The sequence below is a fragment of the Arachis stenosperma genome, chromosome 3, assembly GCF_014773155.1.
Source record: "Arachis stenosperma cultivar V10309 chromosome 3, arast.V10309.gnm1.PFL2, whole genome shotgun sequence".
Classification (NCBI taxonomy): domain Eukaryota; kingdom Viridiplantae; phylum Streptophyta; class Magnoliopsida; order Fabales; family Fabaceae; genus Arachis; species Arachis stenosperma.
Window position 1 is genome coordinate 160,446,889 of NC_080379.1, and position 127,959 is coordinate 160,574,847.

A 127,959-nucleotide genomic window follows, 5' to 3' on the forward strand; every position below is an offset into this window, starting at 1 on the left:
TATAAGGGTTATAGTAGAGTGATCCCTTAGGACTTGTTTAAATAGCTTGGCGTTTGTTGTATTTACATGTACTTCTCCGAGTATTATTACCGAAACGCCCATGTTATTCTCTGAGTATAAAGCTCGGATTTTGAATGTTCATTTGTTAGAGATGAAGGGAATGTCAGTATATATTTGTCCGAGTATTATGCTCGGCATGCGCATGTTGAATTCCGAGTATGAAGCTCGGACTAGTATGCTTGTTAGAAAAATTTTGACTTGTTTTTGTGGTGGAGGTTTTCCGAGAAATAAGCTCGGCTCTTGATGTTAAAGTTCCGAGGGTTATGCTCGGATTCTCTGAAATGCACGTTTAACTGTCAAAATGTGAACCGTTTTGATTGCTCAATAGTTTGTATGGGTACAATGATTTGTTGCGTCCGGCCTCGTTAAAACCCTCTCCGAGTAAAACCCATGTATTTTGGGAGAAAACCTTCGAAGGGGAAAAAGAGTACCATCATTCGCAAATTACAGATTACATCATGACTGATATTTCTTTAAGGAGGAGATATTCCATGTTCCTGGAAGTTGGTCCCCTTGAAGGGTTTCGAGCTTGTAAGCCCCCTTTCCGAGACTTTGGAGAACTCGGAAAGGCCCTTCCCAGTTTGCCGCCAATTTGCCATGTGCCGGAGGTTTCCGGGCTTCTTCTGTGCGCCTGAGTACGAGGTCTCCATTGTTGAAAGACCTGTGAACTACTTTTCTGTTGTGTCTTTGCTCCAGGTATTGTTTTCTGGCTCGTTGCTTTATGGCGGAAATATCTCTTTCCTCTTCTACGAGGTCCAACTCGGCTGTCCGAGTTTGCAGGTTATTTGTTTCATCATAGAGCTCGGTCCTTAATGTTGGGACGCTGACCTCTACTGGGATAAGTGCTTCTGCGCCATATACCAGTTTGAAAGGAGTTTCTCCTGTGGCAGATTGAATGGTGGTATTGTAACTCCATAGAATTTCTGGAATGAGGTCGGCCCATTCTCCCTTAGCGTCGCCGAGCTTTTTCTTTAACCCCTGCAAGATAATTCTGTTAGCCGATTCAACTTGTCCGTTAGTTTGCGGGTGCTCTACTGAGCTGAAATGATGTTTGATGTTGAAGTTTGTTAGAAAGGTGGCGAGCTTATGATCTGTAAATTGTCTCCCGTTATCCGAGATTATCTCTCTTGGGATACCGTATCTACATATGATATTTTTCCATAAAAAAGATCGCACTTTTTCTGCCGTTATATGTGCTAGTGGTTGTGCCTCTATCCACTTAGAAAAATAATCTATTGAAACCAAGAGGAACTTTACCTGGCCTGGCGCTTTCGGAAAAGGTCCGAGGATATCTAATCCCCACCTATCGAAAGGCCAGCTTACCTCTGTGGTATGGAGTTCTTCGGCTGGGGTCTCCGAGAGGGTGGCATGCTTTTGACAATTATCACATGCCTTGACTTTGGAGGTGCAGTCCCGTTTTATCGTCGGCCAATAATATCCTGTTCGCAGGATCTTTGCTGCTAATGCTCGGCCACCGATATGGTTGCCGCAGACTCCTTCATGTGTTTCGGCCATAACCTCCTCGGCTTCCTCCTTGCTGATGCACTTGAGCAATGGTTGTGAATGTCCTCGTCTGTATAGGGTGTTTCCGAGCACTGTATAGAAACTTGCTCTTCTTCGGAAGAGCGGCAAGTTTGACTCATCATTTGGAATGGTGCCTGTATTGATGTAATCGAAAAAAGGTGCTCGCCAATCTGGGACCTGTGTAATACTCAGAATTGTATCCTGCTCAAAACTTGGTTTATCAAGTGTTAGCTGGGACAGTGCCGATGTGTTTTCGGCTTGCCGAGTTGTGGCTAACTTAGATAACACATCGGCCCTTGTGTTTTGTTCTCGGTTTACATGAATAATATCAAATTCTTTGAATTTTGAAATCAGATCCTTTGTTATGAGCCAATATTTCTCTAACAAAGGATCTTTTACCTGGAATTCGCCCTTTATTTGATGTACCACTAAGGAAGAGTCGCAGTAGGCTGTTATTCGAGGTATTTGCAGTTGTAGGGCGAGCTTTAATCCAGCGAGTAGGGCCTCATATTCTGCCTGATTGTTGCTGGCGTTGAAACGGAACTGTAGTGACTGCTCGGCCACCACCTTGTCTCCTTCTTTGAGAAGTATCCCAGCCCCACTGCCTTCTTTGTTGGATGTTCCGTCTACATGTATGGTCCATCTGACTTCTGTATTATATGTGTCATTTGTCATCTCTGATATAAAGTCGGCTAGCACCTGTGACTTCAATATTTTCCTTGATTCGTACCGGATGTCGAACTCGGAGAGCTCGACCGACCATTTTATTAATCTGCCGGCGAGCTCGGGTCTGGTTAGTATCTGCCTTAATGGTTGGTCCGTTCGTACTATGATTGTGTGGCTCTGGAAATAGTGCCGCAGTCTTCTTGCTGTTGTAATTAGTGCCAGTGCCAATTGTTCTATCTTCGGGTACCTTGTTTCTGTTGGTTGCAGTACCCTACTGATGAAATACACTGGGTTTTGCTTTTTCCCTATTTCTGTTACCAAAACCGAGCTTATAGCATGGTTAGATACTGATAAGTATAAATATAATGGGTTACCTGTCTCTGGTTTCTGGAGGATTGGTGGTGATGTCAAGTGTTGTTTAAGTTCGGTGAAGGCATTTTCACATTCGTCTGTCCAGTTGAACTTCTTGCCTTTAGAGAATGTCTGGAAAAAGTGATAAGATCGGTTTGCCACTGCAGGTAGGAAACGTGACATGGCAGCTATTCGTCCTGCAAGTTGCTGGACTTCCTTTACTGTTCTTGGGCTTGTCATGTTTAGCATGGCCTTGCACTTTTCTGGGTTGGCCTCGATGCCTCGAGATGTTAACATGAATCCCAGGAACTTCCCTCCTTGTACTCCGAACGCGCATTTGTCTGGATTGAGTCTCATGTTGTATGCTCGGATTTGTCTGAAGATTTCTACTAAGTCGTCACAGTGTGACCCCTGCATTGGTGTTTTTGCTACCATGTCATCCACATAGACTTCCATGTTGCGGCCTATCTGTTGTTGGAATACCTTGTCCATTAACATTTGATATGCCGCACCTGCATTCTTTAGGCCAAAGGGCATTACCTTGTAACAAAAATTCCCATGTTCTGTTATAAAAGCTGTTTTGCTTTGGTCTTCTGGGTGCATTAGGATCTGGTTATAGCCAGAGTATGCATCCATGAAACTCAAAGCTTTAAAACCAGAGGCGTTATCAACTAATTTATCAATACAAGGCAATGGATAAGCATCTTTGGGACAGGCTTTATTTAAGTTTGTAAAGTCGACGCACATGCGCCATTTACCTGAGTTTTTCCTTACCATTACCACGTTGGACAACCATGTGGTGAAACGAATTTCTCGGATGAAACCTGCATTGAGGAGCTTTTTGGTTTCTTCTAGTGCTGCTTGTTTTTTCTCTTCCCCGAGGTTCCTTTTCTTCTGCGCAACTGGTCGGGCTGTTTTGTCAATTGCTAGTTTGTGGCAGATGACCTCTGGGTTTATTCCGGGCATGTCCTCCGGCGTCCATGCGAAAAGGTCGGCGTTTTGACGCAGTGTGTGAATGAGTCTTGCTCGGTCTGCCCCTTCTAATGCTTCTCCAACATATGTGTATTGGTTGTCGTCTGCTGTTAGTGTTACTTGTTGAAGATTGTCCATTGGCCGAGGTCTTCCCTAGGGTCAAGATCGGCTAGTGTCGCTGTGCTGGCGGACGTTTGGATGGCTTGGACCTGGGGCCGAGCTTCTTGTTTTGTTTGTACTGGTTTTAGGCCGGCATTATAGCATTGCCGAGCTTCTTGATGGTCGGCATACACTGCAGCGATCTTGTTTTCCTGTACTGGAAACTTGACACACAGATGTAATGTGGATACCACTGCCCTGAATGTGTTCAGTGCGGGTCTCCCAAGTATAATATTATAAGGGCTGTAACAGTTTACTATTAGGTATTGAATATCAATTGATTTTGCCATAGGGATCTCTCCCATTGTGGTCTTTAGCCATATGTGTCCCCTGATGGGGACTCTCTCTCCGGAGAACCCAATTAGCTCTCCAGAGGAGGGTTGTATCAATTTTTCTGATAATTTCATTTTAGTAAACGTAGAGTAAAATAAAACGTCAGCACTACTACCTGGATCTAACAATGTTTTTCTTACCAACAGATCTCCAACCTGGATTGAAATTACCACGGGGTCGTCGAGGTTAGGGCTTACCGATTTGAAGTCTGTTTGATTGAAGGATATTGTGACGTCTGGTCCTTTGTCCTTCTTTGGCTGTATGGTTCCTTCGATTGCCAGCATTGCTCTGTAGCTCCGCTTCCTGGCCGAGCTTGTTTCTCCTCCGCCTGCGAATCCTCCCGATATGTGGTTGATGACTCCTCTTGGCGGATCAGGAGCGATCCTTTCTTTTTTGTCGTCAGCCGTTGCTTGCTTATGCTCTGCCCTGTCCGAGTTTCCCCCTTTGCCCTTCCGGGTCTCGATGTACTTGTCCAGGAGACCTTGGCGTGCTAATCTTTCCAGGAGGTCCTTCGCGACGATGCAGTCGTCTGTGGTATGACCGAACTTCCGGTGCAAGGCGCAATGTTTTGTTTTGTCCACGAATCGTTGATCCTGGTAGTTCCCTGCTCGGGCTGGCGGTTTTATGATTTTGGCGTTGAGGATTTCTCTGATGATGTTTTCTCTTCTGGTGTTGAATCTGGTGTATGTGTTGTACTTTGACGCTGGCTTGGGAGGTTTCTTTGTGTCCCTGTTGCCTGGAGATCTGAAGGGCCTTTCCTCATCTCTCCGTTGTGGTTGTTTGTCTGATTTCTGGGCTTCTCGGAGTTCTTCGATTTCCATTTGACCTGCAGCCCTTTCTCGGAACTCCTCCAGGGTCTTTGGTTTTGTTATGGCGATGGTCTCCCGAAATTTACCAGGTCTGAGACCGGCTTTGAGGGCGTGCAGGTGAACGGCTGGGTCCAAGTCTTGGATCTCCATGGTGGCGTCAGCGAACCTGGTCAGGTAGTCTTTCAGGCTCTCATGCTGGCCTTGCTTGATGGTGCCGAGATAGTCCGATCCGTGCACATAGATTCTTGACGCGGCAAAGTAATCGATGAATGATCTGGCAAGGTCTTCAAAAGAGGAAATTGATCCTTCTGGGAGTTTGGAGAACCAGAGCAATGCAGCACCGTCGAGGTAGGTTGGGAATGCTCGGCAAAGGACAGGCTCGTTCTTAGGGCCGTTGAAAAACATCATTGACTGGAACTTCTTTATGTGGGCTCGGGGGTCGCCGAACCCTTTATATGGTTCCAGTGCGGTCGGGAGAGTAAAGTTTTTCGGCATCTGATAATTTGTGATCTCCTCGGAGAAGGGGTTGTCGAGGGTGAGCTTCTCCTTTGGCGGGGCGATGTTCAAGGGATCTGTAGCACCTTGAGCCGAGTTTTTGGAACTTTCTCCATTGTTCTGCGTAGACAACTCGGCTATTCTTCGTACCTCCGCCTGCAGCTCGGCGATTCGAGCTAGGAGGTCATCCTGTGAGAGTTGTGGGCTTTCCTTGTCAGCCATGTTCGAGGATCGGGAATCCTGCAAAATAGGGTAGAAGACTAAACAAAGAAAGAAGTGGGGTTAGATGTACTCCGGCCCCACGGTGGGCGCCAAGTGATTCGTCCGAACACTGGAGGCCGAGCTCAAGCACTTCCGAGTAGATCGCCGGTAAAGGGGAAGAGCTTTACGTCGGCCGGAATCAAACACCGCGGCGGGAATACCTGCACAAGATACTCCGACGCTCAAGTCAGTAGTGATTCAAAGTGAATGAAATAAGTTTAGAGTAAAGAGTAGGAGACTGAGAGTGATAGAACCTGAGACCTAACCGGGTGTATTAGCTAGGTTTTATAGAAGTTATTTTACCGTTTAATGTGGATAGGTCCTGGTTTTTAGGTTGGTTATGATTCTCCATTTAAGAGATTAAGTTGAGCACGTCTCGTATTTCTCAAATAGTTGTTTCCGAGATTTTCTGCTCACGTGCCAAGCTTGGTTGACGTGCCGCCTGCTCCAGATAGTTATGTGCCGAGTATATCGGGCGGTTGATGCGCGGCCGAGCATTATGTGCTGAGCTTATTGCGCAACCGAGGATAAGGATGACGTATCACCACTAATGGTACGTTTAATTTGTTTTGAAATGTAATTAACTAATGATTATTCAATAAGCTGACAATTTGGAACGCCCATGCACGAATGTATCAAGACTTAGTCTATCATACTTGTCAAATTTTATTTATCTATATGTTTCCGCACAAATAAGAAATATAGTTACATTATTTTATTTTATGTGCAGTAATCCATTCACGACCGAGTGCATGAGCTGTTGATATCATCCAAAGCCAAAGTCAAACATCACTGTCTCATAGCAACTAAGGAAAACAAATTTATAGGGAAAATTGTTTCTTTTTCTTTTCCTAATATTTCTTTCTAGTCAATAATAATAATAAAAAAAAGAAAAGTCTTATAATAGTTTTATATTTCTATTTGTTAGAAATATAATTATTTATAGTATTTTTTATTTGAATTTTTAAAATAAATAATTTTATAATATAACATTAAAAATTTATGTTCAAAAAATTTAAAATTCAATTTTTGATAGAAAAAAAAAGCATAAAATAAGTTGGGCGATTTTTGTTTTTTATTTGGGGAGTTGCAATGTGAGCAATGTGAGCACCTTAATAGTGCATGGCTTCATGCTGAGTGCTAACGTTGACTTGCGCCCAATAATATTCTAATTTTAGTATTTTTTCATGAGTTTGAAACACGCTAATTATTTGACTATATAAGTATATATACAAGTGCAAAATAGTAAATAACAGAAATTTTTAAAAAATATTATTCATTATATATCATCACTAAAAATTATTATTATTATTATTATTATTATTATTATTATTATTATTATTATTATTATTATTATTATTATTATTATTATATAGTGCCCAAAAACTTCTCATAACACCCTTTTAATTTGGCTACATGTAATCTTTTGAATCAAGTAAGCATTATATTATTGATCGGTGAACGCCTTATAAAGTTATAATAAAAGCACGTTCATCTACCAGTTTCCATCTACCTAGTATTTCAATACACAGAGAACAAAAGAAATAAAAGATGGCCGGTATCCATAATAATAAAATAGGTTTTACTAACATGTATGTCTTTTAAGAATATATTTTAAAAATATTATAAAAAAGTACTTATTAAAAAATTTAAAATATATAATTTTATATTTTTAACATAAATACATAAAAAAATTTAAAAAATTATTGTTATGCTATTAAAACATATCTTTAAATATAAGATAGTTAAATCTAATAAAATAATATAAAATCAATTGACCTCGATGTAGTGCTTTCTATGATTCCCAATAAGATATATCAAACAAAATATTCCGCGACTTTAGAGTTATCTCATCATCACGAAAAATATCGTTTGTTATTCTAAACGAATTCCGTTAGGGAGTTAATGAACAATGGAGTATTTGTATAATATGTACAATGAGTTATTTATTTGGTCTAATATGAATTAAAAAATAAATATTTAAAATAAAATACTATTAATTTCTTAAACACAATACACTTATATTATCTAGAATAACCATCTAGATATCAAAAATAATAAACATTTGATATTCTACTGAATCGAACATCCCTAAACCCCATTATACACATTGTACCGATACTCCATTGGCTCCCTATACTTCCTCTAAAACATTATAGTATTCTAAATTAAATTACCTTAGTTCAGTACTTAATATCACTATGCGAAACATTGTTATTTATTTTTCTTATAATTCAAATGTATTTAGTAATACTAATGTAATGCTCTTCTACCTAATTACAGAGAAAAAATTTTATAGAAATATTATATATGTATATATTAAAAATTAATCACAAAATTAATAATTAGTATATATTATATTTGTATTATTTATACGTTATTTCATATATTTTTAATATATATCTTATATTTTGATATGTATTTTATATATACATAATTAATTCTTAATGTAAGCGTAATATTTTGAAAATTTATATGCACTCAAATTTAAAAAAGAAAAAATGTTTGTCCGTGGATGGAACCGTTATACCTAAAACAATTTAGTTCATATATAGATATATATTAAGATTATTATCAATAAATTTTTTAATTTTTTATTTTAATATATAATAAATATATTAAAAACTTAAAGTTTACATTTTTTATAAATGTTTTTTTAATAATTAACTTTAACATGTGTAGTTAGACATCTTAATCCTATATAAAATGAAAAGAAATCAAATCAAATAATCAGTATATTGAATATATAAATATTAAATTAAATAATAAATAATACTACTTGTCAAAGTGTACACTGATGCTAAAGCTTTGACTGGAAAATATTAATGTTTATGACTGAGGGGAACCATTTTATTGGAGAACAAATGCCTTATCAGCCTCGTTTTTTCTATAAGATTTATTCTTAGTTTTTTGTGAAAACTTTTCGATTGGTTATTATTCTTTTAATGCTGGATCAACAATTAACGAGAAATATACAAGACTTACTAGCTGAACGCCTATATAAATCAAACGATATCGTTACATTTTATTATGTATTATGTTTACAATAAAATTAAATGTATTATGTTTACAATAAAATTATAAATATTAAAATTTTTTAATTATTTTATATATAATTTTTTTTAATTTTTTTTATCATGAACCACTTGTCTGCTGTCCACCGTCCACATTATGTAACTTTTATATACATACATTGTGAAAAAAAAAAACTATATAATGTGTATAATTAAAACCAATAACTCAAATATCAATTCTAGAATTAAAAATATTTAAACTAATATTAGTAAGTAAAAATTAATTATTATATATTTATATGTAGTTTATATTATTATTTTATATATTTTTAATATATATTTTATAGTTTAATATATATTTTGTTTATGGAACTCATTTATAAGTAATTATATTTTTGTGTACACATAATATGATTATATATAAATATACTCAACTAATAATTAATTTGATAGTTAATTTTGTGTTTTAAATTAAAAAATTCTCAGAAACAAATGACTAATGATCAAACACCGTGTAATTAGTCACCAAAAAAAAATAAAGTCACCAAAAAAAACACCGTGTAATTACCACTTATATTCTCTCAATTTTAAACTATAAATACCTACTAATTAAAGAGTTATTCCAGAATAAAACAGGTTGCATATATAAAAAGATATCTATCTCAAGTAATAATTATCTTTGGATGAAATCTTTTTAAAGATTCAAATTCCTTCACCTGGGTGATCGAGTCCGTGTGCCCATGAAATTTATATATAACTATCATAACATTCTTTTTAGAATTGTTATTATAATGAATACTCTAAATTAATATATAGTTTGGTTTTTTAAATTAACCTGGCGTTTTATGTTTTGGTTGAAAAATAATTTAGATAAGATCGACATGAGTTAGTCAATCTCAATATTATATTTTGCTTGTAAGTTCAACGAATACTTGCATAACTATTTATGAATGGGATATTACAAAATTTTCAAAAAGAACAAAGAAAATCCATTCGTTTTTTTTTTAATAAAATATAAATTTAATATTTACCATCTATACTATACTTGCTCTCCAATATGCATTTGTTTTTATCACTGAGAATGTAATCAAGCCCCATTAATGTTAGTACTACTATTCAAACCCATTAATAGATCGTACGACTTAATCAACATTTTGTTGCGTGCAACGCTTAAAAAAATTATTAATAATAATAATATTTGGTTATCTTAGTTTGTGTCTTGAGTCTTGACTCTTGAGTATATATTTTAACAATCTAATAATATATTTTTTTAATTTTTAATGTATTTAACATGTTGAAAATATAAAAAAAAAAATTGTCAATAATTTGTAACAATATTCTTAAAATATATTTTAGAAACACATGTTCCGATGCAAATAACAAAGAATACGAAACGGCTTGACCGAAGGAGAGAGGAAAATGAATGGAAAATTCTTGAGCTATATTTATGAATTTATATTATTTATTTATTCCTTGTTTTCTCAATATATAAATGTAGTTCCACCCGTTAGTTCATATGTAAGAATTAAGAAGCAGCCAAAACACGTATATATAGCTAAGCTCTGGTATCTTTCTTTCATACATTCTTGATTCTTCCCCGTCTTTCTCTCATTCATTTCATAATCACTGAGTCCTTCATTGACTTGCTTGAAACTCGAAACCATGGCTTTCTGTGGCACTTTTGTTAAGCCAACCCATTCTTTGCTGCCATGCCGCACATCTTCAACTCCAACTACAAACCATGGTTGCACAAAACAGGTTACTTTCTTGCTTGCTTGCTTTCTTTCTTTCTATCACATACACATCTCTCTACTTTTATGGACAGACATGTACAATGTTAACCATTTAATAAGAGGCACCATAAATTGATGTAATGATATCATGGTTTTTCTCATTTCTTCCATCTTTTGTTGTGTATATACTATATTCTTCTAGCTTTTTTTAATTTGTTAGAATGAAAGAGCATGATCGTTTCATTGGTGAGTGATGGTGTGATTTTGATTTTGATTGTGATTATGATTGTGATTCTCAGTTGTGTGTGAGAGCTTCATCAGCAACAGCAAGTAGCAGCTCAGGTGATAAGGAAAGGTCTATCATAAGAAAAGAGAAAGATGGTGTGTGGAAGATCAATTACTCAGATGAGAAACCACCAACACCACTTTTGGATACAATCAATCATCCAATTCACACCAAGAATCTCTCCACACAGGTAACAAACTTAATCCATGGCATAACAAATTTCAATTTGAGGAATGCTAGGGGGCAACAGACTGTGTTTTTAATGGGGTGAGATTTCATCTAATAGGGGAGAATTATTCATTTTTTCTTTTACCAGCTAAGTGTTGGCTAGATTTTGATAAAAGTGTTGGCTTTCTAGACTTTCTCTTTCAATTTTGCTCCGATTTTTGCCTCCTTGTGTATTAATTAAGGCTCTTGCATATGTCAGGATCTTGAACAACTTGCAGCAGAGCTAAGGGCAGACATTGTGTACAGTGTATCGAAGACCGGCGGCCATCTCAGCTCAAGCTTGGGGGTTGTGGACTTATCAGTGGCTCTGCATCATGTTTTCAGCACTCCTGAAGACAAGATCATATGGGATGTTGGCCACCAGGTACAAATTGTTCCAATTTCAATTCTGAATAATTAAAATGTTATAACGTGTTTTTTTTGTCAACATTATTTACTATGGAATGTTTAGAGAGGGTCTAAAAAGAAGCATCCGAATTTTGCAGGCATACCCACACAAGATTCTCACAGGCAGAAGGTCCAGGATGCATACCATTAGGAAGACTTCAGGGCTTGCAGGCTTTCCTAAAAGAGATGAGAGCGCTCATGATGCTTTTGGGGCAGGACACAGTTCCACAAGTATATCTGCTGGTCTTGGTAAGATTCTTCAATCCTACAGAGATGGTTGGTGACAGAATATGAATGGAAATCTTAAGTTGTTTATGTTGGTCTTCGTGTAGGCATGGCGGTTGGAAGGGATCTGTTGGGAAAGAACAACAGTGTGATTTCAGTTATTGGAGATGGAGCAATGACTGCAGGGCAAGCTTATGAGGCCATGAACAATGCAGGGTTTCTTGATGCTAACCTTATAGTTATTCTTAATGACAACAAGCAAGTTTCTTTACCAACTGCCACAATGGATGGCCCAGCAACTCCAGTTGGAGCCCTCAGCAGTGCCTTGAGCAAAATTCAAGCAAGTGCAGAATTTCGCAAGCTCAGAGAGGCTGCAAAAGTAAGCCTCTCTATATTCTAGAATTTCATTTCTTTGTCAAATCTCACTGTGTATTGATTTCTGACTCTGCTTTTTTCATTGCTGAAGAGCATCACAAAGCAGATTGGAAGACAAACCCATGAAGTTGCAGCAAAAGTAGATGAGTATGCAAGAGGCATGATCAGTGCTTCCGGATCAACCTTTTTTGAGGAGCTTGGATTGTACTACATTGGCCCTGTGGATGGTCATAATATTGAAGACATGGTTACAATTTTTGAGAAAGTCAAAGCCATGCCGGCTCCGGGTCCAGTTTTGATTCACATAGTGACAGAGAAAGGGAAGGGATACCCTCCTGCTGAAGCCGCAGCTGATAAGATGCATGGTGAGACTAGAGAGTCTATTTATTATCCCAACAAAACTATGATTAGCAATTTTCTAATTCTCCAAGTTGCTAATAGTTCTCTAATCACCCTTTCAGGTGTTGTCAAGTTTGATCCGAAAACAGGCCACCAGTTCAAGACAAAAGCATCTACACTATCATATACTCAGTACTTTGCTGAATCCTTGATAAAAGAAGCTGAAGTAGACAACAAGATTGTAGCCATTCACGCTGCCATGGGTGGTGGAACCGGCCTAAACTACTTCCAGAAAAGGTTTCCAGACCGATGCTTCGACGTTGGGATCGCCGAACAACATGCTGTTACATTTGCTGCAGGGCTAGCCACTGAGGGCCTCAAGCCATTTTGTGCTATCTATTCTTCTTTCCTTCAGCGTGGATACGATCAGGTAAGGAACAAATAACATTAGGCCAAATTGGTTTATGTCCACTATAGAGGTAGCTAAGTAGTTAATGTCATGATTCACAAAACAATCTAACAACTGTGGTCCAAATTGGGTTTGTAGGTGGTTCATGATGTAGATCTTCAGAAGTTACCGGTCCGATTCGCTATGGATAGAGCTGGTTTAGTTGGTGCTGATGGACCTACTCATTGTGGAGCATTTGACATCACCTACATGGCTTGCTTGCCTAACATGGTGGTCATGGCTCCATCAGATGAGGCTGAACTGATGCACATGGTTGCAACCGCTGCAGCCATAGATGACAGACCAAGCTGCTTTAGGTTCCCAAGGGGGAATGGAATTGGAGCCGTTTTGCCTCTCAATAACAAAGGAACTGCACTTGAGGTTAGCATTACTTTCCAAACATAATGTATTGTATTTGGTTAAGCCAACCAAAATTGAAGTTTTGGTGATGTACTTTATGTAGATTGGAAAGGGTAGAGTTCTGACAGAAGGTAGCAGAGTTGCAATCTTGGGATATGGTTCTATAGTCCAGCAGTGCATGCAAGCTGCAGAACTGCTCAAAACACTTGGAGTCTATGTGACAGTTGCTGATGCTAGGTTCTGCAAGCCTTTGGATACTGATCTCATTAAGGAACTAGCTAAAGAGCATGAAATACTCATCACTGCTGAAGAGGGTTCCATTGGAGGTTTTGGATCTCATGTTGCACATTACTTGAGCTTATCTGGCATCCTTGATGGACCTCTAAAGGTATAACTTTAATCTATCAACGACTCATTATCTCTGTATTCATTATTATTTAGTGAAATGTGACACTAATTCAATTGTAACGTTATTATTTTGGTGCAGTGGAGAGCAATGACACTACCTGATAGGTACATTGATCATGGATCACCTCAGGATCAGATTGAACAAGCAGGAATTTCATCAAAGCATATAGCCGGCACAGTCTTGTCTCTAATGGGAAAGTCAAAGGATGCTCTTCTCTTGGTATAAAAATATAAAACAGTACGCAACATGGAATTGAATAAGAATCTTGACCTGCGACCAGAACCACGAACCTTAGTTATTCTTTGAAGATTTTAGTTGTCAGTGTGGTTGAGATTAATTAAGTTGTAAATAGCTGCACTTTGAACACTGAAAAGCCTCTATCGGGCATTGTTTTTTTTAATTAGTTTATGTGTTAATTAATAATTATGTTACTGTATGCAAAAGTAGGCTTCACTCTATTAATTAAATAACAATCTTTCTTCGTTCCTTATGTTTGCCCAACAAGTAAAAGACCTGCATTTGCCAATTTTTTTTTTTAATTTTAATCTTTTTCGGAAATTGAACACAGCTCTACCCCTGAACTAGTGTTTGTTTAAAGCAAAAAATCAATTTAATGGGTCAAAGTATAAATATCATTCATCTATAAGACGACTTGATATATACATGAGATTATTAAGTTGTTAATTCAACCATTACTGTACACATAAATGATTGAAGGAAATATCAGTTTGACAGATAAATTAATAAAATAAATGTATATATCTCGTTTTAAACGAGATAAGAGAGGTGTATACGACACGTGTTTATCTCGTTTATAAACGAGATATATGTATTTGATGAGTTTGAAAAACTCTAAAATTATGTTGATCATGAATAAATATTATTAAAAGTAATAAATTACAAAATTATTAAATTAAATCTTAATTCATATTTGTTGATTAATAATTTTGCAGTGCAGATTGTGTTTGGACTGAAAATTCAACAAGCCCAATATGTTGAAGAAATTCAGCTTTTGATACAAAATGTTGTGACACCTACCTCCCACAAAAGAATGAATTTCAAATTTATTTAATTGTGTTTAATGTCTTGGTAATTGGAAAGAGAAAATTTGAAAATTGATTTGACGATATTAATTGTTTTACACGTTACAAGGCATGGGGGAAGGAAAGTGGATAATTAACTCATTTTAATTTCCTCTTGAAGATGCAAGCCATCAGAGATAGAAGCAAAGAGGCTATGAAGAAGTAAGCAGCTAAGGTGATAATGGCCATTGCAAAAAGAAGATCTAAAGTATGGTGTGGTTGAGATCTTTACCACATATGGTAAGATGTGGTGAGGTAGTCTCAAGATTACCATACCTAAAAATAGTGGAAGATCTGTTTTGGCCAGAGAAAGAAGATCCCTTGGAAGCATGGCTCGTCTCCACTTTTGATCAACCACCACAGGAGGTAGCTACTGTAGCTACGTGAAGGAAGAGGCAGAAGATTAAAGCAAGAGGAGCTGTCAAGCATCAAGGACTCATCAAGGGCTATGAATCTTTCTTAGGGAGCAAGTAAAGATGGAAGGCTCGGATTGATGAAGATTGGTGAGAAGGGATGACACCGAGGTAATTGCATGTTGGGTTTTACATTCGATTTTCTATCCTCTCTCTCTCTGACCGAACCGGTTTTTCCTTGAAGAAGAAAAAGTTTAGCTCGGTTCAAGAGTTTCAACCTTGGAGGCTTCCTCTTTTATAATAAGGTGAACAGCAAAGGCTTGAGACAAGGAGTGAGAGCACACGCTCGGGTTCTCATAGCTCTTGGAGCTGTTTATTCTTCTCCTTCATGCGAGGTTGTGAGTGAAAAAAGGTAGAGAGTTAAAGAAAAAGTCATTATTATCTCAGAAATTCTTTATATGTATTTCTGTTTTGTTATCATGATCCTGAGAGGATCCCATTGCAAGTTGGGTTAGTACTTAGCAGTTGAAAGCTTGGTAGGTGACCAAGTCAAGTTCAGTTTTGGGGATAGATTCTGGACTTGTCCCGGATAGGAATGGGTAGTTCCTAGGGAAGAATTGGTATCTGTAATCAGTTTGATTATAGTGAAATTCCATCACAGTTGTGATGAAGATGAAGACTGGATGTAGGCTGCATTGTACTGAGTAGCTGAACCAGGATACTTTTGGGTGTGATTCTCTCTTTCTCTTCTACTCCTTTACTGTTTCTATTCGTGGGAGACAAAATTGAAAAATATCTCCTAACCAGTTACGAGACAAAAAGAAAATGTCTCTAGACCAGTTATGAGATAAAAAACAGAAATATCTCCTGGAGCAATTCTAAAAACAGAAAGTAACATTCAGAAAAAGTGGGTTAAGATTCAACCCCCCTTCTCTTAGCCACTGATAACCATCAGTATTTTTTTTAATTTAAAAATAATAAAAAATATTAATAATAGCAATAATATAAACTTTTGACATATAGTACATAAAAAGATTGGTAAAAGAAATTAAAATAGATATATTTGATCAATTTTAGTCCATTTTAAATCATGATTAAAATAGAAATTTTAGTAATTATCATAATTTTTCTTATATTTTTATTAATTAATAATTTTAATAATTCTAATATATAGACGTTAGTTTTAGAAAATAATTATGTATTAAATAATTAAATTTGTTAATATTTAAATAAAAAATAATAATTATGTGATGTAATTTAAATATAATAATATTAATTAAAAAATATCAATTATCCATAATGAGATTAATATATTATTCTATTAAAAAAATCAATCACATGATATATATTAAAAATATAATGAATTAGAGATTTTATTTATAAAAAGAATCATCAATTACCAAAATAACTAAGATATAATGAGATATAATATTAGATATAGAGAATTTAATAAGTAGAATTGAAAAAAAAAACTTACTAAGATGTGACATATTTTAGTGCAAATATTTAAATCAATTATATCTATAGGTTTATTTAAAGAAATAATCAATCATAGTATATAATTAAAAAATCTTAATATAAATAATTTACTGTACAAGATGTCTCTGGTACGGGTTGAGAGGAGGATCGGGAACCTGCGGGTCGAGGCGGATGTCGGACTATTCGAGTAGAGCGGCGGGGGGGAGGTACCTGCAAAGACACTCCGACGCTCAAGTCAGAATGGATCTAACAGGCAGAAAGTGTGAGGAATGGCTGAATACCTGGAGGGACCTGGGTCCTCTATTTATAGGCGATGGTGAATATCTTATCTTATCTTATTTGGCTAAGATAAGGGATACGTTTAAGTTCGAAAGTTGGTTAGGGGTTCTAGTGGGCCGATTTTGGGCCTTCTGGAAGGGCGGAGCGGGTCCGACCCGGATAACCGGGTTTGGGGACCGTTCCAGGTATAGGATCCGTGGGCTGGATCCGTAACAGTTGCCCCCGCAGCGGGAGAGTGAGCAAGGTCGGTCTGTCGCTGGGAGATACTGTTTTAATCGTGGGACTGGGTCGTTTATTTTCTTCTCGGGTAGCCGCTTGTTTCTTCCGTGGTGAGGTCGGTGTCTCGGTTTCGTATTGTGGAAGATTGGTCTGGCCGCTTAGGTCTGACGTGACACTTCCGTGTCTGCTCCGCCCGTTGCGTTCTTCGAGGCGTGATTTTATGAGTTACTTTTTTCGAGGGGGGCATTTATTGCGTAGGGGTGTTTCCCTCTTTTGTCCTTGCGTTTGCGTTGCTTCCCAGGGCTGTTTGTGTCATTTTGTTTTTTCAAAAATCGTTTTGGTTTTCCTCCTTCAGTTCCCTCGTTTGTTTCATTTCTCCATTGCTTTTTGTTCTCCAAAAGAGCACTTTCTACTTTCCTTTCGCACTCTGTGGTTTCTGTTGATCTTCTGCCGCGGCATTCGTTTCTTGGATTTTACTTCCTTCGAATTGTCAGGTTAGTATTCCTCTGTTTCTTTTTGCTTCTTCTGTCTTTCGTTGCATTTTGTGTTGTGTTTTGCTAGGTGTAGGTTTAGAATAGTTTTGGGGTGTATGATGGTATTGTATGGTGGTAGATGGTTCTGTTGGGTTCCATAAGGGGGGTGAGTGCCACCGTATAGTTGGTGGTGTTTGTTTTTAGTTTCATCCGCCGTTTTCTGCCGTGCGTTTTGGCTGACGATGGTGTTTGTCGATATTTTAGGTATGGCTCGTCGACGGACGGAGGGTGTGAGGGCTCTGGTGGCCCCGGCGGGGGGTATCCCTGGTCTTTTCTCTTGGGTCACTAGTGATGTCTGGGGGACGCCGTCGCGGATGACGGAGGCGGACCTCCAACGGCTCCGCGATGAGGGGGCTGTTTGTGGAGGTGGCGATGCTGAACGCCAGTATGAGCTTTCCCTTTCTGGGGTTGACGAGAGGGTTTGCTATACCAATCTCGACTCCCCGACTGTGCCGGATTGGATGTGGGTGTATGAGGCGATGTTCACCCGGCTTGGTGTTCGGCTTCCCTTTTCTCCGTTTGTCCAGCAGTTATTGAACCGGTGTTCCGTGGCGCCGTCCCAGCTACATCCGAATAGCTGGGCGGCGATACAGTCTTTCGAGCTTGTCTGTGATTTTTTGGAGCTTCCTGCTTCGGTAAACGTTTTTCTTTTCCTCTTCTTGTGTACTCTTCCGACTAAGGAGGGAAAGCACAAGAGGGGGTATGTGTCTTTCAGAGCTCAGCCTCATCGTCAGATTTTCGGCTTGTACGAAGATTCTTTTCATGACTTTAAGAGTGGGTATTTTAAGGTTCGTCCCGCGAGGGGGCATCATCCCTTTTGGCTGACACTGGAGGGTGAGCGGCGGTTCCCTACCTATTGGAACTTTAAGGCGGGGCCGTCGGTATTTATTCGGGTTTCGCAGGATTTCCTCAGTTCGGAGGAACGGGATATCGCCCTTGTCCTGTGGCAGTTATTTGGGGAGCGTCCTCTGAATCCTCGGGACGTTATGGGAGATCCGATTGCTCGTCGATCGTATGTTGGTGTGTGTCTGTCTTTCACTTTGCTTTTTATGTTTGTTTCCCGTTTTTGTAACTTGGGATTTTTGTTGTTGTCGTCCAGTTGAGATGGCTGGTGGTTTGACTTCCCTAGCGCGGCTGAAGGCAGCGATGGCCCGGGAAGAGGGGTCGTCGTCTCCGGTTACTCCTGTTTCGAATCCGGTTGTGGAATCCCAGGCTGTTTCTCAGGAGGTAGTTTCTTCGGGAGGCCGGATCGGTGCTCAGGCTTCTCCTGGTCCTGCGACTTCGCCAGAGGTCATCGTGGTGTTGGCTACTGAGGCCTCTCGGAAGAGGAAGAGGCTTGAGGAGCCGGGTAGTGAGACTTTTGAGGAGGAGGAAGGTTTGGTGCCCAGCGTGATGGATCGGCGCTTTGATGCCCCGGGTTTTATCGATCAACACTTGATGCCTGGTACAGAGCCGTTTTTTGATGGCTGTGATGTTTCGTTTCAGGCTAAGTCGGTGTACCGCGCGCTTCTCCGATCTGCCGTCGTTGTCCGGAAAGCCGAGCCCGTGATGGCTCAAGTTGGCTTGTTGGATAAGAAGCTCCGCCATTCTTAGGCTGAGGTGGCTAAGTTGAAGGAGGAGCTTGAGGCCGCCGGGGTTGCGAAGGAGAAGGCAGTGAAGTCTTCTGAGGAAGCCGGGGCAGAGATTCTCTGACTTTCCGAGGTTGAGACTTCACTTCTTTCCCAGTTGGCGAAGGAGCGTAAGCGGGCCTCTGATGCGAGTTCCCAGACAGCTATGCTTCTTAGTGAAGTGGAGACCTTGAAGGCCGAGGTTGCTGCCTTGAAGAAGGAGAAGACGGAGCTGCCGGCTGATGCAAAGGATGCGATCGTGGCTACTGAGGAGACGATGAGGGCTCAGGCGTTGGTGCTGGCTTCGGGCGTGGACGTGTCCATGATGGAGGCCTTCAAGACCGTTCGTGACGGCCAGATCGTCGGCCTTGAGTAGTTTCTATCTTTGTCTTTTTTGGGTTTTTTTCTTTAGAACTGTGTTTTGAATGGCCGTGGGCCGTGTATTTGGGATTTTTGGAACATTTGTATTTTCGTTTATAATGGAATGTTTTGGCCGTCCGGGCCTTTTTTGTATGTTCCGTTTGTTATATTGTTTTTTGGGCCGTCCGGGCCTATGTTCGTTTTTAAGCTATTCCGTTTGTATTTATTTCTCCGGACCGTTGGTTGGTCGGGTTTGGCTTGTGGATATCCGTGTGTTTGGGCTCGGGGGGTGATCAGTCCTCTGGTCGTCCATATTTGGGACACTTAGCGAAATGGAACTAGCTGTTTTAATGGAATTTTTATTGAAGGTTGGGCCTCGTTAAAACCCTCCGCTTGTGGCGGGAAAGAGTACCTGAAATTGGAACTTAGATGAAAATATTCAAAGACTTTAGGAATCGTAAACCGGGAGGATAAGTACTAAAAACATAAAATAAAGGACAAAAGTAAAAATGAAGATAAAGGGGCGACCTATTTAGGTCGGTCTAGGCGTAATATCGTCGCAAGTTGGCGGCGTTCCAGGTCCTCGGGACTTCGTCGCCGTTGAGCCGTTCGAGTTTATACGCTCCTTTTCCGATTACAGCCTTGATTATGTATGGTCCTTCCCAGTTGGGGGTGAGCTTCCCTTCTCCTGAGGTCGGGGGGACCGATATCGTTTCGTCGTAGGACGAGGTCGTCGACTGCGAATTCTCGTCGGACGACGCCGTGATTATATCTTAGGCTGATTCTTTGTTTGAGTGCTAGCTCTTTGATGTGAGCTATGCTTCTTTCTTCGTCAATGAGGTCTCATTCTGCTTCTTCGTCGTTACCTCTGACCGTTTTCCTGGGGCTGGGGTCTCCAATTTCTACTGGGATGACTGCTTCTACGCCGTATGTTAATCGGAAAGGCGTTTCCCCCGTGGTCGTTTGGGGTGTTGTTCGGTATGACCATAGAACCGACCCTAATTCGTCTGCCCACAGTCCTTTGGCTTCGTCGAGCCATTTCTTGAGTCCTTTAACGATTATTTTGTTTGCGGATTCCACCTGTCCGTTTGTTTGGGGGTGTTCTACTGAGCTGAAGCGATGGAATATGTGTAATCCTTCTAAAAACTCTCTGAATTTTTTGTCGGTAAACTGGGTTCCGTTGTCCGAGATGACGACCTCGGGGATTCCGAATCGAGTGATGATCTGCCGCCAAACGAATTTTCGGCACTGGGTCGCCGTTATGGAGGCCAGAGGTTCGGCCTCGATCCAATTGGTGTAGTAATCTATGGCGACAATGAGATATCTGAGTTGGCCGGGTGCTGTAGGGAAGGGCCCGACGAGGTCGATCCCTCAAGTGCCGAACGACCGTTCTGCTGACATGGTGCTGAGTTGGTGTGGGGCGGCTTGGTGGATATTGGCGTGTCTTTGGCATTTGTCATAGCTTTTTACTAATTGTATGGAGTCTCGAATAATTGTGGGCCAGAAGTAGCCAGCCCTGATGATTTTTTGGGCTAATGTTTTGCCTCCGACATGGTGACTGCAACAGCCTTCGTGGATTTCGCGGAGTATGTACTCCATGTCCCCGGGTTCGACACATTTGAGTAGGCGTTGCGAGAATCCACGTTTGTATAGTTGTCCTGCTACGATGGTATAGTTGGCGGCTTCCCTTTTTATTCGCTTTCCCTCTTTCGGGTCTGGCGGCAAAGTTCCGTCGAGGAGGTACTGTAAGATAGGGTACGTCCAGGACTCCCGGTTTGATGACGCCAGATGAGCGTTGATTGTTGTTGACACAGAAGGTGACCTAACGACCTCCTGAATTAGCGATTTGTTACCGTGTCCCGGTTTGGTACTGGCTAGCTTGGAAAGTAGGTCTGCCCTGGCGTTTCGTTCCCTAGGAACATGTTGTATGGTAATGCTTTCGAACCCTTCTTTCAGTTTGTTTACCTTGGTGAGGTATTGTTGGAGCAGGGGATCTCATGCCCGGTAGCTTCCGTTGATTTGGGAACTGACTACCTGGGAATCGGTATTTACCTCTAGGGCCTTTGCACCGACTTCCCGGGCTAGGGTCAGGCCTGCTAAGAGGGCCTCGTATTCTACTTGGTTATTTGATACTGGAAATTCGTATCGTACTGACTGTTCAATTGTGATCCCGTTTTGGTTTTCGAGTATGATTCCGGCGCCTCCGTGAGTGGAGTTTGACGAGCCGTCAACGTGCAGTTTCCATGGTTCGGGGGTGAGCTTTCTCGGAGTCATTTCGGCGATGAAATCGGTCAAGACTTGTGCTTTGATAGCGTTCTGGGGTTCGAACTTGATCTGGAATTGGGATAACTCGATGGACCATGCCAGCATTCTTCCCGCTAGGTCGGGTTTCTGTAATACTTGCTTGACCGCCTGGTCGGTTCAGACCGTTACGGGGTGAGCTTGGAAGTATTGTCGCAAGCGCCGGGAGGCTGTAAGGAGTGCGAAAACTAGCTTTTCTAAGCGTGAATAGCGAGCTTCTGCATCCTGTAAGACTTTGCTTATGAAGTATACGGGTTTTTGCTCCTTTTTCTCGTCTTCATGGATGAGAGCTGCTGCGAGTGCCTCTTCCGTTATGGAGAGGTACAGGTAAAGCGTTTCCCCTGTTTGGGGTTTGGCGAGGATTGGTGGTTCCGCTAGGACCCTCTTGAAGTGTTGGAATGCTTCTTCGCACTCCGTCTCCCATTTAAAAGGGGCTCCTTTTTTCATTAGTTTGAAGAAAGGGATCGCTTTTTGAGCCGATGCCCCGAGAAAGCGTGATAACGCGGTCAGTCGGCCGGTGAGCTTTTGGATGTCTTTAAGGTTTTTGGGGCTTGTCATCTTGAGGACGGCACGACATTTCTCCGGGTTTGCTTCGACTCCGCGTTGCGTAATCATGAAGCCGAGGAACTTTCCTGCCTCCATTCCGAAGGCGCATTTTGCCGGGTTGAGCCGCATTTGGTGCTTTCGTAGGGTGTTCATTATGACCTTGAGGTCGTCGGTTAGTTGTTCGCCGGATTCAGTCTTGGCGAGTATATCGTCTATGTAGACTTCTAATTTGTTTCCCGACAAGTCTCGAAATATCTTGTTAACAAGTCTTTGATAGGTGGCTCCAGCATTTTTCAAGCCGAAGGGCATCACTGTGTAGCAGTATGTTCCGCTGTTTTTTCTTCGTCTGGTCGGTGCATCGGGATCTGGTTGTAGCCGGAATATGCGTCCATGAAGCTGAGGTATCGGTGGCCGGATGCTGCGTCTACTAATTCGTCGATGTTTGGTAGGGGAAGGCGTCTTTCGGGCAAGCTTTGTTGAGGTCCATGTAGTCGACGCACATTCGCCATTTCCCGTTAGATTTCCTTACTAGTACGACGTTGGCTAGCCAGGTCGTGTAGGGGAGTTCCCGGATGAAGTTGGCTTCGAGTAGGGCTTTGACTTGTTGTTTGACTTCGGCGGCTCGGTCTGGTGACATTTTTCGTCTCCTTTGTGCCACTGGCTTAGCTTTGGGGTTTACGGCTAGATGGTGGGACATTAGGTCGGGGTTTATTCCCGGCATATCGGCTGGTGTAAATGCGAACAAGTCTCTGTTCTGTTTCAGGAGTTGGGAGAGTTCTTCTTTAAGATCGCACGGGAGGTTTCTATTAATGAAGGTGTATTCCTCTTTGGTTGGCCCTATTTGTAGCTTTTCCATGTCTCCTTCTGGTTCTGGCCTAGGTTGGCCGTCTTGTCGCGCATCTAGGTCGGCTAGGAATATTCCGGCCGCATCCCGGGATTTTTTCCTTAAGGCTAGGCTGGTGTTATCACATTCGGCTGCGACCTCTCGGTCTCCGTGAATGGTACCGACGGAGCCGTCGTCGGTTCTGAACTTCATGAGGAGGTATTTGGTAAAGATGACTGTAGAGAAGTCATTGATTATTTTTCTTCCGAGAATCACGTTATAGGCTGTGGAGTCTTTTAGGACTACGAATTCAGATAGGATTGTCTTTTTCTGATTGCTTGTTCCTATGGTGATGGGGAGGGTAATTGAGCCATCTGGTTTGAGAAAGTTGTCTCCGAGTCCCGTGACACCGTGGCGGTGTGTTTGGAAGTTGTTGTTGCGGAGCCCGAGCTTGTCGATGGTTCCTCGGAAAAGGATGTTGGAGTCTGCGCCGGTGTCTACCAGTATCCTTCGTACTAGTCCTGTTCCGATTCTGGCTGAGATGACGAAGGGGGCATCTTCGGCTGAGGTGCCATGTTGGCAGTCCTCTGGCAAGAATGTTATCGTATTGTCGGCCGCGGTGATTAGGGCTTGGTTTCTGACGGCCATTACCTTGAGATCTTTTTTCATTGTTAGTTTTGACTTGCTCGATACGTCCTTGCCTGTGATGACGTTCACTATGATGGTCGGGTCTTCCTCCGGGCTCTCCCTGGGGGGTTGCTTTTGAGTTCTCGGGTTACGCCCTTCTCTTTCCGGTGACTTGTCTCTCTCCATGCGTCTTGGTTCTCTGATGATTTTGGCAAATTCTGGGAGTTTGCCGTCTCGTATGGCCTGTTCAAGAGCGTCTTTGAGGTCGAAACAATCTTGTGTTTTGTGGCCGTAACCTCGGTGGTAGTCACAGTAGAGGGTTTTGTTGCCTCCCGTCCTTTCTTTGAGTTGTCGGGCTCTTTGAATGATGCCTCGATCTGCTATTTGATGGTATATCTCCGTAATTGGTGCTGTTAGGGGCGTGTAATTAGAGAATTTGCCTATTCTTGGTGGCCGGTTGGTCGGCCTGGGGTGGTCCCGTTGGTTCTCTTTGGGTGTTGGGTTATGACGGGGAGCCGAATTGCCGTGTTGGGTGTTGGCGTGCTGCCGCTTGTTGGCAGCGACGACCTGGCTGACTTCTTCGTCGTTGATGTAATCTTTGGCGACGTTCTGGATTTCGTGCATGGTCCATACTGGTTTAGTAGTGAGGTGCTTGCGAAAATCTTCATTCATGAGCCCGTTAGTCAGGCAAAGGCTTGCAACGGAATCCGTGAGTCCGTCGACCGTTAGGCATTCATCGTTGAAGCGGTCGAGGTATTTCCTTGTGGATTCTTCTTGCTTTTGTGTGACCCCTAACAAGCTGATGGGGTGTTTGGCTTTGGTGATTCTGGTCGTGAACTGGGCCATGAATTTTCGTGCTATGTCGTGGAAGCTGGCTATGGATCCGTTCGGGAGGGCGTTGAACCATTTGATTGCCGGTCCGGCAAGGGTTACCGGGAAGGCTCTGCACCGGACTGCGTCGGCCGCTCCTTCTAGGTTCATTCTGGCCTCGAAGGCCGTTAGATGTTCCTGAGGGTCCTTGGTTCCATCATACTTCATGTCGGTGGGTTTGTCGAAACCTTTGGGAAGTTTTGCTCTTAAGATTCTTTCTGTGAAGGGTGTAGCTCCCATTATGGTGTGGTCGTTTCTCGTGCGTTTGGTGTTTCGGTATCTTCGATCCTCGTCCGAATCGTGTTGACGGCTTAGATCACGGGAAGCGCTGCGGTGGTGTTTCTTGTTGTATCGCCGTTCCGGCGATTTCTCGTGTCGGTGGTTGCGTGAGACACTGCGACTGTCTCTCCTATCGTGTTGTCGGGTTGGCGACCTGCCGCGGTGGGATCTTGACCTGGAAGTCGCCTGGCTTCCGTGTTCGTTGTTGTGTTTTTCTCTTTTGGTCAGTTTGCCTTCAAGTTCCTGGACCCGGAGGCAGAGATCCTGGATGATCTGTGCCGCTTTGTCCCTGGCTTTCTCAGGATGTCGCGGGTCCGTGACGACGTGTTCGTTCGTGTGGTGGATAGTACTTGCTATTCTTGCTTGGTTTGTGATTTCCTGGTGTTTTGAGGTCGGACGACACGGTTGGGAGTCATCCTGGCTTGAAGGGTTTTCCTCCAGGACGCCCTCCATCCGGTTCGACTGTCGCAAGTCCCCACAGACGGCGCCAATGTACAAGATGTCTCTGGTACGGGTTGAGAGGAGGATCGGGAACCTGCGGGTCGAGGCGGATGTCAGACTATTCGAGTAGAGCGGCCAGGGGGGAGGTACCTGCAAAGACACTCCGACGCTCAAGTCAGAATGGATCTAACAGGCAGAAAGTGTGAGGAATGGCTGAATACCTGGAGGGACCTGAGTCCTCTATTTATAGGCGATGGTGAATATCTTATCTTATCTTATTTGGCTAAGATAAGGGATACGTTTAAGTTCGAAAGTTGGTTAGGGATTCTAGTGGGCCGGTTCCGGGCCTTCTGGAAGGGCGGAGCGGGTCCGACCCGGGTAACCGTGTTCGGGGACCGTTCCAGGTATAGGATCCGTGGGCTGGATCCGTAACATTTACCTTTTTAATTTTAAAATAAAGAAGGAACTAAAAATGTAAATAATATATAATAAAATCAATAATAATATATACATTTGAAGAGGTAAAGTTTGGCAAAAAAAACTTGAGAACATATAGTATTTTGATATGAATTTTTTAATCGATTCTTTCATAGTAATTAATTTAAAAGAAGAATCAATTGTCTGATATATTTTGAAAATGTTAATGTAATAAATTAAATATTTTATTTATAAAAAGAATTAATAAGAGAATATATTCTAAATATAGTTGGAATAAATTAATCATCAGTATAGATATTTAAATATGTAAAATTAAGTAAAAATTTTGACGATGAAGTGTACTTTCGTGCGACTATTTAAATCACTTTTTCTCTATACATTTATTTAAAAGAAGAATCAATCATAAAATAAAATTAAAAAATTAAGATTTAATTAATTAGAGATTTAAATTATAAAAAAATCAATTAAGAGATGTATCCAACATAAAATAGGAATCAAATTATCGACATAAATATTTGAATAAAAAAAACAAGACTAATAAAACTTGGTGATATGATGTATTTTAATTCATATTTTCGAATTGGTTCTCTTATGACTTCCTTCTAGTTTTTATATATCTCTTTAAAGGAAGAATCAATTCTTATTTTTGGTATGTAAAAGAAAATTTTAATAACAGTAGAATTTATTATTTTTGTCTAATATTTTTAGCCTTCAATTCAATTGTTTTGGTTTAATAATTCAATAACATATATTTTTAGTCTATACTTTTAAATATTATTAATTAATTATTAGTTAAAAATAATAAATTCTGTTAATTTTTTAACATTTTTTAGTATGTAATAGAAAAAAATAAAAATATAATAAAAATTAGATTTTATTTTATTTTTTTATAAAAAATAATTAAGAAAAAAATAATCAAAATATAATGTAAATCATATGGATAAGAGTTGGTGTGAAACACGATGACATGACACATTCTGATGCGTGCTTAGTTTTTAAAATAGTTGATTTGAAAATAAATATTGATGGATGAATATAGATAAAGAAAAGAGAATTGATGGATGATAGCGTGAAACAGTGTTACGAAATTTTTTTTTTCTCTAAGATAAACAATATTCGTTTCATCATATAAAATGAGTATATTGTTGTGATCTGATTCATATTTGGACACCAATTAATAAGAGAAAATTTTTTTAAAGCTAATAAAAAAAATGAAAAGATAGGAATTAAATTACATGTCTGAATTAAAGAAAGCTATTGAAAGAAATTAGTGGAGTTTTTGCAATTAATATTTGGAATGGACTTCATTAGTTTGAGCATACATTTGTTGAGAAGGAACATCCTTTCTTTCAAAGACTTTAGTGTTTCTTCCTTTTTAGATTGTTCAAGTTAGCATAGCCGCCAATGATAATTCCTTCTTTCCTTGCAATTGTCGTCGTGCAAACTCGCTCAATTTCGACCACTATCGCCACGGTTCTTGATTGTTGTTAACTGTTGATGCCGCGTTGAGGTTGGATAATTGTCAAGTCTGATTTGCAAATGGGCAGAGCACTAAACAGTGAAGAGCCGTCTCTCCTTCTCCTCCACACCTAGGGCACACGTCCTGTACATTGTGGAATCTGCTTTGGATGCACTGTCGAACCGAAATCCCGTTGTGAAGTAGCCTCCAGATGAAGATCTTTACCTTCGGGGGGCATTGCAGATCCCAGACCGAGTTCCAAATGCTCTTCTAGTTACAGACTTCAGAGAGTTGATTAATTGGAGGATGGAAGAAAAAGAAAGCTATTTGGTACTCCGATGCTACTGAGTAGTGGCCTGATTTTTTATTTGCCCAGGTAATCCTATCTTCTCCTTCATTAATTGTTGTTTGCAAAATGCTTGCTGCAATATCTGGATTAAAGATGGACTGAATTAATTGTGCATCTCATGTTCTGTTTTGTTTAAGTAGCTGATTCACCCATATAATATCTGAGCTTACATTCTGTTGTTGGTAGACTGAGATAGGCCTGAAATTCCTAATCCAAGGGTCTTCAAAAATTTTAACTGAACCTCCTCTCCCTATCTGCCACATTAAGCCTTTTTCAATCACTTTCCTTCCCTCCAATAAACTTCTCCAAGCCCAAAAGGGGCTTGATCCAGTGTCTGCTTTAAGAAAAGATGAATATTTAAAGTAACGGCCTTTGTATATCTTGCTAACTAATGATTCCTGTTTAGTTGCTATTCTCTAACTTTGCTTGGCTAACAAGCTAAGTTGAAAGATCCTTGATGCCTAACCCTCCTTTACTTTTTGTCTCTGCAAATTATATCCCATTTAATCCACCACTATTTTAGCTCGGTTCCCCTTTGACCCCACCAAAAATTCATAACTTTTCTTTGGATATCATCAATTAGGGAGTCTGGTAGCTTGAAGCAGCTCAAAGTGTAGAGAGGAATAGCTGTTGCAACTGCTTTGATAAGAATTTTCCTTCCACTGACTAAGAGTAATGACCGTTTCCAGTACTGTAGCCTGTGTTCCACTTTATCTTTAATATAATTAAACGTACTCTTCTTGGATCTGTTAATTATTGCTGGCAGCTCCAGATATTTGTTCTGGTTCCTACATGTGGAATTTGTAAAATATGGGCTAATTCATCTCTTATATGAGGGGGGGTATTCTTACTGAAGAAGGTGGAGGATTTGTGAAAGTTAATCTGCTGCCCACTAAGGTGTCCGTAGGTGTTCAATACCTGAAGTAGTCTCTGACAAGCCTCTCCATTCGCTTTACAGAAGAGTATAGAATCGTTTGCAAAAAGTAGATGGTTGACTGTAGGGCATCTGCTATTGATCCTCAATCCTGAGATCTCGAGCCTCTGTTCTCCTCTATGAAAAAGATAGGATAAACCTTCTGCGCAAATAAGAAATAGATAGGGGGAGAGGAGATCGCCTTGACGCAATCCCTTGCATGGTTTAAAGTAACCATGAGGTTGTCCTTCCACAGTAACAGAGTAGGATACAATAGTGACACACTCTTTCATCCGGTCAATACATTGTTCACAAAAACCTAGCTTTGCCTTGACCTTCCATACAAAATTCCATTCGACTCTAGTATAGGCTTTGCTCATATCAAGCTTCACTGTCATCTCGTGATCACCACAAGTTTTATTCTTCAAAAAATGCATGAGCTCATGAGCTATTAGGGTATTGTCACTAATAAGCCTTCCTTTGATAAATGCGCTCTGATTCTCACTAATCACCTTATTCAACACTCCTTGCATCACGTGAACCAGTATCTTTAAGATGATTTTATAGAAAACATTACTCAAACTAATAGGTCTAATTTGAGCCATATTTTCTGCTTGCTGAACCTTTGGTATCAAACAAATATGTGTGTGGTTAAAACTTTGCAACATCTTTCCTCCTACAAAGAAACTCATGGCTGCCTCCGTTACATCTCTTTTGATGATCTCCAGTAATGTTGAAAGAATTTACCCGTGAATTCGTCATCACCCGGGACCGAAAAGGGATTAATGAAAAAGGTTTCTATTTTAACCTCTTCTTCTGTGACTCTCCGCACTAGTCTTCTATGAGTCGTGACATCGACCCTTACCTCCATGTCCTCTATACTCTCCATGGCTGAACTTGGGTTAGAGGTTGAGAAGAGTTTGGTGAAGTACTGTTGTGCAATTTGAGCTATTCCTTCCTGATCGGATTTGTAGTTACTTGAGTCATCTAACAGCTTTCGAATCTTGTTTCTCCTGGCTCTATTCTGAAATTTTGCATGAAAAAATTTTGTATTTTGGTCCCCCCATTTCAGCCATTGAACCCTTGATTTCTCCCGCCAATACCGCTCTTCCTTCTCGTACGCATCTGTTAGCTCAACCTCTATATTATGAATCTGTCTCCTATCCGCGCCATTCCCTTTCTCCTTCTCCTATTCCAGCTTATTTTTAATATCAGTAATAAGTGTCTTCGAGTTGCTTCTACTGCTTTTCTGCCACTCCACAAACATATGGCGACATCTTTTCAGTTTGCAAAACAGTTTGTACATAGGAGATCCATTTATTTGGGTCTGACATGCCTCTTTCACAATGTTTGATACCTCTTCACTGTCACACCACCTCTCTTGGAACCAAAATCTCCTCTTATTCCTGCTTTCTTCTGTTCGAATATAATAGAAGTGGACGATGATCTGAACCGGTATCCTCCAAGTGGGTGATTGTTGCTTTCGGGTACTCTAATCTCAAATGTGTTCAGGTCAAACATCTATCCAGCCTTCCTCTAACAAAATTCTCACCAAATTGTTTGTTGCTCCAAGTAAATTTGCTTCCAATATACCCCAAGTCTACCAACTCACCTTCATTAATGAAATTATTGAAAGCATCAATAGAGCTTCTCGTCTTCATACGACCCCCTTCTTTCTCGTGGTATTCTGAGATGGCATTAAAATCTCCTATCACCATAGAATATTGACCCGAGCGGTGAATAATCTCCAAAATTTTGCCAAACTGCTCCTTCCTCCGATTCTCCTCACAATGAAGATGAACAGCCACCACCTCCCATTGCTTTTGGAGTCTGCGGTCAGTCCATGAGAATTGAATCATAAATTCTTCTTGATGCCAAACTGTAATATCTGACTCTTCCTTCCATGTCAACACCAAACCTCCTATCGATCCCCTAGGATCCACACAAGAAAAGTTCAAGAACTCCAACTTCCTACAAACTCCCGACACAGTTAAGGTATTATTTTTCGTTTCGCACATAAACAATATCTCGGGGGAATGGGATTTACAAATCTCTTGTATACTGTGAACTGTCAGGGGTTTTCCTAAATCCCGACAGTTCCACATCAACATCTTCATAGTCCTTCGGGTGTCTTTTCAAGGGTGGCACCCTCCCCCTCAACATTAGTAACAGTGGCTTTTTGGCGTATTTTCTTTGAAATTTTCATCTCCATTCTTTCTTGGGCCTTCCTCTTTTTTCCTGTCACATTGATCATTTTTCTTCTAGCTAGATTTTTCAAGTTTGGCTTCCTCTTATTTTGTTGTCCTCCTTGGTAACTGCCTGTTCTAAAGACAAACCCCTTCATGTTCTCCATGCTTTTTGGGTTCATCGTATCTGACCGTATGTTATCTGCTGTAGAATCTACTCTGCTTCCCGTATCCTCTAATTCCAGCAGCAAACTTTCTTCTTCCTTTCCTCCCTTCTTCTCATTATGTCATTCTTACTATCTTCCTCTCCTGTTTTCTCCCATGGTAAGACCAGCCAGCTCCTTGATGAGGTTAACTGGTATGGGCCTCTTATCTCTCCTTGTTCTCCAATCCTTCGAAGAACCAAAATTAGTGTTGGGATTTTTTGTGGTGTTCTATTCTCGTTTTTCTGCCTGTTCAGATCTCAGCCAATCTCCCCATCTTTCGTCTTCCACATCCCCTCTTAGCGAATTATCTAAATGTCTGCTGTAATTTCGTATCTCATGTCCCAAGAACTCGTAATAATTGCAAAAGATTCCAATCCGTTCATAGCGAATTGAGACCTCCATAGTCCTCCTATTTGGGCCCTCAATTTTGATGATTATTCAGAGTGTCTTGGTAACATCCAAGTTGATCAGCACTTTAACAATCCTACTTTCTTTGCCTCTCACTTGAAAGATGTCAACGTCTAGGACTTCTCCTATTACTCTTCCGAATTTTCTACCTAACTCTTTTGTTTTGTAATGTTCTGATAATCTCCAAAGTTGAACGCACACTGGAACCACTACCACAAAAGCGAAAGATAGCGGCACATAATTAATAGCTGTTTTGACAATAGTCGCTATCTGATGAATTTCCAACCGTTTTAATAGTAAACACTGGAAGAGCAGCTATTTGATTTGATTTTGCCACAAATTTAAAAAAAAACGCTGCTAACCTAATTTTTTTTGGCGATATTTTAATTCCCCTTTCCCAAAAACACAACATTCGGCACTCAGCAGCTTCAACAAATAAAAAAAGAAAGAAAGAAATATTAAGAGAAGAGAGGGAGAAACGGAGAAGGAGAGGAAAGGGAGGAAGGAGCCGGGTCGACGCTGCTGAGTTTGCCGCTGCCGTCGCGTTGCCGTGCCGTCGAAAAGCCAGAACCGCAAGAGAAAGAATTGCGAAGAGAGAGGGAGACCGCATCAGCTCACCGCGAAGCCAGCGCCGTCGTCGTCCTCATCGCGAGCCTACACCGTCGCGTCTTGCCACCGCCGCCACCACTAAGCTTTCCGTCGTCGCCATTGAAGCCGAAGAGAGAGAGTGTGTTCGCGAAGAGAGGGAGAGCGCACGTACGAAGGAGAAGAATGATGAAAAGAGAAGGAGAAGCAGAAGACGATGAACCCAGGGGAGAAGGAGGAGGTCTGTTCTCGCACCGTTCTGCTCTGTCGTCGCGGTTGCCGTCGATTGGGGTCAAGGCCGTCGCCGTCGCACCCTATTCCAGTCTCCATTAGGATTTTTTGCTGCTGCCATTAATAGCGCCACTATTGGGAGGAGCCGAAAGGGGAGAGGAGGTCGCCGTCAAACACGCCGCCACCAGTTACAACCGTTGCCAAAACCGGGACAAATTCACTGGTAACTCTGCTTCTTCCTTAGTTGTTGACCTCAAGATAAATGGTTCATTAGTTGTTTCCTTGCTGAAAATATATTCCTGCATTCTATTAGAAATAATTGTCTAATTTGAATTGTCCAATTCTAAACTCATCATCAACTGAGTACAGGTTATTAGCTCCACCAGATTCTATTTTTTATTTTCCCTTTTTTCTTTTTAAGTTCCTTAAAAAAGGCTCAAACTTTACATGATCCAGATGAGTTTTGATCTGCCAAAGTTGGTTTTTTTCAGAGCGGAATCAGAGAGAACAGAAAGGAAGAAACATTGGAAGATTGAAATGAATAGGCATAAGAGCAAATGAGTGGTGGGTATGCTGACATGAAGCAAAAAACTAAAGACAAACATGCTCTATGTGCAGTGTTGTAGTGTTGTTGTGTTGTGTGTTCTGAAGCTCAAAAGTGGAAGGCCCAGAAGATTCTGCATTGCTTTGCATTAGCGTGGCTCTCTTTTCTGAATCCCTCTTGCACTGCAAGCTCATCATCCGCCACAGCCTCATTGTGCCCTTCTTGAATCCCTCTACGCAGTTTGTAGCTGCCATCATCCTCCGCGCAGTTCCCACCTGCTCACGGTACCATATCCTTGACTCTGTTTTCTGTTCCCAGAATCTTAGATATAGCATAAACTTGTTATCTTGTGCATTTTGTTGTTTTTATGGAATATGCACACAAACTGTTTGATAATTTTCCTCAGTGAAAAGCGGAGGAGCTCAACCTTTTATTTTTATGGATTTATAATAAGCAGTTGCGTGATTCTTTCTCTTTCGAAGTTTTAGTTTGATTGTTCTATTTTATTTGAAATTAGTTTATGTTAAAGGGTACCATTGATGGTGTGGTTATGAGTTTATCAAAAGATTTATTATGCTTGGTTTATTCATTATTATGCTTAATGCAATATTTTATGAATGATATGAAGGAGTATTATGGGAGTGGAGAGACAAAGAAAGTGTCATGGAGAGAATCCCAACTCAAAGGGTTGTGTCGTTTCCTCATTGAAAAAGAAGATGATATTTTGAAGGCCTTAATGCTCGACTTAGGAAAGCATAAAGTTGAAGCTTTTAGAGATGAGGTTATGCCTTTATTTAATTTGTTTATAATTACACTTGAAAATGGTTTGTTTTTGTTCAAAAAAGTGTGTCATCATATATACTATTTACCACTTCTAAGTTTAATGAAAATATTTGACATTATTATTATTGCCTTTCTATTAGTTTAATCTTTAATCAATATAGTTCCTTCCTAATTTAAGCTTTCTTTTAATGCATTGAGTAGTAATAATAGTAACATTAAAAAAAACTATTTTTCAGTTCTAATTGCTAATTAACGAATTGGCCCTTTTAAGCAGATAGGAACTTTGATGAAGTTCTTGAATTTTGCATTGAGTAACTTAAAATATTGGATATCAGGCAAAAAGGTGAGATCAGTGCCAATTTTCCTAATTCCATTTTTTTTAATTTCAAAGATAAGCATTCAAGCCTAATAGATTCAAATTTGTTTTTTGATAGGCTAAATTGCCACAAATAGCACTGCTTAGTAGTGCAGAAATTATTCCTGAACCTCTGGGCCTAGTCCTCATTATTTCATCTTGGAATTTCTCCTTTGGTGAGTCATGCTTTTTGAACTATTTTCCTTATGTTGATCAAGTATTTGTATAGCAAATTAATAGAGGGAGTTACAATTTAATTAATGACAGGTTTATCCTTGGAGCCACTAATAGGAGCAGTAGCAGCTGGAAACACAGTGGTCTTAAAGCCTTCAGAGTTGTCACCAGCATGTTCTTCCATACTTGCCCTTGGACTTCCCAATCATAAGGTGTTTGAAGATTCATTAGTTCTAAAACTTTCTGTAGTTTATTTCATGCCATTGGACTTTTTTAGTTATGCTAATATTTCTGTTATCTGCCCATGGTAGCAAATCTTTCAAGTAAAATGGTAATGAATACTTTTCTCCTTCCTCTCAGGAAGCAATCTTTAGAGTTATAGCTGCTATTCTTCATCTTGGAAACATTAACTTTGCAAAATCAGAGGAAAAAACTGATTCATCAGTTCTAGAAAATGAAGAGTCCAAGTTGCATCTCCAAATAACTGCAGAACTTCTCATGTGTGACCAAATTTTTGTTGTTATGATTTGCAATAGCTTTCTTTTTGTTAATGTTACATATCTTTTAAATTATTTCTTATTTGCGATCCTAGTGCTTTGGAAGATGCACTTTGTAAGCGTGTGATGATTACCCCAGAGGAAGTTATTAAAAGAAGTCTTGATCCTCTTGGTGCAACGGTTAGCAGGGATGGTTTAGCCAAAACACTATATTCTTATTTATTTTACTGGTACTATGTTAATGTCAAGTGTAAAATTATGAATTTAAAATATGAAAAATGTGTCCTATCCTATGTTTATTGCACTTATGTTATTTGAATCTGAATAATTTTTTATCTGTTCTATTGTTATGTGCAGGTTAGTCCAAAAAATCAATGTCTCAATTGAGCAAGACACAGAGTCAAAATGTCTCATTGGTGTTCTTGACATATATGGCTTTGAAAGCTTTAAGAATAACAGGTGAACATAATCATATTATTCACTCAAACACATGCGTGTGTGCGTACACACACACACATATCATTGTTCCTCTTGAGAGTAGCATAAATCTGAGTTGATATCTAATTCCCTCTTTACAGTTTTGAGCAGTTTTGTATTAATTTCACAAATGAAAAGCTGCAGCAACATTTCAACCAGGTATGAGGTTAGTTTTTAGATATTTGACAACTTCAACTATCACTTTTTCTCATAACATGCATTCCAACATGGATAATGTCCTGCAGCATGTGTTTAAGATGGAACAAGAGAAATACAAAAGAAGGGATTGATTGGAGCTACTTAGAATTTGTGGATAATCAAGATGTACTTGATCTAATTGAAAAGGTTTATACATACTTTATGGCTATGCTTCATTTTGTAATATTTATAGCTAGATTTCAATCTGATAGAGTACATATATATATGTATATATATATTGCAAACTGCTTATGTAGTTTGTATTTGATTTACTTTGTAATATTCAAAAATGCAACTTAGATACTAATTTGTTTACAATATATATACATCTTTACAATTATTACAAAGAATTTTCAAGATGTCTCCTCTGAATTTGCATTCAAAATGTTATGTCCTCATTATCTAAAGCAATCCTTTTGATGCAGAAACCAGGTAGAATCATTGCTCTTTTTGATGAAGCTTGCTATGAAAAAGTTTCTTCACTCTCTCTTTCTCTCTTGTGAATTCATGTAACTCTTGTGTACTACACATAAATGCACTTTATTCTTGTTTTTTGTTTACAAATGCAAATAAAGTGTATATAGATTCACTTACAGGTGGACCAATATGCTGTTACAAATGCAAATAGAGTACATAATTAATTCCTCCCGTTATTCAGTTTTTTTATAAGCTCAGGTATAAAATTGAGACAGTTCAAAACTGTCTCATTTTTTTAAAAAAATTCTACATAGATTTGTGGCGGTTTTAAACCGCCGCAATTTTTTTAAAAAACCGCTGACAGAATAGCGGCGGTTTTGCAACCGCCGCAAAATTAATTATCTGATTTGCTGCGGTTGTGACAGCGGTTTTTCAAAACCGCCGCAAAATCAAATCTCCACCCCTAATAGGCAACGCTTGTGAAACCGCTGGAATTTTGTTCTGCAAATCGCTAAAAGAACCGCCGCTATTCGGCGTGTCCCTTGTAGTGAACTTGAGAGAATTCTGCATCATTAAGTGTCTCCTCTCCCCTCCACCTCTTTATATTTAGGGTAAAATTTTTGAAAAGCCATGGCCCTCCTTGTTCGATTCGTATAAGCTCCTTTTCATCAGAGAAGAAAAACTGGAAGATGTTTCCTCCATGATTCACCATGCTAAATTCCTCTGGTTGCCTCCAAATAGCCTGCATTGCTGTCTCCATCGTCCCTCCTAAAAAAGCCCGATCAGCCAGCAACCTACCCACTAAGCTCCTTGAGCATCTCTCTACCCCTACTCGAATTTTCTCCTCGCCAAATGCAACAACTTCCTCCTCTTCCTCCGAACTCTTTCTTCCTCTGTCTTGATTGTGAGCAGCCGATGCTGCTATTAGGATCTCAGTGACTCTTTCAGAATTCAGATAACTTCAGATGAACATTTGTATTTTTTTTCGTAAATTAGGATTTCTCCCATTTAAACCCTAGCAGAGCACTATAATTAGGATTTCTCCCATCATTCTAACAGTGTTACGAAAATTTGAGTAAAGAAGAATAACAAATTTAAAATCGTGGAAAAAAATATAAATAAAAAAATTAATATAAATGAGATTAATTAGTAATTATTTTAGAATTTGATGTTAGTTGAGAAGATTGGTGAAAAGTAAATATATAAAATAATTAAAAAAATTAACAGTATTATTCAAAATTAAATTTTTACGTTGTTAAAATTGAATTATGTAATATATATATAGATGGAGGTGTTGTCTGAATTAATATTGATTGAGTAGCAATTTTTTCTAAAATTAATTATAAAAAAATGGTTTATAAATTTGTAAACTTTAACAGAGAAAATTTATATATGTTTGTGTGATCAAAATTATCTTTTGTATTTATGCAACTTCAAATTTTGGAGGAAATTATTTAAAATATTTTATTAGATAATATTGGTAAAAAAATTAATAATTTGGGATGATTTAATGTGGATATTTGAATTGAATTCTTACTATTTATATTGCATTTAAAAAAAATTAGTTGTAGTATATATATAATTAGTTAGAAAATCTAATCGGAATATAATGAAAATTGAATTCCAAGAATTGAGATTTTGAATAATAAGTAAGTTAGGAGAAAAATTTGATGGTTTTGAATTAATTTCTTATATTTATTCATTTAAGGGAAGAATAATATAGGTTTCTTATTTAATTTACACTACTCTTATTTTAGTTATTTTATTTATAATTATACCAATGTATTTTAACATGTTAATTTTTATTTATCATATATGAATATGTAACATAAATTTGTATTTTTAGTAATTATTAAAAAATATTTATATAAAAATATAATATAAAATAATAAAATAGGAGTAATGATTAGGAGGTTTAATTTATTTTTTAATATTTAAATAAATAAAATTTAAATATATATGTTATTTTTTAAAATATTAAAAAGATAAAAATATAAAACTTTATTTTTTATAAATTAGGAGAATACTTAAAAGAATGAGTTAGGATTCTTAATCATTTTTATATAAATTAAATAAATTAATAAAAAATAAAGTTAAAAAATATTAAAATATATAAAAACATACATTGAATAATATTTTTTGTGTACAGCATAGATACATAGATTAGTGTTATGAGATAAAAAAAGGAATCTAAATTTAAATTAGCATTAATAATGGGACACTAATAACCCAACCTTTTAATATAGAATTGCATATACACCATTCTCTAAAACTAATTGCCCAACGGAAGGATTGGTTGATATGGGTATTTTTATTTATTTATTTACTTATTTATAAAAAATATAAAAAATTAATATTTAATTAGTTAATATTAATTAATATAATTCAATAAAATTTTTTTGAAAGATTTAAAATAGAAAAATTTATGATTTTTTTTCATAAATAATGATAGTTTTATTGCTAAGAAAAGAATTGTTTGAAAAAGAAGACACAATCAAAGAAGTGGGAGTCTCTCAAAATATCTCAATCAGGGAAATAGAAAATGATGTTATATTTACAAGTGTAAAGTGTTGTCGTAATTAAATTTAATTAAGTTGGTATAAATTTAACGAAAAAAATGTGTACATACGTTATTATTATTATTTTTTTGTGTTTTTGTAGTACAAAAAATTTTGTTGAATAGTATGAAAATTTATTTATATAGTACAAAAATTTTGTACATAACAAAAATTTATTGATATAATATATAAATTTTTGTATATAATACATAAATATTTATACATAGTATACAAATTTTTGTTACGAATATATTTTGTTAGTTGAGTGAGTCAATATTTTAGATATGTGATCCTTAAAAAATGTATGTGCTGTCAATCAAAATTTATGTAATAGGTATATTTTGTTGGTTGGATATCAATATTTTGAGTATGTGATCTTTTAAAAATTTATATGATGTGCACAAAAATTTTTGTATTGTTCGAATTTTTGTTAGTTAGGCGTCAATGTTTTCGGTATATAGTTCTTTAAAACTTTTTTTTGTACTTATACAAAAATTTATGTGTTGTGCATTAAAAATTCTGTACTCTAATTTTGTGAACAAATGTAGGAAAAAAAGAAGATGAAGACGACACGGATGATGATAACAAAGGAGGATTAGAAAGAAAAAAAAAAGAAGAAAAATTAAATAACGACAATAAAAAGACAATGGTGACAACAACGAAAAAGAAGACCACCGTGATGGCAGCACCGATAATGATAACAACATTAAAAAAAAGCACGCAAAAAAAGAAGAAGAAGTAGAAGACGATAAAGACGATAACAAAGGAGGAAGAAGAAGAAAAGGAAGAAAAAATAACAGCAACAAAAAAAAAGTTGAAAACTTGTTTTAAAAAGCGCTTGAATGCCTAACTTTATGTATTAAGAAAATATTAACTTAGAAAAAGAATAGATAAAAAAACAGTTAAGATCTAAAAATTTAAGATAAACAAAATCTTTTTAAGATTGGAGTAGATAATTGTATTCTTTTTATTTTTATAAATTAAATGAAAATAAAAATTTATACGCAATTATTTTTTTATGTAAAATTGATAATTAAAAGTCTTTAAATACTTAATCAAATATATTAAATCATCTAATAATTCTCAATTAATAATTTCACATAAAAATCTATTAAAATAGATAACTACCACTGGGGTGCATATGGCCCGCCCGACCCGAAGATCCGGTCCGGCTCCAAACATTTTAGGAGCTAATTTGGTGTGATTTCACCAAGTTTAGGGTCGGGTAAGGGTCTCACAAATAGACCCGGTCATTATTTCGGGTCGGGTCCGAACCATAACTCGGGTCATCCGAAGTCGGCCCGGTGGCCTGATCATCATACACAATTAATATTTTGTGTTATTAGTGATGGATAATGGTTATTCTTATATGGAATTTAAATATTGTAAACCTTAATATTTTGTGTTATTAGTCATTATAAGACTATAAGTTAATGTTTTATGTTTAGAATGCATAAGATTTTAGATTAATGCATAATATTATGTTATTTGTATTGATTTAAATATTTAGTGTTATTAGACAATATTAATATTGATTGTGGTTATACTTTAATTTTGAAGAAGGGTTGGTTCTTGTTATATTTTTCTAAGTGAATTTTACCATGTCAAATAATGGTTAGAGTCTTAGAAATTTGGATATTTTTACATGCTAGCTTACAAGAAGGTATTAACGTAATGTAATGTTAACGGCCCGGTTTTCACCCGATATAATTATGGCCCAAAAGTGTGTTGGTTTTATTGGGTCTAAGATCGAGTTCGAGTCTAATAAATAGATTCGATGTATATTTAGGGTCGGGTCTGGATCACATCAAACTCGACTTCACCCAACTCATGTGCACCCCTAACTACCACTAACTTTTAAAGAAAAGAAAAAAAGTCACTTATTCTATAATATTACCATATAATTATATGTAATTTATTTTATCAGAATGTAAATTTTTTATTTATTTATGCATATCTATCTCTTATAATTAAACTATAAATAATATCTATTAAAAAAAATCTCAGATAGAATACAGACTTTTTTTAGTTCTGCTAGGGTTATAATGGAATATTTATACAATAGGTTATATAAGTTATAAAATGAACATTTTTTTGAGTCCTCCTGCTATTTTTGAGTCATGCTAGGAATATAATAAAATACTTGTACAATAGGCTATATGAGTTATAAAATGAACATTACCTATAATATATCCAGAATAACCATCATAGGGATAATAAACATTCAAAAAATTTAAGCTGATTTTGGAGTTCACCAAGGATCAAACTTTTGACCTTTCGAATTTAGATATTTGATACCATATCATGATACCACTGATCCCAAAAACTTACGCTGATGGAAAAAGGTAACACTAATGGTTATATCTCTAATACTCCCTAACTCTCCATTAGACATATTGTACAAATATTCCATTGGCTCCTTATACTTTCTTTTTTTTTTGGTCTTTTTTTTGGTCATGAAGAAGCCGTTATTGCCTTATTGGAATACAATACCAGGGCTTGTAGAAGAAGTAATGTCTGAAAACCGGACCGGACTGATTGGTCAGATCGGTTTAACTGCGAACCGACAGTATTAATGATTTGGTCAGACGTATAAAACCAACAATAAAAAAACCGAGAAAAAACCGTTGAACCGGACGAGAACCAGTCGGTCAGACCGAACCGGAACCCGGCCGGTTTACACAGAAAGGAAGCTCCTTTGTTTCTTTCTCCCGTTCTACCTTTCTTTCTTTCGGTCAGAGAAATCACACAAACCCAACCACAAAACCCTAGCACTGTAAGCCTACACCACCGCCACAAGGAGGGGGCATACTGCCGCCGTCCGTCGCACTCAAAGTTCGCCATCCGTCATCTAGCTTCCCTCGTGCGCCAAGTCTTCAACCCTGTTCGCTGTCACCGATCACGGTTGCTTCCTCGAGCTCGGCGTCCGTCGTGTTTGTCTGCTCAGCCTCGCTTCCGTCGCCGTTTGGTTGCCGTTCACGTTCGCGTCTTCGTTCGCGTCTTCGTTCGCGTTCGCTCGGCGTTCACCTTTCGCGTTCACTCGTTGTTCACCGTTCTAGTTCGCGTTCGTCTGGAAGCCACCTTGCTCTGCTTCAAACTCTGCGACCAACACGCGTGCTCCACTCAGCCGTCGAACTGCTCTCTGTTGTCCCCGCCGTGAGTTCCTAAACCTGCCACCAGACAATACACTCACACAACAGACAACACCAGTACTCTTCTTCAAACTCTGCAACTTCTGATTTCTACTACAATAAGTAATTATTTGATTTGGTAGTGGTTTGGATTTTTTCATAGACTAATTAAAGTTACAATAGTTTTGTTCTCTTCTCTATCACATTGAAATTAAGCTTTGGATTCTCTTATTTCGTTTTAATTTTACCGCACTCAACATGTTTGATGAAATGCTTTAACCATATTTCTGATTGGTTTTATAATTTCTAGCTTTTATAATTTCTCTCAGTCAAAGGTTAGTGGTCTGAACTCTTGAAATTTCAAATTACTCAAATGTGCAATTTCTGAAATTAGGGATTTGTGAATTTGAACTCTGAAGTTAGTGATTGATTTCTGATATGTTACTGATTCTGTTCTAATATGTGCTTTTGTTACTGATTTGTTACTGATTCTGAAATTGATTAATGGATTTGTTTCTAAAATTGAGTAATGGATTTGTTACTGATTCTGTTCTATGGTCTTATGGATGATTATTGGATTTCTAGCCGTTTTGTTGCTGATTCTAATTTATGGATTTTGATGATTGATAAATCTTCATGTTAGTTTTTACTATTTATATATTTCTTTTTACTATTTAACTTTTGAAATTGTATTTTGACAAGATCATATGGATTTGATTGATGACACTTTGTTGTTTGAATGCTAATTTTTGTTGTTGAATGCCCTGTTTGTTGTTGAATGATAATTTTTGTTGCTGAATGCTGAATGCTGAATGCGGTTGGTAATGGTGTTTTTGCTGCTGAATGTCCTGCTGTTTTTATTTCTTTGGTTGTTGCTGAATGTTGGTGGCAGAATTTAGATATGGTCATGTTGATAATTTTTTGATTTTTCAATGTGCTGTGGTTAGTCTTTAATTTCATATCTGGTTATGGATACTTCTTTGTTTTGTAGTTGCTGGTTTTGCTTTGATTTGTAGTTGCTAGCTCCTAATTATGCTGGTTTTGCTGCCTTTGTTTGTTGCTGAATGTTGGTGGCAGAATTTAGATATGGTCATGTTGATAATTTTTTTTATTTTTCATTGTGCTGTGGTTGGTCTTTAATTTTGTTTTAATTAATAAAACTTTTATTAATTTCAGTTATGGATAATAGTATTAATCAAATAGAGATTAATAAAACTTTTATCAAATTTCGAATGATGCTGCTAATCCTAATCCTAATCCACCAAAGCAAATTTGCAACAAGTTCTTGCAGATTTTGATGATTGATAAATCATGATGTTGGGATTTAATATTTAGATATGTTTTTTTACTATTTAATTTTTGAGTTTGTATTTTGATAAGATCATATGGATTAGGTTGATGATATTTTATGTAGTGTTTTAAATTTCGAAGATATTTTAAGATTTATATTAGACTATAATTATATTTTAGGATGTTTATTTATAATTTATTTATTATTTTATTCTAAAACGGTTTTTTTGGTTGAACCACCGGTTGGACCAGTGAACCAGTGACTAGAACGGTTCGATGACCTGTCCGGTTCAACTCATCGAGTTTTGAGGATACAATACTAGGGCTTGAAGAAGCCGATATTGGAATCCGTCGAGCTCCGCCTCCGAGTCCGGTGATTTTGTTTGCGTTTTCCCGGCAAATCCAAGACATCACCAGTTGTTGTGGTTGGATAAAGGTTCCTTCCAATCCTTCTCAGAAACCCAAAGTTTCTTCTCTCCAAAAAAATGGGCGGTATGTCGAACATGCTGTGGTTTTAATTCATAGGTTTCAAATGTAACGGCTTTTGTTTCTACTTTGCTTGCTCGTCTCTTCACTGTTGAAAATGTTTTACATTCGCAGGGATACAGCAGGAAAACAGAGAAGAGAAGGTGTCTTTGGAGCTCAGTGAGGAAATTCTTCAGAGCATGGAAGTTGGAATGGCCTTCAAAGACTATGTATGTTACCCTTCCTTTCTTTTCTTGTTATAAAATTAGGGCTGCAACCTTCAAATTCAGTTCTTTGTCTTCGTAACTCTCTTATTATGCTTTCATTGCTTACCTACTTATGTGTATCTATGCAGAATTGTAAAATTAGTTCCATGGATTTTCACAGGGCAACCAGCTATCTAGTCACTGCTAGCAATGATGAATCCATTCGTCTCTATGATGTCACTGCCGGAACGTATGCTTCTCTTTCCATTTTAGCCTCCACTGTTTTAGGTTAATCTTTTCTCCATATAATAATTTGTTCAAGTTTCTAGTGCTAGATTGGAACTCTTAACATTCTTAATGTTATTTAGTTTTCGCAACTAGAAAATTTAACATCCTTTGCAACTAAATGGTTGGGTAGATTGTTGTGTAAATATGCACAATTAGTTATTAAACATGTCAAGTTATTTAGTTATTTATTTTTAGTTTATTTACATATTTTGATGTATCATCCACATCCTTCCTGTTTTTAAGATGTCATAATTGTTACCAGATGTTTGAAGACAATTAACAGCAAGAAGTATGGGGTTGACTTGGTTTGTTTCACGTCTCATCCGACCACTGTCATATACTCATCTAGAAATGGGTGGGATGGTATGTTCCATACCTGTGTCAATTTCCACTGATTTTCGTGCACCCATTACTAATATGATTAGTTGAACCAGAATCTCTGCGGCTTCTATCGTTGCATGATAACAAGTATTTGAGATATTTCAAAGGTCATCATGACAGGTTTGCTATTTCGAACTATATGATATAGTGCTCATGTACTATCCATTTTTCCATATAACAAAATGCATACTTGTTCTTTTTCCAGGGTTGTCTCACTTAGCTTGTGCTCCCGGAAGGAGTGCTTTATTTCTGGATCTCTTGATCGAACTGTTTTACTATGGGATCAAAGGGCCGAGAAATGCCAGGTATGGCATTTGCATCTCTGCTTGTTTATATCCTGTATATCTTCTTGTATCTAATACATGTAACTCTTTTAGGGGATTCTTACTTACTTTATAAACAAAATAGGGACTTTTACGTGTACAAGGAAGGCCTGCTATTTCATATGATGATCAAGGGCTTGTTTTTGCAATTGCCTTTGGAGGATACATAAGAATGTTTGATGCTCGCAAGTATGAAAAGGTAAGCAAATTTTGCACAAGAATACGTATAAAACTTGGTTCTTACATTGGTTTTATAATTTGGAGTATTAATTATGATATACTCTAATTATCTCATATGGTAAAATTCACTCTACAGGGTCCCTTTGAGATCTTTTCTGTTGGGGGAGATATTTCTGATGCAAATACAGTGAAATTTAGTAACGATGGGAGACTCATGCTTTTAACAACTGCAGATGGGCATATTCATGTTCTTGATTCATTTCGTGGCACACTTGTTAGTAGTATCTTTGTTACTTAAACTCAGTTCACTTCTACTTTAAGTTTTTATTTATATATGCTTTGATAGGATTTCTGTGTGACTGTTCTTCTGTCATATGTATATAGTTATCAACATATAATGTCACACCTGTCTCGTGCAACTCCACGTTAGAAGCTTCTTTCAGTCCAGAGGGAATGTTTGTAATATCCGGTAAGCACTTTTGCATCAATGGAAAATTGTCAGTTCATGATTCACTTGTTCGTGCATTATTGCTAGCACAAAGTGGTTTAAGCTCTGCTAACCTTAATCAGATTGAAGGAATGCTGAAGTTTTATTTACTTCTTGTTTTTTTCTTGCTTTAAATTGTGTTTTGAAGAGACTAGAAAATTTAGAAGCAATGTAACTTTAAAATGTCTTGCATCCAGCCATTTATTTTCAACTAACTTTTTCAATCCTCTCAGCTTGGTATGGGATCCAGTTATTCTCTGCTTACTGCTTATGCTAAATGATGGTTATTATACTAAATTTACATTCTACTGGACCTTTACAGGTTCTGGGGATGGCAGCATTTATGCATGGAGTGTTCGAAGTGGTAAAGAGGTAAAGATTAGCTACAGGATTTAGCCAGTGTACAGATAGTTAATCTAAAATCATATGCTTAATTGCGTCATATATGTTCAACTTTACATGATAAAGCATGTTCTTTCAGTTTTCTCTTTCCTTTCCTTTTTTGCTAACAACCTTGTGGAATGTGCTATGATATCCCCAACAAATATTTAAGTGGAAGATAGCTCTCTTAAATTAATTAACTAATAAATGATTTCTGTCATCTTTTTCTCCTTTGATTTATTTCCCAGAAAACACCAAATATTGAAATCACATATAAAATTTAATTTAAATAATTTTTTTTTCATACATAAACTGAAATGTAATATTTGCAGTCAAATCAATCACTTATATACAAACTCACACCTAAAATAGTGTTTGGCATCAAAATCTTATTGAATGACAGTTAAATGTAAATCTCTCCAATGCTATATGTAATTCCAACCGAACTTCAACGTTTATAGTTATACCCTGCTTGTATAGGTTGGTAGCTGGAGGAGTGCAACTGCTGATACTGGACCACCGGTGATAAAATGGGCACCGGGAAGTCTCATGTTCGCAACCGGATCTTCTGAGCTATCATTTTGGGTCCCAGATTTGTCTAAGTTGGGATCTTATGTTGGAAGAAAGTAAAAGCCATACATGATGGAGGTTCTGTTTGCCCCCACAGGCCCACAACTGACTGAAAGATACTAGACTATGATGGGGGGTAACAAATAAGGGTGAGTTTTTCTTATTTTGACTGGTTCACCAAACACACCCTTAGTGACAAACTTTGCCTGTGTGACCGTGTATATAGAAGTATATCATTATATAAAAATCTCAATGAATCAAAATGAAGTTATTATGTCCTTTGGTTCTTCAGTTGTAACTTGTTTCTCTTTTTTCATCATCACTAGATGAAAATTATCAGGTATAGTCAAGCTTGTTCTCTCACTACTCAAGATTTCATTTGAGCACTTGTTAAGGTCGAATTTTGTTTCTATCATTAAATTATGTCAGCATTATTACGATGTACGAAATATAAGAACATAAAAAAAGGTTTTTTATAAGTCGTAATAATAGAAAGCATGAATATTATGACTAATCAAGAAATTTAAGTTAAAATTGAGTGTGTTAAGACCACATTAATGTTAAAATCTTTGAACCTTTTAAAGTTAAGAAAGATAAGTAGTCTTGCTTTCTATATGTACAGCAATATAGCAGTGAATAGCTTGCTTTCAAAAGCAAATCTGTAAAGTGTAAACGGTGTGTACTGCTTTAGAAAACACCGGTCAATTGTTTCTTGAAGAATAACATACATTGGTAATTTAAATTTCTTAACTTTTTGTTTGGAAATCAACATAATAATTTTAGGATTTAACTAATTTGTCTTTTAATAATACATTTTAAAATATAATAATAAGAATTTTTTTATGCTTTATGTTCTAATAACATATTTTAAAAATATAATAATAGAAATTTTTTGATATTTTTATATTCAATACATTGAAAACATAAAAAAATTACAACAATTTTTAGAAAATATTTTTTTATGATATATTTAACATATACTCTTAAAATATAATTTAGCAAAATTCATAATTTTATTGTCGGAATTGTTACAATCATTGTCAAGGATATCACTAGTGGATAAGCCGATAAGGATTGAGGGTCCGTTTGAAAAATTTTAGAAGTAACTTTTTTTTAACTTTTGACTTATGAAAAACTTTTTTTTAACTTTTGACTTATGCAAAATAATAGTATTAATGTTTGGTACAATTTTTAAAATTAAATTATAACTTTTTAAGAAGCTATTTAGGAGTTTATAGAGAAGTAAAAAAAATGATTTTTTTTATAATACTTTTATTTTTTTATCATATTTCTATAAAATAAATATTTTTAGAGTTAAAAATCTAAACACAAAATAACTTATTTATAAGTTACTTTTGACAGAGTCATTTATTGTTTAAGTTATTTTATCAAAAAGAACTTAATGAAATTAGTTATCCAAACCGAGCCTAATTTAGTTGAGTAGTTGACGAATAGAAGGGGAAAAGGGTTAACAGTTGTTGCCTTGTTGGCTAGATTGCAGGGACCATTTTAGATACAATGCTCGTTAAACATTTTTATCTTGTGTCCAACATGTCTCGTGCGTCTAATAATTTGCACGAGGTGCACCTCATTCAGAATTATATATATTCTCATTGCCAGATGCATTTTTTTTTAAAATAAAAGAAAACCTGCTCTAATCTGACGCACTTATACCCCCACTTGGCCACTGCCCACTTGAGTCTTGATAACATGCCACTGACTCAACCATCTACGTACTTGATGGTGAAGCAACAAGCAAGTAGCAGCCATGCCCTCTATTTTATATAGAAGCAGAAAACAGAATTTTTTTTTTTAATATAGAGACGAAGATAGTGTTTTGTTTGAATATTGATATCTGAAACATATTATAGAATTGTGAACGTATAAAAAAAATGTTCAATATGTACTTTACGTGTTGTCAGGATGTTAACACTTATCCAACACGCACTCTGCATATTGTAAAGATGATGATACATATCCAACACGAATTTTACGTGTTACAATACAATACACGTCCTGCATGTTGACTCTCTACCTGCAAAATCCATTCACTTGTAATTACACTAAATAATCCTATTTTTAACAAAAACACTAATATTTTTTATATATAAAAAAATTAATCACAGAAAAATGACATTTTATATAAAAGTGTTTTTAAGAGATAATATTTTTATTTTATTAAAAAATATAAAATAAAATTTTATTTTTAAATAAAACTCAAATGACAGATCTCGTAACAAATTAATTTTTTATCTATCCAATTAAAAATATCGTGGCAAAAAAAAAAAAGATAACATGAATTTTCAAGAATGCTGATGAGGGAGTAGACCTACTGTCTGACAATAATTAAATGAGCCCATTCCTGGGTCTCACTATATACAGAGCAAAATAAATTTATTGAAAAAAAAAACAAGATATAAAGGTGAAAATCACATATAACTGAAAGTAAAATGCTTACTTAAGTCTATTTAAGTAAAATAAATTATTATTTATATTTACAAATATTTAAAACGTTAATAAATTTATTAAAAAAACAAAATTGATTTTATATGTTAAATATGTCATTTTGAAAAATATATGTTAATTTTTAGAATTCCGCTAAGGAGCTAATAAAGAATCTTGATAATGTGTACAATGGGTTAGTTATTTAGTTTAATAGAGATAAATAATAAATTCAAAAACTCTCATTCAGTTATTTCACATCAAATTTCAAATTCACCAATTTCAAATTTTAAATTTTTAAAAAATTCAATTAGTTATTTCAAAAAATTAACCATGTGAAATCTTAATTTACTAAAGCATTTCACTCCAATACTCTCTTCTTTTTCAATCGGCGGCCATCCCACATTCATCAATAATCATTCCATTTCACCGTTGATACTTGGCTTGCCACACGTTACTCACCCTTAGTAAAAATAATCATCCGCTTAAGGATAAAAATCGTCATCTGCATACCTAATGAATTGAACATCTAACATATTTTAATTATATATAACTAAACCCAATTTAATCAAAATAATCATCTATATAAAAATTAAAGTAACCATCTGCATACCTACTAAAATGACCATCCTAAATTGACTATTAAAATAGAAGAAGAAGATGAATAAACAGAAGAAATAACTATTATAGTGAAACATAGTTTTGAAGGACTAGACATGACAAAAGCGACATTGTTGTGAAGCATATAGCTCAAATCATGAAAGAAACTATGTTTGGATTCGAAAAAGAAAAGTATGGTGGTATCATCGGTGAGAAGAGGCTTGAAGGAATGGGAGAAAGCGAAACCGGTTCGGAAGAGAGGCACGAAATCAACGGCAGCAACGTTAGGCGTCGGAGGGCGAGACGCATCGAGCTGACCGGTGGAGGTGAGGACGGTGTGGATGGGAGGATGCAGCGGCGTCAGTATGGCCGGCAAATTCAGTGACGCAAGGTGAAAACCGGAGAAGATAACGGTAAATTTTAGACGTGTATTGGAGGTTACAGTAAAATTAAAAATAACTATATATAGTGTGAATTAGTTTAAATGTTAATCCTAATTTTTAAAATTTTAAAATTTAAAATTAAATAATTAATTAATGATCTAATTTTTAATTATATTTTTTAATTCATTGTACACAATTAATATTAATTCCTAATATTTTCTCTAATTTTTATAATGGTCATGATTATAGTATTTATAATGGCTATATAATTTAATAATATTTAAATATATAGTTAAAACTGACGGTAGAGATTAAAACTAAGAGTTCTTAATTTTTATTGGACTAAAGTTAAAAGAAAAATTTTATAGGGATTAAAACCAAAAAGCATGTATTTACTAGAGAGAAAAAACTAATGGCATAAAGTAAAACCAAATTTTTTTAAATTTTATTAGACCAAAACTGGAAAACAAATATTTTGAAAGAAATTCAAAACCTTGAAAAAACTATATCTCATGAAGCTTTTAAAAATTGTCATTATGATAGTAATTTTTCATGAAAAATACTCAAGGGCAATCGAATTTATTATTTTTGTTCATTAGCTAACAATCCAATTTTTTTAGTTTGATAATTTAATAATATATTTTTAGTTCACATATTTAAATATTAATGTATAACAGATAATAAAAAATAATAAATTCTACTAACATATTACATTCCTCTTTTTTCATATTTTGACGATTCACTTTATCTTCAATTAAATAATAGACTTTAAAGGGGAAACGGGGAAATTATTAATGTGGAGGGGAAAAAAAGGAAGAAAAAGAAAGGAAAAAAAAAAGAAAATGTGAATATGTGATCATATTTAGAATAATCAGAAAAGGTGACTTTGAATATTATACACATCATAACATAAGTATTATAGAAATAGGTGAGTTTTATGGTGTATTTTATTATGATGCTTAAATTATCTAATTTATTTTTAAAAATAAAAAATAAAATATTTAAAATAAAAAATAAAATATTAAAATTTATTAAATATTATCTATTTATTTTTTTTAGTAAGTTAGGTACAATCTCAAAGACATTATAGCATTCACTTAAAAATAAACCACCGAAAATATAAAAGAGATTTATAGTTTGTTGATTGAGGAAGGAAGGTAGAATAGCAAGGCCCAATACAAGAATCATCTGCATGCACGGGTTACGCAAGGCTGAAAAATCAGTATAATATTAGGGAAAATGCCAATCGTACGTCACTTGTCACTCAATCGTTAAATATATAACGTATGAAAAATAAAAGTTTATATAAAAAATGCATAATAATAAGTAAATTTTTACTCTTTTTCAAAAAAGTAAGAATATAAATAATTATCTTGGTTAGTTGGTATTTTATATTGAGTATATAGTAATTAGAAAATTACTAGATATGTAGTATGTAAATAAAATTATAAAAGGTTATCAATATTTTTTAGTAATTTTGATCATATTTGATTAGTATAAATATTAAATTATTTTTAACAAATAAATTTTATTATTTATATATATAAATTTTGATAAATATAAATACAAATTATATTAATTTATATGTATAATTTTTAATAAATAAAAATATTAATTATGTATTTTATATTTATAAATTTTTATAAATTTAAGTATAAATTATTATTGATTAAATACTGACTAAAAATAATAATATTTATTAATTATATAATATTTTTTAAAAAATTATTTAACAAAAATATGATGTGAATACAAAAATTTAACTATTATATATATAAATATATGTATATATATTATTTAATTTATTTTTAATATATATTTATATTTTAATATATATTATATTAATAATTAATTTTATAATTAATTTTTAAGTGTTCACGGAATATAATTAATTATTCAATAATGCGTCGGTAATTATCTTCTAACGACCAAAGGTAAATTTATAAATCGTTGAACTTTTATTTGAAACAATAAAAATGGATGGGCCCATCAGTCAATGCTGTCGAGCTATGAATTATGGGCATTTTTTTATTTGTCGCGGACATATTTTAGTTATTTTATCGATATTTGTTTAATATATGTGTTTCATGTGTTTAATTATGTCTTAATAAAAAATAAAAAAATTTTAAATATATTTAAATATTATTATGTATCAGTATATTTAATTTTATTTTTAATATATATTTTTAAGATAAATTTAAAAATAATATCTATTATTAATTATTAAAACAAAATTTTTTTAAATATTTTATATAATTAAAAAATAATAAAATATAATTATAATTCATCTAAAAAATTTTTATATTATATATATATATATATATATATATTATATTTTTATATTTTATAAAAATTTTAAATTTATGTATCTCATATTTTATACTATTATATCGTGCTCCATATCTATTTTAGTATCTGAGCATCATAATTGTCTAAGTCTCAACCTAAAGTAACCCCACATCTGCTATGGGAGTAATTGATGTTCCTGTGTATCTATCGATATTCAAATCTTGTTTCTAAAGTTCTTTGTCATACTAGAACATCGTGATTCATGATATATTGGTATAATATACCAAATGATGAACAGCACAATTATAATTTAATTTGGAGGTCAGTTTTGGTAAATTTTGATTAATGATGTTTGGCCAAGTCTACTCAACCTGTAAAAATTATGCTATTAATCTGATAATATTTTCAAATTATTAGAATACCTTTTTAGGTAATAAAATAAAAAATATAAAAATAATGAACAATGTTAAGTATACAAATAATTTCCAATTAAATTTCCACAAAAAATTATATCAATAATTTCACAAACAAAGAAACTGCGTTATTTGGAAAAAAATTGTTATTCAAATAAAATTTATGTGCTATATATGTAATTATGTACATATATTTTTTTTTGTAATATTCAACTAAAATCTGTGTTATTTAAAGAAAAATAAAAGGAAAATATTTTATTTTTGAGTGATTTTAAAATGAAATATACATTGGATTCCCCACTACCACACACAATGATAATACTTTTTGAATGAGAAATCAAGGAATCATATTCTCAACTAATCCTATATAAAGAACTGCTGTTTCCGAAACCCTCATTGCCCAAAAAAATTATTTATTATTTACCACTTCATCAATAAAAATTACGAAATTATACATTATGTTATAATTTTAAAGGCAAGAAAATGAAATAGAGGTGGTATGATATATATTTTTTTTTTTGGTCCTATTGCCTGCAAAGATGTCTCAAACTTTCGTTCTCATTCTGGCACTCATTAGTCATTACTAGCAAAAAATGGCTCAGATATATTATTCCCATTTTCCTACGGATATGGAGTGGAAACTGAGAAAAAGAAATTTGCTTTTTTTTTTTTTTGTTAATTGTGACCGCAAATACATAATTTTCATTAACTCGTTTTTGCTGCCTCGAAATGTGAAAATGACTAATGATACATAAATTTATAATAAATTTGTTATATATTTAAATATTTTTTATAATTAAATCCAACTAATTTAATCTAAATGTAACAAAAATTATCTACATATGTATACATAAATTATATTTCTTTTTCACATAAAAAATAGTATTGAAATTTTTTAACAGTAAATTGTAACATAAGAATTTTTTATTATTCTTTTTTTTTGTATATTTTATGTGCTTTTATTTATAAAGTTATGTATTTTTTTAAAAAAATTTTGCATTTATCATCAATAGATAAACCAAATAAAGAAATAAAAAATTACATAATTTTTTTATTTTTTATTTAATTTTTTTTGTTTTATTTTTTTTAAAGAATAAAACAAAAAAAACATTATATTATGAGAGTATCAAACAAAAATAAAAGGAGGAGAAAGAAGAGAAGAAGTTGTTTGAAAAAAATATAAAATAGCAAAAATAGCATCAAAATTTTTTAGTTATGATATATAAATTCTTTAATTCTGATACCGGAATTTCATAATCGTAATATAAAAATTTCTTAACTGAAATTTTACAAAAAAATTTCATACAACAGTTTTTAACAAAAAGTTATTTGACTTCTTTTCTTTTTTTCTGTTGGACATATTTTTCTTTTTTTTAAGAGAGAAATAACAAGAAAAAAAATAAAATAAAAAAGAATACGAATAAAAAGAAAAAGATGGTGATGATGTTGATTATGCAAAAAAAAAAAAAGATAAAAGAAAAAATGATGTAAAAGAAGAAAGATAAAAAAAAAAGGATTATAGTATGTACGTAAAATTCAGTTATTTACATTTTCGTATCAGCTAAAATAAAAGTGGTGCATAAATCTGAGATGTATTTTTCAACTTAGTTAATTAAATTAGTTAAAAAAATTTTTGATGCGTAACTTTTTTTTATTTATAATTTGTTTAAGTCTTAAATAAATTAATAAATATTAATTTTTTAATTTAAATAAAATTTTCAAAAAATTGTCCAAATAGTTACCTTAAATTCATATCCAAAAATCTTTTTTATATTTTTTCTTTATTTATTAAATACTAATAAACCTTTTAAAAATAATTTGAATAATTCATTTTTAATTATTAATTTATTTTAATTGTTGAACTAAATCTCACTAATCATATTATTTAATTAATTAGTCAATAAAAAAAATCAATGTAATTAATTGAATATTACATTTTTTTTTAAAATTTAGTTTTAGATTTTCATTAAAAAATTAATATATTAAATAATTTCTTATTTTTAAGAAAACAGTATTATAGAACTAATTTTAATTAGCTAAATTTTTTATTGTAAACTTATTTTTATTTTTATTTTTATTTTTATAAAAATTTAAAATTTACAATTCATAATTTAATTTTTAGAATTTAAATTTAAAATAAAGTAATAATTTAAGAAAGGTTGACTTTGACTGAAATTAAACTCATAAATTACCTGTGGGGTCCATGACTCTTGGATATGGCTGATGCAGTAGGGAGTAGTGACAACTGACAAGTGAGGTACCCACAAATAATGCAAAAGAAATATTTGGAGTCTGCAGTAGATAGTAATTATATTTTCTTTATTTGCATAAATATTAAATTATTTTTAATAAATATTTTTATTAATATATATAATTTTAAAAAATATAAATATAAATTATATATTTTTTATGTATAAATTTTTATAAATATAAGTGCAACCCACCGAGAATAATAATATAATGTACAATTGCTCATAACACAATGCATAAATTATTATGGGATGAATTATATATGGCTAATTCTATGGTGTTTATGATTTGGTGTCTAAATTTTGTCTAACTTTTTTTTGTAATAAATTTTAAATTTTTAAAAATTATTTATTTTTATATCTTTTAAATTAAATATTAATTTTTAACTCTTTTTAATAAATAGACACCACATTTTAGGTACCATAACATTCACCATTATATATACCCCAAAAATCACTGCACCAATCAACAACACAATAATACTTCTCTCCACACACCACCCTCCACCCTCCAACATGGCCAAAGACGAGGAAAACGAAAAGCAGCTACACATAGTAATGTTCCCATGGTTGGCTTTTGGACACATGATCCCTTACCTCGAGCTGGCCAAGCTCATAGCTCAAAAGGGTCACAAAGTCACTTTCATCTCCACACCAAGAAACATAAACCGCCTCCCAAAACTCCCACAAAACCTCACCACACTCCTCAAATACGTCAACCTCCCACTACCCCGAGTCGACAATCTCCCGGAGAACGTCGAGGCCACAACTGACGTCACATACGACGTCGTTCCGTACCTCAAGAAAGCTTTTGACTTACTCCAACAACCCTTTGCTCAATTTCTAGAATCTTCCAACGCCGACTGGGTCCTCTTCGACTTCATTCCATTTTGGGTTCCTTCCGTTGCTTCCAAACTCGGCATCAAAACCGCCTTCTACAGCATCTTTCCCGCTCCTCTAATGGGCTTCCTTGGGTCTCCTCTCTGTCTCATGGGTAACGACCCAATCCGTACCCAACCCGAAAACTTCACCGTCCCTCCGCCGTGGGTCCCATTCCCTTCCACCGTGGCATTCCGTTACTTCGAGATTATGAGAATATCTGATGTTCTCTCCGATAACGCCTCTGGCATCTCCGACAAGTACCGCTTCGGCGCTGCCATCCAAAACTGCGACTTCGTCGCGGTTAGGGGATGCACCGACTTCCAACCCGAGTGGTTTCAGGTGCTGCAGAATATTTACCAGAAACCTGTTCTCCCGGTTGGCCAGCTCCCCACGACGGGGTTTGCCGGTGGCGAAGACAACGATGCGTGGCGGTGGATGAAGGAGTGGCTTGACAAGCAGGCGCGTGGGAGAGTGGTGTACGTGGCGTTCGGGAGCGAAGCGAAACCGAGCCAGGAGGAAGTAAGGGAGATAGCTCTCGGGTTGGAGAAAACGGAGCTTCCGTTCTTTTGGGTGCTTAGGACTCGACGGGGAACTTCCGACACGGAGGAGCTGCGTCTGCCGGAGGGGTTCGAGGTGCGAACGAAGGAGAGGGGAGTGGTGTGGACGAGTTGGGCGCCGCAGTTGAAGATAATAGGGCACGAGAGTGTGGGTGGATTCTTGACTCACTCCGGTTGGACTTCGGTGGTTGAGGCTGTTGAGAAGGAGAAGCCATTGGTGCTGCTTACATTTCTTGCGGACCAGGGGATCAACGCAAGGGTGGTCGAGGAGAAGAAAATGGGGTATTCTGTGCCAAGGAACGAGTTGGATGGGTCGTTTACGAGCGATGCGGTGGCTGAGTCGGTTAGGCTTGTGATGGTGGAAGAAGAGGGAAGGGTTTATAGAGAGAATATAAAAAAGGTGAAGCACTTTTTTGTGAATGAAGAGAGACAAGAGAGGTACGTTGATGAGTTGCTAAGCCACCTTCGCAGCCACTAGCCACTAGCCACCACCGTATAAAACTCAATACTGTCTTGCAATTTGGAAAAAGTATTAATAATCAGCCTCATGAAGTGGATAAAAGATATAAATACGTGTTATGCAGGCTTATCATATTATATATTGTATAAGAACAATGCTAGGGGCCAGCAATTTTTGATTGTTAGCCATCAACTAGCCATCAATGATGATTTGATGGTGTGAGATTGGTATGAGATTTCATCCAATGGCTCACCTTCCTCTGCTGGTTACATGCTGGCCAAAATTCAATAAAACTGCTGGCCCCTAGACTTTTCCATTGTATAATGTGGTGATGAGGGACGAGAGACGAGACTCAGTTAGCTCTATCTAAACCAAAATAATGGTGATGTTAAATTTGGCGTATGTATGCTAGCTAGTAATGCATTACTGTTGTTTTCTTTTCTTTTACTTAATCATTTTCACAAATGAAAAAATAAATAAAAGGAAAAGAAAATAAAAAAGATGGTGTGTTACACCTTTTTAGCCCAAAGGCAAATTCCTTCTTTGTTCTATATTTTTACTCTGGCCCAAATTGCAATTAAGAAATTACATTTCTCCCAAAATAATGTCTTATACACATTTAGAGCCCAAATAACTATTTACAACTGATTCTATTCTTGTTTCATAACTAGGTGGCCCTGCCCCTCTGAAATCATAGTCTAAAATTTGTCTTTATTATGAGCTCCTAAACCTTTCTAGCCCAAAACAATATTTTCTAACTCCTACCGTTGCATGTTGGCTTTTTTATATAAATAAATAATAAAAATACATTATTTATCAAAATACGCACTGACAAAAATTATTCCAAAAATACGCAGGACCAATTTAGAATAGACGACCGCGAAATGGAGATTCACTTCAAATCGTGTTTGGCGGCGACGAAATGGTTCTGACACCTACAGCAACCATATCATGCTCGGCGTCCACGAAATGGGGGCACTTAGTTCCCGGTGCATGCGAAATGGCCATAGCAAAGGGAGCATCCACGAAATGAACCCAAGTCAGTGGTACCGCACGCGAGATGATTCACCAACGAAGTTGGATGTTGGTTATGCCTATATAAACAATGGTGCACCGTTTACCAAAGGAGTCATCCTATCTCCATTCTCTTCTCTGAAATTTCTCTCAATGTCATTACCTTCTTTCTCTCTAAAATTTTTGGAGTTGTTGATAAAATTTTTTTGTTGTAATGGCTTCGAAAAATATATATGTGATTGTATACTCGGGCAAATCACAATATTAAACCAGTGTGAAAAAAAAATTATATGATTCAATCAAAGCCAAAAATGTAACATGAATCAACCAAAAACGTGTTTTTATGTAATTCAAATCAAACTAATTTGAATTACAAATTAACAGTAATTTAAAGTTGATCAATTCAAAATATACAGCTAAAATTCGTACGTAATTCGAACCTACCTGATTTGAATTATGCATGCAGGTTGATTCAGGATAATTCGAATTATACTAAAAAAATTTAAAATTTGTATTAGTTTGTAATTTAAAATTTAAATTAATGATTTATAAAATTGTATGTATACGTATTATTGTATTCATATGATTAATTATATTTATTAGATTTTTTTAAAAAAATATCGCTTGTTTATTTAAAATAATACTGTTATTTTTTCTAAATCGAATAAATATAGTTAATCATATGAGCACAATAATACGAATATATACAATTTTATAAATCATTAATTTACATTGTTTCTATTTAAATTTAAATTACAAACTAATACAAATTTTATAATTTAAAAATCTAATTATTTAAATAAAATTAAATTGATTAAAAATAAAAATATACTAATACAATTCAAATCGTATTAAAACGTAAACAAGTTTGTTGAGTCTATAAACAAACTTTACGTAAATAAATAAGTTCAGTCAATGTGATAGGTGAATTTTGTGTAAACTTTATGAAAACACAATAAAAAAATTAAATCCTAAAAAATAACAATTTTTTTAAATTAAATTTTTTTATATTTTATAATATAAATAAAAAATCTGATTAACATTGAGCTAGTCCAATATATTAAATAATTTTGTTTGTTTAGTGTAATTTGGATTACATCTCTTATAATTTGAATGAGTGTAATTCGAATTACCCTGAATCAACCTGCATGCATAATTCGAATCAAGTAGGTTCTAATTACGTACAAATTTTAACTGCATATTTCGAATTGATCAATTTCGAATTACTGTTAATTTATAATTCGAATTAGTTTGATTTGAATTACTTAAAAATACGTTTCTGGTTGATCCATGTTATATTTTTAGCTTTGGTTGAATTATTTAATTTTTTTCTCCAGTCTAATTTAATAATGTGATTTGCTCTGTATACTGGGTTCTCTTCCAACGTTAGTCCCATCCCTACTCATGTTAGTTTTTTTTTTTCTTCAAAGAGAATAACACAGATCAACTTACACAAATTTCCTTTGCCACCAACTCGCTGGCGCTACCCTGATGTTGCCCAACTCGTTGGCGCCAGGGTTGGATTGGGCATTTCGTGCATGCCAGGAGCAAAATAGGAGAACTGCACGCATTCTGAAGATGTCAGCTCCATTTCGTTGCCGTCGGACACGATTTGAAGTGAATCTCCATTTCGCCGTCATCCACCCTGAATTGGCTCTGCGTATTTTTGAAATAATTTCTGTCGGTGCGTATTTTGGTAAATAATGTATTTTTATTATTTATTTATATAAAAAAGCCGTTGCATGTTGCCGTCACCTTCACGACCCACAACCTATCGGAAAGTGAATGTCGTTGTCATGTTTTTCTTAGTTTGTTGCCCATTATAATAAGGAAAATTTTATGACGAAGAGGTTTTTATCAGGAGAGAATAATATATATATATAACTTTAAAAAATTAATAAAAATAAAATAATGCATTTTTTTAAATGAAGATCTAATTATTTATAAAAAAATTATATTTTCACTATTTTTTAATATTCTTTTTGATCCGTTCTTATAAGTTCGAAATTTAACGTCATAACTCGGTTTGACCAACTGCACAAAGCGAAGCACGAAATCATCGAACCATATTTCAGAATCAACAAACCACTAAGCTTGGATTCTCAGGATACAGATTCACAAAACGGTTACACTGCTTCCTTAAATAGAGATCAAGTCCGAGTAACAAAACACAGTCAAAATTCACTACTCAGGATAATCATTGTTAAGATATTATTCCTGTGCATAAACTAACTTAAGCATCAGAGTCCTTTTTGTAGTTACTCCTCACTGCTCGGACGAGGCTTGCACTGGTGGCACGATTTTTAGCGAGAGCAGCCGCTCAAGCATCCCAGCAGTTGCCACCGATCTATATCTTGGCCGGAGCCTTAGGCAGAAACATTCGGTTCCCACCGTGGGGCCGAAGAGTTTAACTTTGCCCCATCCCGTTATTTTGATTTTTATAACGTATCCATATCCGTCTTGTATCTCTTTTTCTTTGCAGAAAAGGAAGCATGGCTGATCTCTCGGAGACTCAGCAACATCCTCGAACCAATGCCGACCTCATGGCCGCTAATGCCACCCTCCTAGCGGAAAATTAGCGGATGGCCGAGCTGTTAGCAACAATGCAGAATAATGGAGAACAGAAGGATGACAACAAAAAAGCAAACGCTAATCAGCACGAAGAGCATCAGTCAGAGTCCAACGCAAAGACAGGGGAAACACCCCCAAAAACCGGAAGACGACGAACCAACCCGTTTTTCGAAGAAATAATGAATTTCAAAATGCCTAAGAATTTTACACTTATGACTTTAACACCATATAAGGGGATCAGAGATCCTAAAGTTCATGTCACAAAATTTGAGTCTATGATGTTCCTCAATAGTGACTCCTATACCATCCTTTGCCGATCTTTTCCAACTTTTTTAATTGGAGCTGCCTTATTATGGTTTCCTAATTTGCCTGCAGGATCCATAACCAGCTTTGATGAGTTCGCCAAGATGCTCATCAATCATTTTGCAGCGTCTAAAATTTATGTGAGAGACTCGGACTACCTCAGCACAATTAAGCAAGGGCAGCACGAAAGGCTAAAAGACTATATGACACGTTTTACAATAGCAGCAATGGAGATCCCTGACCTTAATCCAGAGGTATAGTTGCACGCTATAAAGAGTGGCCTTTGACCTGAAAAATTCCAGGAAGTTATCGCTGTGGCAAAACCAAAGACGTTGGAAGAGTTCCGAGACAAAGCAACTGGACAAATCGAAATAGAGGAGCTCTACAAAACTCGGAGGAATGAGAGACCACCGTCTAGGAAGGAAGAAGAAAGACCTTACAGGTCCCAGAATAAAGATTCCAAAAAACCCTTCAAGCTAGTTCTGAAATTCGATTCATACACCAAGTTTAACACCAAAAGGAAAGACATAATCAAAGAAATCTTTCACAATAAGCTCATAAAACCACCAAGTAGAGCAAGTACATACCAAGATCAAAGGTATGTCAACAAAACCAAGCATTGCGCCTTTCACCGAAAATCTGGCCACACCACGGATGAATGCGTGGTGGCTAAGGACACATTAGAAAGGCTGGCACGACAAGGTTTGCTGGATAAATGCATCGGCAGGCAAGTACGGAAAGATCCGTCAACTTCGGACGAGATAGAACATGTAACGACCCAACTTCTAGCACGTCATGACCAATGCTAGCCACTAGGCGATACTACACGGCTTTTCCTAAAGACTCTAGACCATATATTAAATATATACAGATGAGCCTGTAGCGCTAATCGAGATCACGTGTCAGATATATAGATATAAAGAAATAGATAAATAGTTAAATAGATAATATATACATGAAGCATAGAAAATACAGAAAACATAGAAATATCATGCATATATGCCTGAAGGCTCATTTAGTACATCATAATTCACACCGGGTTACGTCATTGCTTATTCATGAAAATATTTACAAACTCCATATTTATACTAACAGGCCTCGACTCACAAGAGTCACCCTATTCTAGGACCTATTCTAACTTGTTGTTTATATAGGTATTTACAAAAGCACCTAGCCCTCTAAAAGTCTATACAAAGCGAGGGCAAAGACAACTACTACTACTGCTACTATTATAACTACTGCTGGTCATCGATCCCTAGTAGCTGAAGAAACATAGAAGTACTGTGTGGAAGTAAGAGAAGTCGCTCTGACCCTCCGGTAATACTACTGCTGCTCGCTAGTCCCAAGGTAGAAAACTCAAAGAAGATCTCGCCAGTTTGTATCTACGGAATGGGGAAGTAAGGGGTGAGAACCTAAGGTTCCTAGCAGGGTACTACATAGGAATCCTATGAGGTTCTGCAGCCTAAGTCTAAGATTTTGCGCAGTTAGGTCGGTAAGTCACACAAACAAGTACAAGCACAAGTATATAGCAGACTAGTAAACAAACATAAAGTACAGGAAGCAGAGACAAAATACAATCACAGGTACAAATAAGCAACCACAAACATAGATAATATAGCAACCAAGTATGATGCATGTTTAGTCCTATGTAGGCCATGAACTCATGTGTCTGTTGACTACCCGCAACCCGATGTTACCTAGGAACTAGTCCTAGATATGGTTTCCCAATTGCTTCCGTCCGTGTATACGTGTCGATATGGTTAAGCATACCACCAGGCCGTGACAACAGGAAATCATCGCAAAGCTTGACGCCATAATATACACACAAAGGGGAAACATAGTTTTAGCAATTAGTGGGTAAATACCCGCCTCCAAACAACCTCTAGCACCTTGGGGTTTACAATTCTTTTTCCGCGGCACATCTCAATATACTTTATCTCTAAGGGACTTCTCTGCCCTTCTATTTAAATAAAATTTATGTCCGGTCCTTTCTTAAAATATCTCAGCCTTGTCACATTTTACCATTTTGTTCTTGGAATTTTTGTACATTTCTAATTTTACCCTTTTTGTACATAACTTCGTTTTTCTAATTTTCTTTAGACTTTTATTGACACTTTCACCACTAGTGTACTTCATTATTTTATCCTCATATTTTTTCTAAAAGACCTTCTTACCCTTCATTAAATTAATTAGTAATTTTTAATTTTGATTTTATGCCTAAAATTACTAATATGTCCCTAAGTACTCTAGTTTATCATTTAACCTGATTTAGCGTCAAAATATTACCGAATTAATCTTAATATTTTTCTATGACCAAATTATCCATAATACTTTTAATTAATGTCATTTCACCTTTTATTAATTTATTTACTTATTTTAGTTACCACTTTTTACCGTTTTACTTATAACTTTTACTAAAACTTTTATTTAGACCCGAAACTTTATTATAATTATAATTTTGACTCAACTAATTTATATAATTACTATCTTATCCCGTAATGTTACTAAGTTTAGAATTTTATTAATTTTTTTATTTAAATTACATTTTTAACTCTCTTTTTATCCGAAAATAACCATAACACCCTTTTTATTTTTACACCATTATTTCATAGAATTAAAAATCAGTTTTCTAACCTTTTTTAACCCTTATACATGTGAATTTCATGATTATTTAGTGGCTGGATTTTCAAGAGTATAGTTTTTCATTTTTATCCACTTTTAGTGACTTTTAAGGCTTGAAACTTAAACCCCCAAGTGCTCCAAATAATTTCAATGATTTCAAATATTTCCAGAGGCAAATAAGCTTCATATATCACTCAAATAATAATCCAAAAATAGAGAAGCATCACTGAATTTCTAGAATTAAGAATCAAGCACAAAATCACCATAAAGTGGCTCATATGAACACCAAAAACAAGCACAAACATATTCTAACTAATTCTAACCCTTACCTCTTATGTAATTCAGTTAGTAAACCTTTTTCACACTAGAAAACGTGCACAAAAAGGCAGAAGCACAACTGGTGATGGTGCAGTTTCATTTTTGGCCAAAAGTGTCGCAAAAACGTCAAAATTCAACCACTTTGAATTCGAATCTCTCTAACTCCTTATGCGTGCTCTATGGATGTTTCAAGAGGAGTTATCTAACATGGAGGAGAGTAAAAATTCATCACGGCTACTATTTTTTTAAAAAAAAAAAAGAAAAAAAGGAGAAAGAACAAGAGTTTACCTAGCCGAAATTTCGAAAAAAACGCAAGGATTAGCGAAAACGGACAACCATTTGTGCTTGTATGGTTTGAGTCCTTGAAGAATACATGAAGAATAATGGAAGAAGAGTTGAAATAGCGGATGGGACGCAGAGAATAGGTGCAAAAAATTTTTCTCTTTCTCTCTCAAGAATTCGGTTAAAAGAGTGTAAAAACGTATAAAGTATTTTGTGAATTTAGTGGCCAATGCCTTCTTAAATAAAAAATCAAAGTCTTGCAGAATTTATGATGGTAAAAGTGGCTGAAATTTCGTGGTCCAGGTCTGGGCTTCAATAAATAAGGGGCGTGAAAATGAGGAAGCTTGGTCAGCGCAAGCGTGTCGAGCTTATCCACAGTTAACCGCTGTTAATTAGTTACTTGAGGTTAAAAAACACACTAGAGGGGGGGTAACATGCAGAGATAGTCTCGGCCTAGAGGTTGAAAAGGAGATACAAGTTACTTGGATGCCAAGTAAGAAGATTTTAGGTCTCTAAGAGTCGTTTGCGAAATACTAGTCAGAAATTTGATTCGGGTAACCTTTACCGTGCTATAAAATAATTAATGGCTAATATTTATTCCTAAAGGATTAAATCATAAATGGATTGCTAATATAAATTTTGATGCACATTTAGTTGGGTAAAAATTATTTTTACCACTGATTCTGAGATTTTCGGTTACTAGAGTTTTTTTCGATACACGCAAAGTCGTCACTAAAAGTGAAGTTCCGTCTCAAAAAGTCTCTAGTGAAAAAAATAAACCAATGAAAAGCTAATATTTATTATTTACTAGTCAAACTTGACTTAGGGGATTAATTACCCTCGTAAAGTCAATTTTGACCATATTAATGACTTTTTTCTTAATTTTTTTCTTCTTTTTTTACCATTGGGCCAGCCTCTCTATTTTTTATTAGGCCGTAGTCCAAACTTTTGTAAAATAAATTTAAAATAGCCAAAAAAGTTCGTTTACTGAAAATCAGGTTCTTACAGAACACCTGAAGTCAAACCCCAAAAAGTTTCAAATGGCAGAATAGTCAACCACCAAAGAAAGTCATCAATTACATTTCAGGAAGATTCCCGTGCGGTGGAGAAATGAGCTCGGCCAGAAAAAGAAGTTACGGAACCATGTTAATAATACAGGACGAAACACCATCTGATTCACTCATACCCAGAATCCATGATATAACGATCACAAGCAAGGACTTTGAAACCAAGACTCCTAACCTCGACGATCCTGTTGTAGTCTCGATAACAACTGGAGACCTCCTAATCCAGAAAGGCTCACACTTGCAGATGATTTAAACAAGGTAAGGTTGACAGAAGATAAGGATCAATACACTAACATCGGTTCTACTTTGCCTGCAGGATACACACAGCTGATAACAGACTTTCTCTGAGCCAATGCCGACCTATTCGCATGGACCCCGGCTGACATGCCGGGGATACACCCGGATGTCATATGTCATAGGCTGGCCTTGGACCCCAAAGCTCGGCCAGTCAAACAGAAGAGAAGACAACTCGGGAAGGAAAGAACCAAAGCAGCAACAAAGGAAACACAAAAATTGATAAGTGCAGGATTTATCTGGGAAATACAATTCACATCATGGCTGGCAAACGTAGTGATGGTCAAAAAGAACTCAGGAAAATGGCGAATGTGTGTGGACTTCACCGATTTAAACCGAGCATGCCCAAAAGACTCGTATCCCTTGCCATGCATTAACACGCTCGTCAACAACACTTCTGGCTATTAAATACTAAGCTTCATGGATGCATATTCAGGTTACAATCAGATACTCATGCACCCCGCTGACGAAGAGAAGACAACCTTCATAACTGACCAAGGCAACTTTTGTTAGTACAGGGTCATGCCGTTTGGCCTCAAAAACGCTGGTGCCACCTACCAGCGTTTAATAGACAAAGTATTCCAAAAGCAAATCAGGAAAAACATGGAGGTATACGTGGAGGACATGGTAGTTAAATCAAACACCGAAAAAGAACACCTGACCGACCTCAAAGAAATATTCGACCAGTTAAGAAAATAAAACATGCGGCTCAACCCAGAAAAGTGTGCGTTTGGAGTACACGGAGAAAAATTTTTAGGGTTTATGCTCACTCAAAGGGGAATAGAGGCAAATCCCGACAAGTGTGAGGCAATCCTGAACATGAAGTCACCATCAACAATCAAAGAGGTGCAGCAACTCACAGGAAGGCTAGCCGCTCTATCAAGAAAGCGAAGCACGAAATCAGCGAACCATATCTCGGAATCAACAAACCACTAAGTTCGGATTCTCGGGATACAGATTCACAAGACGGTTACACTACTTCCTTATATAGATATCAAGTCCGAGTAACAAAAACACAGTTAGAATGCACTACTCACGATAACCATGGTTAAGATATTATTCCTGCGCATAAACTAAATTAAACATCGAAGTCTTTTTTACAGGTACTCCTCACTGCTCGGACGAGACTCGCACTGGTGGCACGAATTTTAACGAGAGCAACTACGCAAGCATCTCAGCGATCGCCACCGATTTATACCTCAGTCGGAGCCTTAGGCAGGAACACTTTCCAATAAACATGACTCAAAATTCACAAAATATGCTGTTTTTAAAAATATTATTTATACATTAAAATTAGTTACTAAAATCAGTTTTTAATATATTTATGTATAAATATATGTATAATTTAATTTATTTTTAATATGTATTTATATTTTAATATATATTTTATATTAATAATTAATTTTAGTATACACGTAATATAATTCTACGGTTTTTGTTTCAAAATCGAACTTAATTTTATTCACATAAATGGACACCAGAAATTACACTTATGTCTAATATTTTTTCTTAAAGTTTCACTTATGCCTATACGGTAAGAATTTTGAGGTTACGGGCTTGAGATTAATCATTACTGTGTAGGTATCATATAACTAGGTAAATCTTTACATATAACTAGGTATCACTTTTTTAGTTTTTTATTTGTAGGCATCATACTGAAATGACACTACTAAACAAGTATTTTATCTGGGCGTTGGATCTGACTTTCAACATAGACAATAATCCCACCAATAATGGACATACAGGACCGACCACTAAAATTTAAGGGATCTTTAGATCATTGTATGTGTTATTTAATTGCTGTATACTTTTGGTATCTTATTTAATAAGAAAAGTATACGAAACTAAGAAGTGATTAGTCAAAAAATAAATAATTTAATTAATTTATAATTATTTTAATTAATTTTATTCATTTATATTATAAAATATTTGTACTTAATTGGTTTTAATAGAAAATTCAATTTTGAATAAATATATTGAGGTATTCTTGTCGGATATCACGGTAAAAAGTCCAATAAATTTATTTTTGAGTCTTATTTTTTCTTTCTCTCCATGGGGTTAGGTAAATTTTTGTTTTTAATCCAAACAGTGAAGAAGTATCAACTTCCTCCATCCAAGGCATACTCACGGCACATCTTTATTGGTAAACATTCGTTTCTTAACGCCGTTAGCGGTGCTGCGATTTATCGTGGTTCTAATTCTTTCGAAAAATAGTGTAATAATTTACTATTCTTCTCATCAATTGTCTCCACACTATCAATCAAATCATTCAACTTCCGTAACTTCTTCTTCGCATCGCACCACCATGAGTCCTCCACTATCTACGTAACGTCGTCCAAGACATCGTCGTCGGCTACCCTGCGGTCTTCTCCTCCTCCTATGTAATTTTGATGATTCTTTTAACTAGTTTTTTATGTTTCTTTTTCTAAATTTCGGACAATTTTTTTTATTAGTTTTCGATGATTTTTTTTCTATGTAGTTTTGGATGATTTTTTTCTGTGTTTATATTTTTTTTTTAGAATTTGAATGATTCTTTTTATTAGTTTTGGATGATTCTTTTTAATATATTTTGTATGTTTTTTTCTTAGGATTTGAGTGATTCTTTTATCTTATGTTTTGGTGTGTTTTTTTTTAGAATTTCGATTTTTTTTAAAAAATAGAGTTTGCGTAATAAATAATAAAAGGTAAATTAGAATAAGAAGAGATGATTAATAATCATTAATTTTGTATCGTTTAAAATATAAAATTTAAATAATTATTAATTAATGATTATTAATTAATATAAAGTGAAATTTAAAACCGCTTGTTGGATTATGTTTTACTAAATCTCTCTTGATTTCCTAACAAAATTTTATTTAATATAATCGAACAATTAATGTGCATGCACTTAGACATACACATTATTAAACATATTGATCAGAATCAAACTCTAGACACTAATCAAATTATTGAATTATTAGTTATTGATTTAATAATTAAATTATTGATTCAACAGATTGATACTACGATTATAATTAAATAATTATATAAAATTTTATTTTTTAATTTGATTATAAATTAATCATTATTTTTATATTTTAATAATTTCTAATTAATTCATATTTATTATATATTTTAAATATTAAATTAAAAAATAATATTAATAAATATTATAATCATAAAAATAAAAAAATATTGTGATTGATAAATATATTTTTGTTAATTTTTTATAATTTATAAATATCTAATAAAATTTAATATATATATGTGGTTGCGTTTCTGTTGCCACGTTTATGATGACTACCAAAGGCTATGGGTTGACTATTTAATGAAATGCTGACAAGTGGTTTTTTTTTTTAGTGGTATTATTGACCTGGTCTCTCCTTAAAGACATTAAATATGGTTAATTTTTAGGAGATTCTCCTATAAAAATACGTAAAATGTCTTTTTGTAAAGACGTTTATGTGTCGTATTATTATTGGACGTATTAATAAATCAGTTATTTTTAAATTTCCTAACAAATTATAATAAAACCAATTTTTTTTATAACAATAAATCTAATTTTTTAAGGATCTAATTGTATTTTTAAATTTTTAGGGATTTAAATGTCCGCAAAATAAAAAATTAGGAATATATTTGTCTTTCTATCAAAGAATTTAAAGATATTTAGACTGTGTAATTTGATTGGATCAAACCAGATCTAATAATTATAATTTAGACAATTAAATTTATCATAATTGCTATAATAAATCGATTTTATTCTAATTTATTAAAAATAAATTATTAACCGATTTAATAAAATTATCTAATAATAACATGACACATGTAAACTTTTTTAAAAAAAAATATTTTTAATGTCTTTATCAAAAAGAACTTCCTAATTTTTATTCTTTTACCTAGGACTTATATGCAAATAGCAATAGGTGATGTTCCAAGATTAAGAATGCGAAGCCGTGGAATGACTTTCATCTATTGAAAGAGTTGTATGTCGGCCGTTACTGGAAAGGGACGAACTGTGTAGACGATGTCGTTAGAGAAAATTTGCTCCAAGTAAATTGGTTATGTGCCGATTGTTGTCGGCTTATTTTCGGTACCTATAGCCGAAAGTGAAAGCCAATTGTGAGGTCAATGAGTTGGTTATTGATGAGTTAGGGGAAGATGATAACATTTGTGCGTGTGTGAAGGCTGATATGCATTGTAAGATTCGAATGTTAGAGTTATTCCAATTTGTTTGAGCCGAAGCAGAAGGAGCTAAGTGTTGCAGATGGCCATAGATAGAAGTTTGAGGGCGTGGCATGGAGAGCTTGATGAAGAGTAGTTCATATTTTTTTTATTTTTTGACCATTTTTGAAGAGTGTTTGTTGCTCCAAAGGGGTAATATATTTTTTGTCCAAACAAGATTGGGCCTTTGGTTATTTTTGGTTGGTAAGATATTTTATTGTTAATATTTTTGGACTCACAAATCCTAAACAATTAAATATTGAACTGACTTTGAATAAAAAAAAAAATTGAACTGAGTGTTTTTCTGGAAAAAAAATAAAAGAAAATGCAAAAAAAAAGGGTGAGGTTCTTCGTAATGAAATTGTGACTTGTGAGAGTTAGAAGCAAGAACACAGCCGTTGAAACATGAAGCAGCTCAAATCAGACTCGGGTTATACATGGAATACATCCTCGTGACCACCAATCACCGTCGCATACTCTTTAAATGTCAAACTAATGCGACAAAATAAAATAAAAAAAGTTAGACATATCGATTGTAGACGAACGGCCACTAAAAGTTATCACCACCTGTGCTGCCCACGGTTTCAACCGTAGAATTTCACAGCTACCTCATCCTCCATTCGATTACCAATGTTTTACTGAGCCACCCCTGCTACAATAAATCGTCCAAGACCACCACAAAATCCTAATTGAATTTTCCTCGTCAATTTTTTTATTCATATTTCTATCTTTTTTTTTTAATTTTGTTTAAGAAAATTTCTATAATTTTAGATCTAATCACACCAACGTATTTACCATGTTTTGTTAATAATTTCACGGTCGTTAATCACATGAAAGTTAAATTCAAACAATTTTTTCCTATGTACGGGTACTGCATTAATTGGTGAAAAAAATATAGCGATTGTAACCACAGTACAGTTATGGTCACTGTAGATTGCACCTACCCCCTCCCTCTTTATATATATATATATAGAAAAAGTATAAAGAAAATCAATAAACAATATAATTAAAAAAATTAAAATTAAAATATTTAATTAGGTAATTCATTAATTTCTAATAATATTAGATTTTGAATTAAAAAAAAAGGTTTGATGAGCGTGGAGCTAGTGGTGAAGCTTAGTTCAGACAAGGGATGGCCATGACTCCCCAAATTTTTATTAAAAAAATTAGTAATATTTTTTAAAAAAATAAAAAATAGTTCAGTTGGCTAAAATAATTTATTATGACTTAAAATACCAAATTTCAATCTTTATCTCTTGCTTTTATTACACAATAATTTTTAGTTTTAAATATTCAAAACATATTGGATTTGGACTGAATTGAGTGTATTCGCATTTCGCAGCTCTCTATTCAATAAGCAATACTCCCTCTATCTTTGAGTTCAAATATAAAAAATTAGGTATTTTTATTTATATAATTTAATATTATTTTATATTTTACTGTTTATTTAATTTAATTTTTTATATGATAAAAAATATTAGAATATTCAATAAGTATTGATATTATTGTATTTGTATAAATTGATAAAAAAAATTAATAAATATTATAATTTTTAATATTTGTCCTTCTAATTTTTTTTTACATATTTTATCGGATATATATTCAAATTTTTATATAAAATAATCATAAAAAATCAAAGAGTTGATGATGCATTTTTTAAGAGGAAGACTAATATTCAAGAAGGAAAACATATAACTTTTACAATATCAACACCTGTAGATAGTTCTTCTACTTTAATAAATTACGAAGAAAGTAAGATACAACCTTCAAAAGTTTAAAGAGTTGCATCTGATGAGTTTGACCTTAATTCTTTAGAATGATACCTTGAAAAATAGCTTCAAATTTGGCAATATCACCCAAATCAGAGAGATGATGTTAAACAAGTTTATCTTAAATAGGATCCATATCAAAAACATCTTGACAATTATTTTCTATCTGACTCCCCAAAATTTCGTTTCAAACTCCGCCACTGCGTGGAGCAATTACATAATTAATAATTTCTACTCTTCTACCGTGCGTGCTGCATGTGTATGTGAACTGCGTTCTGTAACCAGTCACCATTTGTCTCCCGCTCTTGCTGGACTTTCGCCGATTAGAACGTTAGCCACTGTCACCCAACCACAGTCGACGCTGCCTATGTCTATACCAACATCCGAGCAGGCCCATTCGCGTACAAGTTGTCTTTTGCTACATTTTCATACATGCATTCTTAAATATGGATGTTGACCCAAATTTTTCAAAAGAATTTGCATTCTTTGATGGTTCTGCTCCCGTGTGATAAATGGGTTAATAGCATACTAGTTTCAGCTCTTGAAAAAAATGACTTTGGCTCCATGTCAATCCTAATAGGAGAGGTTGGATGGCCAACGGATGGAAGCGTTAACGCAAATATAAAGAAGGCTCAAAGGATCAATCAGGGATTCCATACCGGATGTTTAATTTAATAAGTATGCAGATAGTTATGTTGATTCCTAATTGAATAGTTATTCTTTTTTATTTGATTTATTCATGCACAATTAATAATAGTTGGATGTTCAATTTATTAGATGTACGAATAGTTATCTTAATGTTAGAGTTTAGGGGTAATTTGGAGGTAGAGTATTTTTTTACTCTATTGAATCAATTTTAAAATTTATTGTTCACAAAAATGATTGTCTATCTAACAAAACCGATATATATATATATATATATATATATATATATATATATATATATATATATATATATATATATATATATATATATATATATATATGAGACTAAAGGTAAAATTAAAGTTAATCTAATTTTCATAATATTTTAAAAATATTATATAATTAGTGTGACCACCCTAATAATACTCATCAATCATCATACACTACACTCCATATCTATATATATTCAAAAAACTCACATTTCTATTTCTATATTCGTAAGTCTATATCATGATGTAAGCACTTTGTATTATATTATTGCACCCTACATATATAAAAGAAGGAAGAAAGAAGACCCTAAGTGTTGTGTATAAAATCACAATACTTTGAACGTTAAACCATAAAACAACAAAACAATGGTCTTCCCGGATCCTCTTTTACATGTCGATTATTCCGCCATCATGGCTAGAGATGATGAAAAGCTCCACATAGTAATATTTCCATGGCTGGCCTTTGGGCACATCATCCCAAACCTAGAGCTCGCCAAACACATAGCTCAAAAGGGTCACAAAGTCAGCTTCGTCTCAACAACAAGGAACATAGAACGCCTCCCAAAACCGCCGCCAAACTTAGCTTCACTCATCACATACGTGAAGCTCCCACTACCAAAAGTGGACAACCTCCCGGAAAATGCAGAGGCCACCGCGGACGTCCCATACGACGTCGTTCAGTACCTCAAGAAAGCCTACGACGCACTCCAACACCCCTTCTCCCACTATCTGGAATCTTCCAACGCGGATTGGATCTTCTACGACTTCGCTGCCTTCTGGGTGCCCTCTCTTGCTTCCAGATTCGGCATGAAAACCGTTTTCTATAGCATTTTCACACCGCCGTTTATGGCTTTTATGGGCCCTGCATCATATATGATTGATAACGATCCCATCAGGACCAAACCCGAGAACTTCACGGTCCCGCCTCCTTGGGTCCCTTTCTCCTCCACCGTGGCATTCCATTACTACGAGATCATGAGGATCGTTGACTCCGTCTCCGACAACGACTCCGGCACCTCCGACACCTACCGCCTCGGCGCCAGCATCGAGAACTGCGATCTCGTTGCTGTTAGAGGCTGCACCGAGCTTGAACCCGAGTGGTTCCAAGTTCTCAGAGATATTTACCGGAAGCCGGTTCTCCCGGTTGGTCAACTCCCAAGCTCGGGTTTCAACGGCGGCGATGAGAACGAGAACGACACGTGGCGAGGGATAAAGGAGTGGCTGGACAAGCAGGCGCATGGGAGAGTAGTGTACGTGGCATTCGGGAGCGAAGCGAAGCCGAGGCAAGAGGAAGTGAACGAGATCGCTCTTGGATTGGAGAAATCAGAGCTTCCGTTCTTTTGGGTGCTTAGGGTTCGGCGGGGAGCTTCCGACACGGAGGTTCTGAAACTGCCGGAGGGGTTCGAAGAGCGAACGAAGGGGAGGGGAGTGGTGTGGAGGGGTTGGGCGCCGCAGTTGAAGATATTGGGGCATGGAAGTGTTGGTGGGTTCTTGAGTCACTCTGGTTGGACTTCAGTGGTTGAGGCAGTTCAGAACGAAACACCGCTGGTGTTGCTTACGTTTCTTGCGGACCAAGGGATCAACGCCAGGGTGCTTGAGGAGAGGAAGATGGGTTACCCTGTGCCCCGAGACAAGTTAAACGGGTCGTTCACGAGTGACTCGGTTGCTCGTTCGGTGAGGCTGGTTGTGCTTGACGATGGTGGAAGGGTTTATAGGGACAATATTAAAGAGGTTAAAGACTTGTTTCTCAATAATCAAAGACAGCAAAAGTACATCCACCAATTACTATGCCACCTTCGTAGTCGTAGCCACCCGAAAAAGGGGGAACGCGTATTTCGAGATTGAATCTCATCATTATTATATGTTGCTCTAGTTTGAGGGAAAAGTTAGGAAAATTTTCACATGTATCACCCACTTTATTGGTATAGCAGTATAACATGTACGGATTGATGGCCAGTAAAATTTTGTCCTCTTGCATGGTATATATTGAGTAAAGATCTATAAAAGGGCAAAAAAAAAGGACGGCTAAGGTTAATAAATCTATGGCTAAATAATTATTTGTATTGGTAAGTTGCCACATTAGAATAAATTTTGAATGGCTGGAAGTTGAAGTTGATGGAAATGGATCTTTTCCAATTTTTTCGACACTTGAAGAAATATAGTGTGATTTTTTACTATTAATTTTATAAGTGGGGCTAAAATTAAATATGAAAAAAAAGCAATGAAAGAAAAATTACAATTGACACTATTCAATTTTTTTTTACTAAAAAAAATTCACTCCCGAAATTGATGAATTCTGTAAACCAAGTGTATATGTACATAAAATTTATTAGTTTGTAAATAAAAAAATAATTAAATAATAAAATAAGTTGAATTATTTTTTACTAACACTTATGCATGTCTAAAAAGAATAAATAATTTTTTAATTAGTATTCTAACTTCTAATACGTTATAATGATTCAAAAAAATAGATAGGTTATATAATTAATTATTTATCTATTCTGCAGAAAATAATAAATAAAGAATAATATAGTAAATTTGTTTTTTTAAATTTTTTGGTCGAAAAATTTAATTTTCAACAAATTTATTTTAATTATTAAATCAGTTACTAAATTTATTACACAAATTAATTTTTATGTTAAATTCGGTATAAAATAGACAAATCAATCTCTATTATTATTTAAAAAAATATTAAAAAATTATCAAAATTTATTATTTTTTACCATTCCTTCATTATCAACTCAATTATTTTAATTTAACTTTTTTAATCTAGTAATCTAACAACATAATTTTAGACATTAATGATTAAGTGATGACAAAAATTAATAAATTCTAATAGTTTTTTAGTATTTTTCATTTTTTCTATTATTTAATAAAAATATGAATATCTATATAGACAAATAATTTAATATAAAAAGTACTTTTTCTAACAAAATACACTACAAAAAAATATCGTTAAAATTGACGGCCAAATCGACAGCTAAGCCGTCGATAATATTAAAATTCGACGGTAAAATTAACGATAAAGATGGTCGCTATTAAACTTGTCAATTTTTTTAAAATTCTAATAAAATCGATAGCGCTAGCCGTGGATAATAATTTAATAAAATCTACAGTATTTCTATCTAAAATACATTGGATTCTTTCTTTCATGCTGCTCAAAATTGTTTTGACTAATGGCTAAATATTAAAAAAGAATAGAACAATAATTATTACACTATATATGGTTAAAAAAGGATAATCTATCTATTACTACTAAACGAAAAGGACTTATGATTAGTACACATTGTTTTCCTTGTTGCCACTTGCCTGTAGATTTCATATTTCACAATTCTTATCATGCTTTAGTACACATTGTTTTTTTTTAGATATTGTAATTCGATAAGCCAACATCACTTACTTTACATCCTAATTTGTACATTTGAACTAACCAAATAATTTCCTTGGTTAGTAGTTTATAATTATGGTTACTCTTCTGTTTCTCATTGGGACAGATTATTAAGTATAGAGTTAACTAGTGTTGATTCAAATATAATATAAGGCAGAAAAAAATTGTTATTAGTCACCTAATATTTTTTCTACAATATTTACCTAATAACTACTTCATATTAGTAAAACATATACCATGTTCCGTATAACTACTTCATATTTACGTAATAATTTCGTTACAAATTGAAAGAAAGATTTCAGTAAGAATATCTATCATGTGATTCTTAAATATGGACCATGTGAGTATGAGAATTTATCATTAAGAGTGTTTCTGTTTTTACCAAATAGAGAAATAAAATATTTTTTAATGAAATTATGGAATTATTAAACTTAGTCTTAGTTCTTAAAATAAAATGGAATCAGAATAAACATGCTAGGATTTTTAGATTTAGAAAACAGGATATTACAATTAGGTCAAGTTTACATTTAAAATAGAAGATTTCCAAATGAAACTGAAGTTGACTTGGAAAAGAGTTCAGTAACAGTCAGAAAATGATATCTGATTCTTGTAAGCTTGATTGAGAGAGAACGGAAAAGGACCAAAGTAGAAGAAACGACGGCGGAACTGCAGCAGCGGAGCGACAGGCGGCGCGAGCAAGAGAAGCAACAGTGGAGAGCGACAGCAGCACGGTAGCAACAGAGCACGACGGTGGCGCGAGCGAACAGAGTGACGGCGACGCAACCGTGACACCGACAGCAGAGAATGAGGGTTGGTAAATTTGGGGTAAAATGAGGGTTTGTGAGGAAATTAACAATATTTTTCTGAATTTGGAGCCGGGTTGGTGAGGAATGCAGAAAAGAAAAGGATAGAATGAGGGTTGGTGAGGAATTTGGGGTAAAATTGTGTTTCTGAACTTGGAGGGGGAAAGGGCGCGGGGTTGGTGTTTTCAGCAATAAAAATTAACGGTAGAGTTGTCAATTTTAATTTGAAAAAAAAGCAACATCTTTCGCGTCTATTTTATACGTTAAATCCACACCATTTATTAGATTTTAGAAAGCAATCTAGACCGTTCAAATTTATCGACGAAAATTTTGTCGATATTTTAAATATAAAAATAGACGTCACGGTAATACTCCTGGTTCGTCGACAATATGACGATAGTTAAAAAAGGTTTAATGTAGTATAAAAAAATCGACGGCTAGGCTGTCAATTTTATTATTTTATTTTTAAATTTCTTTTTTTAAAAATATCGACAGCAAGCCGTCGAAAAATATCGACGAGAGAGATAGCCGTCAATTTTTTGCGTCGAAAAATACGTTTTTTCTTATAGTGATAGAATTTTAAAGAATGATTTGATAATTAAAATTTATTAAAAAACTAAAATAATATTTCATAAAAATGTCCTTAAATATCGATCCAGTCATAAATTAATTAGCACTAACTTACTATGACCAAGACTAGTAATTTTAATTTGTTCAATCTAAGGCATGATGACAAATAATTTTACATCTTAAATAAAACCAGTTTAATAAAATTTTATTGAATCAAAGGTTATGTTTCATGTAAGGTGAACTTGCTCTATCTATAGTCATAAATATGAACAATGTTTATTTGTTTTCGTCAAAGGCAAGTTTTTAATTTTTTGTTTGCAAATCCGCTACGTTACCAACAAGGAGTCTGCCAATTTCTGCTAATTTTATTAGGCTGGACCCATCAAACAAAAAAAAAAAACAACCCAATCATTCCAATTTACCCTAATTTAAAATTTTTCCTCATCCTTTCCACCTAGTCCTTCTTCACCACCGCTATATGTTTCCTTTCCCCTCCCCCGTTGCTGAACCTCCCTACCACCGAGACGCGTTTCTAACCTCCTTCCGACGCTATTTCTGTCCGCTTGAAGAACGCTGCCCAGTGCCGCCTCTGCTTGAACCCGCGACGTCGCAACGCCAATACCATCATTCTGCCGGGACACGTGTAGTCCGCCACTGTCCTCACGACACGCCGACGCTTTTCCCCATCTTTCGTCGCGGGCTGCTGCTGCTCCTTCACTCCATTGTTCTCCAACAGGTTAGTATATGTTTAGGATTTTATCTAATAGATGTTAGATAATTCTCTGCACTGTCCTAGGATTCATAAACTAGGATTAGTAGTTCAATTGAGTTGTTCTTTAATTTTTGCTGAATAACTGGATGTTCCTGTTTTTAATGAAGTTTACGTGTTTGACTTGCTGATTTAAACTGATTTTTTTATGGTATTGGTTCTGCCTGTGAGGCTGATTAATTTCTTAAAAGTTATTGAAAGGTGCTTCCTTTTCTACTATTATTGGCATCCTTTGATCAGGCTAGTTATGTTGAGTTCTTCTTATTCAGAAACCTTTATGTGTTACTGTCTTCATGCAATAGACATTGATTTATTTTCTTTTGGATCTTTTCTTTAATGGATGTGTCCTCTTTTAAAACTTACTTGAATGTGTCTTTAATTAATGTGTCTTTTGTTAGATGTGTCTTTAGTAGAGGTGTCTTCTGTTTCAATTTCATTTTTATGCACTTTTTCATGGTTTAGATTATACGTAATATTGTGAGTAACTAAATTTAATTGGTTTATCTCAATATTCCAAGTTTTTTGTTTGATTAATGGATGTTGCTATTGAATGGTTTTATGTCTTGTTGTAGTTGTACCTTGTACTTAGTTGATGCTTCCATGGTGGTTTGAGAGTTTCTGAAAAAAGAGAACTTGAGACTTAGATTATTTTTTTGTCAAATTAGTCTTGATTTAAAATTTATTGATTTATAGGCTTTGACTGGCTTGAATTATGTAAAAGTATTTAAAGTTGCTCTTGGCATTGAGATTATGTTCCTTTTGTTGATTTTTTTTAAACTGTGCGTCTAGTTGAAATGTGATTAATGGATAGACTAATTTTTTATAACTATATGTGGGTGGTTATTTTTGAGCTGTAATTCTATTTTAATTTAGCATTAATCGGAGTCTTTTATTGGATGTGTCTTTAATAGAGGTGTCTTTCGTTTCCATGATTTAGATTTTACGTGAAATTGTTAGTAACTGAATTTAATTAGTTTCGTTCAATGTTCCAAGTTTTTAGTTTGATTCATAGATGTTGCTATTGGATGACTTTATGTCATATTTGTAACACCCTATTATACAGTGTTTTACGCTTAAGTCGTAGAACAGAGGTAGTGTGGTATTACAGACCTCTAAACAGTAAAAATATACATATAATACTGAAAGAAATAACATACTAGGAGCCTTTAGACGAGTGAGTGTGGGGGGGGGGGTTTCGGCTATCATCCCTATCATCGAAGGCAAAACCGTGAGACCTTGTGTGCCAAAGCGGACAATATCGTGCTAGCGGGTGCTCTGGGCTGTTACAATATTATTGTTGTATCTTGTACTTAGTTTTGAGAGTTTTTGAAAAAGAAGAACTTGAGACTTAGATTATTTATTTGTCGAATTAGTCTTTGTTTAAAATTTATTGATTTATAGGCTTTGAATGGTCTGAATTATGTAGAAATGTTTGAAGTTGCTCTTGGTACTGGACATTATGTTCCTCTTGTTGAGTTTTTTTTAACTGTGTGTAGTTGAAATGTGATTAATGGATAGACTAATTTTTCATAACTATATGTGGGAGGTTATTTTTTGAGCTATGATTCTATTTTAATTTAGTATTAGTTGGATTTTTCTGCTTTTGTTAAACACTTGTTTAAAACTTATATGGATGTGTCTTTAAAATATGTGTCTTCTATTTAAAATTTGTAGAGATGTGCCTTCTGTTTAAAACTTGTTCGGATGTATCTTTAATGGATATGTCTTTTATTGAATGTGTCTTTAATGGATGTGTCTTCTGTTTAAAACTAGCTTGAATATGTCTTTAATAGATGTGTCTTCTGATTAGAACTTTGATGTTGCTTTTCGAGACTTCTGGACTTTTTTTTTTATTTCAGGCCTAGGTTTTTCTTCTTTGTTGGACTTATTAGTGCGTGTCTCTATTGAGACTCTTGTGGGATTTTTTTCTGGTGTGGATGTGTCTTCTCTGTTAGGACATTGGTGTGTCTATTTTGTATTTGTTAAACACTTGCACTATTGCATTGCAACTTTGTCATCATTTTCCTTTTTCTTGTGTGTTTATAGGGGAAGTATTCTCAAGATCAATGCTTTGTGCGGCCATCTGACACGGAGGATATTGTTTGCGTGTATGCCGAGGTATCTTCACAAGAAGTAGCAGATAGCCTAGCTAACTCCATGGCTAAACTTGTGGACTAATTCGTGGGTTGACGTGCGTCTTCTCTGCGTCCATCATATATATAAGAGCTTGATTTTTCAAAGTTTTGTAATCTTGAAGAGAAAAAAATTTCTTAAGAATTTTATTTTATAGAGCATTTTACCAATTGCTGAGATGACTCTCAATCAAATGATTATCCATTATCATACATGAACATGTTAGATCGGATTTTTCAATCCTTTGGATTTGGAAAAAAATTCTATTGTGATATATTAGAACCAATTGACTTAACTTTATCACATAGATTAGCAACATTAAGCATATTATACAGTTTTAGTAGAAAGATTATTGTTGAAGAGATTGTGAAAAACGTAACTATAGTCTATCTAATTACTTCATAGAATTCTAAATTATTCATAAGATACTTTATGAATTTGTATTTGCAAATATGGGCTTTACTAGTATATTCATGACCAAAGATAGTACATAATGCTACCAGAACTTAGCCTCAAGTTTTTGCTGTCTACTTAAAAGTAACATTGGTTATGTACTATATATTATTACAAATCGCCCCCTAAACAGAATTCAAGATGTACTACTTGCACAAGTAATTCATACTCAACAAGCACCAGCCTTGTCAAGTGTATCCAAAGCTACCATAATTTTGGATCATTATAATCCTTAATTAGAAAGGTAGGCTTTGCTTCCATCAGTAAATGCTCTGCATTCCGGTTGGTTATACCAATAACAAGCATCCCAGCAGCCACTTTAGCTTTGATCCGTGAGACAGAATCTTATGACAACAAATAGAATGAAAGTCAAATACAGAAGTTAAATTATTGATACCACAATCCAATAACATTTAGGTAAAGAACAAAAATCATTATGGCATAGAAGAATGCAGACCTCAATTATAAATGTGTGATCCTTTGATGCTTTGAGAGCTTCAAGACCTTTAAGGTAGAAGCTAAAGAGACTAACTACTCTTTTATGGAAGGCATAAGCTGAAAAGTACAACTCCAACCATATAATCAATCATATCTTAATTGCTCATGGAAGATAAATAACAGAAAAAGCTAGAATTCAATTTTCAACATAAAAAAGTAACATCTACAAATCAGGGGATCATACATGCTTGAATTCAATTTTCAATCCAAAGAAAGCTACATTTCAACACAAAAATATATTACAGACTTGAAAATATTGCTTATACCTTAAGATAATCACAATTTATGTCAATTAAAAATTAAAGAGTTAAAAACACATTCTGAAACCTAAAACTTTCAATCAAATTTATAATATTCACATCTTTAATTCGGCCAAATTTTCATTATTTTTGACAGGGCAACAACTTCACAACAAAGGTCGAATCATATTCCAAGAATGATCGCATACCTAAATTTTCATTAGCAACAATATAACACAAAATCAACAAACAGTGCAAATTTCAAAATGAACCACCAACTAGAAAAAAATAATAAAATCATAAATTTTGACACACAGATTCACCGTCTGCCACATTCATCATTATAGTATATAATAGAAACATGTATATTGGAACAACCAAAATAATTAAAAAATATTAATTTTTAAATTAACTTAGAGGAAAAATTAGGAAATCGGAAAAGAAAAAATAATAGAAGATGAATTGGCTCACCGGAAGGAAGTAGAAATGATTGAGAAGGTGGATACGAGAGAGATGGAGTGTGGTGCGGTGGTCGGCAACGATGCGAATCACGAGGGAAAGGGTGCTACAGTGGTCCTGTGGAGGAGGAAACAGAAGAGAGCGCGTTGCGGTAACGGAGTTGGTTGCGGAGGACACGGGCGTTGCGTAAAGGATCGTCGAGGTGGAGGCCGCAGTGGCGCAAATGCGGGCTTGGCCTTGGGTATGCGAGTCACGAGCGGCGAAGATAAGACAGGCGAACAACGTGGGTGCGAGTGATGCAGATCATCCGGCTGTGCGACGGAAGAGTAGCGACGTGTAGAGGTGGGAATGCAGCGGTTTGAGTGATGGGAGCCAGGACACTTCCGAAGCTGTGATGAGAAGGAGCGGAGATGTTTATGAAGAGGTTACTATTTTTCTAATCCTTATTTTTCAAATTCTATTTAATGTTAATTATTTAAATTTTGTTTTTTTAATTTAAATTAATAATTAATTATTGTTGACAAATATTGAAAGACTCTAACTTGGTTACCAATACTTTTCCTTTTGTTATTAGGATCTCTTCCACTACTAAGTAGAATAGATAATACATTAGTAATGAATTAATCATTATATTAATGATAGTAAAATTTTATGATAGTAAAATTCGCATGATGCACAAAAAAAATTATAATATAAATTTAAAAATGTCATATTATTTATAAATTAATAAAATAATATATAAAAAATACTAAATTTAAAAATATTGTACAAAGTATTAATTTTGCGATTTGTATATATATTTTTTGTGACTTGTATATAATTCAATATAGTTATTCAAATAGAAGAAAATATAAAGTGAAATATTATATATTTAAAAAAAGAAATAGGTATTTGATATTGTAATCATACAAAGTTACATATTCATTTTATATTATTTGTAATTAACAGATTTATTAGTCTTTTTACGTAGTATTTGTTTTATTTTTTTTATTTTTGGGTTTCCTATTGAAGTTTTTGTTTGTTTTTCCTCACATGTTTTTGTAGAAATGAGATTTTTCTAAAATATTAATTTGTTTGAGTTTTGTACTATCTTTTTTATTTTACCCTTGTATATAAGTTTTTCATTTGATGATATCTCTTGGATTCTTTTATATTTTTTCTTTTGTAGTATCTTAATTAATATGCGATTTTCGTCTAAAAATATTAGTATTTATGTTAGTTTTTATACTTTTTTAAGAAATAGAAACTTTATTTAAATAAACATTATAAATGATATTTTGAATAAGAGAACTTTTTTAGTATTATCTATTTTATTTATCAAAATAGAGTAAGGGATCTTTAAAATTACATAATAAATATAAGAATAGTAATAGATCTTTTTATTTTATAAAAGGATTAAAAAATATTTCAAATAAAAATAGAAAGATTAAAAGGTAATTTAATTAATTAAGATGTACTAATTACCCACTTAATAAACTGACGTGGGATAATATTAAAAAAACTAAAAAACTAACAATGCATTTAGAGACTACAATTAAAAAAGAACGACAGATGTTCTGACGCAACTCGACAATCTTCGGCCATCATAGATGCGAGCATGAAACAGAATTGTCGAACACACTTTAGGAGAACCAGGATGAGAGTTTTGAACATGCAGCGACAGCGGAGGAAAGGCGTGCGACAGCAAAAAGGTGGTGGTTGAATCACCATCACCAATAGCGAGAAGAAAGAGATGGAGACACCGAACGGAAATGGCAACAGAAGGGGTTGGCAATGGTCGACCTGGAGATGTTGACAAAGTCATGGGCTGCGCCGACGGTGGTTTAGTGGCTACGGAGTTCTGAGTGCCTTTTTCAATGTTTTGCGTTCTAATATACAGATTATAATGAATAAAAAATATACATTACATACTTAATTAGTTATTTATTATGCATGAAACAATAAAATAAGAGTAATATATTAAATCAATTTTTTAAATTTTTTTGGCCGAAAAGTTTAATCTTTAACAAATTTTAATTATTAAATTGGTTATTAAATTTTTATTTTGTTAGATAAATTAATTTTTACTTTAAATTTTACTAAAAAGTTAGATAAATTAATCTCAATTATTATTTGATAAAAATTAAACATTTTTATAGCCCAATAATGTAATATAAGGATTATTTTTTAACAAAATCAAATTTTAAAAAATAACTTGATAATTAAAATTTACTAAAAATAAAAATATTTTTAGTTTTTTTTCATCAATAAAATTCTACATCCAAATCATTTAGTCAACCAAGTCCAACTAAATTGCTATAACCTAATTCAGCTCCACGTGCCACAATCTCTAACCTTTTGACTTAATGCGCGACTATATATAACTGCTTTTTCTATGCAGATTTCATTTTTTTTTCAAATTTTCTCAACGTTTTTTGCATTCTCTATGTTCTCTTCCTTCTCTGTGTTCTCTTCCTTCACAATCAATGCTCATTGATCTGATTTGAAGATTTGGACCAAATTTTTTTGAAATCAAGCTGTGAAATCAGGTTTGAACATGTATTTCGTTTTCGAAGACAATGAATGATGCAAGTTCACACTGTCAGTTGAACTATGATGAATTAGATTATTATTTTGAAACGAATTAAGTGGATTTGGTTTGGTTCAAACCTCGTTAATGTAGTTTATTAATAGTTGATGTTGGTGCAGTTGTTTTGTCTACGAGTTGAATAATTTCGTTTTTCTTTGTAAAAATTAGTATTCATGGTCAAAGGTTTGAATTTGAATGTAATGTTAGAGTTTTGAAATGTTTTTTGAGATGAATCTATTTGTTACTGTTCATACCCTGACCCAAGCGAATAAGAGCCATGCCCAATAAATACAAATTAAAAAGCCCACCAATAAAGGTGGACCTCGCCACACACCCGACCTCTTTGAAGAGGTCAGACAGAAACATACATGCCCAGATCTACTTGACTAAATAAGTAACTGCCTCCTTAAACCTCTTTAACCGACTATGTCTCCTCTAGAAGGTAGATCCCAACAAACCTCCAAGATAAAAGGGAACGCTTATCTATCAGAAAAGATGGAACTACTCCAACAAAGGTGGTTATCTCTACTACTATAAATACACTGCCATCCCCTAGGTATAACTCACGCTCTAGTCTACTAAAAACCTGCTCAAAGCCCTTGCTAACTTAAGCATCGGAGTCTCTTGCAGGTACCACCTCCACCTCCTCACGAGGAACTCGGACAGGCGAGACATCGACATCACAAGTCGGACGCTGCCACTCAAGGGGATCTAAACCTCACGTTCATGCCCAAATCAACGTTTTAGGTAACCCTTGGAACAGTTACGTTTAATGGTAGTTTCAGGGCATTTTGAAACACCATTTGGTGTAATATAGAGTTGTTTTTGATGTTGTGCTTATAAATTTTTGCGGTATTTTTTTGTCCGTTTGTCCCAAAGATTAAGATGAATTTTAACACGCTTAAAGAAGAAGTTGCTGTTGTTTTTTCTTCTCCTTCTCTTTTTTTCTCATTTTTCTCTTTCATCATCGTTATTGTTATCATTGTTGTCTTCTTTTTTATATGTATAACAATTCAAATTCAAAATGCACCGAAACTTCTTAATGATGATGACACACAAAAGAAACTCAATTTAAAATAAATTCAGACTACAAGTACGTCTTATTTAAATCTAGAATGCACCACAATTACTTAATGATCTCTGATGTTAGGTGATCGATATTTCTTTTTTATTTTTTCTTTCATTTAAATCAACACTAGCCAATAATTCATCATGTATATATTACATAATTAAAGAATTATACATAAAGTTTATTTTAAATATAAGTAATTTAAAATATTTTCTGCTGCTACTTCATCCTCCACTACCTTCCTTTTCAATTTCTCGACTGTCATCTCTGCCTGTAGTTCAACTAGCATCCTTTGGGTCTTCTTTATTTGAGCTCCATCCACCTGTGGCTACAAACTTGGATGGAAGAGTTGACTTGGAGTCTAAAACCTACACCACGCACTCTACCCTAATGCTCTTTTTCCGAGCTTGGGCAAGGGAATCATTTTTAGAAAATACTCTAGTGGATTCATCACGCTGCTCAATCTCTCCAATTTTTTCCTACAGACATAAATAAACATACATAATATAAAATATAATTAAATCCAATGAGAAAGAACATTAAGGATTAAAACGTAGTACTTACACCAATCCTCTGAGCTTCGGGATGTTTATAGGAGCCATTACGTCGTTTGTGCACTTTGATCTATAATTCTCCTCTACAAACTCTCCCCTCTTATAGTTCTGACTGTAACAATACAGTTTATACCATAACCGTATTAAGGTATTCTGTGAAAGAAGATGCAGTACAAAATACAGGTAAAAAATGAATTCAAACTTAAATTACATCTTCTTTCCTTCACCTCGCCAAACTTTTAGAACTGCCAGTGTGAGTGTAAAATTGCTTCGATCGATTCGAAGCATTTTTTCGCACTTCTCCTGTTATACCATCAAAAGTAAGATTGATTAGTGAGGGAACTTGTCCATAGCAGTGTACCATAAAATAACAACATTTTTTAACGAATTCAAAATAGGTTACTTTGTGTTAGGGTCATTTGGATAATCAAGGAACCATCTCCAATACTCTTTATCAATTCCTGCCAGGTGGTCCTCAAGATTTTGCTTAAACGTCCTTGTTAGTTTGTAATAACTGTCATACAACCTACCCCTTGTTTCCTTCGAGGACTTTCCCATACTTTGCAAAATTATTTTCTTGATTCTTCAACCTCTATCTTCATCAAAGTGGAACATTTTCTGCAACGATAAGCTCAAGTTGTTAGTAATTGCATAGCGAAAGAATTGATTTAATTTAAAAAATCTAAAAATTATTACCTTTATGCAATCATTATACACCATGTCTTTGCCCATAACCTTTTTCCAATTTTTCTCACATATAGAAAATTTGTTGTAATCAGCACCTAGCATTCCAAAAACACCACTCAATAAACCAGCACCATCTTCGATTGGTTGCAGCTCCGCATTGAACTTCAGTATGATCTTTCTACCATTAAGAGACCACTCCATAACTTTTCTTACACTTAATTTTGCTTGTTTGATTATGCCATCAGAATCTATAAATGATAGAACCTTATTAAAACGTGTTTAATATCTTAAAAATTTTAAAAATAAAATAAGTGTCTGTTCTAGTCATTCAAATTATGACCATGATTTAGCTGGTATTTAAAAAACAAAAGACTAAACAAAAAATTTGTACCCAATAAAAATTGAGAAAATATTTAGAAGAATGATTTAGGATAATGAATCATTTTTCTAAAGATATTTATATAAGAAATTAAATTACATGAAAAACTACATGATAACATGAAATGAAGTCTAATAATTTTTTATATAATAAGGTTTAAGATTTGTTATCGATGACATCAACATTCTAGAACTCGGTAGTCTTGCGTCCTTTATGCCTTTCAGCATCGAAGCAGCAAATGTGTTATTAATGTATTGTTCAAATGAATTTACTTCATGCCTTTCTGGATCCAGGTATTTATTGAATGGCTTCGACGCATATACATCATTGGCATAGTTTTGATCAGGTCTTGGTTCCCTCTGAGGTGGACGGAATGGGCAAAAAGATGTCGCCGCTGGAAGGGGCGGCAAACGGGGAAGTCCGTCTCGCCCCGCCAAAAGTCCGCCTCGTCCCGCCTAATGAGGCTGTCTTGAAACCTCACCCCGCCCCGCCTAACGGCGGGCTGGCAGGCCAAACCCACCAATTTTTTTACTATTAAATATTAAATAATATATATAATTTCATAACTATTTTAATAAATTTATAATTTTTAAAGTCATAAAAAAATATAATTTCTAAATTCAGAAACATTAAAGTCTTTAAAATTATAAATATGTAATAAACATAATTATAAACCAAGTTTTTTGAAACAAAATAATAAAACCAATATTGTTCAAAGCAAAATAAATATTGTCTAAAACAAATAATTAAACATCTACAAGTTTAGAACATAATCAATCAAACATAAAATATAATCTAAAAAATAAATTAGAACATCTTCAAAAAATGTCCTTCGCAAAAAAAAGTGCGGGGCCCGCCGGGGAGGCTGGCCGCGTCAAAACCCGCGATTTAAGCGGTGCGAGTTAGGTTGACTTTCGAAGTTTGGCGGCCTCAATTTTTCAGCTCGGTCTGACTTTTTTTACGGATTACGTGGGCTCACCTATCGGGTTTAAACTCATTTGCCACCCCTAGCTGCAAGGACACCACCATCACTGGGCAGGGAAATGAGCCAATCATCATCAGTGGAAGATAAAGATGCAGGAGCTCCTGTTGGGGTTGCCGACTTGGTGTTTCCTATCTTGACTTTTTTTTGTAACGAACTTTTCTGAGTATCTTAAATTCTTAGTATAAAAAACGCACATCATAAAATGAAAAATACAGGAAACTAATTAAGTGTATAATAATATTTTAATAAGATTGTATGAAAAAACCAGCACAAACATTAAAAAACCAGCACAAATAGAGGAGATTTAATTAGTTTAATTTTAGTTCTCATATTCTTGCACACCTTAATTAGATCAATAAATCTATCACTTCTCTACCTTATATACTTAAAAGACACTAAAATTTTCTCTATATGAAAATTAGCTTTTGAAAATTTTTACTCTAAAATTTAATTTTTTTCTAATTAAAATTATAAAAATATTAAGACATTCGTATTTATAGAAAAATTTAAAAATAAAGATACATATATAACTCTGTTCACTCTATCCTTAGATTATAGTTATACATGACTTTTAATGACAGGTCCACAATGACAAATTGGCAAACTCATTTAAAATTTACAAGAGATTATAATGAGAAAGAAGAGAAAGAAAAAATAAAACTTCATGGGTAATTAGGTGAGTCATGAGGGAGTTGTAGCAGATTACTAAGGATGATAATGGAAATATGATGGTTATTTATACTAGTACTTTATTTCCTCCTAAATTCGTACCTATCTAGTGTTGGCTTCTGATAGACTATCTTTTGCTTTTTTTATGATCTAAAATATAATATATAGTGTATGAAAATAAAACATAAAGTATTTAGAAAAAGAGACTCGTCAAACTGTGACTAATTACGAAAACCAGAATAAAAAATTTCTAATCGATTTTGTCAAAAATTAGGTTCTTTGCGACTGTATCGTCAAACTTATCTTAAATGAAGTTCTTACTTAGTGATGATATAATGATGACATAGATTGAGGTGCTTGATGATATAGCAGATGTGCTTCCTTTACTAATCTTTCGAAAAATCCATTTTGCCAAAAATTAGGTTGTTACAATCTATCCTCCTTAAAGAAAATTTTGCCCTCAAAATTTCAGCCATGTGTAAGAATCAATCTTCAAGAGATCTATTTTCTTCAAGCCATCCTAACAAGGAGAACAGTCCATTTCGTGCAACAACCATTCCTCGCATAGCAATAGCCATGGAGATCATAATAGCTATAAAAACAGTTGTGCCTCATACCAGTTCGTCATTCGGAACTCGATTAAACTATGCCTATTCGTAATCATTGAGGTCTTGTTCGGACTAAACAATCAACATTAAGGTGATCAGTCTTAATATCTCAAGTTAAGCTCAAACATTCAAAAAATGAGCACTCATAGACATTCATGCCAAATATATCTTAAAGATACCCTAACAGCATGAGACACAAAAGTAGAGTATGCAGTAAAGCATAACCAGTCCACTCCCCAGGTTCTACTGGGAACGAACTGCTCTGATACCAAATTGTAATGATCCAATTTTAAGTATGTCTAGATCATATCGGAAACTGAGCTCTACCAACTTGTCTTCTTAATTATTATCTATTATTTATTATATGAGCCTGATTCGTTGTTAAAAGTGTAGTTATCTTGCAAGGTACATTTCTTTTGAAAAATGTTTGGATTAATAAACGGAATTATTCATAATCAATTCACAAATAATAACAGAGACAACAGTTATAAACAACCACATTTATATACATTTCAAGCAATTAACAATATTCAGTTATCCAGCCTTTATCAGAGTATAGATCTTAGTTAGAACACCCTTAGGAATAGCTAAATAATAACTATATACATATGTGTATATACAACATTCCAGGCCCTGGCCTATTCAAGAAGTCCCTAAACTGACACCCAGACTAGTCTAGATTCTATACTGACCTAATCCTTCTAATCTACAAAGCGAGTATAAGTACGTCTAGGTCTTGAAATATCGAGTCAGGTGGAAAATTTATCGAAAGTTGGAAGATCCTCTACTACTCCTCTACATGATCATACGTTGTCAAAGAGCATCTCATTGGTGCTTTATTGAGGGGCCACAAAATAGCAACATCGTACGAAGGACTTAGGTTAAAGTTCCTAGATAAATGGGGTGTAGATGTCGGCTGGTCTCACAGCATATACATATAAACAAATAATGAAGTTCACCCTAGACTCAGAAAAACTACCTAGAACAGAATCCTCTTTGGAGAATAATCATCAGAGGACTACGGAATGGCACTTCTGCTTCCATCTCAAGGGGGAAAGAAAGGGTAAGAATTTGGGAGTTCTTAGTAGAATAAGGCTAATAAGTCATGTTAATCGGCTCCATCGTGCTTTTTCAGACAGTTTAGAATTCACAGTAATCAGGAGAATAATAGCAAAAATAGATAAACAGAAAAAAACAAAAAATCAACTTACAAACAAAAAAGTAGAGAAACAAAGAAAATAGATTGCAAAGAACAAACAGAGAAATATAAGACATAGAGTACAACACAGAGAATGATGCGCACACAGGAATAATGCATGTCTGGCACTAGTGCAGGTAACGAGCTCATCTATTGTCAACCCTCTCCCGACGCAACCCAGCATTCTTAGCCGGATATGGCTTTATCTCTGTAGGTGAACTTTGGCCTATAGAAATGACACCCCTGTAAATGAACTTTAGCTTACAGGAATAGCCTAAACACAACACAACAACTTTCTGTAGGTGAACTTCGGCCTATAGAAATGGCACCTGTGAAAGTGAACTTTGGCTTATAGAAATGGCATCCCTATAAGTGAACTTTGGCTTACAGAAATTGCAACTCTCTGTAGGTGAACTTCGACCTATAGGAGCAACACCTTAAGATATACAACTGATATCCACTATTTGTGAACTTTAGCCTACAGAAATAACAACTCTCTGTAGGTGAACTTTGGCCTACAGGATCTCTAGGGCTAGTGGAAAATCGACACACAGTTTACAAGCATCTTCGTTCCAATGTTCGGCCCAAAACCCAATCCAATAATCCATTCTTATGTACATCCTTCTTAACCCATTTCTTAGTTATCTTTTAAACACCAATCTCACACTCTCATTTAATATCTCTTTACTTATATTTTGCACTTGTTATCTTCTTAAGGTTTGTATACATAGCTTATGTCAATTTCGGTATGAATAGTCAACCTGTCCCAAGCATAGGTTCATTAAGTCTATGCTGAACCAGTATGACTTTTCATATATTACCTAACCCTAGGCGCAACTCAAATACTAACTATGTTGCTCCTAGGTTGCTCACTAATCACCATTTGTTTCTGTCATTAAAACTTTACCGACTTTTTCTTTAGTTTTTATCTTTTCTTTAACTTTTTATATTTGCCTCACTAATATTTTATTACCATTCTCTAAGTGTTTTATGAAGATAATTAAGAGATTCTGAGCTTAAAGTTGTATTTTTAAAACTTTTACGGAAAATCGCCTTTTCGCCATTATTTTAATATTTTTAATAAAAATATTATTATTAATTAAATAATATTATTTAATATTTTATTATTATTTATTATTTTCTTATTAATTTTTTTAAAATTACCTTACTTTTACCTTTTAACTCTATAAATTCACATTTTACCCACGCAACTTTTAATATTTTTACTTTAACCCTCTAAACTTTTAATATTTACAAATTAACCCCTTAAACACCAAAATAATTACTTCCTTGCGCCCTTTTTAAGATAAAAAAGTGTTCTTTATTGTTCTTCGTCATACTCACAGTGTTCTTCGTGTTCTTCGTAAATTCTTCAGATTCTTTCTTTGTTTTCACCCGTTTTTCAATCTTTTCAGTAGCTGATTTTTACCACAATTCATAATAAATCGGCAGCCAATAAAGTCCCATCTTTTTCACTTGATTTCAACACAAAATCAACCCTGTAACACCCTACCACACCGAGCTTTACGCTTAAGCCGTAAAAGAGAGGTGGTGTGGTATTACGACCTCTAAAATATAATGTATACATATAATAGCAGAAAGGTTATAATATACAAGGAGCCTTGAAGAATAGATGAAACAAAAGTCGCGAAATAAAAGTGCAACACTCAAAAAACGAGTTAACTTGCGTGTTAAGAAAACTATAAATGTTGAACATAAGATAACAAATGTAGGAGTAGAGTGCCAAAGATACAAAATAACAAGCTATTAACTCAGCTTACGAAGCCAAGGCTGGCTGGAGAATATTTACTCATATATACATACATATCCAACATCCAGACATATATAAACAAAATCATGTCTCTCCATAAACCTCTAAGAGGATCAAAAGAATAAGTTATGCAGAGAGGAAGTTAAGTATATATATATATATATATATATATATATATATACACACACATTACTGTACAACAAAATAACAGTAACCACTTCGCTTCAGGGATCTAGATGCCTAACGAGTTGTCTCCTGACCTGCATCTGAAAAATAACAATATAGTATGGGGTGAGAACTAGAGATTCTCAGTATGGTAAAGGTGTCACACACATAATATATAAGGTCTTAGGAATGCCAAAGGCAAGCCTAGAACGTCGACACTCAGATTATAGAGCTTAGAGTATTAAACAGAAGCCATAAAAGGTGGTTTACTAAAGAATCTAAACCTAACTTAACTTAATCTTAAATCTAAGTCCCGTACTGCTATTCCTCCATACCTCCATCTTCGTTAGTGTTTAACAGACAAACAAACAGATAAAGGTAATCACAAGAAGGTTACAAATACTGCAGGTAACAAATATACATTTAGCATGGCAAGTACACTTAGGCACACCCAGTTAATGCACAAACAAGTAATTCAAGTAGTATGCATATGATGCATGCGTGTCCTATGGCTGATGAGGCTCATCTGTCGGTTATCCAGCCAACCCGACAAGTCCGAAAATCTTAGACTGTCCCTCGACGTGCATCCCCAAGAGTCTATGCATAGCTTTTTCTCAAATAATCAATATTGCTCAATAGGGGTTAACATTCCCGGAAATTTATAAGTGCCCGGTCACCCTTACATCGTAGGGTCAACAGAGTATCGAGTTTTCAACCTGGTACACGTGGTGGCAAGCCACGGTACTTTACCCAGGAAATCTTGTATCTCAGATCATTTAATCTTTCAAGCCAAGTATCATACATGATCATTCATTTGATTATCAAACCAAGTACCATACATAATCATCCGTAACATTTTATAATCAATTTATCATTTCTCTGCTTTACTTCACCTCCAAGTTATCTATATTTTCTAACTTCATCTGATTATCAGGTGTAATACTACCATTTATAACTAAAGGAATGAAAATAGAGGTTTAGAAGTTTGAAATAAAGTTTTTAAAACTCAAAAAGTTATGTTTGCTGGAACAGGGGGCCACGCGTGCGCATGGGAGTGTGAAACTGCAGCTCGTGCGCGCGTCCCTTTGTCATGCATATGCGTGGGTAAAAACTACATGTCACGCGTGCAAGTGGGTCACGCGTGCACGTTGGTCCGCGTGCGCGTGGGTCACGCGTGCGCGTGGACGTGCTAGCTAACCCCTTACGCGTGTGCATGGAACCAGTCGCGTACGCATCGACAAAACTCTATGCCACGCGTACGCATGGGCCACGCGTACGCGTGCATGTACGTTCTTTTGAAAAAAAAGGATCAACCAGAAAGCTGCATACCATGGAGTGTTCAGCTGCAGAATTCACAGATTTAATACCAAAACTTCCAATAGGCATAAGTCAATCATTTTAAATCGTTTTTCTTCCGTTCTTCGAACGTTATAAACTTCATGAATCCAATTTTTATTTAAAACCAGTTGGAATCAATTTGAGATTCCAAAAGCCAAGTTATAGCTCGCCGAAATTTGGCCCAAAACCAAAGTTTTGTAAACTTACCAAAACCTCTTTTTCATTCAAACATTTCCCATGATTCTAACTCAACCTCCTACATTTACAAGCACCAAAATGCCCTTTTCCCTCCACACAACAACCACCATAAAATCAATCTCCACTCCAACAATAAACATATATATACAAGCCAAATCCTCCAACAATAATTATATATATACAAGCCAAATTCCACAATCAAACCATAACTTACAAATCACATAATTATATCCTCAAGTTAATAATTAACAATTTACCAATCCTTCAACTAATCAACACCATACCAATCCATATGTAACAACAAGATACTAATCCACAATATACACTTACGTTCCAACTTATCCTATGGTCATCTAGCCTATATTTTCACAGAACATTATATATTAAATGCAAGAAACCTAAACCATACATTGGCCGATTCTCACGTAGCGACCAAAACAATTCACTCACAACAAACACAGCTCCAAAGCCCAACAAAATACTAATGCCCAGCCTCCACAAAAAATTCCATCATCCACAATTTCAAGCTCTAATTATTTATTCACAACCTAATGCACATTCATAACACATATATATCCAATTTAATACTCAAAGCTCAAATTCAATGAAATTAAAATAGAATTATGGTATCCTCACCTTACCCAAAGCTTCACATAAACAAGAGTGAACATTTTTCTCAAGCTAATTGGATCCTAAAACTTCAAAGAACAAAGAAATTCAATATCTCCATTTAATTTTCCAAAAATTGGGGAAGAAGTGGCTTAGGACAGAAAAATGATTTACCTATAAAATTGTTCCGGTAGAAACGTCGAGCTTGATGCGGTGGTCGCGTGGCCGCAAACGATGCGGTGATCGGAGCTCGGACGGATGAGTTACGGGGGTTGGAATTCACCATAAGGGTTTCGGTGAATTTTTCTCTTTTTTCCTTCCCTGGAAGGCTTCAGCTCGTTTCTGCCAGAATGAAGAAGAGAAAGGCTTGGGTTCATTTTAATTGGTGGGTCAGTTGGGCCCACGGGTTTGGTTCAACTAGTTCGATCCATTCGATCCAATCTTGAACCGTTTTCTTCGAAATTAGTATCAAGATTCTCGTTTTGATGAGCTCTGTCATAATTTAATATAATATTCGCATTTCTAAGCTTCTTTATTAAAAACTAATTTATTGACTAATTATTTACTAATCTATCGGGGTTTACAAACCCTAATTTAACGGTTAGGGTTCGAAATTCCAATAGCCACATGAACATGCATTCATAGCTTGAATATAATCAAATTTCATCAAATTTTCACCAAAATTTCAACAGGAATCACTCATTTAAACAATCAATTTCAAACATAACCAAATCATATCATAATCACACAACTCAAACATAATTAATCAAGATTAATTTTACCAAATCCTACCTTGATTTGCTGCTCCTAATTCGGTTGCTTCCTAAGGTGTTCTTTAAGCACTTTTTCCTCCTAAAACACATCAAGAACAACTTCGAATCCATAAAATCTGAACTGACCGAACCTTAATCAACATGTTAGGAAGGGATTCCTCACCTTAAATGTGCTGGAAATGAAAGATTCTTGACTCACAAGTCAAGCTAAGCAAGAGATCGAAGGAAGAACATCAAGAAAATTCATGTTTAACATAGTTTTCATGAAAACCAAATCAAAGAGGGGATGAATCATCATCTCACCTGGTTATGTAGAGAAAGAAGAGAGGGTCATTTCGGTCTAACCAAAATTTTGATTTGAGTTTTGATTCAGAAGAAATCAAGTTTTGAAGATTAAGTGTTCATGAAGTTTTCTCACTTTTCTCTCTCTTCAATTTTGGCCAAGAAAGCATCAAATGACCAGCTGAAGTATCTTGGGGGTGAGGGGAGAGCTGTGATTGGTTGGCTTGGGAGGTGGTTAAAATAATATTAAAATATCTCCGGTGTATACTTACTAACATAGTTGTCAGAATCGAACTGGATATTGAACTGGTCAGGCTACTGGGTCATTGGATCATTGGTTCAACCGGTGGATCACTGGTTGAACCAGTTGACTCGGTCCTATGTAAATAAAAATAAAAAATAATTAAAATAATATAGAACATTTTAAGAATTTTAAGTTATTTTAAAATAATATAGAACATGAACAATAAATATTTTATTATTTTTACTCTATTATAGATATTTTTATATTAAAGTAACTATTATTTTTAATTTTTAATAATTTATTAATTAATTTATATTTATTATACTATTATATACTATAAGTATTTATTAAAAAATAATATTAATAAATATTATAAAAAAATAAGTGAGTGTTTAATTATTGTTAAATAAAAATATAATTAATTTAAGAATGAGTGAGTTTATAACTAAAATTAAAATAAATAAAATAAAGGTAAATTATTTTATGAAACTCATGAAAGATATTTATATATATATTTAAATTTGCACATATAATGATAAATACAAAAGCAGCCTAGTGGCTGTGTAAGGTGCTTCCATCTATGAGGGAGAGGGTTTGAATCCTTAATCAGGAATTTTGATTAAATTTTTAATACGAAACGGTTCGGTCGGATTATTTTGGGTTTGACCGATTCGTACCGATTTTCTTTTTTATGCGGTCCAATTATTGGACTGGACTAGTATAGGATCCGATTTTTTAGTTGAATCGGCCAATCCGGTCCGATTTTGATAACACTGATTACTAATACTAGATGTATCGGAACACATATAAAAACACATCTAGAAATTCTTTTATGACCTACTAGCATAAATGATACTAGCAACATGTTTAATATGAGAATAGAACATATATGACTAAGCATTAGTATTGCTAAAGTCATCAGAGAGTGCTGGTGTTAATCTGCACTAGTAGACTATGAACCCGATTAAACCGATCTCCTGTTTTTCACTAAAACAGATCAAATAAAATTATAATATTATTCAAGTAGCTTTAATATTAAAATAATAATATTTTATTACTATTTCTCTTCTCTCGTGAATTGAGTCCGACTTGTCAAACTGAGACTAATTACGGAAACTAAAATAAAAAAACTCCTAATCGATTCTGTCAAAAACTAAGTTCTCCGCGACTGTGTCGTTAAGCTTATCTCAAAAGAAGTTTTTACTTAGTGATGACATAATGATAACGTAGATTGAGGTGCTTGATCATAGCAAAATTGCTTTCTTTACTAATCTTTCAAAAAATTCGTGTTGCCAAAAATTAGGTCGTTATACTTTGAGGTGTCCATCGCTGCCGTTCTTGAAAAATCGATGTATACTTCATCCCGTTCAAAAAAAGACAAATCCAAATATTAAGTAAGATGAACTATATCTTAGAGACGACTGTTTACAGAAAAATAGGTATTATACAAACATTCATGGGACGAATATCTTTTTTTCTGCTCCCAGCCCATTTTTTAAACAGATACTCATCTTCTGTTCTCACGGGTTAGAAATCCTTCTCAAATTTAATTTTTGACGGGTAACTTTATACGGATACCTGTCCCTCCGAAAAAAATTGCTTATTTGCAATAATAATTGGAATAGAAAAGTTGTGTCCACCCCTTTCTCTTTACCCTCTGTTTATAGAATATTCTGTCTTCATAACGACTTTGTGCCTTTACGTGGTCTTCATGAATATCGAGTATAGGTTATACGGTTTTGTGGTCTTGGGCCTAGTATAGAACAACAATATCATTGTGAGGGCTGCATGAAAATTTCATGATGAAATAAATCATAGGGTTTTTCGGACAGAAAATATGGGCTCTCTAGATTAAAAGAAAAGCAAAATCTAGGTCTTTTGCACAAGTTAGTGGATATAGGTTGAATTTCTATATGTTGTGGTTTTGTGTGAATTTGTAGCCCATACTTTTACTATCAGAGTTAATCAATTTGAATACAAGGATTGTTTTCCTTTGGACGTGATATACGATGGTTTGTGTTTAAATGCGTGTAAAATGGACTGATATATGTTAGCCTAATTAAACCGATGCGTTTTAACACATAACAACACACAAAATACATGTATTTATTATGTTGTCAAAAAGTTGGAATCATATATTAGATCTGAGACCCACAAATTTATTATAATTTTATTCTTTGTAAATTTTTAAAATTTTATTTCTTACCCTTGTCACCTTCATCACCAACAATAATAAGAATAACATATTGATTTTAAATGACAAATGTGTTTATGTCTCTTTGTTAATGTTTTAAAAATCAGACAGACTACATATATGTACATTTGTGTTTGTGTGTATGTGTCTTTGTGTTTTCCTTGTTTTGAGAAAGTAAACAAGTACAACCAAAAAGAAAACAAAAAAAATAAAAAAAAGAAAGTCAGAAACAAAGTGGTAAGAATAACATTCCTAGAAAGAGATCTTGATGAGGCAAACAATATTGAATAAAGTGGAGTGAGAATTTGGTGGCAGATTTTTTTAGATATGATATTGGGGTGTGAGTTATGCTGGAATATGATGATTATGGGTGATTTACACTGTTATGACGGCGCTGCGTTTTGGAATTTAGGGGGAAGAAATCGGTGGCACCGATTTGAAGTAGGAGAAATCGGTACCACCGATTTGTGTGAGTGAGGGGTAAAATCGGTGGGACCGATTTGTGGAAGGGGGAGGCTGTTGGGTATGAAATCGGTGCCACCGATTTGTGTGTGGTCTAATTTTATTTTAATCCGGGTTCACCAATCGGTCCCACCGATTTGGGTGTACAGCGGTCGGTTCCTCCGATTTGCCCTTAGTCAACACAAAAAGCGGATGGTGGTATCACAGAAGCCCCATTTCTTCCTCGTTCGCTAATGTTCTTCCTCTTCTCCTCTCTTCTCTTCTCTTCTCGGATTCTTCTCTTTCATTTTTGTAAAAAAAATTTCTGTGAGGCTGGGAATAGATAGTGTTATGGATGATAGAGTTGTATTGAAGATTTATTACTACGGACAGATCTTATTACAAACATATGAGGGAGTTCAATTTGTGTGTGAAAATCCATTAGATGTTGTTATTCCGTTCACATTGTCATTTGAGGAGTTGAAAGGTGTGATTTGTGAGAAGATAGGCACGCAAAGATGTAGGAGAATATCGTGTATTTTGTACAGGTATTCTTTACCTGTGTTTGGCGGGTTTGTTCAATTTCAAACCAAGTATGTCATGGACGAAGCGAGTATGCAGGAAATGTTTTCAATGTACATGGAAAATCGCCACCGAATATCGTGCATCGAGTTATATATTGAGTTTGAGCAATCTGAAGCAGACCGTAACATTGAGTTGGAAGATTATAATAGTGAAAGCGAAGATGAATTTGAAAGTAACTATGAGATTGTCGGTCCAGGTGAGGACGAAGAAGAAGCTGTTGGCGCCATGAACGCAGATGTGGCGGAAGTTGCAAATGCACTAGCAAACCCGCATCCGTTTCAAGAGCCTTCTTTCATGCGGTCGTTGGATTTGGGGGCTATGCACGCACCGGAGTTTCCGCAATATATGAATACAGGTACGTAAACCTAGCTAGCTACGTGAATCACTGAAGTAGCAGATCGATAAGTCAGATGAGTAATGTATGTGATATGTGACCAGGCATTTGTGAGCATAGCGTTTGATTTTTTTATTAATTAATAATTATTTGTTGTGAATGATATTTTAATTGTTGTTTACATAGATAGAATAGAGAAAAATAAGACTATAACGATCTTACCTAGTAAAGTATGTTTATTAATTGAGTTGTAATGAAGGACTTCTTACTGAGTACATAATGAAGCATTTGTTACTTTTGATCTATGTAGCCCCTCCTGTTGTGGCGGATGGTGAGTTCACAGTGGGGATGGAATTCAGCTCAAGGGAGGCAGTAATCAAGGCAATGAAAGATTATACCATCCGGAGAGGTGTGGACTATCGGGTATATGAGTCAGAACCGACGACATTCTATGCCAAATGTATAGAATATGGGAATGGTTGTGACTGGTTGATCCGGGTAACCAAAATGCAGAAGAAGTACTGTTGGGAGATAAGGAGGTACAATGGAAGTCATACTTGTACCAGGTCTACTATTTCTCAAGACCATTCGAAGCTGGATTCCAAGACAGTTGCAGAAGCAATAAAGCCGTTGGTAGAGGTTGACCCGTCTATAAAGGTGAAATCAGTAATTGCTGATATCCAGTCAAAGTTTAACTACACCATCAGTTATCGCAAGGCTTGGTTAGCAAAGCAGCAGGCGGTCGAATCAATTTTTGGAAGTTGGGAAGCATCGTATGAAGCTTTGCCGATATGGTTTGAGGCCATGTGCCACAAAGAGCCATCAGCAGTGGTTCACTTTGAAACAATGCCAGCTTACCAGGGGGATGATTTGGTTCCTGATATACGTGTTCTACATAGAGTCTTCTGGAGTTATTACCCCTGTATAAGGGCCTTCAGACACTGCAAGCCAGTGGTGCAGGTGGACGGGACTCATTTGTATGGAAAATACAAGGGTTGTTTATTGGTTGCAGTGTCACAAGATGGTAATAACAACATCGTGCCTATTGCATTTGCCATAGTGGAGGGAGAGACTTCTGATGCATGGCACTTTTTTCTGAGCAACCTGCGTCAACATGTGGTGACCCGTGATGGTGTCGGACTAATCTCCGATCGACACGATTCGATTAGGTCAGCTATTGAACGAAGTAATGGGGCGTGGTCTCCTCCAAGAGCTTTCCATATGTTTTGTATCAAGCATATTGAGTCCAACTTCTTGAGGAAGTTCAAAGCACCTTACCTGCAGAAGCTTATCGTCAACATTGGTAAGTTTGTATACAATGAACTTTTAATTTATTGTAAGCACGATCAAATAGACTGGTGTTCATAGTTGACTGAATGTTTTTCATAGGATATTCAAGGACGACCAGGGAGTACCAGATGCGCTATGAACGATTAAAGGAACGGGATGAGGCTTACACCAATTGGCTTGATCGGATCCCTCGTGAGCAGTATGCTTTGGCATTTGATGGTGGTTACCGATGGGGTCATATGACCACCAATCTTGTGGAATGTATCAACTCCGTCTTAAAGGGTGCACGCAATCTCCCAGTCACTGCAGTTGTTAAGGCTACATTTTACAGGCTGAATGAGTTGTTCACTAGGAAAAGAGCTGAGGCTGAAGCCCGAATCAGTGCTGGACTTGTATTCTCTGAGATGGTGACAACCAAGCTGAATGCAAATCAATGAGCATCAGGTAACATACAGGTTAGCTGTTTTGATAGAGAAAATGAAGTCTTCGAAGTACGCGAGATGCCTAGTGGGGTTGAGTATGCAGTTGACCTGCGCCACTATCGGTGTGACTGTGGTGAATTCCAGGTTGACCGAATTCCGTGTAGGCACGTGTTTGCATGTTGTGCAAATCAGAGGTTGGATTGGAAAGTGTTTGTTAATGACGTTTACAAGATGGACCAAATTCGAAGAGTATACAGGGCTAGGTTTCGACCACTGGGAAATCCGGCAACGTGGCCTGCTTATCATGGACCTAGATTCGTTGGAAACCCGTTCCTCAGACGGGTAGCCAAGGGCCGGCCGAAGATGACCCGCTTCTTGAATGAGATGGACACTCGTATGTTGCGTCGCCCGAGGCGATGCAAGCAATGCGGTGCCGAAGGCCATAGTCGCAGTAGATGTCGTCAAAGTGGTGGACCGAGTGCAGGTCCAACCGAATAGTAGTAGTTACCTTTTTTTACATTTCGTTTGGATTTCATTTATGTACGACATTGACATTTGAATTGACCAACCAGTGCTTATATTCATTTCAAACCTGATTAACAATCTACGTGTAGTACTCATTAAGTAAATACTCAATAAGTAAATACTAGTTAACATAGTCAACAATAACAACCTAGTTAACATACTCAATAAGTAAATACTAATAATGAAATTAACATAGTCAACAATAACAATGTAGTCTACAAAATCAATAAGTAGATACCAATAACCAAATAAACATAGTCAACAATAACAACCTAGTTAACAATAATAACCTAGTTAACATACTCAATGAGTCAATAGTACACATTATTTCTTAAATAGTAGTAAGAACCTAGGTAACATTCTCAATAATTAACTAGTTACAACTTCACTTCCTCGGTGCCCACTTGATATCTTTGTATAACTTTCTGCACTTCTTTGCAATCCTGTTAAAGGCGGATGGTGTATACCGATTTGCACTCCGACGTGGAGGATCAGCTCTAAGGTTGTAACCTTTACCTTTTTCACTTGTGGCCGTACCTATGTAAACACAACAAATACAAATATAAATATAAATATAAATATAAATATGAATACAAGTTCACCATGAATACAAATATAAATACAAATACAAATATGAATACAAATACAAATACAAATATAAATACAAATACAATTACAAATATAAATACAAATCATTACTAACACTATGTTTTACCTGCACTAGGTGCTGTATCCTCGTCAGCAGGATCGTCATCCTCATCACCACCCTCATCCTCAGACTCATCAGCGTCATCACCCTCATCCTCAGACTCATCCTCATCATCACCCTCATCCTGATGAACTGCTCTATGACTCTCATGAATCAGAGTCATCGGAATACGTCTAGGATTTCCACTTTGTATGATCCCTCCCGCCGCTTCATTACTTCTGCTCGAGTCAACAGACATTCTGGCACCAGAATTATCAGATGAAGTGCGACCCCGATATCCCAAATCCAATTACCTCCTAGCTGGAGTAATTCCACCAAAATGTGCTTGATGGTCGGTGGGAATGTCAATATAATTACCTGAATGTGACTGGTGCGACCCCGATGCCATCAAACCAAGTAGCTGACTGAATGAAGGTTGCTCTCCATACTCAGAATGTGGACCACCCCAAAACTGATGGTGTGACGGGACTGACGCTGAGTAATAATCAGACGGATGCGTGTAAGGAACATATGGTGCAAAATACTCAACCCCCTGATGTGGCGGTTCCGGTGGCGGTGGTGGTGGAGGTACGGCCACCGGTTCCGGTTCCGGTTCTGGTGCCGGTGGTGGTGGTGGTGGTGGAGGACCTTCTGGATTCTCTTCAAAAACAAGGTTTGACAATTGCAAGTGGTCACCATATGTCTCTCGGTACCAATGCATGTAAATTTCTAACGGATAATGTAAATGCTCCAAGTCTTCAGATAGAATGTGACTATATCGATTGGTCCATTGCATTACCCAACGCGAGTGGGTATTGGCCCAATCTTGATTCTTAGGCCCAGTTAGAACTTCCCCATGTGATGCACCTAGATCCTGCACTTCACTAGGAACACCCTGTGTCAATCCAAATTGCCTCCTGACTCTATCAGTAGCATGCCACTCGATGCATTCAAAAGATATAAGTGGCACTGTGGCACTCCACACCACCGAATTATGACGGATGGCTAAGGGAATTACGTCTGGGTCGATGTATCCAATGACATAAGCCTGCCAAACAAACTAGACAATTCTCCCAGTAAGATGATTACACAACAATTACTTCACTTAAGAATTTACATAAGGTACTTGTATTTTACACAATACCTGTCCTTCTTCTAGATCATCCAACAACCTCCTGTAGTGGGCAAGCGTTTTATATCGGTAGGCATAGTTTTGACGGTCCCAGTTATGCCACCTGCAGACGGACAATCCATTTGTTAACTTATCTTACCATAAACAAAATACAATTTATATCAATTATTTCAATGCATACTTTAATCAAAATTACCTGTTTGCAATTGGAAACACTCCGGGATTGCCAGGAATCGGCGCTAGAAATGGTAGCCGGATCCAAGCCCAACTGACCAACAGTGTCAGTGGACCGTCCATCTCCTTGCAGTCGACACGAGTTGCCCTGCACAATGATCTATACAAGTGTGCTAGGCATGCCGAACCTCTACTAAACTGTATGATCTGGCCGAAGTTGCGGAGCAACGGTAAAAATTTCCAGTGCACCCCTGCACCCGACTTATCTGCAAATAGAACTTTCCCAAATAACAACATTATGTGACACTTTACATACATCTGCATGTGCACATCATCATTCAACACTATACGATCTCTCACACCCCTAAACCACGTTAATTTTATAAAGCTCCCTCTACATTCATTTTTGCTGGGTGCAATTCCAAATTGGTGCAAGCACTCGGCTTCCAATGCCTCAAAGCTACTCATGGTCGGACCTGTAACCGGAAGACCATTTGTTGGCAGACCGAGAATTACCGCCACATCCTCCAAGGTCACGGCACACTCACCAACCGGAAAATGGAAAGTATGAGTCTCGGGCCGCCATCTCTCAATCAGAGCATTAATCATTGCTGACTGGCCTTTAATAACTCCAATTTGGGATACATAATAAAATCCAGTCTCGCGTAACTGTACCTCAACAATTTGGTTATATGGATCCGGCGGGTGTAAATGATCGCACATCAACATCCTTGAAGCCTACAATACCACATTTTCCAGTATAAGAACAAATATAACATAACTATATTATTCAATAACACAAGTATACTTAACATGTCCATTAAAACTAATTCCCAGCATAATACCAATTCAAACAAAAAAACAGCATACTATTTTCTGATTATTATTATTATTATTATTATTATTATTATTATTATTATTATTCAAACAGCATACATACTAATTTCTCTACTATTATGATTATTATTATTGTTATTATTATTATTATTCGTATAAAAAAAGCATACTAATTTATTATTATTATTATTATTATTATTATTATTATTATTCAAACAGCATACATACATACTAATTTCTCTATTATTATGATTATTATTATTGTTATTATTATTATTATTCGTATAAAAAAAGCATACTAATTTATTATTATTATTATTATTATTATTATTATTATTCAAACAGCATACATACATACTAATTTCTCTATTATTATGATTATTATTATTGTTATTATTATTATTATTCGTATAAAAAAAAACCATACCAAATTTTTTATTATTATTATTATTATTATTATTATTATTATTATTATTATTATTATTATATTCAAACAGCATACATACATACTAATTTCTCTATTATTATGATTATTATTATTGTTATTATTATTATTATTCGTATAAAACGTACCATACTAATTTTTTATTATTATTATTATTATTATTATTATTATTATTATTATTATTATTATTCAAATAACATACATACTAATTTTTCTATTATTATTATTTATTATTATTACTATTATTATTATTATTATTTATATAAACCAAACAACATACTAATTTTTTATTATTATTATTATTCAAACAGTATATATACTAATTTTATTATTAATCATAATAATTAACGATCATAAATAAAATAACTAATAAAATTTTCATTATTAATCGTAATAATTAATTAAATTCGATTACTAATACTGACAATAACAACGACAATATATTAATATCTCCCTATTCCAATTTATTAGGTACAGATTTTTCTTTCTTTTTTTTTAATGTACTATTTTTTCAAATATTTTTTTTCTTTTTTTTAAATAATATACATTCCCAGAGCTTCATCTTCATCACCAGTACAAACAAACAAACATTCATCACAACAAACAAACATTCATCTCATCTCCATACATACATACATACATACAAGGTTTATTCCTATTTTTATTTTTATTTCTAACCACCTAATAATAAAATACATACATATATGTTTAATTTCTAATTTCTACTTAGTGTCATTACAATATATACTGTTAATAAAATCTAAAATTATCACTATCATTATCATTAAATAAAATTATGAAAAAAAAACTTACATGATTTGGATCTCCAAGATAATTAACAATATGAAGCTCCGGTTGATTTACTTCCTTAGTTTTCCTTTTTTTTGTCATTTTTTTTTATTCTTTCCCTGATCTGTGGTGGTCCAACAATGGTGAAGGAGTGGGGTTGAGAGGAAGTAGAAAGGGAAAGTTGAGAGTGAAAGAGAGAGTGTTGGAGAGTGAAAGAGAGAGGGGTATACGGTAGGGGAAATAGAGATAAGGGTCACGGGCCACCAGGGGAGCCACCTGCATGCGCGACATGTGGCAACGGGTCACCAATCGGTGCCACCGATTTCAGCCCCTCCCGTTCCCAGAAATCGGTCCCACCGATTTCCTTCCCCACAATCGGTGCCACCGATTTCTTGAGCAGCGCCGTCACATCTCCGTCAAACACCCCAAACCCCCATAACGTTGAAAAACACCAACGCCATCCCCATATCAAAATTAAAAAACTCGAATTTGGTCAAGATCGAGAAAAGAAAATATCGCTATTCAAACTGGAAACTCTCTGAGTAAGGTTATGATTATTTCTAGAAACTCTAGAGAATTGGGGAGAAGGGGAAGATGGTTAGTGTGAAGGAGATGATCAGAAAATGGTGGAAACTTATGTGCAGTCGATTTCACGTGAAGTTGATACTTGAGAGCCGTTAGATGATTTGATTAATTTGACTAAATTTTCATCTAACGACTCTCAGATATCAACTTCACGTGAAGTCGACTTCACCTGAACTTTCATCTTAGAAAATATAATCCACGGTTTATTGGTTTGCGAAAACAAAAATTTTCAAACATTTGTGTGAAGATGGTAAAAAAAATATGTAAGGACAATCATATTTTTATTGGAAAATAGTAGAAGCAACGGAAAAGGGAGGAAAAAGTATTTTGTGTATATGGAATATATATATAAGGAACTTTAATTTTGAAGAAATAAGTGGAGAAAGGAGTAGAAATTTGATATGCATTAAGAGATATATATATAAATAAAAATATTATTCTTACATTAAAATCAGTTATCTATATATAAATACATGTGTGATTTAATTTATTTTTAATGTATTTTTATATTCTATTTTTTATTAGAAACTGATTTTGATGTATACGTAATATAATCCATTAGAAATAGTAGTGGAATTATGTACAGTGAACTCTCAATATCCAAAATGACATAATTGAGTCCTCATTAATAGTTATGGGCTTATGGGGGATTTGGATGAAGTTTTATCAGGGAAGGAACAAAGTAGTGATAGAGGTAACGTGGTGGACTGGTGGGTATGAAAAATTTCGAATGGTAGCAAGTTGTAGATCTACCGTTGTGTTAGAGAAAATATACACAGGAAGGGAAACCAAGTGAGCATATTAGATAGAAGAAAAAATTTGGGAGTCAACATTTTTATTAAAATATGGTCAGTATTTAATCAGTAAAAGAAAAATGAATAATTTTTTATTATTAGATATAATCTCACATAATTAAAAATACTATTGAAAACTAATTGATAGTTACAAATTACAAGATAAAATGTCTAAATTCAAGAATCCGAATAATTAAAAATGTTCCAAATCAGATCATGTTCCACTAATACTGGAGGTGAAAAACATAAATTGGGGATCCAAACCATTCCGATCCTTGGATGTATATTTTCTCATCTAAAATTCATGCCAATATTTGAGGAGGAATGGAAGAGATTCATAATATATCAAGTGAGGTGAAATTGTTTATATGGTGCTTAGCAACCCTTTAGTTTTATTCTTAGTCTGCAAATTAAACAAAAGACATTTATAGCTTAAATCAAGTCCTAAGAGCTTGGTACATTACATTGTTACATTCTAGACCTTTGGTTTTACAGCACCAAATTTGTTATATCATTGATTCTAAGACACAACACTTCTTATACAATTTTTCTCTTGCGGTCCATGTTGATGATATTGTTATTAATAAAAGTCATTCAAATGAAATTAAAGCCCTCATTGTTGACCTGAACAGAATTTTTCCATTAAAAGATCTAGGTAATTTGAGCTACTTCTTGGGGCTGGAAATACAATATCTTAAGAAATCTATCGGTGTCACAACAAAAATATGCATCTGGATGCTTAAATAAAGCGCATATGGGCACAGAAGATCTAATGTTTATTTTTATGGTCTCCTCTCTCAAATTGGCAGCAAATGATGCAAAAAACTGAAAACCCGAAGGCCGAAGGAGTATAGAAAATTTGTTGGTGCATTACAACACAAATAAGTATTTTTTTTTTGTAATTAGTGACCCTAATTTTGAGTTTTTATAAATAGAATAAAATCTTTGAGAAATCTCCTATTCATTTCATGATACTATAACTGGATCAAATCCAATTAGAAGAATTAAACACATTTTACTCCACGATCCATACTTTATGACATTAGTTTAATATTATTGCTACATCACATATGACGTAATTAACTTCTAAGGGTATAATCAAAACAATTTTAAACGAATTAATATTTAAATGGATTCCTAAACGTTATTTGATTAGTGGATGTGTCTATTCAAGATCAAGACACATAACACAATAATACCCGTTCGTCGTTTGTTTAGTAAGGCACAAAATTTTGATAAATGCAAAAAGATATAAAAACCCAAAATTTGTGTATAATATTAAAGGATGAAATACTAATCTTAAAACATAGATACAATATTTTTAACATTTATTTTTTTACTATACTCCCATTTTAAATTTATGTAAGTACAAATACTTTTGGTTTGCTTATCTAGGACAAGTTTGAGTAAGAAGAGAAAAAAAATGTTCATGATACCATTTGAATCAATTTTAAAAATAAAATTAAGTTAATCCGAAGAATATAATTTGTTATAATTTGAATTGAATCAACTTAATTTTATTTTTCAATTCAATTCAGTCTGAACTAAAATATTGTAATTTGAATTGGATTGTTAATTTGATTTTGAAAAATATAAAAACAAGTAATAATTATTTTCAATCCAAATTGAAAAGCCATATAATTTGCAAAACGGTGACAAACTTAAAAATGTAATTATTTTAATTTTATACCTATCCAAAATAAAAATCATGTATTTATTTTATTTAAATAAAAAAATCAGTTTCAAGTTTCAACTAAGTCAAGGAACGGAAAAAAAAAAAAAGGAAAAACGCGATCTTAAGATTGGATTGAAATCGATTTTGGCTTTAAGCCAACATGCTAGTTTTCCTTTATTTGTAAACAACTAGGCCAAGTAGGAGTGTAGGCATAATGAATTAATGATGATATGCATGTAGAGAAAGCAGCTAGACATGCGGGGGGATGTACCACTTAGATGCTCCCAAATCAATATATCCTTCCTTCTTCCATGTTACATTATCCATATAAAATGAATGGCTGAAGTTTTTCGCCCGGTTTTATTCAAGAAAAATATTTTTTCTTAAAAATGTTTGATAATTGTTCATATTTTGATTCAAAACATAAAAATTAGGTCCAATAAAAATAAAAGGCTCACTAAAAAATTGGCCTCCAGAGCATATTCGACTTGGTGAAAATTTAAGTGAAGTCGACTTCACGTGAAGTTGATACTTGAGAGCCGTTAGATGATTTGACTAATTTTACTAAATTTTTATCTAACGGTTCTTGAATATCAACTTCACGTGAAGTTAACTCCACCTAAATTTTCACCATCCGACTTATTTACAGAGATCGAATATGATAAAAACGACAGTTTATACTTATTTAGATAAGTAATTGTTTTTCCAAATCTCTCTAACTATTTCTATCTTTTTTTAAAGACAGATCCTACTAAATTCCCAAAATAAAAAGAACAGTTATCTACCAATAAAAGTAAAATTATTAAAAAAGTGGTTATATATTCTATTATAAATATATTAACACCCCTTATGATCTACTAAAAACCTGTTTAAAGATTTTACTAAAAATTTGTCTAAAAATTATTTAAAAATTATCAACATTTATTATTTGAAATTTTATTTAATATATTTTACAATAAATAAATAATAAATAAAATAAATTTAAATTTAAATTAATTATTTTTTGTTTTTTTAATATTACCAAATCTTTTCGTAAATTCTTGTTGGGTACGTGACCCACACCCAAACACGTTTGATTGGTTATTTCTTACAACTTGCAATTTGTGACCGTAAATACTTTATCAGGAAGCAATGAACTAGTGAATAGCAATAATGAATTTCTTTGGAGCATGCATCTGTTCACTATTTTAGTGCAGTCCAAGATGAAAATAATGTAGCTATCTAAATCTTTTACAGCAACTATAGCATTAAGTAAAGAAAGCTACTGTACGACTACTAGGTAGAGTTAGGGATGACAAAAAAAAACAGCATCCAAGGATATTTGTGGGCGATTATTTGTGACGAAAAGGCTAATAAGGACATGCAAAATTTCTACGAAAATGGAGCCTTGCCTCATAAGAACCTGCAAAATAATTCTCACCAAACAAAAATTATTTAAATACCCTTATATATATATATAAATTGTGTAAATAATTTTAATTTATTTTATTTTAATTTATAAATTAAAATTTTATGTATATATTATTATGTTAAATTTGTATTTAAATTGTGTTAAATTTAATATATTTAGTTAAATTGTACAAAATTTTATTATTATTGTGTTAATTTTTTTAAAAAAATAAAACTTAATAATATTCATAGATATCCGTGATATTCGCCTCTTTTGCAAAGAAAAATAAATAAGATTTGTGATAGAAATAAAAGTATAAAACGAAGACACGAAATATTTTACTAAACAGAAATAGAAACACAATCTTTACTTCCGTAGAGATCCATGGTCATCTTTAGATAGAGCAGAGGAACTTATTACATTTTGTATTTGCAAGGGGAAGGGGGGTTTGACTAACAATTAAAAGTAGCTAATTTTTTTTATATAAAAAAATATTAGTGTTTTTGTTGAAAATAAAATTATTTTATATAATTATATATGGATAAATTTTACAGTTAGAGAGTTAATACACAGAATACAATACATAAAGTGCGTGTTAATATGTGCTAACATTTTGATTAATACGCAGGATGTTTATTAAACACATTTTTTATATATCTATTATATTATAATACATTTTAAATATTAATATTTAATTAAAATATTAATTTTATTTTCATATTAAAAATAATTTTTGACTAAAAACAAGCTGTTGAGCTATTTTTTTTTTAAGAAAAATAATTACAATTCGGCAATTCCTGTTCAAGAAATTTGAGACTTTTGAAATATATGCAAGAAATTAACTCATTTGTATTTATATTATTTTATAATTTATTGTGTCCGCTTCTTTAACTTTATCTTCGCTAAAGCCTGCTCCGAAAAAAGCCGGTAAGTGCGTTTTTAGGACATTTTTTCGGGGCACTAGCTATCTAGTTTATTTCCCGAGCGATTTGTTGGTGTCAAAACTCATTTATAGCTGGATCACACCGAAATGGTTGTGGCTTTTGACGTCCATTTCCTAAAATTTGTATCTTATACCTCTATTCTAATTATTTACCGTCTCATACATTTTTTCTTCATATTGTGAAGTGTGTCTAGATTTTGTGCTTCATGTTTTGATTCTTGTATGAATATATCGGACATTTTAGTTTTTAAGAAAAATTAATAAACAGATCAATTTTTAAAGTTTTACTCCAACAGACAAATCAGTCTCAGTTTATTTTTCGACAAAGTAATTACTCAGATCAGTCCAAAAAAATTTAAAAAATGGACATTTTAGTCCCAAAAAAATTAATATACAAATCAATCTCCAACATTTTTCTCTATTAGACATAACAGTTCTCCGTTCAAAATAAAATAATAATAATAATAATTATTATTGTTATTATTATTGAGTGATTATATATATATATATATATATATAGAATTTAATGAATAAATTTATTATTATTTTTGTCCAAAAGATACAAAAAATATAGTACAGTATTATTGTGTAATTAATAATAATAATTATTTTATTTTTGAACGGAAGACTATTATGTCTAATAGAGAGAAACGTTGGGGATTGATTTTTACATTAGCTTTTTTTTGGGGACAAAAATGTCTGTTTTTAAAATATTTGGAAACTGATCTGAGTAATTACTCTGCCGAAAAATGAACTGGGGACTGATTTGTCTGCCAAAGTAAAACTTTAGAGATTGATCTGTGTATTAATTTTTTTTAGAAACTAAAATGTCCAATTCTAAAATTTTTGGAGACTGATTTAAGTAATTACTTTTATATATTTATTGACACTCCACTGTTGCAAGAAAACAGAAATATTATTAGTAAAGTTAGGATTGCCATAAAAACCATTGCTAAAATAAAAAACTAAAAAAATAATTATTATACCAATGTCTAAATTGTCAATAATATTAATCAAAAATATTTTAATTAGTTAATATTACTCATGAATTTTTATTTTTATTTTCTTATATGAGATATATATTCAATAATAAAATAAATTATTAGATAAATTATAAAGGCAACCATTGTTATTGTTATATTTATAAAACTATAAATTCATCAATACAAGCAGTCAAGCATGATGAAATGAACGGAATGCAATAATAACGACGCATCATATGACAGCAAAGAAACATGTGTCCATATCTGTGTGACATTTTTCACTCATAATTTAAAATGAAAAAGTATACGTTATCAAGAGAGAGTCTGTCAACTATTACCAACACGTGATAAATTAGGATTAAATTATGATTAATTTAAATGTGACTTTATTTAGTAGATGGTCTTCATGTCCAGCCCAACTTAAATTGGCAGATTTTGGCAGATAAAAAATTGATAACGTAGCATTACTGATTTAAAATATATCATCTGACTACATCTATGATGTCTTTCAATATTCAAGAATGCTTTTTCATAAAACTATAATAATTAAACACTTAATTTTTTTTAATGTGCTTTGATATTAAAAATAATAAAAATTAGAAAATAATAAAAATAGACAATATAATCGACAACCAAACAAACAAGCATGAAGATAATGATCATAAATGCAATATGAGATTAATGAAATGACAGCCAATTCATATAAAAGATGAACTCTCTTTTTTCTTTTTCAAATATATAAATTGTACAAAATAAAAGTGCATACACAACACAGAATCACATATTATCCTCAATTTAATTTGGTAGAAAAAGAATTAGCTTTCACTAATCACTATTATTACCTCAAACTAAAAATTGATTGACGCGCACACAAATTAACATCAAAAAATAAATAAGAAAGCAACTGAAATCACACGACAATTTCAATTGCAGTCAAAGTTAAAGTTTGCAATAAAAGAATAAACATATCATTTTTACTCGCAACTTTAACTTTAGAGTAGTTAGATGATTCCAAATAAATTTTAATCACAACAACAAAACTTTTTTAGTTTTCGCTACAAACTGCACCATAAAAAATTAAAATCCTAAAATACAAAGAACAAAAAATAAGAAATTAAATTGATACATTGATAAGACATCAAAGTTTTACTATAACTAATGTAGAACAAAAAAGAAACCAATCACATATCCTAAAATCAAATCAAGAATCATAAATTAATAACATATGAACAAAGTAAATCATAAATTGTTAGTGTTGCAAGTGTGAGGAGTGTCGAAGTTAGTCCCACATCAAAAAAAAGTAAGAAAGAGTAAAGAGTTTATAAGATGAGAGACACATTAACTTGACACCTTAAGGTTTTAAGTTGGATGTGGTGTCTTCTCATCTTATGTTCTCTCACTTGATTCCTTCCCGAAGTCTCGCCCTTAGTTTTAAGGGGTATTCAAGGTGAAGTATCGAAAGTCTTCCTGTCAAAGGTGGTCCGGATGGCATGTCCAAAAATGAGGAGTTTATAAGATGAGACCGTCGGCCCAACATAAACCTTGACGCTCCTCTTTTTTTTATCATCATCTTCTTTTTTTTCTTTATCTTCTTCTTATTTCATCTAATCATAATTTTTCTTGTTTCCTCCTTTTAATAAAAATAAAAACAAGAAAAGAAGAGGAAAAAAATACAAAATACAGCAACATCGAAGAAGAGAAGAAGGAGAGCGCAATAACAAAAGAACGACAATAAAAAAAATGTGCAAAAAAAAGAGGAAAAAGGTGCAACGGAACAAAAAAATGTGTGATTTATGTGCACTGTGAGTGGTTTTTGTTGAATTTAAATTAATTTGGTTAGACTTGGTTGACGAAAACACTTAAATGTACAATGGAACGGAAAAATATTTTATCCATTATTAAATTTTAAAATAGTAAAAAATTATTGTAAACAATTATCATGTTATATTTTTTATTTGTTTATAGGTTGAAAAAAAATAAAATGTTCATACTATTAGTAGATAAAAATTAAGATGATATGTTTTTTTATATAATTTTAAGTACTTTTACTGGGAAATAATTCTTTTTCAAGAACACCCATATATATATATATATGTTAAATGTAACTAATCTTTATTGATTTACGAAATTCAAATATAAGATTTTGCTTTAGAGGAAACAAGCATGCCTACTCAAATCAAAACAAAGCAGAATTGGAAGATTTCTTTTATTTGAAAATTTGCAAATTTGGATTAGTTAACTTTTGAACTAATAACTTGACTACGTACAAAACATTGCGACAAATAGATCAAAAGAACAAAACAGAAAAGAGGAAATGCACTACTTATTTTATAGTTATAAAGGTTCAACAAGAAAATTAATTGTGTTTAATCAATAATTGATCAATAAAAAAATTTAAATATATTTGTTAACTAACAATAAAAAATAACAAAATTGACTAAATATTAATTATGAAACATTAATTCACCGAATATTTTTAAGGATTTTGCTTATAAGTTCTTCGAAGACTTGTTAAGGATATTTCAATTGAAAATTTTTAAAAGTTTTGTTTTCATTACATATGTAACAAATGCTTCAAAAATCTTAAAAGTTTTAATCTTGTAATACACAGTTTTTATATTAAGCAAGGATGGATCATGATTCATGAGTATAAATTAACAATCACACAAATCCTCAGTTTCAATTATCAACCATTTGATTATTATTATTATTATTATTATTATTATTATTATTATTATTATTATTATTATTATTTTAAATCTTGCTAACATCTATTCTAAGAACATATTTTAAAAGTACTATATATAAAAGAAAATATTTTATTTAAAAATGTTGACAAGATAACTTTTTAATTTTTTTTCAATGTATTGAATATATAAAAAAATTAATATTTTTATCATTATACTATTAAAATATATGCTTTTAAAGAACAAGATTGCTAAATCATATATAATAATAAAATAAATAAATACTTAAATTTTTTATGTAAATTGTTAAAAAATAATAAAATACTAATTAACTCATGAAAATATTTTTAACTGATTGAAAGTTTTTTTAAAAAAAATATTAAATAAAATTTTGTAGAATTAAAAGACCAAATTTATAAATTTTTAAAAAAATGTCATGTTACAGTTTTTTCATTTTTCTTTTCCCCTAATATTAAAGGCTAATAAGTTTATTATTATAAAGTTTTTTAAAATTATTCAATATTCTTTCAAATTTTATGAATACATTGAAAAATGTTCCAAAAATTTAATTAGCTTGATATTTATTTTTTCTTATATACCTATAATTTTCTCACAAATGTTTTTAAGACCATGTTTGTATTACTTGTTACGGAGCACACAATTTAGGTGGGATCCACAATGGATAGGTTCATATTAAAGAAAATCAAAATTTACATAAAATAAAAAAATAAATTAAACACCTAAAATATAAAATTATAATAAAATAAAAATTAAAGTTAAATCAAAAGCAAGTAAATTCTTGTGTGTATAAAATTATAACGATAAATATTCATATGCAGTGTTTTTTACGTAAACTTAATAATTAAAATACATTAAATAATAATTTAATAAAAAATATCAAATTATTAGAGCAATGTTAGGGAAGAGTAATTTTTGTGATTGGTAACTATCAACTAGCTATCAATGATGATTTGATGGTGTGAGATTAGTGTAAAAAATTTACTTAAAAGAGAATTGCATGTGATTTTTGGCCAACTATAAATTGGTGTTTCTCTCTTTCGCATTTAGCTCTCGCAATAGTTTTGCTTCTTCTCACGAGGCACGCATAGCCATTTATGCGCAACCGTTTTTCTGTGTCCCTATCTCCTCTAACAAGAATCTCCTTCTCTCATCACTCTAAAAGATCAAAGATGTGTGGAGGTTCGATCATCTCAGACTTCGCTGGGGTCAAGCGTGGCCGTAAATTGGTCTCTCAGGACTCATGGTATGATGAGCTGGACCCTTTCTTCGACTTCCTTGGTTTTGACACCGCCGTAGCTGCCGCCACCAACCCCAACAACAAGGTTCAGTCACCACTTCCCGAGATCCCAGGAGATAACAACAACAAAGGTATTGTTTTTATGCTCTGGCCTATTTTTGGATCATATATTTTCCTTTAATTTGTATATAGCTTTCTTCATGGGGTCAAATCGTCAATCACTTTTTCTTGGCTTTATTGTCTTTTTTATGTATACATATTTTGGGGGCTAAAAAGGAGTTCAAGAATTTTTTTATTTTATTTTATATTTTTTTAAAAATTAGATGAAACGCAAAATAATGGTGAGAACTCTATATTTTCATCTTGTTTTTATCTATCAACTTTTTGGGGTTTTGGTGGATTATCGCGGTAGATATGGGATTGAATGAATTAAGATGGAGTTAATTTCAAGCATTATATTCACTTGTTTGACATTAACAGGACATGAAAATATCCTTTTTCTACTCTGTTTTTGGTACCATTTTCTCTGTTTCTTTAACGTTTGCTTTTTCTCTAACAAGTAACAAGCCTTGTTCCTTTTCAAAGGGATGCATTTTATTTATTTCTTTTTTAAATAAAAAAAAGCACTGGAAAAGGTGATATAACTGGATTTTTCAACATTAAAAGCAAAAGAGTATTTGATGAAATTAATTAAAAAAAATAAATCAAATACATACCATTGCTAGGCATAGCTCAATCTCAATTTCCTATAAGGAAAAAGAATTAAAAGACAATTCTTTGTAGACTAATGTTGTATCAAAGGTACAGGCACCTTCTTTTCATGAAAAATAAAAGCAATTGCGCATAAAAATTGCGATAACGATCTGACATGTACTAAAAAGTAACAAGATGTTTGATAATTAAAAAAAATTAGTCAAAAACAGTCATAATTTATTTTATTTAATATTTATTAATCATCACAACCATAATTAATAAATATTAAATAAAATAAATTCTGATATATTTTTTATTTTTTTTTGTTTCTTTAATATTACCGAAAAATAAAAACATACTTGAGATGATGAAAATTTGTAACTTTTTTTAATTCAAAAAAACAACAAAAGAAAATTATAAAGCTTTGTGTAGTTTAGTTGTGCGAGGTGGGTTTATAACGTATTAGTGATCTTGTTCATGTGTGGCAGTGGCAGCATGTGACGAGGTACTAGGAATGGAAAAAATGGTGGTTGGTGGTGCAGAAGATAAGAAGCAGCCCGAGAGGAAACTTAAGAACGTGTACAGGGGAATCAGGCGCAGGCCCTGGGGAAAGTGGGCCGCGGAGATAAGGGACCCACGCAAAGGGGCCCGTGTCTGGCTGGGCACTTTCAACACTGCCGAGGAGGCTGCTAGGGCCTACGACGTCGCTGCTATACACATCCGAGGAAACAAAGCCAAGCTCAATTTTCCGAATACTATCAAGGACAACGGCGTCGAAGTCCTTCCATTGGCTAAGAAACTATGCCTTAGCGATGAGACCCAATTTCCCATGTTAACACCTATCTCTGCCACGTTTGACAGTGATGATGGAAGCATGGAGGGATGGGAATCCAACCTGACACAGCAGATGTCGGGTCTTGAATGGCTCCTTGGATTGGAGAATGAACAACCATCCCAAATGGGGGGTGATGTCTTTTCGAACAACCTTAACAACAACAATGATAGCACCAAAAACGATAACAACATGGACCTGTGGATGCTAGCTGACGTGGTTATGCCCAACCGTTATGCCCAAACATTTTGCGGACAATAATCATCACTTGGAAAATACAACATCAGTGGTGCATGGATTTTACTTAGGCTTATTAGTAGCATTCCGTATCTTCTTAGAGTGGATACTACTGTATAAAACTATGTGAAAATTGTGATAGTTGAGTGCTCGAGTTTTTGTTGTTGATGTTGTTATCTGGCTTTTTTTTTCTTTTTTTTTTTTCTGACGTTCAAATGATTTTCGTTTGGATTGTAATATGGTGATGATTATGATTATGTGCGTATAAATAGAAAGGGAATTAAGTATTACACCATGGGGGTATGCAGTATGCCGCGGGTCGTGCATGTTTAATTAATTAAAGTATATATCATTATGATGTGATTTGTGTTTCGTATACATTATATTTTTTATGTGGAATTCGATAAGTTAATACTTAATTTGGTCCCTAAATTTACACACGAGTCTTAATTTAGTCTTTGAGATTTTAATTGCCTCTATTTAATTTCTAAAATTTATAAATGTGCTTCATATTAGTCTCTGAAATAATTTTTAGTATAAAAACGTTAATGGAGCGTTGTTATAGACTATCAAATATCGCGTTAAAACTTGTAAAATGATATAGTTTTGATTTTGGCATTTAAATAACTTAAAAATAGCATCGTATCACTTATTTTATTAGGTAAGATTTTAATAAACACCATTTACAATGTTTTTGGATTATTTGAGTGTCAAAACTAAAACGATATCATTTTACAAAATTTAGTGTGACATATGACTGTTCACAATAATATTCCGTTAACGTTTATATGTTAAAAATTGTTTCAAGAACTAATATGAGTTATGTTCACAAAGTTTGAGGACTAAATATTAAAATTTTAGGAACTAAATTGAGATTTATATATAAATTCAGGGACTAAATTAAATATTATCTAAAAATTTAATGATTTCGTCGTTATACAGCGTGCAAAGATTTGGATTATATATATTTAAATTGGTTGCTAACATGGCTAGAGGCGTGACATTGCATGTGTGAGATATGGATACCTCGAGAGTAGTAGTGTTGATTGTGATTATGATCCTTTTAGAGGGCGATAAATTACTTAATCAAATCGGATAAATATTCTGACTTGGCTAAATAATATTAGAAGATAAGAAGAAATAAACAATAATGTGATGAAATACTAAGTGTAACAAAATTATTTTGCTAGAAATAACTTGGACGTAAGTAGTGAAACTTGAAATAGGGTTTTGTTGGATTTTTTTTTGTGAGGTCTAAGTCTAATTTTTTAGGGTGTATTTTTGTATTTGGTGTCTTAATTTTAATTTAATTTTTAGGGTCATTAAGAGGTAGAAAGTGTAATCATTAAAATTTAAACTGTATGTTTCTGTTATTTTGTTTTTTATTCTGGTTAGTGGAGATGTTGATTAGAGATTTGCAGTAGAAAAAATTGGCTTCATAAGAGAGAAAATAGGTTTTCTATTTTTACACAGAGCAGCAACTTTTAAATAGTAGTTTCTCATTATTTTATGGTTGGATCGATGTAAACTTTAAACTGCAGATTCTTCTCATCTTGTTTTTCATTCTGAACGGTGGAGATTTAAATTGGTGGTCTAAAGAGGGAGAAATAAGCTTCAAACAGCAGCTCTATTTTTTGGGTATTTTTTATCGTCTTGCTTTTTATTTGTAAGCTTTGGTGCTTTAATGATTTGACTGGTTATATGCACATTTTTTGTACTTTGTTTGAGATTCTCTTATATCTCATTTGATTATAATAGAGCTATTTCATTGGTTTGGACGACTCGTGATTTTTACCTCTCACATTGAGAAGATTTTTCATATTAAAATCTCGATGTGTTCTTGTTATTGCTTTACTTGCTATATTTATTTGTTATAATTACTGCCATCTTATTCTTGTATTAAATATTTGTGTTGTTTTCGCTACTAAGCTCTTTCAAATTTGATAAAAAGATGACAGTGGTAGTTCAGAGATGGCTCAAGGGTTGATTTTGTCATGGAAGCGAGGTTGAAGATGCAATCTGATGTTGACTTTTCCTTTTCAAGATTGGCAGTGTCATACATGGAGCTTTGATTTCCTTTCGAAGTTGCCGTTTAGATTCATGTTGTTCTAATTGTTCTAAACCATCTTGATAACCACATGGATCCAAGCTCATGATTTCTGTGGTATTTTTATTCTCAATTTTTTAGAGATGTAAATTTGAGAACTCATTTTTCGTCTTTTTAAATTCCTTCTGTCCTTTTTTTTGCTATATCCTATCTTTTTTATGAGTTTTGGGATATAGACAGTATTTTTATGATAAAATTTTGATTCTGACATAATACATTCATCTCCTGGATGATTATTCGTTATGATAGATGTTGATTTTCAGGTCTCAACAATGGTATTAATGTTTTGAGAAATTATCTAAAACTAATATAATATGAGTTAAGACGTGACGTCTAAATTTTATTAGATGAAGATTTTAACTTGTTTATTGATGAAATGAAGTTGTCAGACATTTTTAAATGAGGATGACATGGAATATTTATAAAGAATTTTGATATTTTAGTTAACAAAAATTTTAGATAAATTTTATTAATTGAAATCTGAAAGAATATTTAAGAAAATATTTAAGTTAGATAGAATATTTATAGAAATAGAATAATAATTTCGCTATTAATCTAAAGTTTTGCCACTTGTAATAGTGGATAATTAATACCGAGAGTTATTCCACAGTTAGAAAAATAGATGAATTATGAATAAATCTGTTGCGATTTGGCAAGATCTAATCTTATTTATCATGCATGTTGGGTCAGATAAAGAACTCATATTCAAGGAGATCGCCGAAACGACTCGTATGGATATATTGGGCTCTTTTTAGATTCTTTGCAAAAGTGGACTAATTTATGTAGACTTTGACTTTTGTCTTTAGACCATAATATGAACAGTATTTATTTTTGTGTTTATTAGCCAACTAGGTAGTAAGGTTGTTAGATTCACACATATAATTTCTCTAGATAGCCATATTTCCAGCTAATAATAATGAGAGTTTTTATACTTTTATTCGCATAGCGGGTGTGTTTTCAGAAGGAAATCAAGAAGACAAGAACCAATAAAAATGGCCGTTTGAGGTGTGAGGTCCGCAATAAAATTCACCTATCTACTATCTAGCCAAATCGAATGGAGTAAGCATAGTCGTAATGTTGTAGAACATGAATAAACTATTAAAATAATATTTAAAATTTTATATTACTTACAGAAAAAATTTTAAAAGATGTTAATAATAAATAATTATCTAAAAAATTAAAAAATGCATAAAAAATTAAATATTAAATATATATTTTAAAAAAAGATTTTAAAGATAACATTTTAATGTAATTTTTTTAATTATTATTAAAATATAAAATCTTTTTATTTTAAAAATTTAGTAATTTTATATTAACTAATTTTTTAAAAGATTTTTTTAGTGTAAATTATCACATTCTTTCAAAAAATAAAAAAATTTAAAAATTAAATTTTATATTAAATGTATATTGATATCAGAAAATTAATAGTAAAATGTAAAGAAAAATTGTTAACGAAAATTTTGGTAAAATTACAATTTAATAATTAAAAAATTATTAAAGGGTATCTAAAAAAAATAATTTAGTTATTAAATTAAAAAAAAATATTTTGATAAAAATATAATTTAATTAACAAAAAATAATTTAAAAAATATTTTGATAAGTAAAATTTAATGCCAAAAAAAATAAAATTTTTACTAAAAGATATTTTTATAAAAAATAATTTATTTTTTTTATAATAGATAAAGTTAATATTAGTTAATACAAAAAATTTTAAATAAATTAAAGAGAAAATTTTTAAAAAATTATAAAAAAAAATATATTTTATAAATAAAAAATATCATTTTAATATTTCTCAAAAAAAATAAAATTTTCTCTAAAATTTATTATAAAAATGTTGGTTATTATTAAGTTTTTAAAATTTCATAATATTATTATGGTAAAAAATACTAATATACCCGTATAGATATCCAAAATATGCACCTCATCAGATCAAGTAATATCTATGCAACAGATATATATGTAAGGATAAGAATAAGAAAAAAAATTAGTCTTCACGTAAATCTAATTAATACGGCTTCATTCACAATAAACTACTATTCATGTACGTCGTCCAAAAACTTAAAAGCGAAAGGATTGAGGTTCATGGAACTTGGCTGATATTCGGTTAATCTTGATCCCAGACTTTTTTGGTGTCTAAGAATAAAAGGAAACAAAGAAGAAAACAATCTAGATCATAGATTCTAGTCTAGTCAGACAAAGTTCGTGGTGGAAAATAATATGTCTACTTGCCAACTAGGCATATCATATCATATCATCTTATTGGCGATAAGCGGATATTAATGTGTATATTTAGATTTTTTTTCCTGGTGTAAAGCGAAAGAAAAAAGCGGAGAAGGAGTGTACATATATTTACATGGTTATTGATATTGATGTTGATATTGTTTTATTTTTTTAATTATATAATCTTAAATAGTGAATAAAACTAGTATATATTTCAAAATCTTTAAACTAATTCACTTTTTTTAATTTACTAATTGCAGTGTTTAGAAAAAAAAAATAGTAGAAGTAAGATAATTATTATTTGCCATATGTTATATATGGAAGAATTTTAAGTGTATTAACTATTAAGTACACTCATGTTTTAATAATTTTAACCATTGATTTTAATTATAAAAAATATATAGATAAATATTACATAATTTTTTTAAAATAATATGTAAATTATGTTTTATGATGTGTCAACTTCTAATTAGATATTATCTTAATTTGGTAACTACCTATACTTGTAACTTGAGTTACTTTAATTTTATGAGAGTTCACTACAAGAAATTATCCGAATAGCGACTAATTCAGGTGGTCACTAAAACCTTGGTCGCAAATTAGAAATAGCGACCAACTTCAGTCGCCAACCGTTAGCGACCAATTTTTGAACAAAGCTACCAAACTAGTACCAAACGATATTAGTCGCTAAATCGGTCGCTAAACAGCGACCACTTTTTTTGTCGCTAAATTGGTCGCTGAGAGAATTGATCACTGATGTCTGGTTTAAAAATATAAAATCGGTCACTGTTACTGATTTTCTAATTGTAGATTTTTACTAATTTCACATATACCACTATTAAAATATAATTTTTATAAATAATTATATTTCGATAAAATATAAAAAAATCAAACATAGATCAATTTTTTAAATAAATACAAAAAATATTCACAATATCTATATCAAAATATAAAAATTAAAAGAAAAATTCATAAATATATTAAATTTATAATTTATAATTCAAATGTACATTGATAGTTTTATAGCCAATAACTTTAAATGTATGTAAAAATAAAGTAAAGAAAAGTTTTCATTTACATAAAATAGAAAAAACCCTTAAAAAAACTAAAACTTCTTTGATTAAGTTGACTTCTCTTCCTTAAGGATTAATGGCTTATATTTTGTATCAATTAAAACTGCAAAAGTCATTAGAATTTTTTTTTAATATAAATTATAAAAAATATTTAATTTCTCAAAACCCATTTCTAACATTTATTTATCAAAATGTACATTTTTTTGTATTTGGACAAGTTCGTCGCACCTCATGGTAAACTCTATAAAAATTAGCAAATTCGCCTTACTCCCCAACAAACTCTATAAATTTTATAGAGTTCGCCTTACTCCCCGACAAACTCTATAAATTTTATCAAGTTTGTCTTACTCCCCGACGAACTCCACTTCAAATACATTAAATTGAATTTGAAAAGTTAACAATGGTAAGCATTATCATCGTCTCCAAAGTACATAAGGCAATGTTTGGTTTGAAAGACACAGACGCACAGAAACACAGACATGTTAGTACATGTTCATCGTTTGTTTGTTGAGACACAATTACACAAATCTTTGATAGACATGTTAGTACACAAATACACACCGAACACGTATTTAGTGTACTTCTAATATGCTGAGACACAAAGACACAATCAATTGGACAAAATTTTTTACACTTTTATCTTTTATTAATTTTTACACAATTAATTTTTACCCTTTTATTCTTTATCATATTTTTAAACTTTTATCATTTATTAATTTTTTATATTTTTATCTTTTATTAATTATTACAAAATATAGACTTTTTCTAATTTTATTGTGTCTTATTCAATATTTTACCAAACACAATACATACATATACACGAATAATTTGTGTCCATGGCTTTAATATCTATGTCTCTGTGTCTCTATCTCAAAGAAGACATAAATCAAACGCAGCCTAAGAGTAGTTGTACACAGGAATAAGTCGTATTTTATTTTTGAAAAATAATTATTTTTTTTAATTTATAATTAAAAAAATCTTTGTTAAATATGGCTTATTCCAGTGTACCTGTAAGACCCTGGATTTTTGAAAATTAAATAATAAGTTATTGTATGATTTAATATATTTACTCAAAATTATATTTTCAAAGAATTTTATATACTATATTTTGAATAATTGGATTTTTAATCTTATTTACTAAACACAAGAAAATTAATTTAATTATCTTCATTGAATTAGTATATATTTAAAAATAATTTACAAGTTGATAATAAAATGGTATTTTAAAGATAATTATTTTGTAATTAATTTGGTTTTAGATTTATACTCTATCCCTTAATTTTATTCAAAATCCCAAATTTTACTATTACCCTAATTTCACAAACTCTAATTTACCAGTGTTGTAAAAACCGAATCGGACCGGCCGACCGAAAAATCGATGAACCAGATCCTAAACCAATCTAGTCCGCTAGTTAAACCGAACAAAGAAGCGAACCGGTATGAACCGGTTAAACTCAGAATGAACCGATAAAAACCGGTCAAATTCGGTAAAATCGGTCCAACCGAACCGCTGGAAATTAAAATTTTTAAAATGAGTGGGGTGGGGTTCGAACCCCTTCCTCAATGAAAAAAGAGCAAGTCACAACCACCAGGTTGTCATAATTCTAAATAATGATTTACAAATTATTATATATATAGATAACTTTTATCAAATATATTTACTTCTATTTAATTTATTTTAATTTTAGTTATAAACTCATTTATTTTAAAATTAATTATATTTTTATTTAACAATAATTATAAATTTACTTATTTTTTCTTTTCATAAGTATATAATATCTATTAATATTATTTTTTAATAAATACTTGTAGTATATAATAGTATAATAGATATAAATTTATTAATAAATTATTAAAATTTGAAAATAATTACTATTTTAATACAAAACAAAATAAAATATTTATGATATAGTAAAATTAACAAAATACTTATTATTTCTGTTTCTTATTATTTTAGAATAGCTTAATATTCTTAAAATGTTAGTAAAAATATGTATTTTAAATTTTAACTTTAAATTTTTTACTATTTTTTATTTTTTATTTATATAAGACCGGGTTAACCGATTCAACCAGTGACCCACCGGTTGAACCAATGACCCAGTAACCTAGTAACTTGACCGGTTCGATCACCGGTTTAATTCTGACAACTATATAATTTAACCTAAACCCTAACACACAATGCCCACCCTCTAACCCTAACTCAGTGCCGCCTACCATCACTCTCATCTTCCTCACTATGCGACACACACACCATGGGAAAGAAAAAAAAGAAAGGAGAGAGAGAGAGAGAGAGAGAGAGAGAGAGAGAGAGAGAGAGAGAGAGAGAGAGAGAGAGAGAGAGAGAGAGAGAGAGAGAGAGAGGAGATCAGAGCAGAAGGGAGGGGGGACTTTGCCGTTGCCGACCTACCGCCGGACAGCCGCACGCGAGGAGCTTGGTCCGCTGCCGCTGTCACACATCTTCCCATTGTCATCACGGCCGCACGCAAGGAAGCTTCGCCATCACAAAAACCCAAGATCGAGAGGAGAGAGTGCGAGGAGGAGCCGCTAACGTCGGTTGCTGCAACCTTGCTGTCGGGCTCCCTACCGTCGCGCACCGCCGTCGTTGTAGGGAAGTCGCCATCAAGCCCAAGTCCAGAGGAGAGAGAAAGAGGCTATCGAGAATCAGAAATGAGGAAAGGGAGAGAACCATCGCGAAAGAGGAAGGGGAGGACGCTGTCTCACCGTCCGCCGTCGCCGCTGCAATCTCCTCCTCTGGCCGTGGTAGTTTTTGTTCTGTTCTAGCCATGGTTGTCGAGGAATACCGCTGTTGTCGTTGAGATTTTTCCGTCATCATCAGAACCGCTACGAATGTTACTGTCGCTCTGTTTCCCACGATTTTCCTTTATTACAGTAAGCATCTCTATTCCGAAATCCTCACATCTAGTGTATATGTGTTATATTAAGAATTTGGTGAAATTTTGAGATGTTGGTTACGTAGGGTTGAGTTCCGGGTCTTGCATGTTGAGTTTTATGGTTGTCGCATGTAACACCTAGCTGCTGCGTCGCTATCAGAGCTCTTTGCCACTGTGCGGATCGTTGGGAGTTGTCACTGGAGCTGTTATGGTTCCATTCTCTTATTCCTCTGGTAAGGCTAATTTAGTTGTACCTTGTGCCGCTATAATGTTTCATTAGTTAACTCTGTTCCACCTTGCAAAAATGTTTATTCACATCCTTGCTCCGAACCCTTTCAGTTACTATTCTGTTATAGATTATTGAGTTTTAGGCGAGGATAATATCTCAGAATGGAGTTACTATTGTTGGCTGGTGCCTTTGTGGCTGTTGCCGCTGCGAAATCTAGTTGGGCTTGACGTCGTTGTTTCCGAGCTGAGGGAAAGGAGTTCAATTGACACGTTGGGTTCGGGTTTCGACTATTTGAGGTAGAATTTTTCTTAAAATTTCTTTATATTACAGAGTTATTATAAATAGATATTCATGTGAAAAATACATTTCTATGAATATGTTTGTCTTATGGATGTGGCTGTTTGTTGGATTGAATTACTGATTGCTGAGAGATGCGTGGTTGTTGATAAAAACATGATTTGTAAAGTCATCTGGTTGAATGTTACAAAAAGTGATTTTTCTTGATTTTGGAGTTAATTTAATAATGTAAATGAATAAGTTTTGGAAATAATATGAGATATGAAAACGAATTAATTTTGAAAGCGGCTTGATTTTGAGTTAGTCTGATTTTACAAATGATTTAGTATTTGAGCTGGTTTGATTTTAAAAAGAGATTTATTATTGGCATTGATTCAATTTGAAAATAATTTGATATTGGAACTTGTTGAATTTTGGAAAATGATTGAGATTTGAAAATGGTTGAGAAAGAGTTTGAGTAATGTTTGGATGGGACCCGAAAAGGGTGGCAGAGTCCGAGTTTTAGAGGAAATGCTGCCGAAATTTTATAAAATTGGAAGTTTCGTTTGAAGTAATTATTTAAAGAGATTTGGTTTTAAACTTTGTAAGTTTTAAGATTGATTTATTTAGAAAAGAAAGAATTATGTTTTAGATTGGGATTGTTGATGAACGAAATAGAAAGAAGGATAATGAGGATTGACTTTGAAATATGATTTTTGAATGAATTTGGAAATGAGATATGGATTGATGAATGATAATGATGATATTGAGAATGGCCTAGATATTGATGAATGTTGAAAGAATTATTCATATGGCTTATGAATTGGAATTATTTGAAAGACGAGTTTCTCTGCGTAGACGCAGTGGCTTGCCACCACTTGCTCCACTTTGAGACTCGATACTCTGTTGACCCTACGATGTAAGGATGACCAGACACTTATAAATTCCCGGGAATGTTAACCCCCATTGAGCAATATTGATTATTTGAGAAAAAGCTATGCGTAGACTCTTGGGGATGTACGTCGAGGGACAGTCTAAGGTTTTCGTACTTGTCGGGTTGGCTGGATAACCGACAGATGAGCTCATTAGCCATAGAACAGGCATGCATCATATGCATTTGTATGCGTTGCTTGGGTTTGAACTTGTTTTTGGCTTGCCTAATTGTTAAACTGTTCTTAATTGCTACCTGAACTATTTGTTGTAACTGCTACCAAAACCTGTGCTTTCCTTGTCTGTTTTGCTTGTGTTTGTCCTGGTGTGCTACTTTTGAGAATGAGCTTTGGTGCTGAATTGATGATTGTATTGGTTGATTGCATGGTTGGTTTCTGATTTATATTGTTTTACAAGAAAAGAAAGGTTTTGGATTTCTGAAAGATTAAACATTGTTTCTTTGAAAAGGTTTTGAATGATTAGCTATTGGTTTTTAAAAGATTCATAAGGCAATGATAATCACTGAACCTGAAAAAATTTTCTTATTAAATATCTTATGATAATTATGAAATTCTATGGTGAGACCGTGTGGTTAGGTTCTCACCTCCCTACAGCTTTACCTTTTCAAGAATCGGATGAAGAAGCATTATAAAGAGTTATACTGCATTTTGGTTTATATGATGTTGTATTAATTATATTATTTTTCTTCTCTCGTCTTTGTTATTACAATTTTGTAAGAGGGATAGGAGTTGTATGATTTGTATGCATATAATATGTATAGGTAAGAAGTTTTGTACATGTATATGCTTGTTTTGTTTTTTTTTTTTAAGTATTCTTTTTCCAGTTTTCAAATAGAAGAGTGATACGAGTTCGAGTCAAAGGCTCCTATTTTATTATTAAGTATATGAAGTCATCGTAATACTTCTTTCTATCAGAGTAGCGCAGCCCAAAGCGTGTCATTCTGATAGTAAAGGTGTTACATTATGGTATCAGAGTGGTCCTTCTTGTAGAGCCTGAGGAATAGACCGACTATGCTTCAATTGCATACTCTGAGCGTCTATCATGTAATAGGTCTTGTTCAGATAACGAGAATTAGAGTTTTATGCACATGATTGCCTATTAATTAACACTGTTAGCTTATCGTTGCATATCTGTTGATGTTAAGTCTGGCCAACTTAATGTTGATGACTTATGTGAACAGGAAAGTTAATAGGTAATTATAGGCGAATAGGAATTGATAAGTAATAGGTAATGCGAGTCATGTGGTTCGGGAATACTAGAGTTCGCTTTTCGTGCTTGGTTTCGATTTATTATTCTCATGGAAGTTCCTTGACTCGGATCCTTTTCTTGAACCATGATTTGATCATTCTCCGACCATATTTTATTATTCGTCTATAACCTTACTTGATTGTATTCTTGAGAATTTGTTTGAGTCTTTCAAAAAAAGAAATCCGTTTTTATCAATGTTTATTTGCAATTATTTACCTATCTTTTTATAGACATGTAAAAATAATTTCTATTTAGGCTTTTCTTCTTTGAGTACAACTT

The 127,959-nt window shown here is 33.8% G+C and overlaps 11 protein-coding genes across 12 annotated transcripts; 9 read left to right on the forward strand and 2 right to left on the reverse strand.

Annotated features, from left to right (window-relative positions):
* Positions 1-516: 516 nt before the first annotated feature.
* On the reverse strand, positions 517-3,567 carry LOC130967091 (uncharacterized). Its single transcript, XM_057891913.1, has one exon. The coding sequence runs from the start codon at positions 3,565-3,567 to the stop codon at positions 517-519; it is 3,051 nt and encodes a 1,016-aa protein (XP_057747896.1).
* A 122-nt stretch (positions 3,568-3,689) lies between these two features.
* LOC130967092 (uncharacterized) lies at positions 3,690-5,591 on the reverse strand. The gene has a single exon (XM_057891914.1). The coding sequence runs from the start codon at positions 5,589-5,591 to the stop codon at positions 3,690-3,692; it is 1,902 nt and encodes a 633-aa protein (XP_057747897.1).
* Positions 5,592-10,154: 4,563 nt separating this feature from the next.
* LOC130968351 (probable 1-deoxy-D-xylulose-5-phosphate synthase 2, chloroplastic) lies at positions 10,155-13,922 on the forward strand. The gene is given in 10 exon segments (XM_057893567.1): positions 10,155-10,402; positions 10,677-10,853; positions 11,091-11,255; positions 11,377-11,527; positions 11,611-11,882; positions 11,970-12,243; positions 12,340-12,647; positions 12,765-13,046; positions 13,129-13,413; positions 13,513-13,922. Coding segments are annotated over 10 exon segments (2,238 nt in total). The 5' UTR covers positions 10,155-10,306; the 3' UTR covers positions 13,741-13,922.
* Positions 13,923-33,165: 19,243 nt separating this feature from the next.
* LOC130967607 (myosin-16-like) lies at positions 33,166-35,453 on the forward strand. The gene is made up of 9 exons (XM_057892541.1): positions 33,166-33,333; positions 33,610-33,678; positions 33,770-33,866; positions 33,958-34,076; positions 34,225-34,364; positions 34,457-34,591; positions 34,719-34,820; positions 34,940-34,997; positions 35,084-35,453. Exons 1-9 carry the CDS (start codon positions 33,166-33,168, stop codon positions 35,126-35,128), a joined length of 933 nt encoding a protein of 310 aa, XP_057748524.1. The 3' UTR covers positions 35,129-35,453.
* Positions 35,454-40,750: 5,297 nt separating this feature from the next.
* LOC130970700 (protein ANTHESIS POMOTING FACTOR 1) lies at positions 40,751-45,980 on the forward strand. 2 transcript variants are annotated; one of them, XM_057896861.1, is made up of 12 exons: positions 40,751-41,220; positions 42,685-42,924; positions 43,033-43,127; positions 43,253-43,353; positions 43,654-43,754; positions 43,826-43,892; positions 43,978-44,077; positions 44,181-44,294; positions 44,412-44,549; positions 44,660-44,744; positions 45,085-45,134; positions 45,624-45,980. In XM_057896861.1, the coding sequence occupies exons 2-12, from the start codon at positions 42,918-42,920 to the stop codon at positions 45,771-45,773; spliced, it is 1,008 nt and encodes a 335-aa protein (XP_057752844.1). In that variant the 5' UTR covers positions 40,751-41,220; positions 42,685-42,917; the 3' UTR covers positions 45,774-45,980. The 2 variants fall into 2 exon arrangements, with proteins under 2 accessions (XP_057752844.1, XP_057752845.1); XM_057896862.1 differs by having other exon boundaries at positions 40,751-41,167.
* Positions 45,981-54,573: 8,593 nt separating this feature from the next.
* On the forward strand, positions 54,574-56,435 carry LOC130966947 (UDP-glycosyltransferase 91A1). The gene has a single exon (XM_057891768.1). The coding sequence runs from the start codon at positions 54,606-54,608 to the stop codon at positions 56,004-56,006; it is 1,401 nt and encodes a 466-aa protein (XP_057747751.1). The 5' UTR covers positions 54,574-54,605; the 3' UTR covers positions 56,007-56,435.
* Positions 56,436-59,584: 3,149 nt separating this feature from the next.
* On the forward strand, positions 59,585-60,685 carry LOC130967093 (uncharacterized). The gene is made up of 3 exons (XM_057891915.1): positions 59,585-59,864; positions 59,949-60,130; positions 60,179-60,685. The coding sequence occupies exons 1-3, from the start codon at positions 59,585-59,587 to the stop codon at positions 60,683-60,685; spliced, it is 969 nt and encodes a 322-aa protein (XP_057747898.1).
* A 10,990-nt stretch (positions 60,686-71,675) lies between these two features.
* Positions 71,676-73,438, forward strand: LOC130967807 (UDP-glycosyltransferase 91A1-like). Its single transcript, XM_057892819.1, has one exon. It carries the CDS (start codon positions 71,709-71,711, stop codon positions 73,185-73,187), a length of 1,479 nt encoding a protein of 492 aa, XP_057748802.1. The 5' UTR covers positions 71,676-71,708; the 3' UTR covers positions 73,188-73,438.
* A 24,549-nt stretch (positions 73,439-97,987) lies between these two features.
* Positions 97,988-100,033, forward strand: LOC130967094 (uncharacterized). Its single transcript, XM_057891916.1, has 3 exons — positions 97,988-98,327; positions 98,617-99,609; positions 99,696-100,033. The coding sequence occupies exons 1-3, from the start codon at positions 97,988-97,990 to the stop codon at positions 100,031-100,033; spliced, it is 1,671 nt and encodes a 556-aa protein (XP_057747899.1).
* A 63-nt stretch (positions 100,034-100,096) lies between these two features.
* Positions 100,097-100,516, forward strand: LOC130967095 (uncharacterized). Its single transcript, XM_057891917.1, has one exon. The coding sequence runs from the start codon at positions 100,097-100,099 to the stop codon at positions 100,514-100,516; it is 420 nt and encodes a 139-aa protein (XP_057747900.1).
* Positions 100,517-114,724: 14,208 nt separating this feature from the next.
* Positions 114,725-116,997, forward strand: LOC130967843 (ethylene-responsive transcription factor RAP2-3-like). The gene is made up of 2 exons (XM_057892876.1): positions 114,725-115,054; positions 116,105-116,997. Exons 1-2 carry the CDS (start codon positions 114,781-114,783, stop codon positions 116,707-116,709), a joined length of 879 nt encoding a protein of 292 aa, XP_057748859.1. The 5' UTR covers positions 114,725-114,780; the 3' UTR covers positions 116,710-116,997.
* Positions 116,998-127,959: the final 10,962 nt, after the last annotated feature.

Bases quoted from the DNA above. Each gene is read 5' to 3' on its own strand.
- LOC130967807 (XM_057892819.1), top strand. From the start codon at position 71,709: ATGGTCTTCCCGGATCCTCTTTTACATGTCGATTATTCCGCCATCATG.
- LOC130966947 (XM_057891768.1), top strand. From the start codon at position 54,606: ATGGCCAAAGACGAGGAAAACGAAAAGCAGCTACACATAGTAATGTTC.
- LOC130967095 (XM_057891917.1), top strand. From the start codon at position 100,097: ATGCCTAGTGGGGTTGAGTATGCAGTTGACCTGCGCCACTATCGGTGT.
- LOC130967094 (XM_057891916.1), top strand. From the start codon at position 97,988: ATGGACGAAGCGAGTATGCAGGAAATGTTTTCAATGTACATGGAAAAT. The intron at 98,328-98,616 runs GTACGTAAACCT...TGATCTATGTAG, and splicing joins TCCGCAATATATGAATACAG to CCCCTCCTGTTGTGGCGGAT. The intron at 99,610-99,695 runs GTAAGTTTGTAT...TGTTTTTCATAG, and splicing joins GAAGCTTATCGTCAACATTG to GATATTCAAGGACGACCAGG.
- LOC130967607 (XM_057892541.1), top strand. From the start codon at position 33,166: ATGAATGATATGAAGGAGTATTATGGGAGTGGAGAGACAAAGAAAGTG. The intron at 33,867-33,957 runs GTGAGTCATGCT...AATTAATGACAG, and splicing joins ATCTTGGAATTTCTCCTTTG to GTTTATCCTTGGAGCCACTA. The intron at 34,821-34,939 runs GTGAACATAATC...CCCTCTTTACAG, and splicing joins GAAAGCTTTAAGAATAACAG to TTTTGAGCAGTTTTGTATTA.
- LOC130967091 (XM_057891913.1), bottom strand. From the start codon at position 3,567: ATGCCCGGAATAAACCCAGAGGTCATCTGCCACAAACTAGCAATTGAC.
- LOC130967843 (XM_057892876.1), top strand. From the start codon at position 114,781: ATGCGCAACCGTTTTTCTGTGTCCCTATCTCCTCTAACAAGAATCTCC. The intron at 115,055-116,104 runs GTATTGTTTTTA...CATGTGTGGCAG, and splicing joins AGGAGATAACAACAACAAAG to TGGCAGCATGTGACGAGGTA.
- LOC130967093 (XM_057891915.1), top strand. From the start codon at position 59,585: ATGGCCGAGCTGTTAGCAACAATGCAGAATAATGGAGAACAGAAGGAT. The intron at 59,865-59,948 runs GTGACTCCTATA...ATTTGCCTGCAG, and splicing joins GTCTATGATGTTCCTCAATA to GATCCATAACCAGCTTTGAT. The intron at 60,131-60,178 runs GTATAGTTGCAC...GAAAAATTCCAG, and splicing joins TCCCTGACCTTAATCCAGAG to GAAGTTATCGCTGTGGCAAA.
- LOC130967092 (XM_057891914.1), bottom strand. From the start codon at position 5,591: ATGGCTGACAAGGAAAGCCCACAACTCTCACAGGATGACCTCCTAGCT.
- LOC130970700 (XM_057896861.1), top strand. The intron at 43,893-43,977 runs GTTTGCTATTTC...TTCTTTTTCCAG, and splicing joins TTCAAAGGTCATCATGACAG to GGTTGTCTCACTTAGCTTGT. The intron at 44,745-45,084 runs GTAAGCACTTTT...GGACCTTTACAG, and splicing joins GGGAATGTTTGTAATATCCG to GTTCTGGGGATGGCAGCATT.